The sequence below is a fragment of the Cherax quadricarinatus genome, unplaced genomic scaffold (assembly GCF_038502225.1).
Source record: "Cherax quadricarinatus isolate ZL_2023a unplaced genomic scaffold, ASM3850222v1 Contig741, whole genome shotgun sequence".
Lineage (NCBI taxonomy): Eukaryota > Metazoa > Arthropoda > Malacostraca > Decapoda > Parastacidae > Cherax > Cherax quadricarinatus.
The window spans coordinates 1-136,690 of NW_027195767.1; the positions used below are offsets into that span (position 1 = coordinate 1).

Here is a 136,690-nt window from a genome sequence, read left to right on the forward strand (position 1 = left end):
CTGTACTCAGGAGTTTGTTCCGCTCATCCACAACTCTATTACCAAGCCAGTGCTTTCCTATATCCTTTCTGAATCTGAAATTTTCCAACCTGAAACCATTGCTGCGAGTCCTGTCTTGCCTAGAAATTTTCAGCACGCTATTTACATCCCCTTTATTTATTCCTGTTTTCCATTTATACACCTCAATCATATCCCCCCTAATTCTACGCCTTTTGAGAGAGTGCAAATTCAGGGCCCTGAGTCTATCCTCATAAGGAAGATTTTTGGAGAGGAGTTGGAAATGAATGGTTGTCCAGGGCAATTGGTGTCAATTGTTGGCTGGTCAAATACTGTAAGGAAAATGTGGTAACATTCATTGACAACTGGGACTTCTTCTATGGCAGAAATAACATGTATGCCAAGGATGGGGTTCACTTATCTAGGTCTGGGGTGGGGGCACTGGTAACTGTAGTAGAGGGAGCTCTTAGGACTTTAAACTAGGAATAGTTAATGGTATGGGTTTTGGCGGGAAAACAGTGAAGTCCCAGTGTAGTAATATTATGACACATTCGCTGCCTGACCACGGTAGAGTGCGGTTGTGCTCTGCACCCCTCTGCTGTTTTCAGGCGAGCTACCTCATTTCGTCACTCATCCTTTGAGTAGTGAGGACGTGCGCTGCTGCTGCCCCTGGCGTTGATTAGTGGCAGTTATATTTTCACAGCATGGCGCAGGCCAGCCGGAGACGCATAAACACAGTCTGTGTTGAGCTTATCCGTGGGGCTGTGACAGGAACTTCTATGGACCTGCTACTACCTGCAATCATACGAGATACATATGGTATTGCTAACGAGGAGATATGTGGAGTAGCGCTGAATGGCACGACGAGGATCTTTGTCAAGTTTAATTTGGCAAGTGTGTATGAGGCGGTGGTAGACAAGTACCAGGAGGTTACTTTGACAGTTAACTCCGCTGTGACCATGCGACTTCACGACGTTTCTCGCCATTACACATGGGTTAAGATTAGAAATGTGCCATTCGAGGCGGATGATTCTGACATCCGTCTTGCGATGGGCAAATATGGTACAGTACATATGGCCACTGTTGGGAAGTGGGCTACTGGGCCATACGCAGGGATACTCGAAGGAACGTATTCTGTGAAGATGACGTTACGTTACCCTATTCCGTCGTACGTAGTGCTGCCAGAATTTCGGACCCAGGTGTTTGTGACATACGCTGGGCAACGCCGGACCTGTCGGTTGTGTGGGTCATATGATCACCTAGCGGCTCTGTGTGGAAGGAGGCGTGGCAACATGGAACAACGGCAACGACATACAGCAGTAGAGAAGGGTGAGGAGCAAGATTTGCCTTATGTGACTCTGCCTACACAAGGTGGGTCCTGGAGTGAGAAGGTCGAGAGAGCGGAGGAGATGGAGTCAGCAGGTGTGACGAAGGGGGGGGACACCCCTTCATCGAATGCAGCTCAGGTGTTGGAAGAGAATACCCCGACTGCGAGTGATAGCGATGTGGAAGACTCATTAGCCATGGCTTTAAATGTGTTATTGGCTGACAAGAGTACTGGGAAGGTTGGGAGTCCAGACCTAGTTCTTGGGTCTGCTGTGGATCAGGGCGTGGAACAGGATCTGCGGTCTGCGCAGTGTGATAAGAATATTTTGATGCAAGCGGTGGAGGTGGAGGTCCACCGGGACAATGTAACAGACGACATGATGCAAGCAGAGGGAGCATCACGGAAGCACGCTGCTGCGCTATCTGACTCCGAGGACGTGATCACGCCTGCTCAGCGCACTGGCAAAAAGTCCTGGGCGGAAGTTACGCAGAGAGGACACAGCGGCCCTAAGGGGCAGGAGTTGGTTAAGAGCGTTTCTAAAGGGGGGGAGAGGGACCGAGGTGTCACGAAACGATCTGGTGGCAAGACAGTACCAGGGTCAAGAAGGAAAACCACTCTGTAAGCTTCAAGTGCATGACATTGAACATTAATGGATTGAGATCAGAGAGAAAGTGTGTATGGTTTAGTGAATATTTGGTGCGTAATAGTGTTGATGTGGTGTTCGTGCAGGAACACAACTACAGACCAGGTTATGAGTTGAAGGTGAATGGGTATAATGTGTATGTGGAGCATGCGATAAGGTTGAAAGGAGGAGTTGCCATCCTGGTAAGGGAAACTAGCCCGTTCGTAGTGAGGCATTGTGAGGGTGGGGAGGGGAGGGTGATTCGTGTAGATGGGTGGTGGGGTAAGGTACAGATGAGTTTGGTGTGTGTGTATGGTCCGGCAGAGGGAGATGTGCGTATTAAGAATAAATTTGTGAAGGATGTCCTAGTATATTATTTGCGTGCTTTGCCGGGTGTAGCTGTAATTGGTGGTGATTGGAATTGTGTGATAAGGCGTAAGGATGTGGAACCTAGAGGGGCAGGGTATTGTTCGGGGATTTTGGGGGAATTATTAAATGGAGTGGGGTTAATGGACGTTGGAGGGGGTGGGGTTGTAGAACATACTTTTGTTAGACGTGGATATGCGGCTAGACTGGATCGCTTGTATGTGCCCCGAACAGTAATAGTGAGCAGAGTGCGTGTGGTGGACGCGGTTTTTTCGGATCACAGAGGAGTAATGGTGGACCTAGAATGGGAGGGATTGCCTAGAAGGGGTCAAGGTTATTGGAAGTTAAATGTGAAGCTTTTGCAGGGTGAGGAATGTCGTCAGTCTTTTGCGCAATTGTGGGAACGGTTGGTGGATGAGGCACCGGGGAATGATGAACTGGTAAATTGGTGGGATTCGGTGGCTAAAAATCGTATCAGAGAATATTATATTTGTCGTGGGAGGGAATATAATCGGTTAAAGTATGGGTTTCAAAGATATCTTGAAGGGCAGCTGCGTGACTGTTATGCAAGAGGAGGAGCAAGCTATCCAGTGCAGGACATTGAGGGTTTAAAGGAGAGTATTAGGGTATTGCAAAACGAGCGTTTTGATGGTGCGCGAATTATGGGAGGATTGGAAGAAGTGCTATGGGGTGATCGGCCGTCGGCTTGCATGTTAAGAGGCCAGAGAAAGAGGAGAGTGACGATGGAGATGATGGGGTTAAACGTACATGTAGGGATGGAAGGGTATAGAGCGGGTCAAGCATTGGTAACGACAGAGGGTATGAGTGGATATGTAGACGCTTGGTTTAAGTCATATACGCAAAGTGTGGGCTTCCGTGAAGTGGCATTGGGGGAAATGGGAGAGTATGTGCAGTGTGAGCTTGATGGTCAAGATCGGGTGGCATTAGGTGGGCCAATTACGGAGTGTGAGATTTGGCAGGCGTTGTCAGGAGTGAGCTTGGGAAAGGCGCCGGGTATAGACGGACTGCCAAATGATTTCTACATAAAGAATTGGGGGGTTCTGAGTTTTTTTTAGTAAGGTTGTTTAACATACTTAAGGCGGCTGAGATAATGGGAGAGCAGCAATGGACGGCCGTTGTGGTATTGGTACCGAAAGGGGAGCAGTCAACGGTAATGGCTTATCGGGCACTTTCGCTTATGTGTGGAGATTATAAGTTGTTTGCGAGAATATTAGGGAACAGAATCAAGAGGGTAATAAGCAAGGTAATTGATAGGGGGCAATATGGGGTGCCAGGAAGGTCGATGTATGAAGGGCATGGCATGATTCGAGAATTTATAGAGAAACGGGGGGAGTTGGGTGATGGAGGTGTATTGGCGTTAGATTGGAAGGCTGCTTATGATAGTGTAGAAAGGGAAGCGTTATGGAGGTTCATGCGTTGGCAAGGTTTTGGGGAAGAAATAATATCTTGGGCAAAATTATTGTATCAGGGGGCGTCGATGAGGGTGCAGGTTAACGGGAGGCTAGGAGTTAAAATACAGATGCGACGGGGACTGCGCCAAGGCTGCCCACTATCACAAATATTGTTTGCGTGTATACAGGATCCATTTTATAGGGCCATTCGGAGGTGTGTTGCGGGAGGTGGGGAGGGTACTGACCGGGGGGAGGGGGGGCTGGTATCGTAGGTTATGTGGATGACACGACTGTTTTGGTGAGAGGTAACAGGGACTTGCTTAGGGTGAGTAAGGTGGTGGATGTGTTTGGGGAGGCTTCAGGTATGAAAATTAATGTTGAGAAGACTAAGTTTCTAGACCTAAGGGATAGTACAAATGGGGATGAGGTGGTAGGGGGTGGGTGGAAGGTGGTGGATCAACTAATGATATGTGGGATAATTTATGTGAGAAATACACGGGTGGCTCAAGAGGTGAATTCGGTGCGAATAGTGGATGGAGTATTGAAAAGACTTGGTGGTTTGAGGGCGGCGCAACTAACGCTGCATCAAAGAGTAATAGTGACGAACGTGCTATTGTACAGCAAGATATGGCATGTCGTTGTCATGTACCCGCTGATGAGACGTGAGGTGAAACGTTTACAACATGGGTTTTTTAGGTTTATATGGGGATCGGGCTGCGAATGGTTAAGTAGAGCGGTGTTAACACTTCCGGTCAGTCGAGGAGGGCTGGGACTTTTACCTCTGGAAAAAAGGATGATGAGCGTGTACCTAAAACGAAGTTATATAAGGGAGGGGGGCGGGAGGGGAGGTGGACTTGTGCGAGTACGTAAGGATATGCAACGGTGGTGGGGGGGTAGGGATTTAATAGTTGGTGAGGCCATGTTGAGGCTATTAATGACAGTGAGGGATCCGTCGTGTGTTAAATTGCGGATCCTCGAAGGAGTGGAAGGTAGGTCAGTGGTGGCTGCTGTTGAAGGAGCATACCCTATGTATGCGTGGAACGAAATATGGACGCGTCTAAAACAATTACGTGTAAAACCGGGTGTTCGGGAGGTAATGTTTAGATTTTTATGTGGGATTTTGCCGTCTGGGGTTGTCCTATTCAATAGGAGGATAAGGAGGGAGGTGAATGTAGAGCGCGTGGAAGCATGGAGACAATTTTGCATGCGGTATATTTTTGTGACTGTATAGAAGTTGTGCGGGTCTGGTTAGGAGAGGTATTCAGGTTAGTGGGTGGGGGAGGGTTGCAGGTGTTGCGGGCTTTAAGTTTGGATATAGGTGGGGTGAGTAAGATGGTGGAGAATGCAGTGGCGTATTTGATCACGGATTTTATATATACGTCATGGGCCATGAGGGAGGTGGGCGTGGATGAGAGGATAAAGGTGTTAGCTGCGACATTTTACAGAACTAAGTGTCGTAATAGGGAAATTTATGGAGGGAGTTGGGAGACTGCTTTTACTGAGGGCTATCGGAGTTTTAGGTTGAGGGATTTATGGGATTTACGTGCAATGTAAGGGGTCGCGGCGGGCTGGCTTCCCGATAAGGACAGTGTGAAAGGGTTTGGTGTGGAAGAGAATGAATATAGTACTGAGACATAAGTGCCTATGACTGTGTGATGAGCGGGTTGTGTTTTGTGAACGATACAAGTTCTTCACTTTAATTATTAATTATGCAATTGACAAAGGACGACAGATGTCGTAATGTGATGGAATATTATATATCTGCAACGAAATTATTGGTATGTGTGTAATGAAATGACAATGTGGGTGCACTGTGTGAATGTGAAATATATATATACACATGAAGTATTGCGTGTGGTAGGAAGGCTTCAGTATTTATCGACGTGTGAAGGTCATGCACTGTTATGTTTTGTGCTAACAGACTTACATCTTAGTAGTGGTTTTAATGATATGGGTGAAATATTTTTAGAAAGCTTGACTTATCCTGTTTTCTTATTACATATTGTTTTTTCATGGGAGCTCTATAGAGCCCGTAGGTTTAGGTTACCGTTGAAGTGATATATATTATAAGGTAATTGATGGATGACATAAGATTAGGTTTTTGTTATTTCACTGGTTGTGTTGTAAAGTGTATGTAACATATGTATATATTTATACCTTCCTGGAGAAGGTGATATGTTTGGGTGTTTAGTAGATATACGTTGTACATGAATCATGTAGAATTGAATTTTATATTATATCAATACATTGAGTGATACTGAACGTATCATGTTGTTCAATATGGAATAATGAAAGTATTTCATACAATATACAGTTACATATAAAGATTGTTACGTGTCAGGTGGATTGACACGCAAGAAGGGGGGGGGGGTAGTGTTTTCAGAATGTAAGGTGTACATTCCGTGGCAGGATGTACAATGTAAGGTGTACATTCCGTGGCAGGATGTACAATCAGGAATTAGATGTACTTGCCAAGGAGTCTTTAGGTTAGATTTAGTGTTCCAGACATAATGTCATTACTTCAAGGATTGGAGTGGTCATTGTTTACTGTACAGATTTGTGTCTTTCAGATGTAATATGTTAATTGGAAAGTACATGTACTATGCAGAATTTTTCATCACTGTTTTCACTATGTAATTTGTCGTTTATTTTTATGTACTATGTATGTCTTTTAAATAAAATATAAAAAAAATATTATGAGTTCTAGGGTAACTAGCAATAAGCAGAATGATGTGGATATTGGAAAGCCAGTGGCACTAGGTGACAAGGGCAGTAATCGGTTTAGTGGAAAAACAGAAATGAGCAGGAAGGGTAAAGAAAAAGGAGGGTCTTTCAATGTAAATTATGCTAATAGCCATAGTACTAGGAATAATATGGACGAGTTGAGAATAGTTGCTAGTGCAGGTAACATTGATGTATTTGCCATAACTGAGACGTGGTTTAATTCAAAAAGTCGGGACATGCCTGCAGAATGTCACATTCAGTGTTTTAAATTGTTCCAAGTAGATAGAAGTGTCGGGAAGGGGGGTGGGGTGGCATTGTATGTCAGAGATCAAGGACACAAGTGCAACTAATGTGACATTTATTGTGGCAACGTTTCGCTCTCCAGGAACTTTATCAAGCCATTACCTGGAGAGCGAAACGTTGCCACAATAAATGTCACATTAGTTGCACTTGTGTCCTTTTACTTTACATATTGTCGGTAATTCTACCAACTTTATTACATGTCCGAGATCGCTTGAACTGTTGCATAAAAACGGGTATTAAGTCTGAAGTAACACATACAGAGTCTGTTTGGATAGAATTTTCAGAGGGGCATGAAAAACTGATTTTAGGAGTGATATACCGTCCCCCAAACTTAGATAGGGACCAAGGGAGACTACTATGGGAGGAAATTGTTAAGGCCACAAGGCACGATAATGTAGTAATTCTAGGAGACTTTAACTTTAGTCAAATTGATTGGAATTTCTTGACTGGGAATTTAGAAACATACGACTTCTTAGAAGTAGTTCAGGATTGTTTTTGAAGCAGTTTGTGACAGAACCTACAAGGGGTAATAACCTGCTTGACTTAGTTCTGGCAAACAATGAATCCCATGTTAATAATTTAGAAATTTCAGAGGAATTGGGTGCTAGCGACCACAAATCAATTACATTTAGCATTGAATGGAAGTATGATAGCAGCGATAACTCAGTAACAGTCCCAGATTTTCGCTTAGCAGATTACGATGGGCTTAGAGAACACTTATCATCTGTTGACTGGGGTAACGAAGAGAGCTAACAATATGACAGTTTTCTGAACACTATACATGCTGCTCAAAGAGCGTTTATTCCTTGTAAAGAAATTAGATCAAATAGAAATGACCCAAAATGGATGAATAATAGGCTGAAATATCTACTAGGGCATAAGAAAGGAATTTATAGGCGTATCAAAAGAGGCGAGGGTCATTTTATGAATCAGTATATTGACATTAAGAGGGACATTATAAAGGGGATAAGAAAAGCTAAAAGGGACTATGAAATTAAAGTTGCTACGGATTCTAAAACTAACCCAAAAAAGTTTTTTCCAGGTATATAGAACAAAAGTCAGAGATAAGATAGGTCCCCTTAAAAATAACTATGGGCATCTTACTGACAAAGAGAATGAAATGTGCTCGATTTTAAATAATTATTTTCTCTCAGTTTTTACACAGGAAGACACTAATAATATTCCAGTAATTAATTTTTATAGTGGGCCAGAAGAAGATAAATTATGTAACATCACAGTCACTAGTGAAATGGTTGTGAAGCAGATAGACCGACTGAAGCAAAATAAGTCACCGGGACCTGATGAGGTTTATTCAAGGGTTCTTAAGGAATGCAAAATGGAAGTCTGTGAACCATTAACTAATATTTTTAATTTATCTCTTCAAACAGGTGTAGTGTCTGATATGTGGAAGATGGCTAATGTAATTCCTATTTTTAAAACAGGGGACAAGTCGTTACCATCAAATTACCGCATAATAAGCCTGACCTCAACTGTAGGCAAATTACTAAAGTCAATTATAGCTGAGATTATAAGAAGCCATCTCGATAAGCATAGCTTGATTAATGATACTCAGCATGGATTCACAAGAGGCCGGTCTTGTCTAACTAATTTATTAACTTTCTTCAGTAAAGCTTTTGAGGCTGTTGACCACGATAAAGAATTTGATATTATTTACTTAGATTTTAGTAAGGCATTTGATAGAGTTCCGCACCAAAGACTGTTGAAGAAAGTAGCAGCTCATGGCATTGGGGAAAGGGTGCTCTCGTGGATCGAATCATGGCTCACAGACAGGAAGCAGAGTGTCCATAAATGGGGTTAAATCCGAGTGGGGTTCAGTAATAAGTATCGTTCCACTTGGATCAGTCTTGGGCCCGTTGTTGTTTATAATATATATCAATGATCTTGATGAAGGAATTACTAGTGATATGAGCAAATTCGCCGATGACACGAAGATAGGTAGGATAATTGATTCAAACGTAGATGTTAGGGAACTTCAGGAGGATTTAGACAAACTCTACTCTTGGTCAGAAAAGTGGCAGATGCAGTTCAATGTAGATAAATGCAAGGTTCTGAAGGGATTCTTCGGTATTGAGTGTTGTCTTCTGTGGCGATGAGTCTTGAGTTTCTGTAGTTTATTAAATGGTTGTGTGAATTACGGTGTTGTACACAGGCATTCCTTGTATCGTCAGACCTGCTTGCGTATTGGTGTTCTGAAATACGTGTTTGGTTCGCCGTCCTGGCGAACCTATGCATGGAACTTATGCATGGCCCGGTGGCCTGGTGGCTAAAGCTCCCGCTTCACACACGGAGGGCCCGGGTTCGATTCCCGGCGGGTGGAAACATTTCGACACGTTTCCTTACACCTGTTGTCCTGTTCACCTAGCAGCAAATAGGTACCTGGGTGTTAGTCGACTGGTGTGGGTCGCATCCTGGGGGACAAGATTAAGGACCCCAATGGAAATAAGTTAGACAGTCCTCGATGACGCACTGACTTTCTTGGGTTATCCTGGGTGGCTAACCCTCCTGGGTTAAAAATCCGAACGAATCTCTTCTCCACCATTATTCCTTCGTCTGTCACCTGGCTCCGTTATGTTGACGACATTCTCCTCATAACTCCCAGACGCTTCAACGTTCAAGCTCTCCAAGACAAGCTCAACCAGGTCGAGCCCTCAATCCAGTTCACACTTGAAGTCAACAGCACTCTTCCTTTCCTTGATGTTCTTCTCTGCAAAGCTGACCATGAACTTCGTTTTAAAGTCTATCGAAAACCCACCAACCAAAACTATCTTCTTCACTTCTACTCTCACCACGACACCAAAACTAAACGTGGTGTAATTATAATCTTTTTCCTGCGCACACTCAGAATCTGCAGCAATGAGTTCAAGATTGAGACACTTACGCAACATATGGGAATCTTTATTCAGGAAACGTTTCGCCACACAGTGGCTTCGTCAGTCCAATACAAAGTAGAAAGGCGTAAGGAGAGGAGAAGTTTGAGGTAATCAGTCCCTCAGCCTGGAGTCGATGTATTCAGTCCATCAATCTTGTAGAATCACAGCAATGAGTTCCTTGAGGAAGAATGCACTATAATTGAACAAGTATTTTCTAAACTCCACTATCCTCGTCACTTCACCAGAGACTGCAGACGAAGGGCATTAAACATCTTCAACACACCCAGAGAAGACACTGCCGAGAAGAGATACATAGTCCTCCCCACCAACTCCATTGCCAAACATGTTTCCAACATCTTTTCCAATACCTCACTCCAAGTATCTACCTCCACAACCACGACCATCAAGGACCAGTAATAGACAGGACAAGCTTCCATCCTCTGCAGGGGAATACATAATCCCTTGTAATGACTGCAGCAAATTATACGTAGGCGAAACATCAAGAGACCTCTAAACACGTATTTCAGAACACCAATACGCAAGCAGGTCTCACGATACAAGGAATGCCTGTGTACAACACCGTAATTCACACAACCATTTAATAAACTACAGAAACTCAAGACTCATCGCCACAGAAGACAACACTCAATACCGAAGAATCCTGGAATCATCGCTTATCTCTATATCCGACAACTTCAACCAGAACAATGGCTTTTATAACATAGCTGAACCACTTGCCAAGAAACTTCTTCATCGCTATCCCACATAAGAACATAAGAATAGAGGAACACTGCAGAAGGTCTGCTCACAACTTATCCAATCTCCCTTCCAAGCTACCCAAGATTTTTAAACTCTGTAACCCCACTCGGTACATCATCAGATGCAGCATTCTCATTGACCTCAGCATTCTGAACCTGGCTATAAATACATGTACTCGCGTACCTTCCACCCCAGGTAAATCTGTTTGTGACTTGAAAAGTCCACTGTGTGGGCGAAACGTTGTTAATAAAGGAACACATTATACTGCATATGTGTTTATATTTCCATTGTGTCTCCATATTACAGAATGGACACAAATTTATTAGAAAACATTCAGCGCATAATGACTAAATTAATACATAGCATTAGAAATCTTCCATATGAAGAAAGATTGAACAAAATTGAACATTAAAATGGTATAAAATACCGACAGGTTGTTAGGTAAGACACATATGCGACAGTTAGGTATCTTTATTTCGAAACGTTTCGCCTACACAGTAGGCTTCTTCAGTCGAGTACAGCAAAGTTGATAGAAGGAGAAGAGACTTGAAGACGATGTAGTCAATCCCTTGAAGTTTTGAGGTGGTCAGTCCCTCAGTCTGGAGAAGAGTATTGTTCTATAGTCTGAAACTCTGGAACAATACTCTTCTCCAGACTGAGGGACTGACCACCTCAAAACTTCAAGGGTGATGGACTGATTACATCGTCTTCAAGTATCTTCTGCTTCTATCACCTTTGCTGTACTCGACTGAATAAGCCTACTGTGTAGGCGAAACGTATCGAAATAAAGTTACCTAACTGTTGCATATGTGTCTTACCCCTAAATTACATTCACTTGTTAGACGAAGAATGAGGGGAGACATGATCGAAGTGTACAAGTGGAAGATGGGTATTAATAAAGAGGATAATAGTAGGGTCTTGAGGATATCTCTCCAGGAGAGACCCCTCAATAGTGGATTAAAATTAGACAAGTTTAGATTTAGAAAGGATAGAGGAAAGTATTGGTTTGGAAATAGGGTAGTTGATGAGTGGAACAGTCTGTCTAGTAGGGTTATTGCGGCTAAAACCTTTGGTAGTTTCAAATTTAGGTTGGATAAGTACATGAGTGGGAGGGGTTGAATTTGAGTGGGACTTGCACGTGAGTTAATAGAAATATCAAAGCTTATTTCTTGGGTAGAATTGAAAATTGGGTTTGGAAAATATTTTATTAGTGGGATGGATTGTGAAGGACTTGCCAAGTATGGCCCAACAGGCCTGCTGCAGTGTTCCTCCTTTCTTATATTCTTATGTTCTTAAGATTTCTGATACATGGGATCAATTTTTTCATCCTCCTATGTATGTTTTCCAGAGCATTTATATCCATTCTGTAATACGGTGACTAGAACTGTGCAGCATAATCTAAATGAGGCCTAACCAAGGATATATAGAGTTGAAGAACAACCTGAGGACTTCTATTATTTATACTTCTAGATATGAAGCCAAGGATTCTGTTAGCTTTATTGCGAACACTAATGCACTGTTGTCTTGGTTTTAGATTACTGCTAACCAGAACTCCTAAATCCTTTTCGCAACCAGAAGTATTAAGATCTACATTATTTAGCTTATATGTGGCATGGTTATTTTCCTATCTAGCATTTAGAACTTTGCATTTGTCTACATTAAACTGCATATGCCACTTCTCCGACCATTGCATCAGTTTAAGGACCTGTCACCTGCCTTGTAAATAGGTATTACATTTGCCATTTCCACTTATCAGGTGCTATGCCAGTTTGCAGCGATATGTTGAAAAGATTAGTCAAAGGTATGCTAAGTTCCTCTTTACATTCCTTTAACACCCTTGCAAACAGTTCATCAGGGCCTGGGGATTTGTTACGTTTTAATTTCTCTATTTCTCTGAGGACCATGTCACTAGTTACCACAATCGTGCATAGTTTATTATCATCCTGTTCTACATAATCTATTATTTCAGGAATTTTGCTAGTATTTTCCTGAGTAAAAACTGAAAGGAAGTAAGTATTGAAAACTTCACACATATCCTTATCACTGTCAGTGATCTGATCAGAGTTACTCTTAAGTGGACCTATCTTGCCCCTAATCTTACTTCTGTATACCTGAAAGAACCGTTTTGGATTAGGCTTCGAATCCCTTGCGACCTTAGCCTCATAATCCCTTCTTGCTTTTCTTATTCTTTTTTTTTATTTCTCTCTTTAATTGAATATATTGATTTCTTAACTGCCTATCATCTCTTTTGATACGCCTATATATGCCTCTCTTTTGACCATTGAGATATTTTAATCTATTGTTCATCCATTTGGGATCATTTTTATTAGATCTAATTTCCCTATTCGAAACAAAAGGTGTCTGGGCAGCTAGAACTATGCTCTTAAAAACGTCATATTAGCAACCAAGATCACCTACCTGACCCATAGTCATGACACCCCAATTTAGCCCACCCAGGTAATTTCTCAGTGCCATGAAATCGGCCAAGCGAAAATCTGGGACAGAGATTTGATTGCAGTTATCTGGGTAATTTCATGATATATTGAAACTAAGTGATTTGTGATCACTTTCCCCAAGCTCATCATTAACCTCAAGATTATTAATTAGAGATTCTTTGTTGGCAAGAACCAAGTCAAGCAGATTGTTTCCTCTAGTTGGTTCTGTCACAACCTGTTCTAAAAAACAATCCTGAACCGTATCAAGAAAGTCATTAAACTTAAGATTTCCTGTTGTATTGTTCCAGTCAATTTGTCTAAAGCTAAAATCTCCTATCAACACAACATTTTCATTTCTAGATGCCTTATGAATTTCGTCCCATAACAGCTTACTGCACTCCTAGTTAAGGTTTGGGGGCCTATAAATCACACCCAAAATTAATTTGTCACGTCCCTCGAGAAACTGTAGCTAAACCGATTCTGTGTCCGATGTTTCTAATCTTATGTCATGTCTAAGACAACAATTTAAATTATCTCTGACATACATCGCCACTCCACCACCCTTGTGGAAAATTGCATTTATCTGAATGTAACTCATTATGTACATAACAGTAAATGATAATAAAGATAATTATTATTTATCAGAGTTACATAGACAAGTTGTGCAAGAATGGTATATAATACCGACAAGATGAAATTAAGACACATGTGCAACATCTGGGTATCTTTATTGTAGACGTTTCGCCATCCAGTGGCTTTATCAATAGAAATTCCAGGACATAACTTGAAGACAGGAGAACTATGTACAGAAGATGAGGTAATCAGTCCCTCAACCTAGGAGTTGGTGCAAAGAGCACCATAGTCGTGGAGATTCTGAAGCAGAAGCAAGGAGCCTGGCGCTTATATAGTAACGTCAGGTGTAGCAGACGAGGACATAGTCACTGGTAGGCGGGATTCCCCAGTGGAAGTAGGTCCTTCCCAAAGAGATGGGTTAGTTGTAGTAGTAGTTGTCGTAGTCGTGAAGGTTATGTACATGTCCTCAGAATCAAGATTCCATGATGGCGAAACGTCTACAATAAAGATACCCAGATGTTGCACATGTGTCTTAATTTCATCGTTACATAGACAAGTAGGAATTTGAGACACCTTGGTCACAAAAATGTCCCCCTTCGATACCCACCACTGTCATATCCACAAGTTGCTCTAGACCTATTAATTACAAATGAAATGTACATACACCAGGAATTCTGGTAAATATATAAATCAGTGGACTGTATATTAAAATTAATTATTGATTATATATATACAATTTACATAACAGAAAGAGAATATATCTTAATATCACTCACCAATTTGACTGGAGATTAAGGTGTATCATACTCAGAAAACCTCACTGTCTATACATGAAAATAACACTGGGCAGAGTTAAACATTAACAGACTTATCTGAGGTTCCTGGAGCTGTCTTGTCCAGTCGCCTGATATCTCAAGTTATGCAGGAATGCACATCCAACAATTTCGGCTCCTATTTGAGAGGTGTCAGCCCAATTTTAACCTCTAGAGCACGAAAATTCTTCCCAATATTCACTAACGTTTGCTACTCAATTCAAACAACAATGGCGAGTCTCATCTGTGCAGGCGCAGGCTTCCCATTTTTTATGACATAAATTTTTATTAAATACAGTATGGCCATCTATTTACATATAACTACTGTATTTCTGGAAAATATATACAGTGTTTTCCACACTGCAGCCGGGCGGAGTTCGTTGCTAAACGACTCAAATTGCTCATTTGAAAATGGTGGAGGACCTGGGTACATATAGGATCTGGCATCCACACGGCGACATATTACACAAGATTTAATCACCCTTTTTACACTTTGCCGTCCTTGTGGAATCCAGAAAGTTTCCCTAATTCAATTTAAGGTATCTGGTACCCCACCATGCATTACATTTTAATGGGCATTTAACACAATTAAATTTGTTAAATGATGAGTTTTGGGCAGTAAGATAGGGTGTTTAGCATAATCACGCAATTCAGAATTTTATAACCTGCCTCTGCACCTAATTACATTGTTCTCTAAATACATTCCCAATTTCTCTATTATGGAACCTTTCACAATTTTTCTTTCCATCATCAATTTAATCTCATTTCCATAGAGTTCTTCTTGTACCCTCTTTATCCAATATTCAAGAGGATGTGAAAATTTATATGAGAGATTCATCTTGTTTAGAAATTTAAACACCAAATTAGTTAAATTGATTAGTTTGGGTAAAGAAGAATACCTATTTATATCAATGGCTAAGGAAGGACAAACTATTGGAGCGGTGGTCACAGTAATTTCAACAGGAGCAATATACACCTTTTGTACAGGCCAATTAGCTTTATTTACCAACCAGCTCGGTCCTTTAAACCATGATACAGCATTTACAAATTTAGCATAAGGTAAACCTCGAGACAAGAAATCAGCTGGATTCTCCTCACCAGGTATATGATTAAATGTTAACATATGCTGACCCAAACTATTATACTTCTCTTGCATCTGATTAATTTCAGCGACTCTGTTTTGTACGTACACAATTTTACTGTTTCCATTACGAATCCATTGTAAGGATACCTCATTATCAGACTAAATTAGTGTCGCTAATATTTATCTCCTTCAACTTATTTCTTATATAATTAGCTAATATGACACCTACATAAATTTCTGTTAATACCAACTGAGGTAAGGTATGTGATTTAATTGGAGACACTTTAGCCTTAGACATAACAAGAGAAATAACATTATTACATTGAAGGTAAGCAACTGCTCCATATGCCAATTTTGAAGCATCACAAAAAAATATGGAATACATTTTTCCCATTTGGATTGGCCACCTGGCGTGGGAACTCCAACTTTGGAATTTTTTCATAATCACCAATTAATTCATCCCACCTGTTAATGAATTCCCAAGCACATTTAAGTTTCCATGTTTCCTGTATTAGTAATTTCCCTCTTATAGTAAGGGGTGACACTAAACCTAGTGGATCAAAACATTTGGAAACTTCAGCAAGCAAAATTCTCTTAGTTAATTTATTGGGCATACTGTAATTATTAGGTTTTAACATTAACAAATCTCTCTCAGTATCCCAAGTTAAACCCAATACATTACTACATTTTTGCACTTCATCTCCAGGGTAATCTTTACTTATTTTGTCCTTTAATTTGGACGAATTACTATTCCATTCCCTCAGAGGCATATTTGCACTTTGCATTATTTTATTAGCCTCTCCATAAGTCATTAACAGTTCCTCTTCAGTTGACGTCACACTCAGGAAATTGTCCACATAAAATTGTTTGCTCATTACTTTACTCAATGGACTTCCCATACGTTTAAGGTGTGCATTTATCGTCGCTTGAAGTAGGAACGGACTGGATGTAGCACCAAATAATACGCTCCTAAAGCAAAAGGTTTTCAGAGGGCTAAGTGGGTCACTAGGATTCTCAGGCCATAAGAAGCGGGCACAATCCCGGTCAGTCTCTTGTAAACCCACTCTTAGGAAAGCTTTACTTATGTCAGCCGTAAAGGCATAATTCTTCACCCTGAAATTCATTAGATATCTCCTAATTTTTTCGTCAACGACGGACCTGTCATCAAACAGTCATTTAAACTAGGTACATTTTTGTTACTCCTGGCACTACAATTAAACACAATTCTCAGAGGAGTGGTCTTAGAATCCTTCTTCACTCCGTGATGTGGCAAATAGTGACCATAAATTTTGGCTTGCTCAGGAGGTACCTCTTCTATAAATTTATTAATTGTTCAGCAATTATATCATTATAGGCAGTTAACATTTCTGGTGTCTTACTCAGTTCGCGGAGCTGAGCCTTTAATTGTCCATATGCCATTCTGTAATTAGTGGGCAATTCTGGATGGTTCAGTCTCCACGGAAGTCGTACCCAGTATTGTCCAGATTCAAATTTTACATCTCTCAGGTATTGTTCTTGAGTAAAAGAATCGTCTGGACTTTCTTTATTTACATTTATTCCAATGCTGTCTAATTCCCACAATTTATGCACTGGCTCAACACCATCCTCTATGGAAGAATTATACTGGGGTGCGATTTCATGAGTAAGACACACAGTTATGGAATTGATAGTTTCCTCTAGTCATGCATTATTATTATGAGGAATCCTACCATACATTACATGGCCTCCTGCAGTCTTCAAAAGGGTGACACCACATTTCTTTACCATACCCTTTACAAAGGAGGCATAATAGTCACTACCTATCAAAATATTTATTGGGCCTACAGAATCATCACTTACACCAGAAGGTGCTAAATTTACATTATGTGAGAGTCTTTCTGTAGCTTTACTAAGCCCTACTGTAGATATTTTCTCTGGAAGTCTATCTACAATTACTGCATTAACACGTTTTTTCTCATTGCCCAACCTGACAGTTACATAAACAGTGTCATACAATTGAGCTCTTTTATCTGAGAGAAAACCAGATAATTTTAAAGTTGTAGGATCTCCCATTTGTACTTTCATACCATCAAGACATTTACGTTTAATGAAAGTACGTTGGGATCCTTGGTCTAATAATGCAGTTACATTTTTTGATTTATGCCTTTTATCATCAATTTTTACCTGTAACACAGGTAAGGCTACTTCAGCAAAACCATCATTATTAACATTAGCAGCAATTTTTACATTAGCTACTGTTGTGTCAGGATTGTCAACATTATCATTATTATCAACATTATCATATAGACCTTTACACATGACTATATGGTGTCTTCCTTTGTGACATTGATAACAGTTGTTTAATTTGGCATGACAATCCTTTACATTGTGATTACCTAAACACCTGATACACCTGTCAAGTTCCTCCAATCTTTCAACTTTATCATTCCATGAATTGTATGCATTGCAATTCTTAGAAAAATGAGTACCCTTGAAGAAAAGACAATCTCTCTTTTCTTTGCCTGGTTTCTTATTAACTGGGCTACTGTTAGGAGGGTACTTATTCTTCTTACCTTGTGGAGAATCATTGTTTCTGATTCCTGCTACTTGATATGCACCTATGCAACTCTGTTTAGGAAATGAATTTTGATTATTACTATTGGGATCATTTTTCCCTTTGTTAAACTTGACAGATACCTCAGAGTTATTATGTGTTGCATCTTTAAAATGAGTTAGTTGGCTGGTCTGCAACTGAACAATTAATTCTTGTAGACCTAGTCTTATTTCCTCCAGACCAAAATAACCTTTGTGATACTTGTTTGAGAGTCATTCAAGTGTTTTACAGCTTAATTTATTCTGTACAATGGCACTCAATAACCAGTCTGATTCCTTCAGATTACATTTATTACTTAAAGTTTTTGAGAGTACTCTCCAGTTTAACTCTAAACTGCTGTAAACCTTTGTAAGTGTGATCTGGAGATTTTAAATTAACAATGCTATTCACTAGATCCAACCTACCTTGCTCTATATTACCATAAGTGACCTTCAACAAGTCAACTGCATCCTTGTAAGAGTCATCTACATTGGGAAAGGCTTGTTTGAGTATGTGAGCACCTCCTCTTACCTGTCCTTTGAGGTAAAATAAGTTAGTTACACAGGCTAGGTCACTTCTGTCATGCACAGCTGCTTTAAAAATTGACCAAAACTCCTCCCAATTTTCTCCAGGATTAAATACAGGTAAACATAATTCTGGGAGTTTTGGCAAAGACATCTTATTTGTTGGAGCAGACTGACCAACTGCCTGGTTTACACATTTTAATTTATTCAAGGCCTGACTTTCACAAGAAAAAATCTTTTTATCTAATTCATAATACTGATTAATCATAAGATCTACTTCAGTCTCATCTACACAGTTTACTAACAAATCTCCTTCATATTTGTTATAATATAATTTGTATGAATCATATCTATTCCCTAAAACATCTAAATACAATTTTTAACCATCAGTATTCACAGTTTCTTGATTCATTAATTCCAAGCACTTATTATATGCCTTGGTTACATGACCCTTTCTAGCCTGTAATGATGCTTTCTTTGCTCTATATTCCATATGTTTGTCTTCTATATTAATTTCCTCATTTTCAGCCATGATGCAATGTATTAAATTCAGCTTAATTAATAACACTGATTACAACTTACAACACTGATGCAACTTACCTTTGAATAAATCCTAGCTACACTTGAGCTTTGCAATTACATGTAAGAAAATTATAATATAAAATTTAAATGTACATTAATACAAACCTTTAGCCAGACTTGGCTTATAAAAATTAATATTATACAAATTAATATAAATCCTTGCCAGAATTTGGCATAGCAAAATTAATATTATACACATTAACATAATTAGCTACACTTGGCTTATCAATTACACATACACTAATATAAATCTTGACCAGAATTGTCTTATCAAATTAATATTATACAAATTAATATAAATCCTTGCCAGAATTTGGCATAGCAAAATTAATATTATACACATTAATATAATTAGCTACACTTGGCTTAGTAATTACACATACACTGATATAAATCTTGGCCAGAATTATCTTATCAAATTAATATTGTAATAATTATAATCCACTACACATTAAGTAAATTTCCGAACTTAAAATTCACCATATAATTATTAAGTAATTAACTAATTAATGACTTCACTAATTACCTCCGGTTCAAGAAGGACCAACGGGCAAATTAAATGTGAAAAATTGCATTTATCTGAATGTAACTCATTATGTACATAACAGTAAATGATAACAAAGATAATTATTATTTATCAGAGTTACATAGACAAGTAGGAATTTGGGACTTTATCAGAGTTACATAGACAAGTAGGAATTTGGGACTTTATCAGAGTTACATAGACAAGTAGGAATTTGGGACACCTAGGTCACAAAAATGTCCCCCTTCGATACCCACCACTGTCATATCCACAAGTTGCTCTAGACCTATTAATTACAAATGAAATGTACATACACCAGGAATTCTGGTAAATATATAAATCAGTGGACTGTATATTAAAACTAATAATTGATTATATATATACAGTTTACATAACAGTAGGAGAATATATCTTAATATCACTCACCAATTTGACTGGAGATTAAGGTGTATCATACTCAGAAAACCTCACTGTCTATACATGAAAATAGCACTGGCCAGAGTTAAACATTAACAGACTTATCTGAGGTTCCTGGAGCTGTCTTGTCCAGTCGCCTGATATCTCAAGTTATGCAGGAATGCACATCCAACAATTTCGGCTCCTATTTGAGAGGTGTCAGCCCAATTTTAACCTCTAGAGCACGAAAATTCTTCCCAATATTCACTAACGTTTGCTACTCAATTCAAACAACAATGGCGAGTCTCGTCTGTGCAGGCGCAGGCTTGCCATTTTTTATGACATAAATATTTATTAAATACAGTATGGCCATCTATTTACATATAACTACTGTATTTCTGGAAAATATATACAGTATTTTCCACAACCCTTCCTGCTGACCCTATCAGTGTGGAATTGTTTATAACCCTGTATGTTGCATTCAGAAGGCATTTCTCTATCTTTCAGGTTGAACCAGGTCTCTGTTATACCAATAATAGCTATATTACCTACACTTGCAAGTAATTTTAGCTCATCCATCTTATTATTTAGACTCCTTCTATTTGTATAGTAAACCTTCTTGGGTGGTTTGTTGTCTACCAACCTACTACCACAGGATGGTAGTACCTTCTTGTGTGGTTGTTGTCTACCAACCTACTACAACAGGATGGTAGTACCTTCTTGTGTGGTTGTTGTCTACCAACCTACTACAACAGGATGGTAGTACCTTCTTGTGTGGTTGTTGTCTACCAACCTACTACAACAGGATGGTAGTACCTTCTTGGGAGGTTGCTATCTACCAATCTACTACCTATATGGATACTTTATTTAGGAATTAGTTGACTGTTGTGGATCAAATTCTGAAGTAATAGATCATTGGACCCAAGAGGAAATAAACCCTCTGTTTATATTTCTCGGAGAGTAGGATGCTTGGGGCCGGTTAGGTTATCATATTTTAAGATCTCTGGGGGGTTAGTAATCCAAAGAAAGTTGCTGTTGTCTTCAGTGCTGTAATTTGAAAAATACCTGATTTTATTTTGTAGTTTCAAAGATGCTCAAAAAAGTGCAGATTAAAGAAATTTCCTAAAGCATAAATATCTGCAGCATAAACTCGACATTAGTACTTTATTGTGCAGAATTTCTGGTATTAACAATCTTTATTTAGCTAAATTGTTAGGTTAACTAGTAATATTTTCTTTAGAAATAGCAATATATGTATGGCCTTGTTCATTACTTTTCTTGGCTTGAACTTTGCCAGACGAGCAGCGTCTTCCCTTATATGACCAGTATTTCACATCAGTAAGGAACTTGTCAGCTTGGAGAAGTGACTGAGGAAGGTCAGTATCCAGTGTCTCTGGTAGAAATGAGGCATTTACAAAGCCAATAAATCCAATGGCAAAGACGATGACGAAGGGTAGACTGTTCCAGTACACATGCTGAAAAAAAGACAGAGATGATGATGAAAGTCAGGCTGTTCCAGTACACATGCTAAAACAATGACAAAGATGATGATGAAAGGCAGGCTGTTCCAGTACACATGCTGAAACAATTACAATGATGATGAAGGGCAGGCTGTTCCAGTACAAATGTTGAAGCAATGACAAAGATAATGATGAAGGGCAGGCTGTTCCAGTACACATGCTGAAACATTGACAAAGATGATGATGAAGGGCAGGCTGTTCCAGTACACATGCTGAAACATTGACAAAGATGATGATGAAGGGCAGGCTGTTCCAGTACACACTTTTTAAAGGAGGGGGGGCTCCTTATCGTGGTAAAGAGGATATCAGTCTGAGGAATTGGACCTCTTGGTCTTCTTCCTCCGACTGTACCTAATTACCCCCCAGTGCCCCATTCCCTATCCCTTCCTCTCCATACCCTCCGTTTTTCCCTTCCCTTCCCTCTCCCAACTCTCCCCTCTTCCCTATCCCATTTGTAGCCTCTGGGATCCTTCCCTCTGGCGTTGTGGTTTCTAGGTGGGGGGTGGCGTGCTGGGGTTCGTCCCCCTCCGTGAAGTCCCTCGGGGGTGGTGAGGTTTGCCGTGGAATCTGAATTGTCTGATGATGCCCTGCTCCCTTCCCAGTTTCCGGGTCGTGGGCCGGGTGCCCTTTGGATGATGGGTGTATCTCCGGAAGCTGCCTGTCGGTTCTGGGGGGGGTGGCAGCCGAAGGAGGTATGCTTTGTGGTGGGTTTTCGATCGTCCTTTCTTTTGTCCACCGAGGTACCTCGGTAGATGTGAGGGTGCTATCCCAGGGCGCTGGTTTACCGGTGTGAAGGGTAGGGTATGGCACAGGTTCCACGCTGCCAGTGGGCTCGAGGCCCTCTCAGATGAGAGGAGGAGCTTTCGACCCCTCCATGCCTCCTAGCGACTGTCCCTCTGCTGTCCCCTTTTTTTCTTTCCTTCTTTCTTTTTTTCTTAAAATAACAAGAAAGGAGATATCACGGAAGATGCACCTGTTATTATGGAATCTTCACCCAGTGTAACTCTTCCTCCTCCCAGACCTCATTCTGATCCCACACCCTGTTCTGACCCGGCTTTGTTGTTGGAGCATTCTCTCAACTCTTCTCATACCCCTGTACCTTCTACCGGTGACACTTTGTCACCTGCTTAAGGTGCTGCAGTGTTACCCATTTCAGTTCATGCCACTGCTTCTAGCACGACTTTCACAATGCGTCTGGCTTCCCTGAATATGGTGCAACAGTTCTTTTATTTTCCACCTCCATCGGGTCAAACCACCCATGGTTCTACTCCTAAACGTTCACGATAACCTGCTGATGACAGTTCATCAATGACCACTCAAAAACGACCTACACGACACTCGCTACCTTTGAATACTGGACTAACGAGTAAGCAATGGGAAAATTCTTTTCCTTACAAACAACATCTCAAACTGATTATCTTTCTGACCATGGAATTGGTAAAGCTTCTTTATGGCATGTTGGCCAAAAATCTATCTTTCCATGCTCTTCGAAGCAGTGCACGTATCTTAACAGTACAGAATTCAGAGCAAGCTCATGCCCTCTCCCGCATCACTGTGGGCTTGCCGCATACCGTTGTACTGAGTGATTTTAAGTCTTGAAGCGAGGATATTTCAGAACAATTAGCCCATCAGAACCTCCCTATCCTCAAGGTAGATACGTACATCCTGCCTGCTCATGGGCGGAGACGCTTTCCTAGTAACGTCGCTTGTTTAACCTTCGACTGCCGTGAGCTTCCGTCCTCTGTCTATATTGTGGGCCATCATCTAGAGGTCTGTCAAGTTGTTCCCACTCCCCAACAGTGTCGTAAATGCTGGCGTATTGGACACCCTGCTAAACACTACAGATCTGCGGCAGAATGCCTGGTTTGCGGTGCAGCAGATCACTCCAATACATCGTCTTGCCCCCTCTTGTCTTAATTGCAAGGAGCCTCATCCATCCTTTTCACGCCATTGCAAAGTTTACCATAATGAACAAGAGATCCATTATCTTAAGGAGCGTGAGGGCCTCACTTACACTATGGCTGTCTCTCAGCTCAGCTTTCAGGGTAAACTCTCTCGTTGTCCCGTATGCTCGTATGCTCGAGTAGCCTGAAGACCTCCAACCTCGACGGTCCTTTCGCCTCTCAATCCCTCTTCATCTGTATCTTCAATTGTCGTCCCAGTTTCTAATTCTTTTGCAGTTTTATCCTCTGACACTCCTACCTCCGCACCACTTCCTCCTTCTACTTCTTCATCTCACTTGCTTCTCAATCTACGAAATCTCGCATACCTGCACTTTCTTCTCATCCATCACCTGCCCAAAATATATCTCCTTCCTCAATGCCTCGTTCTCACCCTCTTTCCAGCTCTTACACGAAAGTAGATGTTCACCCTCCCTCTCGTGTAGTCTCCTCTTCTACTGCTTCCCCCCTGTCTTTCTCCAAAGTTACCCTCCAGCCTCCTTCCACTCCTGTTACACTGCAGGCCTCTTCTACCCCAGCCGATGCATCTCTCCAGGTTCATACTCCCTGCCCCCCTCAGACCTCTTTGGTTGCCTGTGTAGTTCCTCCGACCTTTACTTGCAACACCTCTCCTGTCTCTGACATCATGGCATCTTCGGCTTCCTTAACAACTGAGATGTTAGACGGTATTTCCAGCTAAATTGCGGAGACAACACCTCCGATGGACACCAGGACTCCCTCTACCCTTTCTATTTCACAACCCTTGGAATGCAACATTCACATTCTTCCTTACACGCTGACCGTTACCCCCACATGTTGACTTTACAGATCCTAATAGCCCATAGGTTTTATCGTTTCTTAGTGTTGCCAATTTTATTTCTGTACATAATGTCTTTTTTACAATGGAATATTCGTGGCCTTAGGGGCAATTGGGGAGAACTCCAAATGTTCTCCCAGTTGTCTCCAGTATGTGTTGGGCTGCAAGAGCACAAAATTCGTTCCGCTGTCACTCGCTCCGTTTTGGGCTATGTGCTATTATGTTCTTCAGATTCTTTACCTGACGAATCTTTTAATGAAAATGCACTTCTTGTGAACGTTGATATACCATGTCAACAAGTTTTTATTCGTTCCCGCTGCATTATACTGCAGCTCGGATTTATTTGTACAGATGGTTTACAGTTTGCTCTCTATCTTTCTACCTCCCGTGCATTCTGTATCTCTGATATTGCGTTTTTAGTTTCTTCTATACCACCACCCATCTTGCTGTTAGAGTGACTTTAACGTTCACCATCACCTGTGGGGAGGGTCCCACTGAGACTCTCGTGGAGATCAGTTGGAGACTCTTCTCGCTTCGCACCCTCTTCATGTTTTAAATACAGGTGCTCCTACCCATTTTGACTCTAGCACTCAGTCTTTCTCCTTCATTGATCTTTCCATCTGTTCCTCGCCCATTGCACTTGATTTCATGTGGTCTGTCCTTCCAGATTTACATGATAGTGATCACTTTCCTGTCCTTCTTACTTCTGCTACATACACCCGACCGTTTCTTAACCCTTGTTGACAATTTACTCGAGCAGATTGGGAATTATACTCTTGTTTTACCACCTGTTGCAAGGATCCCCTTTCGTCGTCTATTGATGAAATGGCGCACCAATTTTGGACGTTAGTCCTGACTCATTCTATCCCCCAAACCTCAGGTAGGCATTCTCAGACATGCGTATCTTGGTGGTCGCCTACGTGCGCTCGCACAGTGCATTTAAAATGTGCTGCATGGGGCCGTTATTGATATAACCATACTGCTTGCCGCGTTATACGCGATGCTGAACGCACTCAACTCCCGTTTTGCAGGCTGCTAGAGTTGATGTCACAGAACTTTTAGAAGTTGCCTCAAATTGGGAACCATCTTGTCTGTATATCCCGAGGGCTTCACCTCTGTCCCTCATTTGTTGTGTCTGAACCTATCAGAGAGCAATTGCCCTTAGACTTCCCCAGTGGATTGGAGCCGTATAACGTACCATTTACTCTTCTAGAGTTAGAGTCCACACTTTCCATGTGCCGGCCGTCGGCACCAGGACCTGACAATATCCACATCAGTATGCTACACCCTCCTCATTTTATGGCCCTTCCTGTGTTTTACGTCTTTTCAATCTAATTTGGGAGCGAGGGGTTCTCCCACAACACCGAGGTGTCAAGCCCTGAGGCTTTACACCTCACACTATCATCCCATTGCCCTGACCTGTGTGGTCTGCAAGGTGATGGAACGATTGGTGAATAGACGTCTGTTGTGTTTCTTAGAGATGCACAATAGCCTTTCCCCTCGCCAATATGGTTTTCGCAAAGGCCATTCTACTTCAGACCCCTTGCTCCACTTCGATACATATATTCGAATAATGCAATAAGATCACAGTAAACAGGTGATTTTAAAATATGTAAAACAATCACTGTGAAAGAGTAGTGAAATTCCAAGCGCTTTCGTGACTACTCACATTGTCAAGAAACTTGACAATGTGAGTCACGAAAGTGCTTGAAATTTCACTACTCTTTCACAGTGGTTGTTTTGCATATTCGAATAAGTAAATAAGTAAGTTTATTCAGGTATAGACAAATACAGTTACATAGATTATCATAAATAGCAGCATATGTGTAAATTACCTGGGTTAACCCATAAAAGTCAGAGCGATTTATTTCCATTAGGGTTCTTTTACCTTATTATTATAATATAAAGGTGACAATATCTTATTATTATTATTATTCTATAAAGGAGATAACATCTTATTATCATACTATTAGGGCTATAGACTACACGAGGGTCATTAAGACTATCTACAATACGAGGGTTATTACTAGGAATAAGGTAAAATTACACGTGTGTTAGCTAAAAAAGTAAAAAAATCATTCCCCTCCCTTTCTGTAGCTACATTCATCAGACACCTTTTAGCACTCTTCTTGAACTGGTTCATGCTATGACTGGCTTTGACATGTGCGGGCAGTCTGTTCCAATCCTTTATTGCTGTACAATAAAAGGTGTTTGAAGCCTGGCCACTGACTGTGGGTACTACAAAGTTGTGCTCTCTCCCCCTAGTACTATGATTGCTTTGGTTCCCAACCTTGACAAAATTAGCAGCAAGATATTCTGGACACTGTTTGTGAGCAATTTTTTCAACTTCATTTAGCTTCGGAAATATAAACACATATGCAGTATAATGTGATCCTTTATTGACTACGTTTCACCCACACAGTGGGCTTTTTCAAGTCACAAACAGAACTACCTGGGGTGGAAGGAACGCGAGTATTTATAGTCAGGTTCAGAATGCTGAGGTCAGGTGGAGAATGCTGCATCTGATGATGTACCGAGTGGGGTTATAGAGTCTAAAATATTGGGTAGCTTGGAAAGGAGATTGAATAAGTTTGTGAGCAGACCCCCCACAGTGTTCTCATGTGGGATAGCGATGAAGAAGTTTCTTGGCAAGTGGTTCAGCTATGTTGTAGAAGCCACTATTCTGGTTGAAGTTGTCGGATATAGAAATAAGTGATGATTCCATGATTCTTCGGTATTGAGTGTTGTCTTCTGTGGCGATAAGTCTTGAGTTTCTGTAGTTTATCAAGTGGTTGTGTGAATTACGGTGTTGTACGCAGGCATTCCTTGTGTCGTCAGACCTGCTTGCGTATTGGTGTTCTGAAATACGTGTTTGGAGGTCCCTTGATGTTTCGCCCACGTATAACTTGTTGCAGTCATTACAAGGGATTATGTATACCCCTGCAGAGGGTGGAAGCTTGTCCTGTCTATCACTGGTAATGTCCTTGATGGTCGTGGTTGTGGAGGTAGATACTTGAAATGAGGTATTGGAAAAGATGTTGGAAATGTGTTTGGCAATGGAGTTGGTGGGGAGGACTATGTATCTCTTCTCGGCAGTGTCTTCTCTGGGTGTGTTGAAGATGTTAATGCCCGTCGTCTGCAGTCTCTGATGAAGTGACGAGGATAGTGGAGTTTAGAAAATACTTGTTCAATCATCGTGCATTCTTCTTCAAGAAACTCATTGCTGCAGATTCTGAGTGCACGCAGGAAGAAGCCTATAATTACACCACGTTTGGTTTTGGTGTCGTGGTGAGAGTAAAAGTGGAGAAGATCGTTTTGGTTGGTGGGTTTTCGATAGACTTTAAAACGAAGTTCGTGGTCAGCTTTGCAAAGTAGAACATCAAGGAAAGGAAGAGTGTTGTCGACTTCTTCTTCAAGTGTGAACTGGATTGAAGGCTCGACCTGGTTGAGCTTGTCTTGGAGAGCTTGAACATTGAAGCGTTTAGGAGTTATGAGGAGAATGTCGTCAACATAACGGAGCCAGGTGACAGACGAAGGAATAATGGTGGAGAAACGTTCGGCTTCTAGATGTTCCATGTATAGGTTCGCCAGGACCGCACTGAACGTTTCTCCACCATTATTCCTTCGTCTGTCACCTGGCTCCGTTATCATGGCGACATTCGCCTCATAACTCCTAAACGCTTCAATGTTCAAGCTCTCCAAGACAAGCTCAACCAGGTCGAGCCTTCAATCCAGTTCACACTGAAGAAGAAGTCGACAACACTCTTCCTTTCCTTGATGTTCTACTTTGCAAAGCTGACCACGAACTTCGTTTTAAAGTCTATCGAAAACCCACCAACCAAAACGATCTTCTCCACTTTTACTCTCACCACGACACCAAAACCAAACGTGGTGTAATTATACGCTTCTTCCTGCGTGCACTCAGAATCTGCAGCAATGAGTTTCTTGATGAAGAATGCACAATGATTGAACATGTATTTTCTAAACTCCACTATCCTCGTCACTTCATCAGAGACTGCAGACGACGGGCATTAAACATCTTCAACACACCCAGAGAAGACACTGCAGAGAAGAGATACATAGTCCTCCCCACCAACTCCATTGCCAAACACATTTCCAACATCTTTTCCAATACCTCATTTCAAGTATCTACCTCCACAACCACGACCATCAAGGACATTACCAGTGATAGACAGGACAAGCTTATGATGTTCGGTTTGTCTGAGTGTATATACACATAGTGTTTATAATATTTGTAAACAGAAATTAAGAGACAAGATTTTGTTAAAGTTTGTTTCTTATAGATATACCTGTTATATTAAAGGAACTTATATATAAAGTGTAAGCTTTCAAATACATATTAACAGTGACATTTATATGTGTAAGTAATATTCACGTGTGATTTACAGTTATACAGTGACATTTATAGTGTACCTGGAGTTTACCTGGAGAGAGTTCCGGGGGTCAACGCCCCCGCGGCCCGGTCTGAGACCAGGCCTCCTGGTGGATCAGAGCCTGATCAACCAGGCTGTTGCTGCTGGCTGCACGCAAACCAACATACGAGCCACAGCCCGGCTGATCCGGAACTGACTTTAGGTGCTTGTCCAGTGCCAGCTTGAAGACTGCCAGGGGTCTGTTGGTAATCCCCCTTATGTGTGCTGGGAGGCAGTTGAACAGTCTCGGGCCCCTGACACTTATTGTATGGTCTCTTAACGTGCTAGTGACACCCCTGCTTTTCATTGGGGGGATGGTGCATCGTCTGCCAAGTCTTTTGCTTTCGTAGTGGGTGATTTTCGTGTGCAAGTTCGGTACTAGTCCCTCTAGGATTTTCCAGGTGTATATAATCATGTATCTCTCCCTCCTGCGTTCCAGGGAATACAGGTTTAGGAACCTCAAGCGCTCCCAATAATTGAGGTGTTTTATCTCCGTTATGCGCGCCGTGAAAGTTCTCTGTACATTTTCTAGGTCGGCAATTTCACCTGCCTTGAAAGGTGCTGTTAGTGTGCAGCAATATTCCAGCCTAGATAGAACAAGTGACCTGAAGAGTGTCATCATGGGCTTGGCCTCCCTAGTTTTGAAGGTTCTCATTATCCATCCTGTCATTTTTCTAGCAGATGCGATTGATACAATGTTATGGTCCTTGAAGGTGAGATCCTCCGACATGATCACTCCCAGGTCTTTGACGTTGGTGTTTCGCTCTATTTTGTGGCCAGAATTTGTTTTGTACTCTGATGAAGATTTAATTTCCTCATGTTTACCATATCTGAGTAATTGAAATTTCTCATCGTTGAACTTCATATTGTTTTCTGCAGCCCACTGAAAGATTTGGTTGATGTCTGCCTGGAGCTTTGCAGTGTCTGCAATGGAAGACACTGTCATGCAGATTCGGGTGTCATCTGCAAAGGAAGACACGGTGCTGTGGCTGACATCCTTGTCTATGTCGGATATAAGGATGTGGAACAAGATGGGAGCGAAGACTGTGCCTTGTGGAACAGAGCTTTTCACCGTAGCTGCCTCGGACTTTACTCTGTTGACGACTACTCTCTGTGTTCTGTTAGTGAGGAAATTATAGATCCATCGACCGACTTTTCCTGTTATTCCTTTAGCACGCATTTTGTGCGCTATTACGCCATGGTCACACTTGTCGAAGGCTTTTGCAAAGTCTGTATATATTACATCTGCATTCTTTTTGTCTTCTAGTGCATTTAGGACCTTGTCGTAGTGGTCCAATAGTTGAGACAGACAGGAGCGACCTGTTCTAAACCCATGTTGCCCTGGGTTGTGTAACTGATGGGTTTCTAGATGCGTGGTGATCTTGCTTCTTAGGACCCTTTCAAAGATTTTTATGATATGGGATGTTAGTGCTATTGGTCTGTAGTTCGTTGCTGTTGCTTTACTGCCCCCTTTGTGGAGTGGGGCTATGTCTGTTGTTTTTAGTAACTGTGGGACGACCCCCGTGTCCATGCTCCCTCTCCATAGGATGGAAAAGGCTCGTGATAGGGGCTTCTTGCAGTTCTTGATGAACACAGAGTTCCATGAGTCTGGCCCTGGGGCAGAGTGCATGGGCATGTCATTTATCGCCTGTTCGAAGTCATTTGGCGTCAGGATAACATCGGATAGGCTTGTGTTAATCAAATTTTGTGGCTCTCTCATAAAAATTTCATTTTGATCTTCGACTCTCAGTCTGGTTAGCGGCTTGCTAAAAACTGAGTCATATTGGGACTTGAGTAGCTCACTCATTTCCTTGTTGTCATCTGTGTAGGACCCATCTTGTTTAAGTAGGGGCCCAATACTGGACGTTGTTCTCGATTTTGATTTGGCATAGGAGAAGAAATACTTTGGGTTTCTTTCGATTTCATTTATGGCTTTTAGTTCTTCCCGCGATTCCTGACTCCTAAAGGATTCTTTTAGCTTAAGTTCGATGCTTGCTATTTCTCTGACCAGTGTCTCCCTACGCATTTCAGATATATTGACCTCTTTTAGCCGCTCTGTTATTCTTTTCCGTCGCCTGTAAAGGGAGCGCCTGTCTCTTTCTGTTTTACATCTACTCCTCCTTTTTCTTAGAGGAATAAGCCTTGTGCATACCTCGAGTGCTACCGAGTTAATCTGTTCTAGGCATAAGTTGGGGTCTGTGTTGCTTAGTATATCTTCCCAGCTTATATCGGTTAGGACTTGGTTTACTTGGTCCCACTTTATGTGAATGAAGTGTATAACATCGTTATTTACGATTAATCATCGTTGTCAGGCTGACACAGCAAACTCAACCATAAACACCAGCCATATGTACTCTGTACCCTTCATGGTCATTGACCCTGAGGTTAAGCGTAGTAGGTCAGTAGTGTCTGACTCGATTATTGCTGACTTAAGCATAAGAAAAACTCAGCTGCTTATAGCAGTACAGTGTTTTTTAAACACTCTAAGTGTGGTGCTAGAATTTTCAATATACCATTAAAATGGCTTGTTTGAAAACTCAGTTTCAGGCTTTACAGACTAAGATTACACAATTAGAAAATCTAATTTCAGTCTGTATAGGATTAACTCAAGATACAAACATAGATTTTGATGATCTTGAGGTCAAATTTGAATTACTTACACGACGTCTGAAAATAATTAATTCAGACTATACAGATTATGAAAATAAATTTCTTGAATCAGATCCATCTGAGGATGAAATTAAAAATGTTTTGGAAACTTTCAGTAATCAACAATTAAGGTGGACAGGAGTACAGGCTATCTGCCGTAAAACTCTGTCACAGAGACCTACTGTAACTAGTGGTCAAACACCTGTTACACCTGTAACAACAACAAGTGTCTCATTACCAAGTTTACCTACCTTGTCATTACCTATTTTCCAAGGTCATAATTATGAAGAATTCATTAGTGGTTTTCAGTCCATAGTAAATTCACGAACTGACATAGATGAGATTGCTAAGTTCAATTACCTTAAATGTCTTGTGAAGGGAGAACCCTATGAACTGATTAAGTCATTTCCCGTGGTTAAAGGCAATTATCAAATAACCTTACGTGTCTTAGCAGACAATTACTTTGATGCTGACAAGGCTAGAGTTAGACATGCAGTCTTAATATCAAGCTTGAAGCCACCCAAACATTGTTTTTCAGACTTACAGGCATTTAGAATCACATTAGACAATAGTCTCAGATCTCTAGGGGCTAAATATGACCTAATGCAATGTGATTGGTTTATCAGTGGTATTGTACAGGATAAGTTGTCACCACAAACTATTGAACGATTAAATATTCTATTCAATAAACGCTATTTCACTTGTGAAGAAATTAGCAATGGTTTACAAACAATAGTTTCATGCATGCAAGCAACGAGACAAGATGAAAAATCCACAAATCTCGTGGATAATAAACCTTAAACTCAGTATAAAAAGAGTATACCTACTCCCACTAAACCACAGAATGGAAAATACCATATAGGCATTTAACAAGCTGTGAATACAACAGACAGTAAACAAACTGTCACACATAAACGTACTCCAAAGTGTGTACTTTGTGATGGAACACATTGGGCACAGCATTGTAGTCAATACACATCAATGGAGGCACGTAAACAACGTGTTCATCAGCTGAAAAGATGCATCAAGTGTTTAGGTGAACACAAGGGAGGAAAAATGCTCACTGAAGAAGTGTTTTAAATGCAAGGGTATGCATCATACAGCATTATGCCCAAATACTTTTGCTGAACAGCAGAAGACTTCCACAGAATCAGGAAGTCAACAAGCAACAGCATTAAATGTGAGAGATAAGTTTAAAGCAACTGCTCTCCCGATAGCTCGAGTTGAGTTATCTAATAAATTACACAAAACCAATGTGCTAACACTATATGATCAAGGCTCACAAAGGTCCTTCATAAGAAGAACAGTGTTACAGAAACTGAATAAACAACCCTATGCCAAAGTACAGTTAGATATAGCCGGTTTTTTCCACAATTCTGGTAAACAGACATATGACCTAGCCAGAATCACTGTTGGTCTAGGAAACAGGAAAAAGACAGTAGAAGCTGTGGTAGTAGATGATTTGCCTAAGTCTGTGCAGATCCAGGGATTAAAAGAAACAGTTGCAGCACTGAAAGCAGCTATGGTCAAGTTAGCCTGTCCTGACATACAGACGGACACAATTATCCCAATTGATTTAATCATTGGAAGTGATTATTATCACTGTTTTGTGCAAAATATAGTAAGTAAACATGATGTTCACTTGCTGAAAACAGCAGGAGGCCACATGATATGTGGTCCCATTCCCTCTCAAAGTGGGAAAGAAGCTGATATTGATTCAGTGGAAAATGTACTAGTTACGAGAATAACCGCTGATCATGTACCACAGCAAAAATTATCATTACTGGAAGAAATGAATGAACCAGTTGATAAGTTGTGGGATTTAGATGCGATAAGTATTTATGTAAATAAACCAAGCCCACAAGAGTCTCAGACTTATAACCAATATTTGGACACTGTCAGATATAAAGATGGACAGTATTGGGTTAGGTTACCATGGAAATTAAATCCACCAGATCTGCCTAGCAATTATCTCATGGCTTTCGGACAAATGAAAGCATAAATACATGAGCTCAGGAAGAATCCAGAGCTACTGACTGTCTATGATAATATCATACAAGAACATTTGGACAATAAATTCATTGAGGAAGTATTCGAAGATAGGTTGAAGACAGATGCTCATTATCTCCCGCACCATGGAGTCAGAAAAGATTCTGAAACCACTCCACTACGTGTTGTATATAATTGCAGCGCACGTGCAAATAAAGATGTAGCAAGTCTTAATGACTGTCTGATGACCGGACCCTCACTAACTGAGAAGCTTGGAGACGTGCTTATGAAATTTCGCACATACACATATGCCTACACGGCAGATATTTCCAAAATTTTCTTAAGAGTAGGACTACAAGAAATAGATAGAGATTATACTCGATTCTTGTGGCCTGAAAATCCACATGATCCTCAAAGTCCTGTGAAAACTTATCGTTTCAAATCAGTATTATTTGGTGCAACATCCTCTCCATTCTTACTAGAGGCTACTCTAAATACACATTTGAAGAAATCTGAAAGTCCCTTCAGAGAAATCTTAAAGAAAAGTTTCTATCTGGACAATCTTCAAGGTACTGTGAATAAAGAGGAAGATTTGAAATCCTTATACAGAGAAGCTAACAAGGAGATGAAACAAGCAAATATGCCTCTAAGGATGTGGAATACAAATTCAATGCAATTAAGGGAACTTATCAAAGAAGATTTCCCTGAAGCTGAAATTCCTGATTGCAACAATATGCTGGGACTTAATTGGAACACACAGGAAGATACTTTGAGTCTCAAAAGGATAAACAATAAATCATGCAGTACACTCACTAAACGTAGTTTACTGTCAGAGGTATCACAATGTTTTGATCCTCTAGGACTCGTCTCACCAATTACCATAAAAGGTAAAATGCTTATGCAAGATGCATGGAAGCTCAAAATTGGATGGGATGAGAACTTGCCTCTAGAAATGAGTCAAGCATGGGATGAAATGTCCAGGGAGTTTAAGCAACTTCATCAAATTAAATTTCCCAGACAAATAGGTCAAGCGGGAAACAAGTACACATTACATGTGTTCTGTGATGCGTCAACCAGAGGTTATGGCGCTGTAGCTTACATGAGTAATGCTGAAGGAAGTACACTAATTACTTCAAAGGCCAGGGTAGCACCCTTGAAGGTCAGAACAGTACCACAATTGGAACTGACAGCACTCTATGTAGGTACAAAATTAGCTGTCTATCTCAACAAAGTACTTGATCATCTCACTATTGAAAAAACCGTGATCTGGAGTGATAATGAAGCAGTTCTCCAGTGGTTAAGAAATAATAAGAGTAAGTTGGTCTATGTACAGAACAGAGTAGCAGAAATAAAAGAGATGCAGAGAGATTATCTCTTTCTCCACGTCTCTACCCAAGAGAATCCAGCTGACATGTTGTCACGTGGTGTCCCACTCAAGAAATTTGTGGATAATAAATTATGGCTCCACGGACCGAACTGGCTCTCTAATGAAAATAACTGGCCTCAGCAAAAAGCTCACATTATGCCAGAAGAAACAGTCTGCTTGAACACAGCAGAAATAAGTTGTGTAAATACTGCAGACACAACAGAAAGAGTCATTGATGGATCTAAATACTCATCTTTGGGTAAACTCTTAAGAGTTACAGCTCTTGTCTTTAAATTCATTAAAGGAATAAAACCTGATTATGAATGTCTTGAACCCATTAAATACTGGGTGAAACTAATACAGAAAAATGTTTTCTCTACAGAATATAAATTTCTAGAAACACAAGATAAATCTCCAAAGAAACCTGTTATGATTAATTCTTTAGGACTTTATCTCGACTCAGAAAAGATTATAAGATGTCGAGGAAGAATTCATAATTCTTCACTACCTAAAGAAGCCATACATCCAATATTGATCCCCAAGAATCATTGGCTAACAAAACTGATTGTGCAAAACGCCCACAGTAACGTGTTACATGGTGGGGTAGCTGACACACTTTGTCATATACGACAATCCTACTGGATACCTCAAGGTCGACAAAGTGTGAAAAAACAAATAAGGGACTGTATTACTTGTCGTCACTACGATATGCGAGTATGTCAGTATCCAGGTCCACCTCCATATCCCGATGAAAGAGTTTGTCATGTCACTCCATTTGAGGTGACAGGTGTAGATTACACTGGACCAATAATTTTAACCAAAACAGTTGACAAAGTTCCCATCAAGGTGTGCATCTGTTTGTTCACTTGTGCTACAACTAGAGCAGTATATCTAGAAGTAGCCACTGACATGTCTGCTGAAACCTTTGTCAAATTAGGTTTGCAGCCAGAAGGGCATGTCCCAGACTGATGATTTCAGATAATGCAACGAACTTTGTTGCTGGTGCTGCTTATATAAGCAAGATCTTTGATCAACCAGAAGTACAACAGATGCTGAATCAACGCAGTTGTCGTTGGAGATACATTCCTCCTAAATCTCCATGGCACGGCGGATTTTATGAAAGAATGATCGGCATTGTAAAACGTTGTTTAAGGAAGACTCTTCATCGTCAGAGAATAGACTTAGAAGAATTCCGTACAGTTGTGACTGAAATAGAAAATAGAGTCAACAACAGACCTCTAACTTATGTTACAGATGATCTGGACAATTTAGAAGTATTAAGTCCATCTCATTTACTCCATGGCAGAAGGCTCGAACCTGTTCCTCCCATGAATGATAAAGAAATCATAGAGGATCCTACTTATTTCGAACCTGAGCAACTCAGACGTAAATTCAAACACCTTAATAAAGTGATTGAATGTTGGGAGAAAATTTGGCGAGAAGACTATCTCACCTCATTGAGAGAACACTTCTATGGAGCTGGTGTTCCTGAAAATCATAAGTCCTTAAGACCTGGTGACATAGTGATTATTGACAATGATGGTCCGAGGCCCCAATGGCCAATTGGAAAAATTGTGACCATATATCCTGATGCAAGTGGAATCATCAGGACAGTTGATGTTTTAAGCAAAGGTGTAGTGAACAAGCGGACAATGAATAAACTAGTGCCGTTAGAATTACAGTGTTGAAAACAAAATTAGTGATTCTCCAGAAACCACACCAACTAAAGCTGTTCAGAAAAGACAATCAGCAGTGGTGGCTAGTGAGAAAATCAAATTAATGTTAAGTGATGAATAGTTCACCTGCAGCGAACCTCTGCCGCCCCCCAGTGTGGAGAAATTTTCTCCAGGAGGGGGGTATCAGCCCCCTTCAGCCCCCTTCAGCCCCTTCAGCCCCTTTCAGCCCTGAGGGGCCCAGTCCTCTCAGAAGGGGCAAATATCTTGTTTACTGCTACAGTGAGTAATTGATCCCAGATGCAGTACCAGTATATGACCTGTGGTCAAGCGACCGCTGCTCTGTGCAGTCCAGTGTTGCCAAGTGTAGTTTAATAAGAGACAGTCCATCTCTTACCTTAGCAGGACAATTAAGGAAAATCCTGCTCCCACATTATTACCATGGTAGAGATAGTGTATATTGTTGTCTATGCTTAAGACAGCAAGAATCAAACATTCTGCTTTGCTTCATGGAGGAAGTGGCAAGGAAGTAAAAGTACTAGGTCAGCTTTTCCTTTGTGCTAGGGGAGTAACGGCGTGGGGTGCTGTGGCGTCTTTAGATTACTTTTGACTCTACTGAGAGTGACACTGACGCCAGGATAACCAACAAAGAATGATCTGTGCGTTAGTGTGAACAAAGTGTCTCACAAAACGCAATAAGCACTTATAGAGAAGTGTGATCAGCTTCTTTAGTGATAAGATTGTGAACAATAAAGACAAATCTTGTGGAACATAGTGTACCAGTGAGCGTATTCCTAGACTATGGAAGATGTGGACATCCAAGGACACTTCAGCTTCTATCAAGTCACCAATATCTGTCGAAGGTGTGAAGAACACTATAGCTCATGCTACAAGAGCAAGGTAGGCTACGAATTTCTTGTAGTACGGGGGACTGTGCAGTTCTTGAGTTGCAAGGAGTTTGTAATCAACCTATAGTCGGCAGTAAGGTGTGGACTTTTGAGTCCAAAGAAGTATGTAATTTGTCAGCAATCAGTGAATGAAATATGCTGACATAACACCCCCTAGGGGTAATTTATAATCTTACAAATTATAACTCATTTCAGCCCATTGAGGAATGACTTCGACAGCTTCTCAAGACCTCGTCTGCAGGGGCGGCTGTGCAGGCGATGAGCTGTCTTTCTAAGTTAAGTTTTCCCCATACAAAATGTATAGGCTTAGCTGGTAATACCATTTCTCAACATCTGCACAATAGTTTGAGGTCCTGGATTAGTTTGGATATCACCACTTAACAGTGCCACTGTAAGAGCTGTGTGCCACTGTTTTTGTTTGGGTATGCAGTGTTGCCATACCTTGTGGCGATAGTGACATTTACGTTTCTGGTAGGATGGCAACTGTTGGGCTTTTACTGTCCAGGGTGCTATTACCCCATTCGCCTTTTCCAGCCACCATGACTGATTTTCTTCTTATCGGAATTGCAAGAGAAAGATAAATATAATTATGGCAGCCTGTAACCCCCTAACACCTGCCCTTTTCACTCTTCACTCTTCACTCTTTTAATCATACACAGCAATATTTATTTCTCTTTTCCAGCAACCTAGCAAACCCTAGTAGCTGCTCTAGCAATCACCACTGATTACTAGTAAATTTCCTGTTATCCACTTCCCAAACCCTCTTCACTCCTCACTTATCCCCTTACTTCACAAACCCCTTTTGCATACCCCCTTGTTTCACACCCTCTTTCACGCCTCACTTCACAGTTCAGCTTCGCCTATTACACTTCTAACTCATTTCCATTCTGACAAGACCTGAAAGTTTTAATAAATCCCCTTCAATTCCATTTATCAGGGTTGCGTCGTGTTGTTGACTGCCTGACCTGATCTGCTGTTGCAGCTATTTTTAAAAGCACTGAGGGAAGACAATGCCACCTACAACCTGACTTTCCTTGAGTTTTATGGATAGATTTGGCTTTTTCTCCTATGATTCTCTCACTGTACACTGGTCAGCTGAATATAGGCCAGCTACTAAAACATTAACTATTCATTTCTTTCCCACAATTGGCACTGAGGGATAACCGTACTGTATGATAGGTTCCTTGGAGTTATGTATTGTAGATTTGACGATGTCTCCTGTGTTTCCCTCTCGTTAACCCTGGTGCAGGTGATATGATGGTGGTACAGATTACATGATGCTACTGTCAATGTAGACGAAGTCAGTATAGATGAGAACTTCAAGTCGCTAGTTGTGCGTCTGGCAGTAGCTGGTATTTGGATGCCGTCAGCCATGTTTATTTGGCACTGAGAGGAAAAACAGTCCTACAGACCTGTCATTTCCTTGGAGTTTTGTTGTTAGGTTTTCTCCCATGTTGTCTTCCCGTTGAACATTGGTGCAGTTGATATGGCGGTCAGTTATTTCAATGTAGTGGAAAACGGCACATGTCTGGTTCACATCTGGCAGCAGGTCTGGTACTTGAATGCCGGTCCCTCTTTTGGCCATATTTAGCCCATTTCGTTGTCGTCGTCGTCAGTTTTCACGTCAGTATAAATTTCTTGCATGTCGATGCAGCAGTACTTGCAATTAGGCCATCACTGGAGTTCGGATAGGCCAAGGGGATGGCAAGATTTAGGAGCAGCCTGGTTGCTGCTTGCTGCCACTCAGGCAGCCTTTGTTTATTAACAATACCTTTGTTAACAACTACTCTGTCCTAGCGGTCTTTTTCGGTCTAGAGAAGGCATTTGACACCACTTGGAGGTATAACATTCTAGCCCAGGCCCACTTCTTAAGCCTCCGCTGTAATCTACCAAACTTTGTCTCTCTTTCTTGTCCGATAGACATTTTTGGGTCCTTATTGGCGCCTCACATTCCTCGGATTTTGTGCAAGCCAAAGGAGTCCCACAGGGTTGTGTTCTCAATGCTATCTTTTTCTCTTAGCTATAAATGATCTACCTTCCATTCTCCCTTCGCATATTTGGTCATCACTTTATATTGATGACTTTGCTATAGGTGTCACTAGCACGTTAAGAGACCATACAATAAGTGTCAGGGGCCCGAGACTGTTCAACTGCTTCCCAGCACACATAAGGGGGATTACCAACAGACCCCTGGCAGTCTTCAAGCTGGCACTGGACAAGCACCTAAAGTCAGTTCCTGATCAGCCGGGCTGTGGCTCGTACGTTGGTTTGCGTGCAGCCAGCAGCAACAGCCTGGTTGATCAGGCGCTGATCCACCAGGAGGCCTGGTCACAGACCGGGCCGCGGGGGCGTTGACCCCCGAAACTCTCTCCAGGTAAACTCCAGGTAATAGGTTACTCGGGCGCTGACTGTCGACTAGTAGCGGCCTCCCTTCAGGTAGTGACAGACCGAGTCTCCAATTGGACCACTTCTCATGTCTTTAAATTTTCCATTACGAAAATCCCGCCTACACTGGATACTCCTTTGTACTTACACGATTCACGTATTACGACATGTGACCTGATCAGGTTTCTGGGCCTGCTCTTTGACCGCCGGCTGACGTGGAAACCTCACATTTCTTCGTTAAAGACAACTTGCCGTGGTCAGCTAAATCTCCTTAAGGTTCTTGCAGATTGTCACACTCTCCTCAATTTGCATTCCATCCTAGTCTTGTCCAAGCTAGATTATGGTGACCAGATCTATTCTGCGGCTTCTCCCGCAACTCTATCTAAGTTAGATTCTATTCATCACCAAGGTCTCCTCCTGTGCCTTGGTGCCTTTCGTTCATCCCCTGTTGAGAGCCTCTATACAGAGGCAAATTTTCCATCCTTGTCTGATCGCCGTGATGCTCATTCCCTTCGCTATTATGTTCGATCCCATGACCTCTACAATCCTTCTGTATATTGGATAGTCACTGATGTTAGTAAACATTCTTTATTTGTTCGTCACCCCTGTTTCCTCCATCACTTTTCTCTCCACATACATTTGCTCTTGTCTTCTCTTCAGTTATCACCTATGTATCCTCTCACTTTTCCCCTGCCCCCTTGGGAAGTTCCGGCTGTTCGTGTCTGTTCTTTCCCACTGCCATGCACGAAAGCCCAACTACCGATGGTGGCTTCCCGCTCTCTTTTTCTTGAACACTTCCATTCACATTCTCATGCTATTGCAGTGTATACCGATGGTTCCAAGTCTTCTGATGGCATCAGATTCGCAGCAGTGTTTCCGGACAGTGTCGTGCGAGGGCATTTATTACCCTTGGCCATCATTTTTATGACAACTGTATACCATTCTTGTAGCACTTGTTCATACTGCATCTATGCCTGTGTCACCATTTGTGGTCGTTTCAGACCCCTTTAGTGCTTTACAGGCTATACAGAAATTTGATACACCTCACCCCCTAGTTCTTCGTATCCAACTTTGGTTATGCCTTGTCTCTAGCAAACCCAGAGATATTGTTTTTTGATGGGTCCCTGGTCATGTTGACGTACAGGGCAATGAACAGGCAGACACTGCTGCGTGGTCAGCAGTACATGACTTCCCAGTTTCATATAGAGGTGCTCCATTCACAGACTATTTTGCTGTAATTGCTACCCATCTTTGCACCCATTGGCAACACCGCTGATCTGATCTGCTCCATAACAAACTTCATTCTGTTAAGCCGAGTATAGGTTTCTGGCCATCTTCTTGTCATCGGTGTCGAGGTTGGGAGGCTACTCTCTCCCATCTTTGCATCGGCCTCACCCGTCTTACTCACAGGTATCTCATGGAGAGGTGCTCTGTTCCTCTCTGTGAGAATTGTCAAGTTCCAGTATCTGTTAGCCACATTCTGTTGGACTGCCCACTCTGTCAACGAACACGCAGAATTTACCTCCAAGGTAAGGTCGTCTCCACTCTGCTGCTCTTTCTTTACCTTCCCTTCTTGCCTACGGACCCTCCTTTAATCCTAACTCTCTCATTGCCTTTTTGACAGCAACTGATTTACTACACAAACTCTGATGATGATGTCTTTGACACTCTTCACAGCCCTTTCCACCTTTATCTCTAGCTACCCTCTACCCCTGAACTATCCACGGCCCCGAAACATTTCGTAACTTAATAATCATCTCTTTCTCTCTTATTACCCATTACCCCTTCATCCTTCCCTGCCTTGATGCGCTGTATAACCCGGTGTTTAGCGCCTCTTTCTGATTATAATTATATTTTCCAGTACACATGCTGAAACAATGGCAAAGATGATGATGAAGGGTACGTTGTAGAGCACTACCTTGTATAGTACGTTGTAGAGCACTACCTTGTATAGTACGTTGTAGAGCACTACCTTGTATAGTACGTTGTAGAGCACTACCTTGTATAGTACGTTGTAGAGCACTACCTTGTATAGTACGTTGTAGAGCAATACCTTGTATAGTACGTTGTAGAGCACTACCTTGTATAGTACGTTGTAGAGCAATACCTTGTATAGTACGTTGTAGAGCACTACCTTGTACAGTACGTTGTAGAGCACTACCTTGTATAGTACGTTGTAGAGCACTACCTTGTATAGTACGTTGTAGAGCACTACCTTGTATAGTACGTTGTAGAGCAATACCTTGTATAGTACGTTGTAGAGCACTACCTTGTATAGTACGTTGTAGAGCACTACCTTGTATAGTACGTTGTAGAGCACTACCTTGTATAGTACGTTGTAGAGCACTACCTTGTATAGTACGTTGTAGAGCACTACCTTGTATAGTACGTTGTAGAGCACTACCTTGTATAGTACGTTGTAGAGCAGCAATACCCGTTGTGTATAGTACGTTGTAGAGCACTACCTTGTATAGTACGTTGTAGAGCACTATCTTGTATAGTACGTTGTAGAGCACTATCTTGTATAGTACGTTGTAGAGCACTACCTTGTATAGTACGTTGTAGAGCACTACCTTGTATAGTACGTTGTAGAGCACTATCTTGTATAGTACGTTGTAGAGCACTATCTTGTATAGTACGTTGTAGAGCACTACCTTGTATAGTACGTTGTAGAGCACTATCTTGTATAGTACGTTGTAGAGCACTACCTTGTATAGTACGTTGTAGAGCACTATCTTGTACAGCAATACCTTGTATAGTACGTTGTAGAGCAATACCTTGTATAGTACCTTGTAGAGCAATACCTTGTATAGTACGTTGTAGAGCAATACCTTGTATAGTACGTTGTAGAGCAATACTTTGTATAGTACGTTGTAGAGCAATACTTTGTATACTACGTTGTTGAGCAATACCTTGTATAGTACGTTGTAGAACACTACCGTGTATAGTACGTTGTAGAGCAATACTTTGTATAGTACGTTGTAGAGCAATACCTTGTATAGTACGTTGTAGAGCAATACTTTGTATAGTACGTTGTTGAGCAATACCTTGTATAGTACGTTGTTGAGCAATATCTTGTATAGTACGTTGTAGAGCACTACCTTGTATAGTACGTTGTAGAGCACTACCTTGTATAGTACGTTGTAGAGCACTACCTTGTATAGTACGTTGTAGAGCACTACCTTGTATAGTACGTTGTTGAGCAATACCTTGTATAGTACGTTGTAGAGCAATACCTTGTATAGTACGTTGTAGAGCAATACTTTGTATAGTACGTTGTTGAGCAATACTTTGTATAGTACGTTGTAGAGCAATACCTTGAGTACGTTGTAGAATACCTTGTATAGTACGTTGTAGAGCAATACCTTGTATAGTACGTTGTAGAGCAATACATTGTATAGTACGTTGTAGAGCAATACTTTGTATAGTACGTTGTAGAGCAGTACGTTGTAGAGCCTTGTATAGTACGTTGTAGAGCAATACCTTGTATAGTACGTTGTAGAGCAATACCTTGTATAGTACGTTGTAGAGCAATACTTTGTATAGTACGTTGTTGAGCAATACTTTGTATAGTACGTTGTAGAGCAATACCTTGTATAGTACGTTGTAGAGCAATACCTTGTATAGTACGTTGTAGAGCAATACCTTGTATAGTACGTTGTAGAGCAATACCTTGTATAGTACGTTGTAGAGCAATACCTTGTATAGTACGTTGTAGAGCAATACCTTGTATAGTACGTTGTAGAGCAATACCTTGTATAGTACGTTGTAGAGCAATACCTTGTATAGTACGTTGTAGAGCAATACCTTGTATAGTACGTTGTTGAGCAATACCTTGTATAGTACGTTGTAGAGCACTACCTTGTATAGTACGTTGTAGAGCACTACCTTGTATAGTACGTTGTAGAGCACTACCTTGTATAGTACGTTGTAGAGCACTACCTTGTATAGTACGTTGTTGAGCAATACCTTGTATAGTACGTTGTAGAGCAATACCTTGTATAGTACGTTGTAGAGCACTACCTTGTATAGTACGTTGTTGAGCAATACCTTGTATAGTACGTTGTTGAGCACTACCTTGTATAGTACGTTGTAGAGCACTACCTTGTATAGTACGTTGTAGAGCACTACCTTGTATAGTACGTTGTTGAGCAATACCTTGTATAGTACGTTGTTGAGCACTACCTTGTATAGTACGTTGTAGAGCACTACCTTGTATAGTACGTTGTAGAGCACTACCTTGTATAGTACGTTGTAGAGCACTACCTTGTATAGTACGTTGTTGAGCAATACCTTGTATAGTACGTTGTAGAGCAATACCTTGTATAGTACGTCAGATGCCCGGGTGTTGGGCATGTGTCTTAATTTCATCTTGTCTGTATTATATACCATTCTTGTACTACTACTACTACCACTACTACTACTACTACTACTACTACTACTACCACCTCTTCGTGCCTATATATAGCCGTCCTGCTCCACTTCTGGTTAGTGTGACTTTGTAAATGGTCCAAGTTTGACCGAAACGTCGTCGTACGCTTCTCTCTTTTATGTGCGGGTTATTTGTGTATTATTGTGCAATACCTTGTATAGTACGGGTTTGATATGTGCGATACGAACATCAGTAAGGCTCCAGACTCCCAGCAGTCAACTTGTATAATCTTATTCTGTACATACAAATGATTTTTTTTTTCTTTATTATACAAAGTACTGGTAACCTTTTATACGCAAATATGAGTGGAAAGAAGAACTGCAATAACATCACATGTGAAACATTAGATAAAATGCTAGAAATTATAAACCATTAAGGTAGTGCATCATATGCTAAAACAACACGTAACAATACAATGACTGAAGCATCGGTACGTGTGCATATAATGAATAAAACAACACGTAACAATACAATGACTGAAGCATCGGTACGTGTGCATATAATGAATAAAACAACACGTAACAATACAATGACTGAAGCATCGGTACGTGTGCATATAATGAATAAAACAACACGTAACAATACAATGACTGAAGCATCGGTACGTGTGCATATAATGAATAAAGGTAAATCAACATAAGATGGAGTAACTGCAATATTTAAATAACAAAAGTGATTGTTAAAAATGTTAGTTGTAAAACAGATAATATCAAACAACTTTTAATGTTATGGTTGAAGATTGAAGCCAGAAAACAATTGTATTAAGTCTGAAGATGATTCAAGCTAAAACAAAAAGTCTCTATTCAATACTAAAACAAGTCAGTGGAGAGGAAAGTTTCTTGGCAAGTTGTGGCTGGTTTTATAACTTTAATAAACGTATGGGATTCCATAATGTTGGAATTATTGATCAAAATGCATCAGTGAGGCAGCTCCTAGATTTCCCAATGATCTAAAATAAATTGATTGAAAAAAATGGCTACAAAATCGAGAAAATTTTAAAGTAGATGAAAGAAGTTTATTTTGGAAGATGCCGTCAGTTACTTATTTAGCGGAATATAAAGTCTCCAAAGACCATTTAACACTTTTATTATGTAGGAATGCTTCTGGTGACTTTGAATTAAAGCCTATGCTGGTTGTGGCGTGCAGAGAGTATGTTACACTTTATTCGGAGGATATACACACACCTATATAGGCTGCCTCCCAACCAGTGAACCAGGTGCTAAGGGTTTATTGATCTTACGAAGCCCCATCGCTAATCAGTACCTTGGTTCATTAACCAATCACAATGTGGGTCTGCCAGGTGCTGAGGTGACATGGTACCACTCACAGTCAGCAAGTGCCAGACTCACATAGCCACTGGTTGAGCATGGTTCTCTCTCTCTCTCTCCCTCTCTCTCTCTCTCTCTCTCTCTCACTCTCTGGCTGTTGTTTTGACTTGATTATTGTGTGGTACACATATACTCAATTTTTTGTACATAGTGTATATAAGTGTACATATTACACATACTTTGTAAAGGAAAATACAGGTTAAAACTACTACTGTGTTAATTTTCGCTCCAAGTCCTATTACGACCAGGTCATAATGTGGGAAGCCCTGTCCAGGTGTAATATGGGAAGCCCTGTCCAGGTGTAATATGGGAAGCCCTGTCCAGGTGTAATATGGGAAGCCCTGTCCAGGAGCTGGAGGTGGAGGTGGAGCTAGCGCTAGAGCTTGTCTTTGTATCGTTGAGGAGCTGAAGCTAGTCTTAGTATCGTTCAGACAGCCTTGCTATCGTTCAGCTTTGTGTGCCAGCTTTGCCATCACTTCTGTTATTGCCCGTCAACCTTGCTATTGTGTGTAAGTGTATCCTGCAATCATACTGTGCATTGCTACTTGTTGCGTGTGTTGCAAATAGCATATTAAGGTGGGGTTAATGCCACCTGCGCGACTCAGACGATTGGTGTCTGAATTCACTCTACTAAATCTGCCCAAACTTACTTTACAGCGTTGTTGGCGAATTACTCGTTCCAATGGTATTGAATATCAATGAACTCTTACTGCTGCACAGCTTCATGACTTTATTCGTATAAAGCTAAAACCTGAAGCAATTATGGCGTGCCAAATTGACGTGTCTTATGCTAGAGGGGCTGTTAATCACAGATCTCCGCTTAGGTTCCTTGTTAATATGGGAGGGGCAGCAGAGCAATCTGACCCGCAGTCTCGTGAAGCAACAGGTGCATCGGGTTTGTCTAAGGGTGAGTCCGCTTCACTGGTGCTTGAATTAGCCAAACTCAATCTTGAAACAACCAGGGAGCAGCGAGCATATACTAGGGAGGAGTTTGATAGAGAGAAGAAGAGGCAGACTGTAGATGACTTTAGTTTGCAAAAAACAATACTGCTAGTTCCTCGTTTTGTTGAAGCAGAGCCTGAACAGTTTCTCAAGGAATTTGAAAACCAGGCTCGAGCCTTAAGGTGGCCTTAGGTGCATTGGGAAGCATTGGTGCACACAACAGTGTATGGTAAGGAACAGGATTTTATATCTGTGTTGAAAAATGGTGACTTTATCAACTATTGGGTGGTGAAAAACCACGATTCTTGGGGCTTATCAGTGTATTCCCACCAAGTACAAAAAGGAATTCAAACTAGGCAAACGTTAGCTGGGTCAATTTCATGTAGACTTTGTAAGGCAGCAGTCGAAAACATTTACTAAATAGTACATGGCAACAGGTGTCGCTAATTTCTCAGACCTTGTCCAATTAATCTTGGTGGACAACCTGCTGAAATCTGTTGGACCAGAGGTTCGAGTCTTTCTTGAAGATCATTCGTTGTCCACTGCACTGGAAGCAGCCAGGTTGGATGATACTTTTGAAACTAACCACTCCTTGTCTGAGCGGTCTTATCTTTCCTCTCAACAGCCTGGCATGTGTAAAGAGCGTTAGAGAAGAGTTCCTGACTGGAGGACGAAGTAGCAGGATGAAGGTGAAAGACGATACCAACCAACTAAGTCACCTGGTGAGCCACGTTATTCAACTCATGGTCAACCTGATGAGCGACATCAGACTCATCCTCAACATGGTGAACAACAATGTCAGTATACAGACTGGCGCCAACCAAAAAATCAGCAGGGAGCCAAGGTAATATATTATCGTTGCCATAAACCAGACCATGTTAAACAGAACTGCCCAGGAAATCTCCAACCAATAGGGAAAATTATTAATCTCCTTATTGAAATGAATCAGAATGAGGTAGAGCATGGGATGGCCCCATATTACAGTACTTGTCATATCTCCCTTCAGGAGAATTTAAAGAAAACTGAACTGAGAACATTTAGGGATACCAGAGCTTATTCCTCCCTTATGAGAGAGGGAGTACTTCCCCTTTCTGAACAAACGGCACTGCACACTTCCGTTCTTTTAGAAGCTTTTCGAGTAGCAATATTTTCTGTACCTTTACATAAAATATATGTGCAGAGTAAATATTACACAGGATATTTCGCTAGGTGTTTCTGATGGATTTGCTATGAAAGATATCGTGTTATTACTAGGTAATAACATTAATTCTATCAAGTGTCCAGAACCCATAATGACTAATTCTTCTACGATGCTGGCAATAACTCGGGCAAAATCCCAATGGATGTCTAACGAGAATGCTGACCCATCCTTGGACGGCTCTGATCTAGGACTAGCCAATTTGTTTTATGAGGAAAACTGGCCAGGACCTCATAAATTTAGTGAACAGACCCAGATCAAGCCTTCCTATTCGAGGGTTGTATGATTGCCAGATATCTGTTTCCAAGCCCGAGGGACTGTCCTTTCGGGAGGAACAGTGAAAAGACCCTTTTCAGGCAGCCATGGGTGAATTCTCCTCAGATATCCCAGTCAAATATAGAATTAAAAAGACTTCTTAATCTGCACTGAGACTGGTAAGGAGGTAGAGGGAAGACAAAAGACAGACAGGAGGTAGAGGGAAGACGAAAGACAGACAGGAGGTAGAGGGAAGACGAAAGACAGACAGGAGGTAGAGGGAAGACGAAAGACAGACAGGAGGTAGAGGGAAGACGAAAGACAGACAGAAGGTAGAGGGAAGACAAAAGACAGACAGGAGGTAGAGGGAAGACGAAAGACAGACAGGAGGTAGAGGGAAGACGAAAGACAGACAGGAGGTAGAGGGAAGACGAAAGACAGACAGGAGGTAGAGGGAAGACGAAAGACAGACAGGAGGTAGAGGGAAGACGAAAGACAGACAGGAGGTAGAGGGAAGACGAAAGACAGACAGGAGGTAGAGGGAAGACGAAAGACAGACAGGAGGTAGAGGGAAGACGAAAGACAGACAGGAGGTAGAGGGAAGACGAAAGACAGACAGGAGGTAGAGGGAAGACGAAAGACAGACAGGAGGTAGAGGGAAGACGAAAGACAGACAGGAGGTAGAGGGAAGACGAAAGACAGACAGGAGGTAGAGGGAAGACGAAAGACAGACAGGAGGTAGAGGGAAGACGAAAGACAGACAGGAGGTAGAGGGAAGACGAAAGACAGACAGGAGGCAGAGGGAAGACGAAAGACAGACAGGAGGTAGAGGGAAGACGAAAGACAGACAGGAGGCAGAGGGAAGACGAAAGACAGACAGGAGGTAGAGGGAAGACGAAAGACAGACAGGAGGTAGAGGGAAGACGAAAGACAGACAGGAGGTAGAGGGAAGACGAAAGACAGACAGGAGGTAGAGGGAAGACGAAAGACAGACAGGAGGTAGAGGGAAGACGAAAGACAGACAGGAGGCAGAGGGAAGACGAAAGACAGACAGGAGGTAGAGGGAAGACGAAAGACAGACAGGAGGTAGAGGGAAGACGAAAGACAGACAGGAGGTAGAGGGAAGACGAAAGACAGACAGGAGGTAGAGGGAAGACGAAAGACAGACAGGTTAGTAGTTCGTAAAAAGTCTCGATCACAAATATAAAATGTAGCCCATAATTCTTCATTAGAAGCCCACCTAGGAATTACTAAAACCTTATATAGAATATTAAAAGAATTCTATTGGCCAAAGATAAGGCGAGATGTAAATAATCACATCCGTTGTTGTAGGGAATATCAGTAAGTAGGGAAACCTTGACACTATTAAACCTGAGCCTCTCCATCCCATACCCTCAAACAGAGAGCCTTTCACAGAGTTAATTATAGACTGTGTTATTCCATTACCTAAGTCAAAGGCTGGGAACCAGTATTTATTCACTATTATGAACAAAATTACTAGATATCCAGAAGCAATCCCAGTGCGCAGTATCAATACCAAAACTATTCTTAAAGCTGCTTTGGTATTCTTAAGTTTATTCAGAGTGACCAAGGTTATAATTTTACTGTCAAAGCATTTAGAGAAGCATTAACTAGGTTAGGAATAATTCATCAACAAAGAAAGAGAGATAGTAGAGGGCAACGAGTGACTAGCTCCCTTAAGGTTTACTATACAAATAGTAGGACTCTAAGAAATAAGATAGATGAGCTAAGATTACTTGCAAGTGGAGGTAATATAGATATTATTGGTATAACAGAGACCAGGTTCAACCTGAAAGATAGAGAAATGCCTTCTGAATGCAACATACAGGGTTATAAACTATTCCACACTGATAGGGTCAACAGGAAGGGTGGTGGAGTGGCGATGTATGTCAGAGAAAATTTAAATTGTTTTCTTAGACATGATATTATATTAGAAACATCGAACACAGAATCAGTTTGGCTACAGTTTCTCGAGGGTCGTGACAAATTAATTTTGGGTCTGATATATAGGCCCCAAACCTTGATAGTGAGTGCAGCAAGCTGTTATGGGACGAAATTCATAAGGCATGTAGATAAGAAAATGTTGTGATAATGGGAGATTTTACCTTTAGACAAATTGATTGGATCAATATGACAGGAAATCTTGAGTCTAGTGACTTTCTTGATACGGTTCAGGATTGCTTTTTAGAACAGGTTGTGACAGAACCAACAAGAGGAATTAATCTGCTTGACTTGGTTCTTGCCAACAAAGATTCACTAATTAATAATCTTGAGGTTAATGATGAGCTTGGGGAAAGTAATCACAAATCGCTTAGTTTCAATATATCATGGAATTACCCAGATAACTGCAATCAAATCTCTGTCCCAGATTTTCGCTTGGCCGACTTCATGGGACTGAAAAATTACCTGGGAGGGCAAAATTGGGATGTCCTGACTACGAGTCAGGTAGGTGATCTTGGTTGCAAATATGACGTTTTTCAGAGCATAGTTCTAGCTGCCCAGACAACTTTTGTTCCGAGTAGGGAAATTAGATAAAACAAAAATGATCCCAAATGGATGAATAATAGATTACAACATCTCATTGGTCAAAAGAGAGGCATATATAGGCATATCAAAAGAGGAGATGGGCAGTTAAGAAATCAATATATTAAATTAAAGAGAAATGAAGAAAAGAATAAGAAAAGCAAAAAGGAATTATGAGGCTAAGGTCGCAAGGGATTCAAAGACTAACCCAAAATGATTATTTCATGTATACAGAAGTAAGATTAGGGACAAGAGTAACTCTGGTCAGATCACTGACAGTGATAAGGATATGTGTGAAATTCTCAATACCTACTTCCTCTCAGTTTTCACCCAGAAAAACACTAGCTATATTCCTGAAATAATAGATTATGTAGGACAGGATAATAAACTATGTACGATTGCGGTAACTAGTGACATGGTCCTCAGACAAACCGAGAAACTAAAACTGAACAAATCCCCAGGCCCTGATGAACTGTTTGCAAGGGTGTTAAAGGAATGTAAAGAGGAACTTAGCATACCTTTAGCTAATCTTTTTAACATATCACTACAAACTGGCATAGTACCTGATAAGTGAAAAATGGCAAATGTAATACCTATTTACAAGGCAGGTGACAGGTCCTTGGCTTCGAACTATAGACCAATAAGCCTTACCTCCATAGTGGGAAAATTTATGGAATCAATAATTGCTGAAGCAATTCGTAGCCATCTTGATAGGCACAGATTGATTAATGATTCTCAACACGGTTTTACAAAGGGGCGTTCCTGTCTTACGAATTAACTAACTTTTTTCACTAAGGTGTTTGAGGAGGTAGATCATGGTAATGTATATGATATTGTGTATATGGACTTCAGTAAGGCTTTCGATAGAGTTCCACATCAGAGGCTATTGAGGAAACATAAGGCACACGGAATAGGAGGAGAATTTTTTTCCTGGGTAGAAGCATGGCTGACAAATAGGCAGCAGAGAGTTTGCATAAATGGGGAGAAACCAGAATGGGGACACAGTCACAAGCGGTGTTCCTCAGGGGTCAGTGTTGGGCCCGTTGTTGTTCACAATTTACGTAAACGACATAGATTAGGGAATAAATAGCAACATAAGCAAATTTGCTGATGACACCAAAATAGGCCGGCCAATTCATTCTAATGAGGACACTAGAGCACTCCAGGATGATTTGAATAGACTAATGCAATGGTCGGAGAAGTGGCAGATGCAATTTAATATTGACAAATGCAAAGTTCTAAATGTTGGACAGTTAAATAACCATGCCACATATAAACTCAATAATATAGATCTTAATACTACTGATTGCGAAAAGGATTTAGGAGTTCTGGTCAGCAGTAATCTAAAACCAAGACAACAGTGAATGTCAAAATGGTATACAATACCGACAGGTTGGTAGGTGCATTAGTGTTCGCAATAAAGCTAACAGAATTCTTGGCTTCATATCTAGAAGTATAAATAATAGAAATCCTCAGGTTGTTCTTCAACTCTATATATCCTTGGTTAGGCCTCATTTAGACTATGCTGCTCAGTTCTGGTCACCGTATAACAGAATGGATATAAATGCTCTGGAAAACGTACAGAGGAGGATGACAAAGATGATCCCATGTATCAGAAATCTTCCCTATGAGGATAGACTGACGGCCTTGAATCTGCACTCCCTTGAAAGGCGTAGAATTAGGGGGGATATGATCGAGGTGTATAAATGGAAAACAGGAATAAATAAAGGGGATGTAAATAGCGTGCTAAAAATTTCCACCCAAGACAGGACTCGCAGCAATGGTTTCAAGTTGGAAAACTTCAGATTCAGGAAGGATATAGGAAAGCACTGGTTTGGTAATAGAGTCGTGGATGAGTGGAACAAACTCCCAAGTACAGTTATTGAGGCTAAAACGTTGTGCAGTTTTAAAAATAGGTTAGATAAATACATGAGTGGGTGTGAGTTGGACCTGACTACCTTGTGCTGCTGGGTCTGGTGCCGTGCTCCATCCTTGAGTGGAGGTGACCAGACTGGGTGGGTCATTGGGATAATCCGGGAGTGGTGGATCATTGGGCTAGTCCGGAGGGGGGGGGACATGGACCTGCTCTGCATGGGCCAGTAGGCCTGTTGCAGTGTTCCTTCTTTATGTTCTTATGTCCTTATATCCACTGCCTATCATCCTCAGTCCCAAGGTGACTTGGAAATATTTCATCGAACATGATGAGAACTTAGAGCATGCATTTTCCTGTTGCTATTTGCAATAAGAGGAACTGTGCAGGAGTCTACAGGTTATAATCCATTTGAGCTGATCTTTGAGCACAATGTAAGAGGTTCTCTTAGGGTGCTCAAGGAAGGATGGATGGGAGAAGACGCCTGCATAACACTCTACAACCGTTCTTCCAGGTTGCAGGTGGCACGTCAGTTGGCTAAGGCTAACTTAAATGCAACTCAAGATAATATGAAACAAAGGTATGACAGAAACTCAAAGTTTCGTTCCTTCCATCCAGGAGACAAGATGCTTGTGCAGTAACCTATACCTGGCCACACCTTAAAAACTAGGTTCATGGAACCTATGCATATTGTAAGTAAACTACCTGATGTAAATTATGTGGTAGCTCCATTAAAGCATTTTATACTCCCAATAAGGTCCCAGTAATGACTCTGTCCTCTGCCTCTGTAGACGACCCTGACTCCTTGTACCTTATTACTGAAAATCAAGTAAAGCTTCCAAATTCTGTCCTCAAGGACCCTAGCCCTTTAATGGTGGGACTGTCTAAGAATCAAGTAACCAGTTTAACTGCGCTCCTACAGTGTTATCCTGACATCTTTTCGGGCGTGCCGAAAAAATGTACACTAAACCTATTAAACTCTCCACCTACAGAGCTAACCCTGAAAGACAGAGGCTACTTTAGCAGGAGGTAGAATTTCTTCTAGAACATGGGTTTATGGAGGAATCATCTAGTCCGTGGGCTTCACCGTGCACCCTTGTTTAGAAATCTGATGAAGTTTTTCGAATGTGTGCAGACTACCGTAAAGTGAATGAGGTTACCATTCCAGATGCTTACCCTCTGCCACGTTTGGATGACGTAATCGACTTTTTGGATAAGGCCACTTTTGTGACTAAATTAAAGGTAACTATGAAGTGCCTTTGATAGATAAGGCGAAGGAAGTCTCTACCTTCATAATTCCAGGAGGTCATTATCAATGTTCAGTAACACCCTTCGGAATGAAAAACTCGCCAGCATTTCCAAAAGCTGATTCATCAGGCTTTTAAAGGACTTGAAGGCACAGCCGCTTACCTAGATGACATTGTAGTTGTGTTGGATACTTTGGATCATCATATGTTTAGACATAAAGCTCTTTTTGAGACATTTCAGAGTTTCCATTTAATTGTTAAATTATCTAAGTCATCTTTTGGACAATCTACTGTTAGTTTTTGGGCCATGAAGTAGGTAGTGGCAAAGTGGACCCAAAATTTGCTAAAATTCTTGCCATTAAAAATTATCCAGTACCTAATGATAGAAAATCCCTCCAACGTTTCCTAGGCATATTAGGGTTTTATACACGATTCTGTAAGAATTTTTCAGATGTGGTCGCCCCCCAACCTTACCAATCAGAAAACATAATTTCAATGGATCCCAGAGTGTCAAGATGCTGTTACTAAAGCAAAGTGTATTCTTTGTACTACATCCACTCCTCTGTCTCCTGATTTCTCAAAACCTTATACATTACAGGTTGATGCTTGTGAGTCAGGGGTGGGTGCAGTACTTCTATAACAATCTGGGGAAGATGGTTTGCAGCCCGTGGCCTATTTCTCAGCCAGATACCAACCTCACCAGAGGGCCTACTCAACAGTTGAAAAAGAAACCCTCACCATTTTGAAGTCTATGTGGGGCAGTCGTCTCAAGTGGTCACAGTCTACAGTGACCACAACCCTTTGGTCGACCTCATTACTATGAAGAACCAAAACACAAGACTCGTGAGATGGAGTCTCAGACTGCAACCACATAATTTATGAATTGTACACATTGCTGGAAAAAATAATACACTGGCTGATTCTCTTTCCTAAATGTAAATTTAGTTTAGGATGTGTTAGGGACTATATGGGTAGAATAGCTCTTTCTACCCCTCATTTGTGTGTATATATATATATTTATTATATTATTTTTTTATTATCACACTGGCCGATTCCCACCAAGGCAGGGTGGCCCGAAAAAGAAAAACTTTCACCATCATTCACTCCATCACTGTCTTGCCAGAAGGGTGCTTTACACTACAGTTTTTAAACTGCAACATTAACACCCCTCCTTCAGAGTGCAGGCACTGTACTTCCCATCTCCAGGACTCAAGTCCGGCCTGCCGGTTTCCCTGAACCCCTTCATAAATGTTACTTTGCTCACACTCCAACAGCACGTCAAGTATTAAAAACCATTTGTCTCCATTCACTCCTATCAAACACGCTCACGCATGCCTGCTGGAAGTCCAAGCCCCTCGCACACAAAACCTCCTTTACCCCCTCCCTCCAACCCTTCCTAGGCCGACCCCTACCCCGCCTTCCTTCCACTACAGACTGATACACTCTTGAAGTCATTCTGTTTCGCTCCATTCTCTCTACATGTCCGAACCACCTCAACAACCCTTCCTCAGCCCTCTGGACAACAGTTTTGGTAATCCCGCACCTCCTCCTAACTTCCAAACTACGAATTCTCTGCATTATATTCACACCACACATTGCCCTCAGACATGACATCTCCACTGCCTCCAGCCTTCTCCTCGCTGCAACATTCATCACCCACGCTTCACACCCATATAAGAGCGTTGGTAAAACTATACTCTCATACATTCCCTTCTTTGCCTCCAAGGACAAAGTTCTTTGTCTCCACAGACTCCTAAGTGCACCACTCACTCTTTTTCCCTCATCAATTCTATGATTCACCTCATCTTTCATAGACCCATCCGCTGACACGTCCACTCCCAAATATCTGAATACGTTCACCTCCTCCATACTCTCTCCCTCCAATCTGATATTCAATCTTTCATCACCTAATCTTTTTGTTATCCTCATAACCTTACTCTTTCCTGTATTCACCTTTAATTTTCTTCTTTTGCACACCCTACCAAATTCATCCACCAATCTCTGCAGCTTCTCTTCAGAATCTCCCAAGAGCACAGTGTCATCAGCAAAGAGCAGCTGTGACAACTCCCACTTTGTGTGTGATTCTTTATCTTTTAACTCCACGCCTCTTGCCAAGACCCTCGCATTTACTTCTCTTACAACTCCATCTATAAATATATTAAACAACCACGGTGACATCACACATCCTTGTCTAAGGCCTACTTTTACTGGGAAAAAAATTCCCTCTTTCCTACATACTCTAATTTGAGCCTCACTATCCTCGTAAAAACTCTTCACTGCTTTCAGTAACCTATATATATATACATATATATGTGTGTGTGTGTGTGCGTGTGTGTGTGTGTGTGCGTACTCACCTATTTGTGGTTGCAGGGGTCGAGTCACAGCTCCTGGCCCCGCCTCTTCGCTGATTGCTACTAGGTCCTCTCTCTCCCTGCCCCATGAGCTCTATCATACCTCGCCTTAAAACTATGTATGGTTCCTGCCTCCACCACATCACTTTCTAGGCTATTCCACGGCCTGACTACTCTATGACTGAAGAAATACTTCCTAACATCCCTTTGATTCATCTGAGTCTTCAACTTCCAATTGTGACCTCTTGTGTCTGTGTCCCATCTCTGGAACATCCCGTCTTTGTCCACCTCGTCTATTCCGCGCAGTATTTTATATGTCGTTATCATGTCTCCCCTGACCCTCCTGGCCTCCAGTGTCGTCAGGCCGATTTCCCTCAACCTTTCTTCATAGGACAATCCCCGTAGCTCTGGGACTAGTCTTGTTGCAAACCTTTGCACTTTCTCTAATTTCTTGACGTGCTTGACTAGGTGTGGATTCCAAACTGGTGCTGCATACTCCAGTATGGGCCTGACGTAGATGGTGTACAGAGTCTTAAACGAATCCTTACTGAGGTATCGGAACGCTATCCGTAGGTTTGCCAGGCGCCCGTATGCTGCAGCAGTTATCTGATTGATGTGCGCCTCAGGAGATATGCTCGGTGTTATACTCACCCCCAGATCTTTTTCCTTTAGTGAGGTTTGCAGTCTTTGGCCATCTAAACTATATTGTGTCTGCGGTCTTCTTTGCCCTTCCCCAATCTTCATGACTTTGCATTTGGCAGGGTTAAATTCAAGGAGCCAGTTGCTGGACCAGGCTTGTAGCCTGTCCAGATCTCTTTGTAGTCCTGCCTGATCCTCGTCCGATTCGATTCTTCTCATTAACTTCACATCGTCTGCAAACAAGGACACTTCTGAGTCTATCCCTTCCGTTATGTCGTTCACGTATACCAAGAACAGCACAGGTCCTAGGACTGACCCCTGTGGAACCCCGCTTGTCACAGGCGCCCACTCTGACACCTCGTCGCGTACCATGACTCGTTGTTTCCTCCCTGTCAGGTATTCTCTGATCCATTGCAGTGCCTTTCCTGTTATGTGTGCCTGGTCCTCTAGCTTTTGCAGTAACCTCTTGTGAGGAACTGTGTCGAAAGCCTTCTTGCAGTCCAAAAATACGCAGTCGATCCACCCCTCTCTCTCTTGTCTTACTTCTGTCACCTTGTCATAAAACTCTAGTAGGTTTGTGACACAGGATTTTCCTTCCCTGAAACCGTGCTGGTTGTCAATTATACACTTGTTTCTTTCCAGGTGCCCCACCACTCTGTAAAATGTTTAAGGTTTTAAGGTAAATGGTGGATTTTTTTTTAGTGATGGGATACTCTGCTACCGTCCACAGTGTCTTGAACCTATGTTAGCCCTACTGTCTGCTCTCTCACTCTAAGTTCAGAGTTTAGCATTGTCTCAAGAAAAGCTGAGCTCTATCTAATGAGTTGGATGGGTGAGAGGAAAGGCAGTTCCGTTATTGTACTGTGCCATGGTGGCAATCAACCCATGGCAGTGGAAGCCTAGTCCTGGTCATTACACCCCTTTTGTAGTGGGGGTGTGGCATGCAAAGAGTATGCTACACTTTATTTGGAAGATGCACACACCCATATAGGCAGCCTCCCAACTAGCAAACCAGGTGTTAAGGGTTTAATGATCTTATGGTTCATTAACCAATTACAAGGTGGGTCTGGCAAGTGCTGAGGTGACATGGTATCACTCACAGTTAGTACTTGCCAGACTCATATAGCTGCTGGTTGAGCACAGTTCTCTCTCTCTCTCTCTCTCTCTCTCTCTCTCTCTCTCTCTCTCTCTCTCTCTCTCTCTCTCTCTCTCTCTCTCTCTCTTTCGCTCTCTGGCTGTTGTTTTGCCTTGATTACAATGTGGAAAAGAGAAATAAATATTGTTGTGTATGATTAAAAGAGTGAAGAGTGAAAATAGCCGGCATTAGGGAGGTACAGGCTGCCATAATTATATTTATCTTTCTCCTGCAATTTCTTGAAGAAGGAAATCAGTCATGGTGGCTGGAAAAGGTGAATGGGGTAATAGCACCCTGGACAGTAAACGCCCAACAGTTGCCATCCTACCAGAAACTTAAATGTCACAATCACCGCAAGGTATGGCAACACCGCATACCCATTAAGTGGTGATATCCAAACTAATCCAGGACCTCAAACTATTGTGCAGAGGCAAAACAGACAGATAAATGACGGTGATAATGACGGTCTAGTAGCTAGGAATGATAACATTGACTCCATATGTAATGCATACATAGGTCAATGTGAGACAATACAGCCATTCTTATTATCTCAAACACCATCAAACAGGTACATACACTGTGCTAAAGTACAAAAGAAGAACAGAAAAGACACCTTATGTAAAATGTGTAAGGGTTGGGTGCATAATGGACGTATGTACAATTATAGTAATGGTGCCAGAATTCATTTTGTGTGTAACAAATGCACTTTGGCACAGTTACCCTTTCGCAATGATGACATTGATTTACCTAATTTTAATACAAATGAACCATTGCCATATATTGATGATTATAATTGTTTTATGAAAACAGGCCTTCACTTTATTCATGTCAACGCAAGATCACTTTTTCCAAAATTGGCAGAGATTAGGATTTTAGCTAACAGAACTAGGGCGGCAGTTATATCCATCTCTGAATCCTGGTTGGATGATACTGTGATTGACGACGAGGTCAAAATAGAAGGTTACAATATAAAACGCTTAGATAGGAATAGTAAAGGTGGTGGGGTATGTGCCTACATAAGAAATCACTTAGCTTACAACCCAAGACCTGATTTAAATAATAATGAACTGGAGAGTCTATGGTTTGAAGTACTGCTTCCCAAGACCAAACCCATCTTAGTAAGAACTAGTTACCCCCCTCCCACCCAGAATCAATTCATAGAAGACTTTTCCAGAGTCTTGTCCGGGTTTGAAAACAAATTGCGAGACAGTAATACTGGGAGACTTCAATATCTGTTTTCAGCAGCAAAATAACGGGCTATCCAAAAAGTATAAGCAAGTTTTAGGTTTAAATAGTTTTACTCAACTAATTAATACACCAACCCAGACCACACAATTCTCAGCCACCCTAATTGACCACATACTTTGTAACTGTTCTGAGAACATTAGTCAGTCAGGCGTCATTACCACAGGTCTTAGTGATCATTTCATCATTTACTGCACTAGGAAAATCACTAGGGATAGGATAGGCCTACACAGGACAATAAAAATGAGGTCAATTAGAAACTACAGTAAAGAAACACTGGTAAATAGGCTACACAATTGTGACTGGACAGAGATAACAAGTTGCACGGACGTAAACGATGCCTGGGAAAAATTCAAAACAATGTTCACTACCATCCTTGATAATATTGCATCAGTTAAAGAGGTTAGGATTAAACGAGGAACTGAACCCTGGATGACTACTGAGATATTAGTTAATATGAAATTCAGAGACCAGCTGCTAAAAAGATTTAAAACGAACATGCAGGATATTGCAGCACTAAATGAATTCCAAAGGGTGAGGAACAGAGTGCAGAGACTTATAAAAGGAGCAAAGGCAAAGCACTATTGCTCAAAAATTGAAGAGTATAAGGATAACCCCAGAAAGCTCTGGCAACAATTAAAACACCTGGGGTATAGCCATAAACCAGTAGATAAGTCTAACATAGTACTCACTATTGATAACGAGGTATGCCACGAAGCATCTAAAGTGGCATATTGTTTTAATTCCTACTACACATCTGTTGCATCAACACTATTAAGTAAGCTACCAGCTGCATCAAATACCTTTAACACAGACTCTGATAAGTTTCAAACATACTGTACCAATAAAGGAGTAACCCCAAACAGTTGTCAACTAGTAAGTGTATCTCATGACTTTATTCAAAAAGAACTAAGCAGGTTAAACCCAACTAAGAGCACAGGCCCTGATAACATCCCGTCTAAGTTCCTAAAAGATGGTGCTTCTGAACTGTCAGTCCCTATTGCTCACATAATAAATTTGTCCATCACCACTAATATCTTACCAGAGGGATTCAAGGAGGCAAGAGTTACTCCTATCTTCACGAAAAATGGTAGGTCTGATGTAAGCAACTATAGGCCTGTTAGTATATTCAGTGTAATATCCAAAATTCTAGAGAGGGCGGTGTACTGTCAAGTAGTTAAGTACCTTAATGACAACAACATTCTCCATAGCTATCAATCAGTCTTTAAAAGATCTTACTCAACCGACACCTCCCTAATTAATCTGATGGAGTACATGAGAACTGAAATGTCAAAGGGGAACCTCATAGGTATGGTAACCTTAGACCTGCAAAAGGCCTTCGATACTGTCAACTACAATATATTATGTAAGAAACTTCAAGCTATCGGTATAGGTTCTGTAGACTGGTTCAAGTCCTACCTTAGCAACAGGAAACAAATTGTCAGAATCAACAAAACGGAATCGGAACCCTTGCCGATAACATGTGGAGTTCCCCAAGGTAGTATTCTGGGTCCCTTATTATTCTTATGTTATGTCAATGACATGCCTATCAGTGTCAAGTGCAAACTCCTACTGTATGCAGATGACAGTGCTCTGTTAGTGACAGGTAAAGACCCACAAGATATAGCTAATATATTAACACTGGAACTGGAGTCCTGCAGCAAATGGTTAGTAGACAACAAACTATCATTACACCTCGGGAAAACTGAAGCCATTCTCTTTGGCACGAAACATAAACTGAGAAGGGTAAATAATTTTAATGTTCAATGTAATGGTGAGCCATCACTTTAGTTTCCTCAGTAAGATATCTGGGAATCCCCTTTGACCCATGCATGTCAGGAGAATTGATAGGGAACACTGTAGTAAAGAAAGCGAATGCTAGACTGAAATTCCTCTATGGACAAGCACAGTGTCTGCCTACTGAGGCTCGCAGGACCCTATGTCTAGCCCTTATACAATGTCATATGGATTACGCTTGCTCTTCATGGTACTCTGTCTTGACAAAAAAAAAAAAAGAAAGATAGAATGCAAATCATCCAAAACAAAATCGTAAGGTTCATCCTGGGGCTGGGACCAAGAGAACATGTAGGCCAGGATGAATTACAGCAGTTGGATATGCTGAATGTTGAAGACAGAGTAAAACAACTCAAGCTAAATCATGTTTATAAAATTGCTCACAAACAATGTCCAGAATATCTTGCTGCCAATTTTGTCAAGGTTGGGAACCAAAGCAATCATAGTACTAGGGGGAGAGAGCACAACTTTGTAGTACCCACAGTCAGTGGCCAGGCTTCAAACACCTTTTATTGTACAGCAATAAAGGAATGGAACAGTCTGTCTGCACATGGCAAAGCCAGTCATAGCATGAACCAGTTCAAGAAGAGTGCCAAAAGGTGTCTGATGAATGTTGCTACATTCATCAGGGGAATGACTTTTTATTTTTTTTTTGGGTATCACACGTAATTTTACCTTATTCCTAGTAATGACCCTCGTATTGTAGATAGTCTTAATGACCCTCGTATTGTAGATAGTCTTAATGACCCTCGTATTGTAGATAGTCTTAATGACCCTCGTATTGTAGATAGTCTTAATGACCCTCGTATTGTAGATAGTCTTAATGACCCTCGTATTGTAGATAGTCTTAATGACCCTCGTATTGTAGATAGTCTTAATGACCCTCGTATTGTAGATAGTCTTAATGACCCTCGTATTGTAGATAGTCTTAATGACCCTCGTATTGTAGATAGTCTTAATGACCCTCGTATTGTAGATAGTCTTAATGACCCTCGTATTGTAGATAGTCTTAATGACCCTCGTATTGTAGATAGTCTTAATGACCCTCGTATTGTAGATAGTCTTAATGACCCTCGTATTGTAGATAGTCTTAATGACCCTCGTATTGTAGATAGTCTTAATGACCCTCGTATTGTAGATAGTCTTAATGACCCTCGTATTGTAGATATTCTTAATGACCCTCGTATTGCAGATAGTCTTAATGACCCTCGTATTGTAGATAGTCTTAATGACCCTCGTATTGTAGATAGTCTTAATGACCCTCGTATTGTAGATAGTCTTAATGACCCTCGTATTGTAGATAGTCTTAATGACCCTCGTATTGTAGATAGTCTTAATGACCCTCGTATTGTAGATAGTCTTAATGACCCTCGTATTGTAGATAGTCTTAATGACCCTCGTATTGTAGATAGTCTTAATGACCCTCGTATTGTAGATAGCCTTAATGACCCTCGTTTTGTAGATAGTCTTAATGACCCTCGTATTGCAGATAGTCTTAATGACCCTCGTATTGTAGATAGTCTTAATGACCCTCGTATTGTAGATAGCCTTAATGACCCTCGTATTGTAGATAGTCTTAATGACCCTCGTATTGTAGATAGTCTTAATGACCCTCGTATTGTAAATAGTCTTAATGACCCTCGTATTGCAGATAGTCTTAATGACCCTCGTATTGTAGATAGTCTTAATGACCCACGTATTGTAGATAGTCTTAATGACCCTCGTATTGTAGATAGTCTTAATGACCCTCGTATTGTAGATAGTCTTAATGACCCTCGTATTGTAGATAGTCTTAATGACCCTCGTATTGTAGACAGTCTTAATGACCCTCGTATTGTAGATAGTCTTAATGACCCTCGTATTGTAGATAGTCTTAATGACCCTCGTATTGTAGATAGTCTTAATGACCCTCGTATTGTAGATAGTCTTAGTAACCCACGTATTGTAGATATTCTTAATGACCCTCGTATTGTAGACAGTCTTATTGACCCTCGTATTGTAGATAGTCTTAATGACCCTCGTATTGTAGACAGTCTTAATGACCCTCGTATTGTAGATAGTCTTAATGACCCTCGTATTGTAGATAGTCTTAATGACCCTCGTATTGTAGATAGTCTTAATGACCCTCGTATTGTAGATAGTCTTAATGACCCTCGTATTGTAGATAGTCTTAATGACCCTCGTATTGTGGATAGTCTTAATGACCCTCGTATTGTAGATAGTCTTAATGACCCTCGTATTGTAGATAGTCTTAATGACCCTCGTATTGTGGATAGTCTTAATGACCCTCGTATTGTAGATAGTCTTAATGACCCTCGTATTGTAGATAGTCTTAATGACCCTCGTATTGTAGACAGTCTTAATGACCCTCGTATTGTAGATAGTCTTAATGACCCTCGTATTGTAGATAGTCTTAATGACCCTCGTATTGTAGATAGTCTTAATGACCCTCGTATTGTAGATAGTCTTAATGACCCTCGTATTGTAGATAGTCTTAATGACCCTCGTATTGTAGATAGTCTTAATGACCCTCGTATTGTAGATAGTCTTAATGACCCTCGTATTGTAGATAGTCTTAATGACCCTCGTATTGTGGATAGTCTTAATGACCCTCGTATTGTAGATAGTCTTAATGACCCTCGTATTGTAGATAGTCTTAATGACCCTCGTATTGTAGATAGTCTTAATGACTCTCGTATTGTAAATAGTCTTAATGACCCTCGTATTGTAGATAGTCTTAATGACCCACGTATTGTAGATAGTCTTAATGACCCTCGTATTGTAGATAGTCTTAATGACCCTCGTATTGTAGATAGTCTTAATGACCCTCGTATTGTAGATAGTCTTAATGACCCTCGTATTGTAGATAGTCTTAATGACCCTCGTATTGTAGATAGTCTTAATGACCCTCGTATTGTAGATAGTCTTAATGACCCTCGTATTGTAGATAGTCTTAATGACCCTCGTATTGTAGATAGTCTTAATGACCCTCGTATTGTAGATAGTCTTAATAACCCTCGTATTGTAGATAGTCTTAATGACCCTCGTATTGTAGATAGTCTTAATGACCCTCGTATTGTAGATAGTCTTAATGACCCTCGTATTGTAGATAGTCTTAATGACCCTCGTATTGTAGATAGTCTTAATGACCCACGTATTGTAGATAGTCTTAATGACCCACGTATTGTAGATAGTCTTAATGACCCTCGTATTGTAGATAGTCTTAATGACCCTCGTATTGTAGATAGTCTTAATGACCCTCGTATTGTAGATAGTCTTAATGACCCTCGTATTGTAGATAGTCTTAATGACCCTCGTATTGTAGACAGTCTTAATGACCCTCGTATTGTAGACAGTCTTAATGACCCTCGTATTGTAGATAGTCTTAATGACCCTCGTATTGTAGACAGTCTTAATGACCCTCGTATTGTAGATAGTCTTAATGACCCTCGTATTGTAGATACTCTTAATGACCCTCGTATTGTAGACAGTCTTAATGACCCTCGTATTGTAGATAGTCTTAATGACCCTCGTATTGTAGATAGTCTTAATGACCCTCGTATTGTAGATAGTCTTAATGACCCTCGTATTGTAGATAGTCTTAATGACCCTCGTATTGTAGATAGTCTTAATAACTCTCGTGTAGTCATAGTCTTAATAGTATGATAATAAGATGTTATCTCTTTTATATAATAATAATAATAAGATATTATTACCTTTGCATTATAATAATAAGATAAAAGGACCCCAACAGAAATAAGTCACTCTGTCTGACTTTTTTGGGTTATCTTAGGTACTTTACACATATGCTGCTATGTATGATAATCTATGTAACTGTATTTGTGTATACCTGAATAAACTTACTTACTTACTAGTGTACATAAGTGTACATATTATAAATACCTTGTGAAGGAAAATACAGGTTAAAGACTACTACTGCGATTATTTTCGCTCCAAGTCCCATTACGACCAGGTCATCAGGTCATCATTACCTGTGTGCATAATACTGGTGTACAGAAAGAATTCACATTGGTTGAACTCAACGTTAATCGTAGTAGATGTTTGTGACTTCATAAGGAACGTGGATCCAAACATTGAACGATACATAAGTCAGGCGGTTCACAGTGATGTTCCCTGTTATTAACACATGTTTGCTGATAAAAAAATCTGTACAAACTACGTTGTTCAACTATTTTTCAAAATAAAAGTTATTTTTTTATTTACCGTATTTTTCGTACATTGTTTATTTATAGTTGTAATAAAAATCTTTAGTATTACTATTTTTGTACATTTATCTTTTGTAATTTCTTTATTTACAAGTGTAAGAGTTTCGTGTGCATTAATTTAATGGTATTATTGGAACGCATTACATTAAAACACATTATAATAATACCTTGATCAGTACGGTACTGTACTGTACGGTATTGTTTTTGACATGAATTAACCATACTATTGAAGGTACAGCTCTATATTCAAATATACTGTTACTACATGTGTCTTCATTGCTTAGCTTCTTGCTTGGGATTCCATCTCTCAAAGTCATAACTTTCTTTATAGTCTTTTATCAGACAATTCAACTATTATAAAGACATCCGAAATACTTATTCAAGACTTGTACATGCTAATTGGACTACTGAATATGTGAAGCAAGATCATACAAGGAGAATGAGGCTGCACTGTTTGGCTCTTACAGGTTTAGCACCTTCCCCATTTTCAAGGGGTTCCTTGCCGTATTGAAGAGGCTCTTGATCTGACTAACTGGACCTCTTGTTCTTCCTCCGACTAAACCTAAATACTCCCCAATTCTCCCTTCCCTACCTCATCCTTTGCTTCCCTGTCCCATTCATCCTTTCCCCCTCCCTCACCTCTCCCTATTCTACTTTTGGCCTTTATGGTCCTCCCATCAGGACTTACAGCTCCTTGGTTGGGGAAAGGAAGTCGTTGCCCATCCACTGCGTTGAGGTTCTTGGAGGTGGTGTAGTTTTCCATGGAATCTGAATCATCTGAGGATGTCCTTTCATGACTCTCCCTCATTATTAGACTATTCTTCAGAACTCTCAAACACCCCGGTATTTGCTGCAGGTAACATATCAATGCTCGTCTCTGGCACCGTGGTTCAGCCTGACTCTTGGTACGTCCGACATCCTCATGTCTCTGACCATACTTCCAGCTTCTCCCTCTACAGTGTGATGATTTTCAGATCGCTCACACGTCTCTGGGCGAACCACTTCCGGTTCCACACCACGACCATTAACAGACGAAACTGTCTCGTGTACCTCTCGCTCTTCCCAGAAAAGACCGACACGAGACTCACTTCCCTTACTCACTAAGATTCATTGGACTAAGTTTTTCACTATACAACTGCCATCTTCGACTGTCTTCCTGATCATAGTAACGTCAAGGCACTCCTGCGCTATGTTGGTCAGAATATTTAATTTCATACTCTTAAGAGTGCACGCAACATCATGGTGCGAAATGCTGGCCAAGCTCACAGTCTTTCCTTTCTTACCTCCACTGACAATATTCCTGTCTCTATTCATAAACATATTAATCTCAGTTCTTGCATTGGTACTGTAGTTCTGTTGCATACATTTGTTCAACGTGATTTCCTGACCTGTGATGTAAATATTATCAAAGCAACTTGAGCTCCAAGACCTCCCAATTATTAAAGCGGACACTGACGTACTACCTGCCTGCGGGCGAAGACACTTTCCCTACAATATGTCTCGATTACCTTTTGACTGCTGTGAATTTCCGTCCTGAGTTTACAATGCAGGACACCATTTACAAGTATGGGAATTGATCCCTACACCACAACAATTTAGTAATTGCTGGCGCTTTGGCCACCCAGGAAAATACTGCAGGTCCATGGCAGAATGTCCAGGTTGTGGTGCTACTGACCATGCCAATACATCCTGCAGCCAACCTCTCTTTTTCCTTAATTGTAATGAAGCTCACCCAGCTTATACTTACTATTTCCAAGTTTTCTTACAAGAATAAGTTTTCTGTCTAAGAGAAAGATTTCACTTACGCAATGGCAGTCTCCCATCTCCGCTTCCAGGGAAGACTTCCAGGGCTGTCTTATTCTAGAGTTACTAGGCGGCCTCCAACCTCTGTGGTACTTCCACAATCTCCTCTGTAGTCACAACTTTCACGGTAACCTCTGCATCTAAATCTTTTGCAGCCCTGGACTCTGAGGTCTCTTCCACGTCAACTCCTACTGTCCTGGCGTCTTCATCTTCTCGCTGGCATCTTTCTATGTCTACACGATCTCCTACAACTACACCATCACTTTGAAACTTTACTTCTCCAAAGTCTAAAACATCATCAAAGTTCAAATCTCCTCTAACTCCTCCATCAATTATCCTTCCCTAACATTTTCCTCTTCCAGTCTCTGAGTCTAGTACTTTACCTGTTACTGTATCTGTTATGGATGTGGAAGTTCATGCTTCCCTTATGCAGTTTTCTCCTCTCCTGTTTCCACTCAAGTTCCTTCCTCTCCTCATACCTCCCAAGTTTCTTTTCAAGTTACTTCTAACCTCTCATCCCTACCTTCTTGGGTAACTCCCATTGTCTCTCCGATCTTTACTCACCCTCCATATTACATTAGCCATGTTAAATCTTACAGCTATCTTGGTGTAGATGTACCCTTTAATAAATCCACCATACCACAACTAAATAAGAAATGCAAAGATAGGCTAAATGCTCTCAAAGCATAGCTTGGTCGCTAGCACACTCAGCTCACACACTGAGGTCAGGGGTTCGAATCTCTTACGGTATGGCTGGAAAATATTAGGGACGTATTTCCGTAAGACACCTGCTGTCACTGTTCCTGTTCACCCATAAGTTTATTATAGCCTATGTTAGCTGCTTAATTAATTGATTATGCTGCTCCCATGCTGATATTAGCTGGAGAAAGTTCTCTCCAAATCTTGGAGTTAATGCAAAATGAAGCCCTCAGAATTATTCTTGGTTGTCCCAAATCTACAAAGGTTCTTAATATGAGGAAGGAGCTAGGTATTTCTATTATCAGTGATAGGATATTAGAATGTCAAGAAATGAACCAGACACTGTCACTATGAATCTTACTAAGTGTCTAGAAGTAATACACATAAAACTAAATGGATTATGAAAACATGCAATTACATTAAGTTTTATAACCTACATGAACTGTATCACTGTAGGCAACAAGAGCATTTCACCCCTCTATGGAAGATGTGTTCATTTAATATCACATACCTGCAAGTCCCTCCCAAGAAGCTCATTGCTAGTAATCCCTTCCTTAAATCTCTTGTTAGAGCAACTGCTCAAGAAGAAATTTCTCGCCTAGCTGGCAGTAATAGGTTATCACAAGTTATATACACTGATGGATCTAAACAGGAGTCTTCTGGCAGGGCTGCATCTGCTCTTGTTACCACCTCCCTAGTTAAGAACCATAATAAACTTGCTGAACTAGGCATAAGAATTAACAACTGGGCGTCTACACTGTAAGCTGAGTTGTTTGCAATCCAAATGGCGCCAAAGGTAACTTATTCCACTGAGCTTGACTCTATCATCATTGAAGGCTCTTGACTCATGTAATAACTCCAACAACATGCTCACTGGAGAAGCCAGGTATAGATACTCAAAAATCAGGGACAAAGGAATTAATGTAGAATTGACATGGATCCCATCGCACATTGGATTACTCCTTCATGATAAAGTTGATGTTAGCCAAGAAGAGTACCCAGAAGGAGAATGAAGACTATAACTTTGGTATAACTGTGTCTAGCATTAGGAATAATATTAGGAGACAAGTAAATATTGAAAATGATTGTTATAGGAATGCAGTTAGAAGCCTGAGAAGATCTATAACCCACTATCATAACTTGAAAGTAGATAAGTATGCCTATGGAGCAACGTGCAATGTGAACAGACTGACTGATGTTGTAGTGGCCAGGCTTAGGCTTGGTTACAAGTACTTCTGGCAGTTTGGGAGACACACAGATGATGATCAAACTAAATGTAAATTATGTGATCAGGCATATGGTCACTGTCTTGAACACTATGTGCTTAATTGTCCACTTATTGAGGAATACAGAGACAGACAGTATGTGACATGTCAAGATATCTTATTAATGAAAATAAGATACCAGATATACTAAGCAAATCTCCTAAATTTGCTTGTAACAGATAAATGAACTGTAGATATAAATCCAGATGTACAATTGTTAACCCTTTTGGGGCCTAGTTCCTAGGCCTTTTGTGTATCCATATGCTCTTGCGCTACCGTCCTCAGGGGTGCACAATAAACTAACAACTTCGCTGGCAAAATCTAAAACTCACTCCAGCACTTTCATGACAGAGGTTTGCCAGGAGTACAGTTCAAAACTGCAAATATCTCCACTCCACCTTCAGAATGCAGGCACTGTACTTCCCACCACCACTCCACCTTCAGAATGCAGGCACTGTACTTCCCACCACCACTCCACCTTCAGAATGCAGGCACTGTACTTCCCACCACCACTCCACCTTCAGAATGCAGGCACTGTACTTCCCACCACCACTCCACCTTCAGGATGCAGGCACTGTACTTCCCACCACCACTCCACCTTCAGGATGCAGGCACTGTACTTCCCACCACCACTCCACCTTCAGGATGCAGGCACTGTACTTCCCACCACCACTCCACCTTCAGAATGCAGGCACTGTACTTCCCACCACCACTCCACCTTCAGAATGCAGGCACTGTACTTCCCACCACCACTCCACCTTCAGAATGCAGGCACTGTACTTCCCACCACCACTCCACCTTCAGAATGCAGGCACTGTACTTCCCACCACCACTCCACCTTCAGAATGCAGGCACTGTACTTCCCACCACCACTCCACCTTCAGAATGCAGGCACTGTACTTCCCACCACCACTCCACCTTCAGAATGCAGGCACTGTACTTCCCACCACCACTCCACCTTCAGAATGCAGGCACTGTACTTCCCACCACCACTCCACCTTCAGAATGCAGGCACTGTACTTCCCACCACCACTCCACCTTCAGAATGCAGGCACTGTACTTCCCACCACCACTCCACCTTCAGAATGCAAGCACTGTACTTCCCACCACCACTCCACCTTCAGAATGCAGGCACTGTACTTCCCACCACCACTCCACCTTCAGAATGCAGGCACTGTACTTCCCACCACCACTCCACCTTCAGAATGCAGGCACTGTACTTCCCACCACCACTCCACCTTCAGAATGCAGGCACTGTACTTCCCACCACCACTCCACCTTCAGAATGCAGGCACTGTACTTCCCACCACCACTCCACCTTCAGAATGCAGGCACTGTACTTCCCACCACCACTCCACCTTCAGAATGCAGGCACTGTACTTCCCACCACCACTCCACCTTCAGAATGCAGGCACTGTACTTCCCACCACCACTCCACCTTCAGAATGCAGGCACTGTACTTCCCACCACCACTCCACCTTCAGAATGCAAGCACTGTACTTCCCACCACCACTCCACCTTCAGAATGCAGGCACTGTACTTCCCACCACCACTCCACTTTCAGAATGTAGGCACTGTACTTCCCACCGCCACTCCACCTTCAGAATGTAGGCACTGTACTTCCCACCACCACTCCACCTTCAGAATGCAGGCACTGTACTTCCCACCACCACTCCACCTTCAGAATGCAGGCACTGTACTTCCCACCACCACTCCACCTTCAGAATGCAGGCACTGTACTTCCCACCGCCACTACACCTTCAGAATGCAGGCACTGTACTTCCCACCACCACTCCACCTTCAGAATGCAGGCACTGTACTTCCCACCACCACTCCACCTTCAGAATGCAGGCACTGTACTTCCCACCACCACTCCACCTTCAGAATGCAGGCACTGTACTTCCCACCACCACTCCACCTTCAGAATGCAGGCACTGTACTTCCCACCACCACTCCACCTTCAGAATGCAGGCACTGTACTTCCCACCACCACTCCACCTTCAGAATGCAGGCACTGTACTTCCCACCACCACTCCACCTTCAGAATGCAGGCACTGTACTTCCCACCGCCACTACACCTTCAGAATGCAGGCACTGTACTTCCCACCACCACTCCACCTTCAGAATGCAGGCACTGTACTTCCCACCACCACTCCACCTTCAGAATGCAGGCACTGTACTTCCCACCACCACTCCACCTTCAGAATGCAGGCACTGTACTTCCCACCGCCACTCCACCTTCAGAATGCAGGCACTGTACTTCCCACCACCACTCCACCTTCAGAATGCAGGCACTGTACTTCCCACCACCACTCCACTTTCAGAATGCAGGCACTGTACTTCCCACCACCACTCCACCTTCAGAATGCAGGCACTGTACTTCCCACCACCACTCCACTTTCAGAATGCAGGCACTGTACTTCCCACCACCACTCCACCTTCAGAATGCAGGCACTGTACTTCCCACCACCACTCCACCTTCAGAATGCAGGCACTGTACTTCCCACCACCACTCCACCTTCAGAATGCAGGCACTGTACTTCCCACCACCACTCCACCTTCAGAATGCAGGCACTGTACTTCCCACCACCACTACACCTTCAGAATGCAGGCACTGTACTTCCCACCACCACTCCACTTTCAGAATGCAGGCACTGTACTTCCCACCACCACTCCACCTTCAGAATGCAGGCAATGTACTTCCCACCACCACTCCACTTTCAGAATGCAAGCACTGTACTTCCCACCACCACTCCACTTTCAGAATGTAGGCATTGTACTTCCCAACTGTCTGGCTAACCGGATTTCTGAAATCCTTTGTAAATATTACCTTGCTCACACTCTAATTGCATGTCAAGTCATAAAAGCCAGTTGCCTCTACTCACTCCTAAGACACTCACGCACATGCCTGCTGGATGTGTAATCCCCCTCACACACAAGACAACCTTAATCTCTCCCTCCATCATTTTCTAGAACGATCTTTACCCTGTTTACTTTCATTACAGATCTGTAAGTCCTCCAGGTGATTTTACTTTGTTCTGTGCTCTCTGGATATCTGAACAATTTCAATAATCGCTGCTCTTCATCTCCTAATCTCCAAGCTACTAATTCTCTGCATAATATTTACACCAGACATTGCTCTCAGACATCTCTACTGCCTCCAGCCTTCTCCTTGCTGCATCATACACAACCCATCCTTCCTACCCATATAACAACGTAATTACCACTAACTTTCATACATTACTTTTATTTAACATTCTTTGTCTCCAAAAATGTTAAAAATATGAAAGTGTTTGTGAAGAGTCTGCCAATATTGAGAATAATTTAGTTTTGTGTATTATATGGTATTTACTGTAATAAGTTTGATTATATTTTTATTGATTATGGCTTCAATAATTTGTGGAACATTTGAGATAATTCAGGTAGGTAGGAAGTCATGACTAAAACAGAAGTTCATGCACATGACAGACCCTTGAGAACAACTCTTAGTTTTGGGTTGCCACATGGGTATTTACTTACTGAGTAGGCGATGTAGGGCGCAGCAGTACTAAATATAGAGGAGATGAGGGATGACAGACCAGTGCCACAGGAACGGTGAGTTGTTGGATAGATCTCAGAACATTGTATGTACATCATCAAGAAGCTGATTGTGTTGAATATCTTGCTCATTACCATCATCATAATTGTCACCCACTGTGATGAATCTGTTCAACCAACACCAAGTATTCAATTAATATCTTTTCTGCTCTTGTCTCTGCTAACTTAATCCATTATATAATAGTGTTCCAGGAACACTGTAGCTGTACTAAGATCACTCAGACAACAATATTGTTCCAGGAACACTGTTGCTGTACTAGGTCACTCAGACAGATAACAATAATGTTGTAGGAACACTGTAGCTGTACTAAGGTCACTCAGACAGACAACAATAGTGTTCCAGGAACACTGTAGCTGTACTTGGATCACTCAGACAGACAACAATAGTGTTGCAGGACACTGTAGCTGTACTAAGGTCACTCAGTCAGACAATAATAGTGTTCCAGGAACACTGTAGCTATACTAGAATCACTCAGACAGATAACAATAGTGTTCCAGGAACACTGTAGCTGTACTAAGGTCACTCAGACAGACAACAATAGTGTTGCAGGAACACTAGCTGTACTAAGGTCACTCAGACAACAATAGTGTTCCAGGAACACTGTAGCTGCACTAGGATCACTCAGACAGACAACAATAGTGTTCCAGGAACACTGTAGCTGTACTAAGGTCACTCAGACAGACAACAATAGTGTTCCAGGAACACTGTAGCTGTACTAAGGTCACTCAGACAGACAACAATATTGTTCCAGGAACACTGTAGCTGTACTAGGATCACTCAGACAGACAACAATAGTGTTCCAGGAACACTGTAGCTGTACTAAGGTCACTCAGACAACAATAGTGTTCCAGGAACACTGTAGCTGTACTAGGATCACTTCGACAGACAACAATAGTGTTCCAGGAACACTGTAGCTGTACTAGGATCACTCAGACAAACAACAATATTGTTCCAGGAACACTGTAGGTGTACTAAGGTCACTCAGACAGACAACAATAGTGTTGCAGGAACACTGTAGCTGTACTAAGGTCACTCAGACAGACAACAATAGTGTTGCAGGAACACTGTAGCTGTACTAGGATCACTCAGACAGACAACAATAGTGTTGCAGGAACACTGTAGCTGTACTAGGATCACTCAGACAGACAACAATAGTGTTGCAGGAACGCTGTAACTGTACTAAGGTCACTCAGACAGACAACAATAGCATTCCAGGAACACTGTAGCTGTACTAAGGACACTCAGACAGACAACAATAGTGTTGCAGGAACACTGTAACTGTACTAAGGACACTCAGACAGACAACAATAGTGTTACAGGAACACTGTAACTGTACTAAGGTCACTCAGACAGACAACAATAGTGTTACAGGAACACTGTAACTGTACTAAGGTCACTCAGACAGACAACAATAGTATTCCAGGAACACTGTAGCTGTACTAAGGACACTCAGACAGACAACAATAGTGTTGCAGGAACACTGTAGCTGTACTAGGATCACTCAGACAGACAACAATAGTGTTGCAGGAACACTGTAACTGTACTAAGGTCACTCAGACAGACAACAATAGTATTCCAGGAACACTGTACTAAGGTCACTCATACAGACAACAATGAACTTGACACAATATTTTCCAGTTAACAAACTAAACATATTACATGGAGGAATGTATTTCACACACAAAAAATATCAGTAAAAATGAAGGAAACCTTACTACATTTTGACTAATACTGCATTTGCATGTATTAGATACTTTTTACAATTTTATTTGTAAACTGTAGGAATATTTTATTCACATGTTTATTTAAGCTTAATAATTTTGTTTAATTTATACTGCATTTTTTTTTGTCATCCATTCTGTTGTGTCTTTCCTCTCCAGGGTAGGTTACTCAACCCCCCACAAAAAAGTGCCACCTCTCCAGGGTAGGTTACTCAACCCCCCACAAAAAAGTGCCACCTCTCCAAGGTAGGTTACTCAACCCCCCACAAAAAAGTGCCACCTCTCCAAGGTAGGTTACTCAACCCCCCACAAAAAAGTGCCACCTCTCCAAGGTAGGTTACTCAACCCCCCACAAAAAAGTGCCACCTCTCCAGGGTAGGTTACTCAACCCCCCACAAAAAAGTGCCACCTCTCCAGGGTAGGTTACTCAACCCCCCACAAAAAAGTGCCACCTCTCCAGGGTAGGTTACTCAACCCCCCACAAAAAAGTGCCACCTCTCCAGGGTAGGTTACTCAACCCCCCACAAAAAAAGTGCCACCTCTCCAGGGTAGGTTACTCAACCCCCCACAAAAAAGTGCCACCTCTCCAAGGTAGGTTACTCAACCCCCCACAAAAAAGTGCCACCATTCATTTCGCAAGAAGTGCAGAGATCTTAAAAATTCAAATGACTCAAATAAGAGTATCTCCGCCCAGCCTTCAGAATGCATTCGTTGTACTTTCTGATTCCAATTCTCAAGTCCGACTAAAAAGCTTCCACGAATTCCATAATATATCTTACACTGCACACACACTAGAAGCAGATGGGTACTTCTTGGCACTTTTATTCTCATGACCCTCCAGTGTATATACTGGTAGTCCATTAAACAAAGAAAAAGCAGAAGAATGGACAGGGATTCATAATGTAACTCCTGTATATGTCAGGCTTTTAGAAAGTCACTCTACTCACTTAAATGACAAAAAAATGAAAGGTAATTGTCATGCTGTAATGTAAAGAGTTATGCTAAAGTTTTGGAAGCACAGGGACAACACTGTGTTGGACTTACTGAGTAATATAGCATTAGCTAGAGAAAATATAGCTGCTAGCAGAATGGATAAGGCTCCTGTCCATCGTCTACCCAGGAACTCTGCTGCCCACCATCCCAACATGGTGGAAGGCAGCTCCACCACTGACAGCAGGAAGAAGTTGAGAAACTCGTTGCCACTCAGGTTAGTAGTGTTGTAAGCCAGGCCGTAGTAAAACAAGTTGTTGCACGTGCTGCAAGTAAAACAAGTTGTTGCACGTGCTGCAAGTAAAACAAGTTGTTGCACGTGCTGCAAGTAAAACAAGTTGTTGCACGTGCTGCAAGTAAAACAAGTTGTTACACGTGCTGCAAGTAAAACAAGTTGTTGCACGTGCTGCAAGTAAAACAAGTTGTTGCACGTGCTGCAAGTAAAACAAGTTGTTGCACGTGCTGCAAGTAAAACAAGTTGTTGCACGTGCTGCAAGTAAAACAAGTTGTTGCACGTGCTGCAAGTAAAACAAGTTGTTGCACGTGCTGCAAGTAAAACAAAACTGATAAATTTTGAAACACGGAAAAGAAGATGCTTTGATGTCAGTGAAGAACCTAACTGAACAAAATATTGAGCAACTCTACTTTCACTTTGATTTTGATTCTCCCACATTTTCCAGGTATAGAATAATTTCTACAGGTTAAGAGCTTCCCTGTGAAATAATTATATATTCATCTCTGAGGATGAGGGTTACCATGTAGCACTAGAGGTGTGATACACTGTATATATATATATATATATATATATATATATATATATATATATATATATATATATATATATATATATATATATATATATATATATATATATATATATATAGGTGTTACTTCCGGTGATGGGTTTCTTCTGTACGTCATAACAAAGGGTGCCGCCTTTTCACACCTTTATGCTAATGACCTTGACCCCACCCACGACCCCCACCCACGACCCCCACCAACGACCCCACCCACGACCCCCACCCACGACCCCCACCACCGACCCCACCCACGACCCCCACCCACGACCCCCACCACCGACCCCACCCACGACCCCCACCCACGCACCCGCCCGCCGCGCCCTCGCGCCCTCCCGCCGCGCCCTCGCGCCCGCCCGCGCCCCTCGCGCCCGTCCGTCGCGCCTGCCCGCGCCTTCTGCAGCGCCTTCTGCAGCGTCGTCCGGATCGCCCCCGCTCCCCGAATTTTTTCCGATTTTTTCGAATTTTTTTGAATTTCTTGTGCTCTCCATCTCCTTGGATCAAGTTTTTTGGGTACCCCTGCTTCCACCCCCAAATATTCCTGCTCCAACTCCTCAGATCAAGTTTTTCTCGATATCAATAATACAAAGATTCCCCCCCACACCTCCCACCATCCACTTCTAACCCAAAATTTTTTTTCCGAATTTTTTTGGAATTTCATTTTCTTGTGGTCTCCATCTCCTCGGATCAAGTTTTTGGATTCCCCCCTCGGGGGGTAAGCATTCAAATGAACTCCCCCTATGGGGCATGGTACTTTCTGTTACTACAGGTCTAAACAAGTGTGACGTCACCCCACCTGTGTTTACTCGGCGGTCAGTGACGTCACGTGATGACCTCACACACACAGGCTGAATCTTGTCGATCAAACATTAAAATGCAGGATAACACTAATACACAATATTTTCATTTATTTATTTATTATACAACCATTACATTTCATATACATTTCTGGAAATACAACAGCAAAAAAAAAAAAAATCATAGAAAAAAAAGGTACAATTCATTGAGTAAAATCAACATATTTTTCTCTTGAAGAAATTCTGTGCATTTTGTTCTGGATCTTCTTCGTCGTCACCATCTCAGTATTACACATTTCAAATACAACATTGGGAAAACATTACACATTTTCACTCTTAACCCAGAATAACCCAAATAATTCCACATATAGATAGTTTTAGTGAACTTCGTTATGATGATGTTTTAAGAGAATGTGTACAAAAAATGTGTGATCATAGTGGAGGGGTTATAGAATTTGGTAAACGTCTTGATTGTGGTGATCTTAGATATTGGAGATATAACAGGTTGAAACAAGTAGCTTCCTCTCAATAAGTTAAATGAAGTAAAAGTGGGGTGTGACGTCGTCAAGCAAACACAGGATAGAGTGTGATGTCATGGGAGGTATCCCTGTCTGTGCTGGTATGTGTTGGTGGTAGTGAGAGGAATGTATTAGATATTGTATGGAGTTGGTGATTGTGATTTTTTGTGTGAATGTTTATAAAAGTGAGTGGTCATTGATGATAGTTGATGGATGTCTTAGGTTTTTTTTTGTGTGTGTGAGTACATGTTATGTTTTCAGTTGGTGGTGATCCTGCTGTAAGTGTTTCGGTGTTGTTTGGAAATGTTCAAAGGTGTTTTTTGTGAGTATTCAAATGATTTATGAGAATGTTTTTTTTTTTTTTTTGCGCACATGTTATATAAGTGAGGTGAGTGGGATCGTCTTGGTTATAGTGATTTGATGGGATTTCTATAAAATGGGTGTTAGTTGATGGTGTTGATCTTAGTTTCTGGTGATTTTTAGTGTTGTTTGGGCAGTATTCGGTGCTGTTTTGGGAGTATTCAGTGGTGATTTGGGAGTATTCAAAGGAGTTTGATGATGTTTCTTGAATGTGTTCAAATGATGTTTTTGGAGTAATCAAAGGTGATTGATGATGTTTTTGGTGTTGTACAAAGTAAAGTGGTGTGTGTGTACTCACCTATTTGTGGTTGCAGGGGTCGAGTCCTAGCTCCTGGCCCCGCCTCTTCACCGGTTGCTACTAGACCCTCTCTCTCCCCGCTCCATGAGCTTTATCAAACCTCGTCTTAAAACTGTGTATGGTTCCTGCCTCCACTACGTCATTTTCTAGGCTATTCCACTGCCTTACAACTCTATGACTGAAGAAATACTTCCTACTATCTCTCTGACTCATTTGTGTCTTCAACTTCCAATTGTGGCCTCTTGTTTCTGTGTCCCCTCCCTGGAACATCCTGTCCTTGTCCACCTTGTCTATTCCACGCAGTATTTTATATGTCGTTATCATGTCTCCCCTGACCCTCCTGTCCTCCAGTGTCGTCAGGCCGATTTCCCTTAATCTTTCTTCATAGGACATTCCCCTTAGCTCTGGAACTAACCTTGTTGCAAACCTTTGTACTTTCTCTAGTTTCTTGACGTGCTTTATCAAGTGCGGGTTCCAAACAGGTGCTGCATACTCCAGTATGGGCCTGACATACACGGTGTACAGTGTCTTGAATGATTCCTTACTAAGGTGTCGGAATGCTGTTCTCAGGTTTGCCAGGCGCCCATATGCTGCAGCAGTTATCTGATTGATGTGTGCTTCCGGAGACATGCTCGGTGTTATACTCACCCCAAGATCTTTCTCCTTGAGTGAGGTTTGCAGTCTTTGGCCACCTAGCCTATACTCTGTCTGTGGTCTTCTGTGCCCTTCCCCTATCTTCATGACTTTGCATTTGGCAGGATTAAATTCGAGAAGCCATTTGCTGGACCAGGTGTCCAGTCTGTCCAGGTCTCTTTGAAGTCCTGCCTGGTCCTCATCAGATTTAATTCTCCTCATTAACTTCACATCATCTGCAAACAGGGACACTTCTGAGTCTAACCCTTCCGTCATGTCGTTCACATATACCAAAAATAGCACTGGTCCTAGGACCGACCCCTGTGGGACCCCGCTCGTCACAGGTGCCCACTGTGATACATCATTACGTACCATGACTCGTTGTTGCCTCCCTGTCAGGTATTCTCTGATCCATTGCAGTGCCCTTCCTGTTATATGCGCCTGATGCTCTAGCTTCTGCACTAATCTCTTGTGAGGAACTGTGTCAAAAGCCTTCTTGCAGTCCAAGAAGATGCAATCAACCCACCCCTCTCTCTCTTGTCTTACTTCTGTTATTTTATCATAAAACTCCAGAAGGTTTGTGACACAGGATTTGCCTTCCGTGAATCCGTGCTGGTTGGCATTTATACTCCTGTTCCGTTCCAGGTGCTCCACCACTCTCCTCCTGATAATCTTCTCCATAATTTTGCATACTATACACGTCAATGACACAGGTCTATAGTTTAGTGCCTCTTTTCTGTCTCCTTTTTTGAAAATGGGAACTACATTTGCCGTCTTCCATACCTCAGGTAGTTGCCCAGTTTCCAGGGATGTGTTGAAGATTGTGGTAAGTGGTACGCACAACATATCTGCTCCCTCTCTAAGGACCCATGGAGAGATGTTGTCCGGTCCCATTGCCTTTGAGGTATCGATGTCCCTTAGCAGTTTCTTCACCTCCTCCTCATCTGTATGTATGTCGTCCAACACTTGTTGGTGTATTCCTTGTTGGTGTCCCCATCTGGTCTGTCCCCCCAGAGTCCTTCCTGTCTCTACTGTAAATACTTCCTTAAATCTCGTGTTGAGCTCCTCACATACCTCTTGATCGTTTCTTGTGAGTTCTCCACCTTCTTTCCTCAGCCTTATCACCTGGTCCTTGACTGTTGTCTTCCTCCTAATGTGGCTATACAGCAGTTTCGGGTCAGATTTGACTTTCGATGCTATGTCGTTTTCATACTGTCGCTGGGCCTCCCTCCTTATCTGCGCATACTCGTTTCTGGCTCTTCTACTAATCTCCTTGTTTTCCTGGGTCCTATGCCTCCTGTACCTTTTCCATTCTCTGTTGCACTTAGTTTTTGCCTCCCTACACCTTCGGGTAAACCAAGGACTCGTTTTGGTCTTCCTATTATTTCTGTTTCCCTTGGGAACAAAACTTTCCTCTGCCTCCTTGCACTTTGTTGCCACATATTCCATCATCTCGTTTACTGATTTTCCTACCATTTCTCTGTCCCACTGAACCTCCTGCAGGAAGTTTCTCATACCTGTGTAGTCCCCCCTTTTATAGTTTGGCCTGTCCCCTTCAGTTCCTGTTACCTTCTCCACTTGTAACTCTACTATATAGTCAAAACTCAGAACCACATGATCGCTAGCTCCAAGGGGCCTCTCGTAAGTGATGTCCTCGATGTCTGAACTGCTCAGGGTGAACACAAGATCCAGTCTTGCTGGCTCATCCTCCCCTCTCTCTCTGGTTGTGTCCCTGACATGTTGATGCATGAGGTTTTCAAGTACCACATCCAACATCTTGGCTCTCCATGTTTCGGGACCCCCATGTGGCTCCAGGTTTTCCCAGTCGATCTCCCTGTGGTTGAAATCGCCCATTACCAGTAACTTTGCTCTGCTCGAGTGAGCTCTTCTTGCCACCTCAGCCAGTGTGTCCACCATCACCCTGTTGTTTTCTTCGTACTCCTCTCTTGGCCTCCTGCAGTTCTGTGGTGGGTTATACATCACTCCAATGACTACTTTATGTTCTCCGGACTGAATTGTACCTACAATGTAGTCTCTTTCTCCAATCATGTCCATGCCTTCCATTTCCTCAAATCCCCATTGGTGTTTTATGAGCAGTGCAACCCCTCCTCCCCCTCTACTCCTTCTATCTTTCCTCAGGATCTGATATCCTGTTGGGAAGATTGTGTCTGTTATTGTCTCAGCGAGTTTTGTTTCTGTGACTGCTATGATGTCTGGGGATTTTTCACTGATTCTTTCATTCCACTCCTCATGTTTATTAGTTATTCCATCCGCGTTTGTGTGTGTGTGTGTGTGTGTGTGTGTGTGTGTGTGTGTGTGTGTGTGTGTGTGTGTGTGTGTTAGTGTTGGTAATGTCTCATGACATAAGTGTATGAGTTAGTTTTTGTGGTACTGTTGTAAAAATCTGGAGAATGAGGGAGGAGTTTCGGGGATGAGTTGTAATTTAATGAAATGTGTAAGTGTAGATAAATTAGAGATGTCAAATCTTATTTGGGAGTAATCAAAATGTTGACTTGGAAATGTTTCAGTGTTGTTTGGAAAATGTCCAAAGGTGTTTATGTGAGTATTCAAATGATTTATGAGAGTGTTCGAAGTAATCTGTGGGTTGTTCTGTAGTGAGATGATAAAGGTTGTAGATGAGAAAATATTTCGTAAGAGATATTGAGAAAAGGTGGTCTCAAATGATGATGTATGAGAGTGTTTTGAAGGTGTTCAAAGTAAAGTGAGTTGTCTGTGTGAGTTAGTTGGTCATAGAATTTTGTGAATATCTTGGTTACAGTGATTTTAGTGGATTTGAGATGGGTGATGAGATGCATTTATGGATGTGAAATGTGATTTTTGTGTGTGTTTTGAAGAGATGTGTTGGGAGACGGGTGAGTGGATGTGAAGAAATGTGGGTGAGATGGAGAGGGGTATGGGGAGGGTTGTATTAAAAATTTAATGAAATATGGGGGGATTTTACTGAAAATAAAGGTAATGTGTGAATATTATAAAAGAAATTATAGAAGCGAAATAATACTGAGATGGTGACGACGAAGAAGATCCAGAACGAAATGCTCAGAATTTCTTCAAGAGAAAAATATGTTGATTTTACTCAATGAATTGTACCTTTTTTTTCTATGATTTTTTTTTTTTTGCTGTTGTATTACCAGAAATGAATATGAAATGTAATGGTTGTATAATAAATAAATAAATGAAAATATTGTGTATTAGTGTTATCCTGCATTTTAATGTTTGGTCGACAAGATTCAGCCTGTGTGTGTGTGTGAGGTCATCACGTGACGTCACTGACCGCCGAGGAAACACAGGTGGGGTGACGTCACACTTGTTTAGACCTGTAGTAAGAGAAAGTACCATGCCCCATAGAGGGAGTTCATTTGAATGCTTACCCCCAGAGGGGGGAATCCAAAAACTTGATCCGAGGAGATGGAGACCACAAGAAAATGAAATTCAAAAAAAATTCTAAAAAAAATTTTGGGGTAGAAGTGGATGGTGGGAGGTGTGGGGGGGAAATCTTTGTATTATTGATATCGAGAAAAACTTGATCTGAGGAGTTGGAGCAGGAATATTTGGGGGTGGAAGCAGGGGTACCCAAAAAACTTGATCCAAAAATTTTTTCAAAAAATTCGAAAAAATCGGAAAAAATTCGGGGAGCGGGGGCGATCCGGACGACGCTGCAGAAGGCACTGCAGAAGGCGCGGGCAGGCGCGACGGACGGGCGTGAGGGGCGCGGGCCGGCGCGAGGGCACGGCGGGCAGGCGAGAGGGCGTGGCAGGCAGGTGCGTGGGTGGGGGTCATGGGTGGGGTCGTTGGTGGGGGTCGTGGGTGGGGTCGTGGGTGGGGTTAAGGTCATTAGCATAAAGGTGTGAAAAGCCGGCATGTGCCCGGAAGGGTCATTATCATAAGGTCAAGGTCATTAGCATAAAGGTGTGAAAAGGCGGCATCCTTTGATACGGCGCTCAGCCGCCTTAAGTACTACTTATATATAAATATATATATATATATATATATATATATATATATATATATATATATATATATATATATATATATATATATATATATATATATATATATATACATATATATATGTCGTGCCGAATATGTAAGACTGGTCAATTAGCAAGAACTCATTTAAAATTATGTCCTTTCAAAAATTTTCTCTTATACGTTTAAAGATATATTTTTTTTTATTAAAGTTAATGTAAAAAATTTTAATTTTGCACCAAAAGAATATTAGAAAACTTACCTAACCTTATTATACCAAGAACAATTTATTTTACCCTAACCCAAATAAATATATTTTAGATTTGTTTACAATAATTTAATAATAAACAAACACAGTGAAATATATTTTTTTCGTTAGGTTCAGAATGATTTTGGCGAAATTATTGCATACACAAATTTTCGCTTGTCCTATATGGCAAGATGAGCGTTGCTATTTAAGCCAAGATAGCAAGTTCTGCTTATTCGGCACGACATATATATATATATATATATATATATATATATATATATATATATATATATATATATATATATATATATATATATATATATATATATATATATATATATATATATATATATATATATATATATATATATATATATATATATATATATATATATATAAGTAGTGATGATTTCTACAGAGCGGTCCCTCCGCTCAGCGGTCTCTTCTACAGAGCGGTCCCTCCTCTCAGGCATCCCTTCTACATAGCAGTCCCCTTTTCACACCTATGTGCTAATGACCTTTTTCACACCTATGTGCTAATGACCTTTTTCACACCTATGTGCTAATGACCTTGACCCCGCCCACGACCCCCGCCCACGACCCCCGCCCACGACCCCCGCCCACGACATCCCCCGTGCTCTCCCCCCCCCGCGCCCCCCCGACCGTCGCGCCGACCCCTGGCCCCCCGCGCCGTCGCGCCGACCCACCGCCCCGCGCCGTCCGCCCCTCGCGCCAGGCCCGCGCCTTCTGCTGCGCCTTCTGCAGCGTCGTCCGGATCGCCCCCCGCGCCCCGAATTTTTTTCCGATTTTTTTCGAATTTTTTTTGAATTTCATTTGCTCTCCTCGAATCAAGTTTTCTCGATAATACCAAGACTCCATCTCCTCGGATCAAGTTTTTCTCGAAATCAAAGTCTCCACTTCCTCCATCTCCTTGGATCAAGCTTTTCTCAATAATACCAAGACTCCAATTCCTCGGATCAAATTTTCTCGAAATCAAAGTCTCCATCTCCTTGGATCAAGTTTTCTCGATAATACCAAGACTCCAATTCCTCGGATCAAGTTTTTGGATTCCCCCCTATGGGGTTTCGAAATTCTTATGATCTCCTTGGATCAAGTTTTTTTCTCGAAATCAAAGACTCCATGTCCTCGGATCAAGTTTTTGGATTCCCCCCTCTGGGTATAAGCATTCAAAATGAACTCCTCCTATGGGGGCATGGTGCTCTCTCTTACTACAGGTCTAAACAAGTGTGACGTCAGTATTCCTCTCATTAAGTTAAATGAAGTAAAAAGGGTGTTTACTCGGCGGTCAGTGACGTCACATGATGACCTCACACATACAGGCTCAATCTTGTCGACTTCCCCCTATGTCAGTGACGTCACGTGATGACCGCGCACACAGGCTGAATCTTGTCGACTTACCCCCCCCCCCTATGTCAGTGACGTCACACACACAGGCTGAATCTTGTCGACTTACCCCTACACACATTTCATATACAACATAGGGAAAACATTTTCACTCTTAACCCAGGATAACCCAATTAATTTCACATTTTTTCGTTAATACCCACAACAATCCACAATTTCTTTACAACACAAGTCTAGACATTTTTCTCGTTTTAACTATTTCATCTCAGGTCACTCCCCACGAAGTAACCTTCTCTCTCTCCTCCTCCCCACCCTCCCGAACCCTCACACTCCAACCAACACCTCACAATTTTCACTCATAACCCCCAATTTTTCTCGTTTTAACTATTTCATCAGAAAGTCACCACAACACTTATAACCACTTTTCGATAAATTCACTAGTCACAATTTTACATATTACGAAGTTAATACGCACACACACTTTACTTTGAACACCTTCAAAACACTCTCATAAATCATTTGAATACTCACAAAAATACCTTTGAACATTTCCAAACAACACTGAAACACTTCCAAGACAACATTTTGAATACTCCCAAATAAGATTTGACAGCTCTAATTTATCTACACTTACACATTTCATTAAATTACAACTCATCCCCCCAAACTCCTCCCTCAGTCTCCAGACTTCACAACATTATCACAAAAACTAACTCAAACACTTTACTTTGAACATCACCAAAAAAAAACACCATCAATTGCCTTTAAATACTCCAAAAACATCATTCGAACACCCCCAAAATCACCTCTGAATACTCTCAGAACACCTTCATAAGTACTCTTGCACATCATTTGAACACCTTCAAAAACACCTTTGAACATTTCCAAACAACACTGAAACACTTCCAAATCACCATTTGAGTACTCCCAAATACACCACTGAATACTACTAAAACACCACTGAATACACTCAAAACACCACCAAAATCAGCATAAACTAAGATCAACACCCACATCCCACATCACCCACAACCCACAACACCCACAACACCCACAACCCACAACACCCACACCCCACAATTTTTTTTCTCGTTTTAACTAATTTCATCAGAAAAAGGCACAACAACAACCCACTTATAACATCTTTTTCGGTATCTCTAGTTCGACAACAACACCCACAACACCCACAAACACCCACAACACCCACAACCCACAACACCCACACCCCACAATTTTTTCTCGTTTTAACTAATTTCATCAGAAAAAGTCACATCAACAACCCACTTATAACATCTTTTTTCGGTATCTCTAGTTCGACAACAACACCCACAACACCCACATCCCACAACACCCACAACCCACATCACCCACACCCCACAACACACACAACCCACATCACCCACACCCCACAACACACACACAACCCACCCACATCACCCACACCCCACAATTTTTTTTTCTCGTTTTAACTAATTTCATCAGAAAGTCACAACAACAACAACCCACAACTTATAATCACACCTTTGAATAACTTCAAAACACCATTTGAGTACTCCCAAATACACCACTGAATACTACTAAAACACCACTGAATACACTCAAAACACCACCAAAATCACCATAAACTAAGATCAACACCCACAACACCCCACAACCCACAACACCCACATCCCACATCACCCACAACCCACATCACCAACAACCCACAATTTTTTTCTCGTTTTAACTAATTTCATCAGAAAAAGTCACAAAAACAACCCACTTATATCATCTGGTTTGGTATCTCTAGTTCGACTACATTACCCACAACCTTCATCAATTACCAATTTATTCACAATTTTTTTCCCCTTCTTTTTACTGAATCTTAAATGTAATACACATTTCCTCTTTACATTACTAAAATTCTAATAAAATCCTCTCCATACCCAGGTCCTTGTATCCACATAAATTGATATTATACTCACATCAACTAATCTCACTACCCAACTATTGCGACATGTTTCAACACCCTCCATTCTTTTCCAATATATCATAACTTTTCAATTCTATAATTTCTTTTTAAAATATTCACACATTACCTTTATTTTCAGTAAAATCCCCCCCCCATATTTCATTAAATTTCTAATACAACCCTCCCCATACCCCTCTCCATCTCACCCGCATTTCTTCACATCCACTCACCCATCTCCCAACACACCTCTTCTGAACACACACAAAAATCACATTTCACATCCACAAATGCATCTCAAATCCACTAAAATCACTGTAACCAAGATATTCACAAAACTCTATGACCACCTAACACACACACACACACACACACACACACACACACACACACACACACACACACACACACACACCTAACCTAACCTAACCTAACCTAACCTAACCTAACCTAACCGAACGTAACCTAACCTAGCCTAACCTAACCTAACCTAACCTAACATAACCTATCTTAACCTAACCTAACCTAACCTAACCTAACCTAACCTAACCTAACCTATCCTAACCTATCCTAACCTAACCTATCCTAACCTAACCTAACCTAACCTAACCTAACCTATCCTAACCTAACTTAACCTAACCTAACCTAACCTAACCTAACCTAACCTAACCTAACCCATTCTAACCTAACCTAACCTAACCTAACTTAACCTAACCTAACCTAACCTAACCTAACCTAACCTAACCTAACCTAACCTAACCTAACCTGACCTAACCTAACCTATCCTAACCTAACCTAACCTAACCTAACCTAACCAACCTAACCTAACCTAACCTAACCTAACCTAACCTAACCTAACCTAACCTATCCTATCCTAACCTAACCTAACCTAACCTAACCTAACCTAACCTATCCTAACCTAACCTAACCTAACCTAACCTAACCTAACCTAACCTAACCTAACCTAACCTAACCTAACCTAACCTAACCTAACCTAACCTAACCTAACCTAACCTATCCTATCCTATCCTAACCTAACCTATCTTAACTTAACCTAACCTATCCTAACCTAACCTAACCTAACCTAACCTAACCTAACCTATCCTAACCTAACCTAACCTAACCTAACCTAACCTAACCTAACCTAACCTAACCTAACCTAACCTAACCTAACCTAACCTAACCTAACCTAACCTAACCTAACCTAACCTAACCTAACCTATAACCTAACCTAACCTAACCTAACCTAACCTAACCTAACCTAACCTAACCTAACCTAACCTAACCTAACCTAACCTAACCTAACCTAACCTAACCTAACCTAACCTAACCTAACCTAACCTAACCTAACCTAACCTAACCTAACCCTAACCGAACCTAACCTAACCTATCTTATCCTAACCTAACCTAACCTAACCTAACCTAACCTAACCTAACCTAACCTAGCCTAACCTATCCTAACCTAACCTAACCTAACCTGACCTAACCTAACCTAACCTATCCTAACGTAACCTATCCTAACCTAACCTAACCTAACCTAACCGAACCTAACCTAACCTAACCTAACCTAACCTAACCTAACCTGACCTAACCTAACCTAACCTAACCTAACCTAACCTAACCTAACCTAACCTAACCTAACCTAACCTATCCTAACCTAACCTAACCTATCTAACTAACCTAACCTAACCTAACCTAACCTAACCTAACCTAACCTAACCTAACCTAACCTAACCTAACCTAACCTAACTTAACCTAACCTAACCTAACCTAACCTAACCTAACCTAACCTAACCTGTCCTAACCTATCCTATCCTAACCTAACTTAACCTAACTTAACCTAACCTAACCTATTCTAACCTAACCTAACCTAACCTAACCTATCCTAACCTAACCTAACCTAACCTAACCTAACCTAACCTAACCTAACCTATCCTAACCTAACCTAACCTAGCCTAACCTAACCTAACCTAACCTATCCTAACCTAACCTAACCTATCTTAACCTAACCTAACCTAACCTAACTTATCCTAACCTAACCTTACCTAACTTATCCTAACCTAACCGAACCTAACCGAACCTAACCTAACCTAACCTATCCTAACCTAACTTATCCTAACCTCACCTAACCTAACCTAACCTATCCTAACCTAACCTAACCTAACCTAACCTAACCTAACCTAATGCCTAACCAAAGTATTGCGTCATGATTTTTGTAACCTAACCTAACCTAACCCAAGGTAGAAAATCCTAACCTAATCAACTGTAACCTAACCTAACCTAACCTAACCTAACCTAACCTAACATAACCTAACCTAACCTAACTTATCCTAACCAAACCTAACCTAACCTAACCGAACCTAACCTAACCTAACCTAACCGAACCTAACCTAACCTAACCTATCCTAACCTATCCTAACCTAACCTAACCTTTCCTAACCTAACTTATCCTAACCTAACCTAACCTAACTTATCCTAACCTAACCTAACCTAACTTATCCTAACCTAACCTATCCTAACCTAACCTAACTTATCCTAACCTAACCTAACCTAACCTAACTTATCCTACTCAAATCCACTAAAATCACTGTAACCAAGATATTCACAAAACTCTATGACCACCTATCACACACACACACACACACACACACACACACACACACACACACACACACACACACACACACACACACACACACACACACACACACACACACACACACACCTCACTTTACTTTGTTCACCTTCAAAACACTCTCATACATCATTTGAGACCACCTTTTCTCAATATCTCTCATCCACAACCTTTATCATCTCACTACAGAACAACCCCAAGATTACTTCGAACACTCTCATAAATCATTTGAGTACTCACATAAACACCTTTGAACATTTCCAAACAACACTGAAGCACTTCCAAAATATCATTTTGATTACTCCCAAATAAGATTTATCATCTCTAATTTATCTACACTTACACATTTCATTAACTGAAATTACAACACATCCACCAAACTCCTCCCTCATTCTCCAGACTTTACAACATTAACACAAAAAAAAAACTAACTCATACACTTATGACATGAGACATTACCATATCTAACACACTGACTAACTTTGAACCAACTCTGAACACCACTGATCTTCAAAAAAATACTCTGCACATCATTTGAACACCTTCAAAAAACACCATCAAACACCTCCGAATTCTCCCAAAACACTACTGATTACTACCAAATCACCACTTAATACCACCAAATCACCGTGAAAATCACCAGAAACTAAAATTAACATCACCATCTAACATCCTTTTTATAGAAATCCCCTCAAATCACTATAACCAAGAACTCCCTCCCCATTTGGCGCATAAAAAAAAGCATGAACACAAACCTAATACGCAAACACTTAGTACATGATCACCATCAACTGAAAACATATCTTGTACACACACATAATCTAAGACAACCACCAACTACAATCACCCATGTTCACTTACCTCAAAAATCACTAATATCACAGAAAACTCTCATTTTTATAAACATTTCTCACACAAAAAAAAATCATATTTGACAATATCTAAGCGCACTCACCTCACTACCACCAACACACGATGTCACACCTCACAGGACCGACGAGCTCACCTCCAGTGACGTCACACTCCCATTGTGTTACTTGGTGGTTGGTAACATCACACCCAACCCACCTTGTTTCAACCTGTTGTACCCTACATTATCTAAGAACACTATATCCAAGACGATTACCAGATTTTATGACCCCACCACCAAGATCACAGAAAACACACATTTTTATAATTATTCACACAAAAATCACGATCACCAATTCCATATCATGTTTACCATCATCTGTCAACACTCATCACCAAGATCACCAAAAATCTAAGATCATGCATCTCAAAACTACTATGATCACTGAAAACACTTATTTTTTAAACATTCGCACAAAAATAAGACATACACAAAAATACCACAACACTTCCACCAACATCTATAACATAACATGAGCACTATAACATATCACTATCACAAAAAAATAATACACAGACACCCACATCTTATACATTTCAATCACAAATTTAAGACATGAGACATACACACCAAATCTAAGACATTCACCTCCAACTAAGACATACACATCTTAACTAAGACATACACCAAAAAACCTATACTTGACATATTGCGATATGAATATTCATACCGCATTTATGTTGCATATCACATTTCCTCATCCACATCATCCCTAAAACATCCTTCCTTATTCATTCCGTATATCTCCTAGAGTTGTTTTAACCCCGACGGGCCCATCACGACGTAGGAGCCAGAGTGTAACCAGGTCACCACTCCAACACCACCTAATACACTCTGGCTCCTACGTCGTGATGGGCCCGTCGGGGTTAAAACAACTCTAGGAGATATATGGAATGAATAAGGAAGGATGTTTTAGGGATGATGTGGATGAGGAAATGTGATATGCAACATAAATGCGGTATGAATATTCATATCGCAATATGTCAAGTATAGGTTTTTTGGTGTATGTCTTAGTTAAGATGTGTATGTCTTAGTTGGAGGTGAATGTCTTAGATTTGGTGTGTATGTCTCATGTCTTAAATTTGTGATTGAAATGTATAAGATGTGGGTGTCTGTGTATTATTTTTTTTGTGATAGTGATATGTTATAGTGCTCATGTTATGTTATAGATGTTGGTGGAAGTGTTGTGGTATTTTTGTGTATGTCTTATTTTTGTGCGAATGTTTAAAAAATAAGTGTTTTCAGTGATCATAGTAGTTTTGAGATGCATGATCTTAGATTTTTGGTGATCTTGGTGATGAGTGTTGACAGATGCCGGTAAACATGATATGGAATTGGTGATCGTGATTTTTGTGTGAATAATTATAAAAATGTGTGTTTTCTGTGATCTTGGTGGTGGGGTCATAAAATCTGGTAATCGTCTTGGATATAGTGTTCTTAGATAATGTAGGGTACAACAGGTTGAAACAAGGTGGGTTGGGTGTGATGTTACCAACCACCAAGTAACACAATGGGAGTGTGACGTCACTGGAGGTGAGCTCGTCGGTCCTGTGAGGTGTGACATCGTGTGTTGGTGGTAGTGAGGTGAGTGCGCTTAGATATTGTCAAATATGATTTTTTTTTGTGTGTGTGAAATGTTTATAAAAATGAGTGTTTTCTGTGATATTAGTGATTTTTGAGGTAAGTGAACATGGGTGATTGTAGTTGGTGGTTGTCTTAGATTATGTGTGTGTACAAGATATGTTTTCAGTTGATGGTGATCATGTACTAAGTGTTTGCGTATTAGGTTTGTGTTCATGCTTTTTTTTTATGCGCCAAATGGGGAGGGAGTTCTTGGTTATAGTGATTTGAGGGGATTTCTATAAAAAGGATGTTAGATGGTGATGTTAAACTTAGTTTCTTGTGATTTTGACGGTGATTTGGTAGTATTCAGTGGTGATTTGGTAGTAATCAGTAGTGTTTTGGGAGTATTCGGAGGTGTTTGATGGTGTTTTTTGAAGGTGTTCAAATGATGTGCAGAGTATTTTTTTGAAGAAGATCAGTGGTGTTCAGAGTTGGTTCAAAGTTAGTCAGTGTGTTAGATATGGTAATGTCTCATGTCATAAGTGTATGAGTTAGTTTTTTTTTGTGTTAATGTTGTAAAGTCTGGAGAATGAGGGAGGAGTTTGGTGGATGTGTTGTAATTTCAGTTAATGAAATGTGTAAGTGTAGATAAATTAGAGATGATAAATCTTATTTGGGAGTAATCAAAATGATATTTTGGAAGTGCTTCAGTGTTGTTTGGAAATGTTCAAAGGTGTTTATGTGAGTACTCAAATGATTTATGAGAGTGTTCGAAGTAATCTTGGGGTTGTTCTGTAGTGAGATGATAAAGGTTGTGGAAGAGAGATATTGAGAAAAGGTGGTCTCAAATGATGTATGAGAGTGTTTTGAAGGTGAACAAAGTAAAGTGAGGTGTGTGTGTGTGTGTGTGTGTGTGTGTGTGTGTGTGTGTGTGTGTGTGATAGGTGGTCATAGAGTTTTGTGAATATCTTGGTTACAGTGATTTTAGTGGATTTGAGTAGGATAAGTTAGGTTAGGTTAGGTTAGGTTAGGTTAGGATAAGTTAGGTTAGGTTAGGATAGGTTAGGTTAGGATAAGTTAGGTTAGGTTAGGTTAGGATAAGTTAGGTTAGGTTAGGTTAGGATAAGTTAGGTTAGGAAAGGTTAGGTTAGGTTAGGATAGGTTAGGATAGGTTAGGTTAGGTTAGGTTAGGTTAGGTTAGGTTAGGTTCGGTTAGGTTAGGTTAGGTTTGGTTAGGATAAGTTAGGTTAGGTTATGTTAGGTTAGGTTAGGTTAGGTTAGGTTAGGTTAGGTTAGGTTACGTTCGGTTAGGTTAGGTTAGGTTAGGTTAGGTTAGGTTAGGTTAGGTTAGGTTAGGTTAGGTCAGGTTAGGTTACAGTTGGTCTGGAAAGAGATGATTATGTGATTTTCTACCTTGGGTGTGAACCGCATTTCATGGTGTGTGTGTGTGTGTGTGTGTGTGTGTGTGTGTGTGTGTGTGTGTGTGTGTGTGTGTGTGTGTGTTAGGTGGTCATAGAGTTTTGTGAATATCTTGGTTACAGTGATTTTAGTGGATTTGAGATGTGTGATGAGATGCATTTGTGAATGTGAAATGTGATTTTTGTGTGTGTTCAGAAGAGGTGTGATGGGAGATGGGTGAGTGGATGTGAAGAAATGTGGGTGAGATGGAGAGGGGTATGGGGAGGGTTGTATTAGAAATTTAATGAAATATGGGGGGGGGATTTTACTGAAAATAAAGGTAATGTGTGAATATTTTAAAAAGAAATTATAGAATTGAAAAGTTATGATATATTGGAAAAGAATGGAGGGTGTTGAAACATGTCGCAATAGTTGGGTAGTGAGATTAGTTGATGTGAGTATAATATCAATTTATGTGGATACAAGGACCTGGGTATGGAGAGGATTTTATTAGAATTTTAGTAATGTAAAGAGGAAATGTGTATTACATTTAAGATTCAGTAAAAAGAAGGGGAAAAAAAATTGTGAATAAATTGGTAATTGATGAGGGTTGTGGGTAATGTAGTCGAACTAGAGATACCAAAAAAGATGATATAAGTGGGTTGTTTTTGTGACTTTTTCTGATGAAATTAGTTAAAACGAGAAAAAAATTGTGGGTTGTTGGTGATGTGGGTTGTGGGTGATGTGGGATGTGGGTGTTGTGGGTTGTGGGGTGTTGTGGGTGTTGATCTTAGTTTATGGTGATTTTGGTGGTGTTTTGAGTGTATTCAGTGGTGTTTTAGTAGTATTCAGTGGTGTATTTGGGAGTACTCAAATGGTGTTTTGAAGTTATTCAAAGGTGTGATTATAAGTTGTGGGTTGTTGTTGTTGTGACTTTCTGATGAAATTAGTTAAAACGAGAAAAAAAAATTGTGGGGTGTGGGTGATGTGGGTGGGTTGTGTGTGTGTTGTGGGGTGTGGGTGATGTGGGTTGTGTGTGTTGTGGGGTGTGGGTGATGTGGGTTGTGGGTGTTGTGGGATGTGGGTGTTGTGGGTGTTGTTGTCGAACTAGAGATACCGAAAAAAGATGTTATAAGTGGGTTGTTGATGTGACTTTTTCTGATGAAATTAGTTAAAACGAGAAAAAATTGTGGGGTGTGGGTGTTGTGGGTTGTGGGTGTTGTGGGTGTTTGTGGGTGTCGTGGGTGTTGTTGTCGAACTAGAGATACCGAAAAAGATGTTATAAGTGGGTTGTTGTTGTGCCTTTTTCTGATGAAATTAGTTAAAACGAGAAAAAAAATTGTGGGGTGTGGGTGTTGTGGGTTGTGGGTGTTGTGGGTGTTGTGGGTTGTGGGTGATGTGGGATGTGGGTGTTGATCTTAGTTTATGCTGATTTTGGTGGTGTTTTGAGTGTATTCAGTGGTGTTTTAGTAGTATTCAGTGGTGTATTTGGGAGTACTCAAATGGTGATTTGGAAGTGTTTCAGTGTTGTTTGGAAATGTTCAAAGGTGTTTTTGAAGGTGTTCAAATGATGTGCAAGAGTACTTATGAAGGTGTTCTGAGAGTATTCAGAGGTGATTTTGGGGGTGTTCGAATGATGTTTTTGGAGTATTTAAAGGCAATTGATGGTGTTTTTTTTGGTGATGTTCAAAGTAAAGTGTTTGAGTTAGTTTTTGTGATAATGTTGTGAAGTCTGGAGACTGAGGGAGGAGTTTGGGGAGATGAGTTGTAATTTAATGAAATGTGTAAGTGTAGATAAATTAGAGCTGTCAAATCTTATTTGGGAGTATTCAAAATGTTGTCTTGGAAGTGTTTCAGTGTTGTTTGGAAATGTTCAAAGGTATTTTTGTGAGTATTCAAATGATTTATGAGAGTGTTTTGAAGGTGTTCAAAGTAAAGTGAGGTGTGTGTGCGTATTAACTTCGTAATATGTAAAATTGTGACTAGTGAATTTATCGAAAAGTGGTTATAAGTGTTGTGGTGACTTTCTGATGAAATAGTTAAAACGAGAAAAATTGGGGGTTATGAGTGAAAATTGTGAGGTGTTGGTTGGAGTGTGAGGGTTCGGGAGGGTGGGGAGGAGGAGAGAGAGAAGGTTACTTCGTGGGGAGTGACCTGAGATGAAATAGTTAAAACGAGAAAAATGTCTAGACTTGTGTTGTAAAGAAATTGTGGATTGATGTGGGTATTAACGAAAAAATGTGAAATTATTTGGATTATCATGGGTTAAGAGTGAAAATGTTTTCCCTATGTTGTATATGAAATGTGTGTAGGGGTAAGTCGACAAGATTCAGCCTGTGTGTGTGGGGTCATCGCGTGACGTCACTGACATAGGGGGAAGTCGACAAGATTGAGCCTGTATGTGTGAGGTCATCATGTGACGTCACTGACATAGGGGGAAGTCGACAAGATTCAGCTTGTATGTGTGTGTGTGTGTGTGTGACGTCACTGACCGCCGAGTAAACACACTTTTTACTTCATTTAACTTAATGAGAGGAATACTGACGTCACACTTGTTTAGACCTGTAGTAAGAGAGAGTACCATGCCCCATAGGAGGAGTTCATTTTGAATGCTTATACCCAGAGGGGGGAATCCAAAAAACTTTGATCCGAAGAGATGGAGTCTTTGTATTATCGAGAAAAAAATTTGATCCGAGGAATTGGAGTCTTTGTATTATCGGAAAAAAAAAAACTTGGAATGCAAGTGGGAGTTCATTTGAATGCTTACCCCCAGAGGGGGGAACCTCAAAAATTTGATCCAAGGAGATGGAGACTTTGATTTCGAGAAAAAAATTTGATCCGAGGAATTGGAGTCTTTGATATCGAGAAAAACTTGATCCGAGGAGATGGAGACTTTGATTTCGAGAAAAAATTTGATCCGAGGAATTGGAGATTTTTGATATCGAGAAAAACTTGATCCGAGGAGATGGAGACTTTGTATTATCGAGAAAAAATTTGGGGTGGGGCAATCCAAAAAACTTGATTCGAAGAGAGCAAATGAAATTCAAAAAAAATTCGAAAAAAATCGGAAAAAAATTCGGGGCGCGGGGGCGATCCGGACGACGCTGCAGAAGGTGCAGCAGAAGGCGCGGGCGGGGCTCGAGTGGCGCGGGCGGGGCGCGAGGGCGCGGCGAGGGTGGTGGGTCGGCGCGACGGTCGGGGGGCGCGGGGGGGCGCGGGGGTGGGGGGCGCGGGGGGCGCGGGTGGGGGCGCGGGGGGGGTCGGGGGGGGGGTCGGGTGGGGCGCGGGGGTGGGGGCGGTCGTGGGCGGGGGTCGTGGGCGGGGGTTGTGGGCGGGGGTCGTGGGCGGGGGTCGTGGGCGGGGGTCGTAGGCGGGGGTCGTGGGCGGGGTCAAGGTCATTAGCACATAGGTGTGAAAAGGAGACCGCTCTGTAGCAAGGGATGCCTGAGAGGAGGGACCGCTCTGTAGAAGAGACTGCTGAGCGGAGGGACCGCTCTGTAGAAATCATCACTACTTATATATGTATATATACTATATATATATATATATATATATATATATATATATATATATATATATATATATATATATATATATATATATATACGTATATATATATATATATATATATATATATATATATATATATATATATATATATATATATATATATATATATATATATATATATATATATATATATGTATATATATATATATATATATATATATATATATATATATATATATATATTATAGTATATATATATATATATATATATATATATATATATATGTTTATATGGAATAAGATCACATATGCAAAACAACCACTGTGAAAGAATAATGAAATTCCAAGCGCTTTCGTGACTACTCACATTATCAAGGAACAATAGGTAAAACTGGTTAATTAGCAAGAACTCATTTTAAAATTAAGCCCTTTGTAAAATTTTCTCTTATACGTTTGAAGATATTTTTTTCATTAATGTTAATGTAAAAATTTATAATTTTGCACCAAAAGAATCTGAGAGAACTTACCTAACCTTATTATAACAAGAGCAATTTATTTTAGCCTAATGCAGACATGGAAAATTTTATAGGGGGTTACCTGTATGTACCTCAACATTACATGCATATGAGTAATCTCATTGGGAGGCAACAACCATATTGTTTACCGTAGTCACCCCGTGTAGACATGTGAGAAAACTTAACCACCCCTGGTCACTGCAGGTGGTCCCTTCGACCTCACAATCTTATCCATGTCTATCCGAGACCAGTATAAATTGGATAGCACCCACAAGTACGGTGCTACTAAATAATTGTAGACTGTATAGATTATATTAGTTTAACTGAATGAAGGGGGGGGGGGTAGGTTACACATGGATATATCCATCAAAGAAAAACACTTGTGTATAATCCCACCGCTTACCAGATATTCTCTGGTGGTCACTTGATGTAGCTGGATCACCCATAACCTATCCAATTACAACTTAACTAACTGGCCAGTATCAGTCTGCTATAACTAGAAGGGTTACTTAACTGTGAATGATTGATACTCCTAATTTCCTCCATTCGCCATCTCTTTTCGATGTCCTGCTACACCGACAATGTTCTTATTCCAGCAGGACGAGGTATCTGTTGGTTTGTCCCAGTTTAGAAGTCGTGACTCAATGAAAACTTCACTATCCTCGGGACAGGAACCACGAGGTCTACACGTGTTCACTCGGAGCAAGGCGACTTATTTCACTTCACGCATTCTCTTAACTTACTGTTATTATCACTGATTACATTACAATTTACAAGACGATTTAATGTATCATAATTATTATGTACATTAGAGATCATTCCATTAAGATCTGAGACCGATGAGTGACGATTAAATCACGGGTATTTCCCCCTGAACACACTCCATGGCGTCGCACCAGTCACCACCGGTCTTGCCATTATTCACTAATTTTACCACTTTATTACGGTGGTCCTGTAAATCACGTTCCCTTACTCTTCACCAGGAACAGTTACCACACTTCCTATTATAAAGTGAGGCCTATATTAATCCTTAGGTCACCGTGAACTCAAATTTCATGGTCCCATGCTTTCCCAGCCTCTTAACTCCATTGCAAACACTCCCGCTCTCCTGATGCCCCATCTCGACCTCTCCCCTGCCCATCAGCGCAGGCGCAGAGCTTCCCTGTTGGTTCTATTCCATTTTCAAATACCTTTTTTTGACCCATATCGACACATTAAACACCTATTAGGCACTATAACTTGGGAAGATTAAAATATTTTCCACACCAACTAAATATATTTTAGATTTGTTTAAAATAATTTAATACTAAACAAAGACAGTGAAATATATTTTTTTCATTAGGTTCAGAATGATTTTGTCGACCTTCCCCTCTTTCATACATTTATTAAACAAAAATATCAACCACTCCAACACTATATCCCCCTGCTTTTAACATTTCTGTCATGATCCCGTCAGTTCCAGCTGCTTTACCCCCTTTCATTCTACCTAATGCCTCATGCACCTCCCCCAAATTCACATCCTGTTCTTCTCCACTCCTAAAAGATGGTATATCTCCCTGGCCAATGCACGAAATTACCGCCTCCCTTTCTTCGTCGACATTTAAAAGCTCCTCAAAATATTCTTGCCATCTACTCAATATCTCCATCTCCCCATCTACTAACTCCCCTTCTCTGTTTTTAACTGACAAATCCATTCGTTCCCTATGCTTTCTTAATTTGTTTAACTCACTCCAAAATTTTTTCTTATTTTCATTAAAATTTCTTGACAGTGCCTCTCCCACTCTATCATCTGCTCTCCTTTTGCACTCTCTCACCACTCTCTTCACCTTTCTATTAATCTCCATATGCTCTACTCTTCTTAAAACACTTCTGCTTTGTAAAAACCTCTTGTAAGCTAACTTTTTCTCTTTTATCACACACTTTACTTCATCATTCCACCAATCACTCCTCTTTCCTCCTGCACCCACCCTTCTGTAACCACAAACTTCTGCCCCACATTCTAATACTGCATTTTTAAAACTATTCCAAACCTCTTCCACCCCCCACCCCCACTACTCATACTTCCTCCTCCCTTAGTTTATACACTTTCACATCCCTCTTACTTGTTATTGCCATTTTCCTCTTGTCCCATCTACCTCTTACTCTCACTGTAGCTATAACTAAATAATGATCCGATATATCAGTTGCCCCTCTATAAACGTGTACATCCTGGAGCCTACCCATCAACCTTTTATCCACCAATACATAATCTAACAAACTACTTTCATTACCTTGTATATTTATTTACCCTCTTCTTCATAATATATGTATTACTTTTTACCAAATCTCTTTCTCCACATAACTCAATTAAAGACTCCCCATTTTCATTTACCCCTGGCACCCCAAATTTACCTACTACTCCCTCCACAACATTTTTGCCAACTTTAGCATTGAAATCCCCAACCACAAGTACTCTCACACTTGGTTCAAAACTCTCCACGCATTCACTCAACATATCCCAAAATCTCTCTCTCTCCTCTACACTTCTCTCTTCTCCAGGTGCATATACGCTTACTATAACCCACTTTTCACATCCAACCTTTATTTTACTCCACATAATACTTGAATTAATACATTTATGCTCCCTCTTTTCCTGCCATAACTTATCCTTCAACATTATTGCTACTCCTTCCTTAGCTCTAACTCTATTTGAAACCCCTGACCTAATCCCATTTATTTCTCTCCACTGAAACTCTCCCACCCCCTTCAGCTTTGTTTCACTTAAAGCCAGGACATCCAGCTTCTTCTCATTTATAACATCCATAATCATCTCTTTCTTATCATTTGCACAACATCCACGCACATTCAGACTTCCCACTTTGACAATTTTCTTATTATTATTTTTAGTAACTATTACCGGAAAAGGGGTTACTCGCCCATTGTTCCCGGCATTTTAGTTGACTTTTACAACACGCATAGCTTACGTAGGAAAGATTCTTATTCCACTTCCCCATCCCCATGGATAATATATATATATATATATATATATATATATATATATATATATATATATATATATACATATATATATATATATATATATATATATATATATATATATATATATATATATTATATATATATATATATATATATATATATATATATATATATATATATATATATATATATATATATATATATATATATATATATATATATATATATATATATATATATATGTCGTGCCGAATATGTAAAACTGGTCAATTAGCAAGAACTCATTTAAAATTAAGTCCTTCCTAAAATTTTCTCTTATACGTTTAAAGATATATTTTTTTCATTATATATATTTATTTATTTATATTAAATTTCTTCCCATTACTGAGGTACTGTATGATCTATATGGGTTTTATCTCATACCAATGAATATAATTATTACATATGAATTATGATATTTAAATATATAAACTCACTAGCAAGCTGCGAGGAGCAAAGTACGGAGACGAACAGTGGAATACTTGAAGAGCTGGACAACACCATAATTCCTTTCAGTGTTGTGAGTGAAGGAGATCGCTTGTAGACGTTCTTTCAACTTATCTGGAACCTGTTTGCCATTACGTGCAGCGATGGTGTTCATCAGCACAGCACACTGCTCTATGTGGCCACGAGACAGCAACCAGCGAGGAGACTCTGGCAGAAACCTGTCAGTGTGGTAATGAATTACTACAGTAAATAACAAAAAGGCACAATACCGTGATTGCAACAATACACAAATAACCCGCACATATGAAAAACAATATACACAGATCACAACATAATCGAGGTTCAGACATGTATGCGCGGAGCTCCTGACCGACATTATGAGATTAGTCATGAGGGAGCCTTGACCAAATTCAACTTCAATGATAAGAACATAAAGTGGGACAATGTAAACCAAGTCCTAAACGATATAAGCTGGGAAGATATACTAAGCAACACAGACCCCAACTTATGCCTAGAACAGATTAACTTGGTGGCACTCGATGTATGCTCAAGGTTTATTCCTTTAAGAAAAAGGAGGAGTAGATGTAAAATAGAAAGAGACAGGCGCTCCCTTTACAGGCGATGAAAAAGAATAACAGACCGGCTAAAAGAGGCCAATATATCTGAAATGCGAAGAGAGTCACTGGTCAGAGAAATAGCAAGCATCGAACTTAAGCTAAAGGAAACTTATAGGAGTCAGGAATCGCGGGAAGAACTAAAAGCCATAAATGAAATCGAAAGAAACCCAAAGTATTTCTTTTCCTATGCCAAATCAAAGTCGAGAACAACGTCCAGTATTGGGCCCCTACTTAAGCAAGATGGGTCCTACACAGATGACAGCAAGGAAATGAGTGAGCTACTCAAGTCCCAATATGACTCAGTTTTTAGCAGCCCGCTAACCAGACTGAGAGTCGATGATCAAAATGAATTTTTTATGAGAGAGCCACAGAATTTGGTTAACACAAGCCTATCCGACGTTATCCTGACGCCAAATGACTTCGAACAGGCGATAAATGACATGCCCATGCACTCTGCCCCAGGGCAAGACTCGTGGAACTCCGTGTTCATCAAGAAAGACATTTAGAAAGGGAAAGAGAAGAAGAAAAGGAGAGAGAGAGAATCGAAAGAGAAGAGAAAAAGGAGAGAGAGAGAATTGAGAGAGAAATCCAAGAAAGATAGAAAGAGAGAGAAAAGACGAAAAGGAGCGTGATAGACTTGATTTTGAGGAGAGAGCTAGAGTACGTGAGGAACAAGCTAAGATACGTGAGGAACAGGTTAAATTAAGGGAACTTGAGGAAAGAGCAAAGGACAGAGAATATGAGTTATGGGAGAGAGAAAAGGATCGTGAGCTCGAACAAACTCGCCTTGAATTAGAGAATAAGAAGTTAACTTTCTCACAACAGCAATTAGATGAAGGAGTAATGGAACAACGTGCAGCTAGTGCACATATTCCAACACCTAATTTATCTTACTTCACAGAGGGGGAAGACATAACTTCATACATTATCAGGTTTGAAAATACCGCTACCCTCTGTGAATGGCCTGCTGACACCTGGGCTACCAGGTTAGGAATGTTATTTTCTGGTACAGCTTTGAATATCTATGCAACTTTGTCGCACGATATCATATGCAATTATAACCTACTGAAGAAGGCAATCCTTAAAGCATATCAAAAAACCACTAATTCTTACAGAAAAGATTTCAGGTATGCCACCTTACAGCCTGGCCAGAACTTTCAACAGTTACAGCTAACACTCTTTCGTTTGTTCGACTTTTGGATAGAGAGTTCAGGAATTGATCACAGTTATGAATCTCTTCGAGACTTCATGGTTGCTGACCAGTTCCTGACAGCTCTTCCTCACAAGATACAAACATTCAATAGAGAACGTAACCTGATTAAAGCTGAGGAAGTTGCTGAGGCTGCTGACCTGTATACTGAGGCTCACAATTCCTATGAAGACCTAAAGGTATCGAACCCTAAGGGCAAGGGTTCATCAGACCTTAAGAAATCAAAGCCTGTAGTGGAAAGTAAAATGACTTCTTTTATTCCTGTTTGTCATTTGTGTGGTGTTAAGGGACATAAACGTCCAGATTGTCCTTCTAAGAAGGTCCAAAAAGTTGGAAGATGTTTTAAAGACTGTAATGACCAAGCACCCTTCTGTTCAGGAACAGTTAATGGACTTAATGTATCTACCATTTTACGAGACACTGGATGCACATGTATAGTAATTTCTGATAAGCTGTTCCCTAATCTTAAAGAAACTCATTCCTCTGCTATACTTTCAGACTACTTGGGCCGTTCAGACACTTTTCCTACCATCCGTTGTTACATTAGGTCTAAATGGTTCACAGGTTGGTCTGAAGCCGTACTAGCTCCCATCACTTCTTGCTCCGTACTAATAGGTAATGTAAAAGGTGCCATTCTTCCTTCTGAGGTTGACCTTTCATCGCCAAAGATGGACATAAGTGTTTCAGATCCTCTTCCTGTAAAGTCAGAGAAGCCCCTCGAAAGCTCAGATGAGACAATGTCTAGTGAGATTCATGTGGGATTAAAAACCAGTGATGCTACTCTCGAAAGCGAGGAAGTAGGATCACCGGTTCACTTGTTAGATGAAAGTTAAGATATCACCTCCGATACCATAAATGTCTTGACTAGGGCTCAGACTAAAGCCCAGGCTTCTCCTTCTGTCCATCCTTTGATTTTCCCTGACTTCAAGCCTTTAGATATATCAAAGGACTCTTTTGTCAATTTACAACGTAATTGCCCTTCTCTTCAGAATTGCCATAATGCCGCTAAACAAAATCAAGTTATCCAAAGGAAAAACTTTTCATGTAAATTTGAATATATAAAAGGTATCTTGTACAAGTCAGTATTCAAATTAAATTCAGATGAGACAGACTATTCCATCTTAGGTGTTCCAAGTCAATGCAGAGAGACTGTTCATAAAATGGCTCATGACCTGCCAGTGGCCGGACATTTCTCGCATCGTAAAACCTTAAATAAAATTAGGGAAACCTATTTTTGGCCAAAAATGTTCTCAGATGTCACTACCTATTGTAGATCGTGTAAAGTTTGCCAACTGTCATCCTCCCGAGGTGCCAGGCGAGTACCTATGGTCAAAATGCCTATCTTTACGGTTCCGTTTGAAAGAGTAGCTATTGACATCGTTGGTCCTTTATCTCCACTTTCATCTGGGGGACATAGATATATATTAACATTAGTTGACTATGCTTCGAGTTTCCCTGAAGCCATACCCTTAAAGACCATAACCATTACAGAGGTGGCTGAAGCCCTTTTGTCCATCTTCTCCAGAGTGGGCATCCCTAGAGAAATTTTGTCTGACCGTAGGACACAATTCACATCTGACTTAATGCAACATCTATACCAACTTCTGGGAGTGAAGCCTCTCTTCACAACACCCTATCATCCCAGCTGTAATGGGAGGATTGAGCGCCAGCATTCGATTCTCAAGTCCATTTTAAGGAAACTATGCTCCCTTAAACCTAAGGAGTGGCATCGTTACCTACCCTGTGCTTTGTTTGCCATGAGGGAAGTTCCCAAGGGGAAACCTAAGCTTTATCATATCAACATCCTTAAGAAATATTACCGAAGAAATTCGGTTAACTGCCTTAACAACTTTGACTTAGTTTTTCCACACGAACTTGATAAAACAACTGAAGAATGTAAAGTGTGCATAATTGACACCTCTAACTTAGACTATGATGAAGAACTACATGACTTGGTGACTCTTGACCACTCAGACGCAACCAACATTAATATTAATGTGTGAGTAACTTTTCAGACGTCTTTACTGATATTCCAGGTGTTACCTCCACGGTAGTCCATAAGATTGACTTAGTGACGGACAATCCTATCAAACGAAAATTATACCCAGTTCCAGTTCACCTTAGAGATGCATTTGACCGAGAGGTAGACAAATTATTAAAACTAAAGATCACTGAACCTTCAGTATCTTCATATTGTTCACCAGTAGTCATGGTTAAGAAGGAGGATAATTCATGTAGAGTTGCTATTGACTTCAGAGGCCTTAATGCTATAACTCGGTGGGATGCTGAGCCTATGCCCTTAATAGATAGCGATCTACACAAATTTTATGACACTTCCTTCTTTTCAGAGATTGATATTGCGCAGGCATATCATCAAGTAATGTTAGATCCTTCTTCTAAGCAGTACACCGCTTTTCCTACACACCAAGGACTGATGCCCTTCGGTTTGGTAACTGCCTGTTCTACCTACGTGAGACTGATGAGGAAGGTCTTGGGTAATATGCCAAATGTTTCAGTTTATTTTGATAACATTTACGTAATGACATCTACGTGGGGTGAGCATATCCAAACATTAACATCAGTTTTGCGTAGGTTACGCTCACATGGCCTCACTGCCAAGCCGAAGAAATGCTTCCTTGGGTATAACAAGATTAGATATCTTGGACTGATACTTTCTAATAACTCTCTGCAGCCTCTCCCCAGTAAGATCAAAGCTTTATTAGAATTTAAATTCTCCAAAACCAAGAAGCTCATGCGTAGCATTCTTGGTTCTGTAAATTTTTATGCACGGTTTATCCCGAACCTTACTGATCTTAGGCATCTTATCCGACTTCCTTAAAAAGTCTGTGAAGGAACCTCTTGAACTTTCCGACGTAGCTTGGGAAAAGTTTAATGAGATTAAAAGCATCTTTTCAAAAGACCCTATACTTAAGATTCCAGATATTAATAAAACATTTTGTTTGAGAACTGATGCCTCCAATACTGGCTTAGGTGCAGTGTTACTACAATACCATGATGGTACTCCCTTCCCTGTATGCTTCCTAAGCCGGAAACTCCTTCCCGCAGAAACGAGATATTCCACCATAGAAAAGGAATGTTTGGCCCTTGTGTGGGGTATCTCCAAACTTAAATTTTATTTGCTGGGTAAAGAATTCATTTTAGAAATGGACCACAAAACTTTGATATACCTAGAAACTTTTAAGGGAACCAACAGTCGCCTCTTGAGGTGGACATTGGCACTCCAGGCTTTTAAGTTCCATATTGTGTATATCAATGGTTCATCCAATTATTTCTCTGACTGGTTAAGTCGTGACAGTCAGTAGAAGATTTCTTGCCTTACGCGATTTCCACATGTTAGAACTTTTTCCTCGCCTATTCTTCTTATACTCCTTGACTATAAGTCTTGGTATGGGGGAGTGTGAGGGAAAAGTTCAATAGATAGGAGTAGCGAGGGAATATATAGTAACAAGAGTTTCATTGCCGGCTACTTGTTAAGGTAGGGTAAGTCCAGCTCCCGCTATTCCCGCCTTTGCTCCCCCACCCCTAAAGTGGTAGTTTGATTGCCGGCTGCTTGTTAATGTAGGGTCAGTCTAGCTCCCACTATCCCTTCCCCTCCCTCTTCCCCCCTCCCCGAAAGGTGACATGTGGGGCTTTGGTCAAACAGAAATCACTCGACTCACAGCTCCCAACACTACTGTAAGTACATGCCTGCCTTGTATTCTAGTGGATTTATTGGTTGAAAGCTTCACTTTGGACCAATAATAAACTTAGTCTTTTCAGCCTTGCTCTAAGTTGACTGTTGTAATAATCACCACGTCTTTTAGGTATTGTACTTATCATGGAGAGTGATTATTTAAGCAGTGGGTAACCTGTCTATCTTTTCAGCTTGGATGACAGAGAGGGTCACCTGTCAATCAACGAGAAAAACTGACGGAGACGGACTAACGTCCTGGAGACGTCCCATATTGGATTTAATTACCTGTGCACCTGTATGAAATTGCAGGACGTAACCCCACATCATTGCAGCGGTAAAGAACCTGCTTTCCTGTCATCGGGATAGAATACTCACGGCGATACTCTGTGAAGAACTAGCCGGTGGTGGTCACCAACACCTGCGACCCCCCCCCCCCCGCACATAAGCAACGGCTAAGATTTCAACAACACGAAGTGTCACCAACACCAGACACCCCAATATATATATTAGCGTTGAGTTCAAATGTTATTTTATTCATTTCATTTTTCATTTTTCTTTCAAATAGGATATACCTGTAATGTTTTATTGTTTTATGTTTGCTTTAATAAATAATAAAGTGTTTATCTTTGTTAATTATTATTTCGTTTTCTATTCATTAATTTTCCTGAGGAGGAGCCAGCTTTGGTAATACTGTCTGAAGTTATTACAGAGCTGAGCAAGCCTTCACATAGCCCTACTCCACAAAGGGGGCAGTAAAGCAATAGCAAAGAACTACAGACTGATAGCACTAACATCCCATATCATAAAAATTTTTGAAAGGGTCCTAAGAATCAAGATTGACACCCATCTAGGTACCCATCAATTACACAACCCAGGGCAACATGGGTTTAGAGCAAGTCGCTCCTGTCTGTCTTAACTATTGGATCACTACGACAAGGTCCTAGATGCACTAGAAGACAAAAAGAATGCAGATGTAATATATACAGACTTTGCAAAAGCCTTCGACAAGTGTGACCATGGCGTAATAGCGCACAAAATGCGTGCTAAAGGAATAACAGGAAAAGTCGGTCGATGGATCTATAATTTCCTCACTAACAGAACACAGAGAGTAAAGTCCGAGGCAGCTACGGTGAAAAGCTCTGTTCCACAAGGCACAGTACTTGCTCCCATCTTGTTCCTCATCCTCATATCTGACATAGACAAGGATGTCAGCCACAGCACCGTGTCTTCCTTTGCAGATGACACCCGAATCTGCATGACTGTGTCTTTCATTGCAGACATCAGTAGGTATAGGGAGATAAAGAAACGCTTCATCGGCCTTCTCTCTAAGAAAATCAAGGACATCGTCAAGAGGTCGGTAGAGGGCGAACCCGTTCAATGAAGTCCTCTTTCTTAGTATTTGACTGGCCCCTCCTACTCTTACCACCTTCTCCCTACTACTTCCTTCCACCTCCACTACTACCACCTCCTGCCTATATATACCCATTCTGCTCTCGTCGTAAGCTCCTCTCTTCTATTACCTGGAGTTTACCTGGAGAGAGTTCCGGGGGTCAACGCCCCCGCGGCCCGGTATGTGACCAGGCCTCCTGGTGGATCAGAGCCTGATCAACCAGGCTGTTGCTGCTGGCTGCACGCAAACCAACGTACGAGCCACAGCCCGGCTGGTCAGGAACCGACTTTAGGTGCTTGTCCAGTGCCAGCTTGAAGACTGCCAGGGGTCTGTTGGTAATCCCCCTTATGTATGCTGGGAGGCAGTTGAACAGTCTCGGGCCCCTGACACTTATTGTATGGTCTCTTAACGTGCTAGTGACACCCCTGCTTTTCATTGGGGGGATGTTGCGTCGTCTGCCAAGTCTTTTGCTTTCGAAGTGATAGATTTTCGTGTGCAAGTTCGGTACTAGTCCCTCTAGGATTTTGCAGGTGTATATAATTATGTATCTCTCCCGCCTGCGTTCTAGGGAATACAGGTTTAGAAACCTCAAGCGCTCCCAGTAATTGAGGTGTTTTATCTCCGTTATGCGTGCCGTGAAGGTTCTCTGTACATTTTCTAGGTCAGCAATTTCACCTGCCTTGAAAGGTGCTGTTAGTGTGCAGCAATATTCCAGCCTAGATAGAACAAGTGACCTGAAGAGTGTCATCATGGGCTTGGCCTCCCTAGTTTTGAAGGTTCTCATTATCCATCCTGCCATTTTTCTAGCAGATGCGATTGATACAATGTTATGGTCCTTGAAGGTGAGATCCTCCGACATGATCACTCCCAGGTCTTTGACGTTGGTGTTTCGCTCTATTTTGTGGCCAGAATTTGTTTTGTACTCTGATGAAGATTTAATTTCCTCGTGTTTACCATATCTGAGTAATTGAAATTTCTCATCGTTGAACTTCATATTGTTTTCTGCAGCCCACTGAAAGATTTGGTTGATGTCCGCCTGGAGCCTTGCAGTGTCTGCAATGGAAGACACTGTCATGCAGATTCGGGTGTCATCTGCAAAGGAAGACACGGTGCTGTGGCTGACATCCTTGTCTATGTCGGATATGAGGATGAGGAACAAGATGGGAGCGAGTACTGTGCCTTGTGGAACAGAGCTTTTCACCGTAGCTGCCTCGGACTTTACTCTGTTGACGACTACTTTCTGTGTTCTGTTAGTGAGAAAATTATAGATCCATCGACCGACTTTTCCTGTTATTCCTTTAGCACGCATTTTGTGCGCTATTACGCCATGGTCACACTTGTCGAAGGCTTTTGCAAAGTCTGTATATATTACATCTGCATTCTTTTTGTCTTCTAGTGCATTTAGGACCTTGTCGTATTGATCCAATAGTTGAGACAGACAGGAGCGACCTGTTCTAAACCCATGTTGCCCTGGGTTGTGTAACTGATGGGTTTCTAGATGGGTGGTGATCTTGCTTCTTAGGACCCTTTCAAAGATTTTTATGATATGGGATGTTAGTGCTATCGGTCTGTAGTTCTTTGCTGTTACTTTACTGCCCCCTTTGTGGAGTGGGGCTATGTCTGTTGTTTTTAGTAACTGTGGGACGACCCCTGTGTCCATGCTCCCTCTCCATAGGATGGAAAAGGCTCGTGATAGGGGCTTCTTGCAGTTCTTGATGAACACGGAGTTCCATGAGTCTGGCCCTGGGGCAGAGTGCATGGGCATGTCATTTATCGCCTGTTCGAAGTCATTTGGTGTCAGGATAACATCGGATAGGCTTGTGTTAACCAAATTTTGTGGCTCTCTCATAAAAAATTCATTTTGATCTTCGACTCTCAGTCTGGTTAGCGGCTTGCTAAAAACTGAATCATATTGGGACTTGAGTAGCTCACTCATTTCCTTGCTGTCATCTGTGTAGGACCCATCTTGTTTAAGTAGGGGCCCAATACTGGACGTTGTTCTCGACTTTGATTTGGCATAGGAGAAGAAATACTTTGGGTTTCTTTCGATTTCATTTATGGCTTTTAGTTCTTCCCGCGATTCCTGACTCCTATAAGATTCCTTTAGCTTAAGTTCGATGCTTGCTATTTCTCTGACCAGTGTCTCCCTACGCATTTCAGATATATTGACCTCTTTTAGCCGCTCTGTTATTCTTTTCCGTCGCCTGTAAAGGGAGCGCCTGTCTCTTTCTATTTTGCATCTACTCCTCCTTTTTCTTAGAGGAATAAGCCTTGTGCATACATCGAGTGCCACCAAGTTAATCTGTTCTAGGCATAAGTTGGGGTCTGTGTTGCTTAGTATATCTTCCCAGCTTATATCGGTTAGGACTTGGTTTACTTGGTCCCACTTTATGTTTTTGTTATTGAAGTTGAATTTGGTGAATGCTCCCTCGTGACTAGTCTCATTATGTCGGTCTGGGGCTCCATGCATACATGTCTGAACCTCAATTATGTTGTGATCTGAGTATATTGTTTTTGATATGGTGACATTTCTTATCAGATCATCATTGTCAGTGAAGATGAGGTCTAGTGTATTCTCCAATCTAGTAGGCTCTATTATTTGCTGGTTTAAATTGAATTTTGTGCAGAGATTTAAAAGCTCGTGTGAGTGTGAGTTTTCATCAGAGCTGCCTCCTGGTGTTATTACTGCAACAATATTATTTGCTATATTCCTCCATTTTAGGTGCCTTAAGTTGAAATTGTAGTGCCAGGAGTAACAAAAATGTTCCTAGTTTAAATGACTGTTTGATGACAGGTCCGTAGTTGACGAAAAAATTAGGAGATATCTTATTAAATTTTAATGTGAACAATTATGCCTTTATGGCTGACATAAGTAAAGCCTTCCAAAGAGTGGGTTTACAAGAGGCTGGCCAGGATTGTACCCGCTTCTTATGGCCTGAGAATCCTAGTGACCCACTTTGCCCTCTGAAAACCTTTTGCTTTAGGAGCGTATTATTTGGTGCTACATCCAGTCCATTCCTACTTCAAGCGACGATAAATGCACACCTTAAGCGTATGATAAGTCCACTGAGTAAAGTAATGAGCAAACAATTTTATGTGGACAATTTCCTGGGTGTGACGTCAACTGAAGAGGAACTGTTAATGACTTATGGAGAGGCTAATAAAATAATGCAAAGTGCAAATATGCCTTTGAGGGAATGGAATAGTAATTCGTCCAAATTAAAGGACAAAATAAGTAAAGATTACCCTGGAGATGAAGTGCCAAAATGTAGTAATGTATTGGGATTAACTTGGAATACTGAGAGAGATTTGTTAATGTTAAAACCTAATAATTACAGTATGCCCAATAAATTAACTAAGAGAGTTTTTTTGCTTGCTGAAGTTTCCAAATGTTTTGATCCACTAGGTTTGGTGTCACCCCTTACTATAAGAGGGAAATTATTAATACAGGAAACATGGAAACTTAAATGTGCTCGGGATGAAATTCTACCTGAGGAATTCATTAACAGGTGGGATGAATTAATTGGTGATTATGAAAAAAATCCAATGTTGGAGTTCCCACGCCAGGTGGCCAATCCAGATGGGAAAAATATACTCAACATTTTTTGTGATGCTTCAAAATTGGCATATGGAGCAGTTGGTTACCTTCAATGTAATAGTGTTATTTCTCTTGTTATGTCTAAGGCTAAAGTGTCTCCAATTAAATCACATACCTTACCTCAGTTGGTATTAACAGCTATTTATGTAGGTGTCAAATTAGCTAATTATACAGTGACACTGTAATTTGGTCTGATAATGAGGTATCCTTACAATGGATTCGTAATGGAAACAGTAAAATTGTGTACGTACAAAACAGAGTCATTGAAATTAATCAGATGCAAGAGAAGTATAATAGTTTGGGTCAGCATATGTTAACATTTAATCATATACCTGGTGAGGAGAATCCAGCTGATTTCTTGTCTCGAGGTTTACCTTATGCTAAATTTGTTAATGCTGTATCATGGTTTAAAGGACCGAGCTGGTTGGTAAATAAAGCTAATTGGCCTGTACAAAAGGCGTATATTGCTCCTGTTGAAATTACTGTGACCACCGCTCCAATAGTTTGTCCTTCCTTAGCCATTGACATAAACTGGTATTCTTCTTTACCCAAACTAATCAATGTAACTAAGTTGGTGTTTAAATTTCTAAACAAGATGAATATCTCATACAAGTTTTCACATCCTCTTGAATATAGATAAAGAGGGTACAAGAAGAAATCTATGGAAATGAGACTAAATTGATGATGGAAAGAAAAATTGTGAAAGGTTCCATAATAATTGAAATTGGGGCTGTATTTAGAGAACAATGTAATTAGGTGAAGAGGTAGGTTACAAAATGCTGAATTGGGTGATTATGCTAAACACCCTATCTTACTGCCCAAAACCAATCATCTAACAAATTTAATTGTTTTAAATTCCCATAAAAATGCAATGCATGGTGAGGTACAAGATACCTTAAATTGTATTAGGGAAACTTTCTGGATTCCACAAGGACGGCAAAGTGCAAAAAGGGTGATTAAATCTTGTGTAATATGTCGCCATGTGGATGCCAGATCCTATATGTACCCAGGTCCTCCACCATTGCCAATGGAGCGTGTACAATTAGTGAAACCATTTGATGTAACAGGTGTAGACTACAGTGGTCCAATCATTTTAACAGGTACTTCAGATTGTGTTTCACTGAAAGTGTATGTGTGCTTGTTCACTTGTACTGCTACTAGGGCAGTTCATTTAGAAGTGGCTCAAGACTTGTCTGCAGAACAGTTTATACAGCTGTTTCAAAAATCTGCAGCTAGGAGATCCTGTCCGAGGTTGATGATTTCGGATAATGCCACAAATTTTGTAGCAAGTGCTCAACACTTGATAGAATTAAATAAAAGTAACGAGGTTCAATCTCTGTTAACTCAACGAGGGTGTACCTGGAAATTTATTACTCCTAGAGCCCTTTGGCAGAGGGGACTGTACTGATAGGCACAGTGAAGAGGTGTCTCCGTAAAGTACTACACCAGAAGAGAGTTAATTTGGAAGAATTCCGTGCAGTGTTAGTGGATGCAGAGATTCGGATAAATAATATGCCTATCTCGTACATGAGTGATACACCTGATGCAGATGTATTAACACCTTCTCACCTAATATGTGGAAGGAAATTGGAAGCTGCCCCTGTCTATAGAGATAATCCGGAAGAAAGTGATGAAGATTACAATGATGCGGCAGTGTTGTGTAATAAATTTAAAATGTTAAATAAAGTAATTGATCATTGGTCTAATGTGTGGCATAAGGAATATCTTCTTACACTACGTAAACACTTTTATGGTGCGACAGAGGCAGTAAATCGGCAGAACATGCAACCAGGTGATATTGTGTTAATTGATACTGAACAACATCGAACATTGTGGCCTCTGGGCAAAGTACTGACATTGTACCCAGATGCACAAGGTGTTGTCCGGAATGTCAAAGTGTTGCGTCATGGCCAGGAAAGTTTACACACAATTAATAAATTAATTCCCTCGGAATTAAATGGTATTCAAAAAAATGTAAATAAAAATCTAAGGGAAACTGACATGAGTGATATTGAAGATAACGCTGACCAAGTGATGAAGGAAGATGAAATTGTAGTAAGACCTACTAGGACAACAGCCACTCAAGCCAGAACCGGCTGGAATCGTCTCCTAAAGGAAGGAGTAATTTGAGTCGTTTAGCAATGAACTCTGGCCGGCCGCAGTGTGGAAAATAATGTATTTTCCGAAAATATCCAGTGTATTTTTTATGAAAATTAGTGTAATACATTGTATTGAATCAAAATTAATTTGTAAATGAAAAATGGAACCAGCGACGGGGAGAAGCATTGTTGGAACAAAAGGCACCATTGTTTTTGAATGGAGTGAAAACACACTAGTGAAATGTGCATAATTTTCGTCACTCTAGGGGTTATATTGGGCTTAAAACCTCTCAAATAGGAGCTGAAATTTTTGGATGTGCAGTCCTGCATAATGTGAGCATTAAGCAGATGGACAGGACAGCTTCAGGAACTTCAGATAAACAGTCTATTTATGTTAAGATTCTGGCCAGTTTTCTCTATATATTTAAGCAGGTTTTTGAGTATGATACACAGAAATCTCCAGACAAATTGGTGAGTGTTCTGATTATAAATTCTCCTTCTGTTATATAAATGTGTATATGTAATCATTTATTAATTTTAACATACAGTCCACAAATTTATTATAAATTTTACCAGAATTCCTGGCGATGTATATTTCATTTGCAATTAATATAGGTCTAGAGCAAATTGTGGATATGACAGTTGTAGGTATCGAAGGGGGACATTTTTTGTGACCTAGGTGTCCTAAAATTCCTACTTATCTATGTAACTTTGATAAATAACAATTATCTTTGTTACCATTTACTGGTATGTATCTAATGAGATACATCCAGGTAAATGTAATTTTCCACACTTAGTATTTGACTGGCCCCTCCTACTCTTACCACCTCTCCACTACTACTACTTCCTTCCATCTCCACTACTACCACTACTACTACTACTACCACCTCCTGCCTATATGTACCCTTCCTGCTCTCCTTTTCGTTAGTGTGACTTTGTAAATGTTCCAAGTCGGACCAAAACATCGTCGTAAGCTCCTCTCTTCTATGTGCGGGTTATTTGTGAATTACAAAGGTATAATTAACAGTAAAATACAGAAATAAAGGTATTCCATTTTCCTTTACATATAAAAACCTGAGGTTCTCGTTGCACTATTCTGGTTTAGCTTCAGGAAATTAAGCCTAAATACTCTTAGGAGACGAAGGAGATGTAAATACCTAGAGTGTACCTGGAGAGTGTTTTGTGGGTCAACGCCCCTGCGGCCCGGTCTGAGAGCAGGCTTCGTCATGGATCAGGGTCTGATCAACCAGGCTATTACTGCTGGTTGCACGTAAACCGACGTACGAACCATAGCCCGGCTGATCAGGTACTGAATTTAGGTGCCTGTCCAGTGCCTTCTTGAAGACAGCCAGGGGTCTATCCGAGAGATGTTTCTCCATCCCCTCGAGGGAGGTTCCTCGATATTAGTGAGGGACGCTTAAAATAAGGTACTGGACCTGTGCTCCAATTTATTAAATCGAGTCTGAATGCCTTCCATTCCCCCGGATATGTGTGGATTCTGCCTCTGCTTCCTGGCCACTCTAAGGCAAAAGAATTATTTCCTAACAATTATGTGACTTATCTGGTCGTATAACTTCCAACAATAACCGTGACCTTGTGTACCTGAGACCCGCCACTCAGACTCTCCCTGTCCAACCTTCAATTACTCTCAGTATTTACTTCATAATCATGTCACTCCTGGTCCTTTTGTCGTCAGGTATAGCTCGTCAAGCTTCTCCTTACTTATGGGTCAAACCTCTCAGCTTAAGGACTAGCTTCATTGCAAACCTTTGCTCTTTTCCCAACATACTCCACGATAAGCATGACATAGGCTGTGTCTAAGGTGTTGGTAGTAGCGATGATAGCAGATTCTAAATAACGTCTGTGACGTAAATCAGTTTCCTGGATGACAATCCTGTTATTTTGGAAGTCCATAAGATAATTATGGGTGTTACGGTGTACGATCTAAGCACTATTCAAGTAATCCGTTTACCAAGCATACCTTAGTTACGACGCATCAACTAGTCTCAGGAAGCTTGATATGTTAGGAAGCAGGACAAACGTTTCCTGACGGGGTTCTTGGTCAGATGATGACCCGCCGTTGGAGCTTTTGGTCATGTGACCGAGGCCTTCCGCTGGTTTATCGGTCCACCCCCTTTAAAACTTATGGTCAAAGTTATAACAATTTAGTACAGGAAGCCTGACAATTTAAAAAAAAAATACTAACAAGCCAAAGGAGGCCTTTATTTAAATTACAGTATGTAGAGGTTCTATTAAAAACGGTCAGTGTTACAAGCGCACAGAGTAGCTGCACTTACCACCAGCAGAGGATGAGGAGGAAGAAAGGAACTGTGGTGATGACACCGAGGAGGAACCAGTCTCTGGTGAGCCATGCGATTAATGGCAGGAGGCACATGCCCGCCGTCCAGAAGATGAAGCTAGTAGAAGTGATGAGTGATCTCCACCCAGGAGACACCTGCTCCACTACTGACAAATAGCACATACTGTGAGACCCTTGAAATTATTATAAGTGCTGTGAGACCCTTGAGATTATTATAAGTGCTGTGAGACCCTTGAGATTACTACAAGTGTTGTGAGATCCCTGAGATTATTACAAGTGTCATGAGATCCTTGAGATTATTACAAGTGCTGTGAGACCCTTGAGATTACTACAAGTGTTATGAGATCCCTGAGATTATTACAAGTGTTATGAGAACCTTGAGATTATTATAATTGCTGTGAGACCCTTTGTGAACGAGAACATTTGGTGATGTAATGGCATGGAGTAAATTATAGGGCTGCGAAGGGTTCTTCTTTTATTTGCAAATGTGGTGGTGGGTCTACAGGCTTGTGTGTTTGTGCCCATGGCCCAGGTAGGGCCATGCTCACGAGAGAGAGAGGAGTCAGTCTCTTGACTGAGTGACATGAGCGGCCAGACTGAGAGTGGGGCAAGGGTACGCAGGCTGGCGTGCCCACCGAGAGGCCTGGCCTCTGGTGGAAACTATGGGAAATTAGGTATGTAGGCTCACTGGCTACATTTCACTCGGTCACCTACCACGCATCGTCCTGACGCGACAATACTGGTGGTAAAAGAATCTCGGTCTCTCTCTCGTAGGAACAGGGCACAGAACACAAAATGAAAAACATATATATATATATATGGACATGGAAAAAAAACTTCCTACAGGGAGGGAAGAAAAAAACATGTGGGGCGTGCTAAACATCTTGGTCAAAGGCAGTGAGCATCAAAGGGCATCACTGCATGCCTTCCTGCGTCTGGACAGATACTGCAACACAGGAGACATTGCTGCAGCTGAGCGGTGATGTAACAGGGTACGGTCTCTTCTAGAACGGTGAAGCAGTCATCGTAGGAGTCACTGCAGGTTTCACTCAACCTGGGGCACGACATGCTGGTGCCCTCGAGTGAGGTGTCGACAAAACTCCGTAACTGGGCAGGACTTCTGGTAAGCAGCTCAGGAGGACACTTCTCGAGTGGTACTGTCGCTGGACTGTCACTGCCGGCAAGCGTGGAGTGAGTCGTGGAGCGAGTTGTGGCAGAGACGACTGGGCGAAACATCTTGAAGTCGTAACATCATACACCAGACTGCAGTGAGTGAGCTAGCAGTCAAAGTGACATCTTCTTTGTGCAGGAGCTCACTGAAGCTATGGCACGAGGCTGACACAGTGCCTGCCGACAGGGCTAACTGCAGCTTGACGAGTATCATTCTCTCAGCAGTTGGAGTTATAGCAGAGGTTAGTCTAAGCATCCCTAGACTTGTTTCTCTACATATAACTGCACTCTGAAGGTCTGGAGGTGAAGTGAAACAAATCTCAATGGGAATCGTAGCAGGTACGATTCTGCAGAACATCTATGAATGACAAGCATGAGAGCTTTCTGTACAAGGGGGCTCGCTCAGGATGACTGATAACAGCTGTCAAACACGCTGGTCACACTGGGTGACTACACAAGGTGCTACACAAGGGTCTGACCGCAGATCTCACAGGACACACAGAAAACTATACACACCCGCGGTACATGCGGTACAACAAGGCTTAAACTAGCAAAAGATGCTTTTCTGTGCACAAAACTGACACTAAGCTATGCACTAACATGTGAGAACACTGACTGAGAGGAATTAATTAACACACGACATATATCTTCTCTCAATCTTTTCGACAATACTGATAATTACTGAAACACTCAATGTGACATCATGTGATGTCAGGTGTGACGTCACGAGGTGACGTCAGCAGCATGGTGACGTCAGCAGACATCTCGAGGTGACGTCATGAAGTCGGGCAGCATCGGTGATGTCGTGAAGCGGGCAGCAGACCACAGCATGTGGCCTGGGACATCTGGCTTGGTAACCCACGTGGCTTCATCTACACCCCATGTGGCGTCGTGATCCACGTGGTGTCGTGATCTATGTGGCATGCTGATCCACATGGCTTGCTGATCTATGTGGCATGCTGATCTATGTTGCTTGCTGATCCACATGGCTTGCTGATTCACGTGGCTTGCTGCTGATCCACATGGCTTGCTGAACCACGTGGCTTGCTGATCCACATGGCTTCGAGTGACCTCGGGCACTCGGATACACAGCTCTGGCAATGAATTCACACGAAAAACAGCAGAAACCCCAGCAGAGGGAGTGATGGCATGGTGGTTTATGGTAGTGTGGTGGTGAGGAGCGTGGGTGAGTGTATGGCCAGGGAGCATCTGGCTACCTCCTCCTCCTCCTCCCCCACCCACAAACATAGGGAGACACACTGGACGCAGAAATCACCACAAAACTCACCTCTGGCTTGCTGAAATAGCTGTGCTGAGCTGAACAACAAGAGCAGAACATACAAGTGACGGTGAACACGTGACTTCACACAGCATGGGATGCTCTAGCAGCTAGATCCTGCTTGTACCTGTGTCTGGATGCTGAAACGTGCAGACACGACATCAGGATAATTCGCTGAGAGATGGATGCGTCTTGCATGGGGTGATGAAGTGAAGACTTCATCCCTCTGCCTTCCTCTCTCCGGGCAAACACAACTGCTGCGACCACCGCTTCCCACCATTTATAATGAGTTTATTGATAGCTGAACGCGGGGTTCAGTGATAAACATCTTTGGAGGCTTCTTACTTTATTTGCAAAGTCGTGGTCGGTACACAGGCTTGTGTGTTTGTGCCCATGGCCCGGGTAGGGCCATGCTCACGAGGGATAGAGGAGTCAGTCTCTTGACTGAGTGACGTGAGCGGCCAGACTGAGGTGAGAGTGGGGCAAGGGTAGGCAGGCTGGCGTGGCCACCGAGAGGCCTGGCCTCTGGTGGAAACTATGGGAAATTAGGTATGTAGGCACACTGGCTATACCTTGAGATTATTACAAGTGCTGTGAGACCCTTGAGATTACTACATGTGTTATGGGATCCCCGAGATTATTACAAGTGTTGTGAGATCCTTGCAATTATTACAAGTACTGTGTGACCCTTGAGATTATTACAAGTGCTGTGAGGCCTTTGAGATTATTACAAGTGCTGTGAGATCCTTGAGATTATTACAAGTGCTATGAGACCCTAGAGATTATTATAAGTGCTCTGAGATCCTTGAGATTATTACAGGTGCTGTGAGATCCTTGAGACTATTACATGTGCTGTGAGATCCTTGAGATTATTGCAAGTGCTATGAGGCCCTTGAGATTATTATAAATGCTGTGAGATCCTTGAGATTATTACAATTGTTGTGAGACTCTTGAGATTATTATCAATTAAGTTTATATTTTAGATCAGTGTATTAATATACACAAGAATGAGGTAGAGGGAGTCATAAATAAATATTCAAGACAGGTGTCCTGACGCTGGTTAAATGATCTTAATAGATAGAAATAAATCTCTCGTCTTGGTATCAAACTTGCTTGCTTCCCATGCCTCAGTCGCTGCCCCTTCAAAATAATTTACTTTAACATTAATGATAAAATATGTATCTTTAAATGCATATCAGAAAATTTTTGAAAGGACTCAATTTTAAATGAGGCCTTGCTGATTGACCATATTTACCTATTCTACAATATATATATATATATATATATATATATATATATATATATATATATATATATATATATATATATATATATATATATATATATATATATATTTATACATACATACATACATATATATATATATATATATATATATATATATATATATATATATATATATATATATATATATATATATATATATATATATATATATATATATATATATATATATATATATATATATATATATATATATATATATATATATATATATATATATATATATATATATATATATATATATATATATATACATGTATATATATATATATATATATATATATATATATATATATATATATATATATATATATATATATATATATATATATATATATATATATGTCGTGCCGAATATGTAAAACTGGTCAATTTGCAAGAACTCATTTAAAATTAAGTCCTTTCTAAAATTTTCTCTTATATGTTTAAAGATATATTTTTTTCATTAATTTTGGTGTAAAAATTTATAATTTTGCACCAAAAGGAACTTAGAAAACTTACCTAACCTTATTATAACAAGAACAATTTATTTTAGCCTAACCCAACTAAACATATTTTAGATTTGTTTACAATAAACACAGTGAAATATATTTTTTTAGTTAGGTTCAGAATGATTTTGGCGAAATTATTGCATACACAAATTTTCACTTGTCCTATATGGCAATATGAGCGTTGCTATTTAAGCCAAGATCGCAAGTTCTGCCTATTCGGCACGACATATATATATATATATATATATATATATATATGTATATATATATGTATATATATATATATATATATATATATATATATATATATATATATATATATATTATATTATATATATATATATATATATATATATATATATATATATATATATATATATATATATATATATATATATATATATATATATATATTTATATATATATATATGCAAAACAACCACCCTGAAAGAATAGAGAAATTCCAAGCGCTTTCGTGACTACTCACATTGTCAAGGAACTATGAAAGTAAAGCATCCAAGGATGGTATATAAGGGATCTGGCCAACACCTCACTAACAGATCCCACAACGGTTAAACACCTGATACGCGCCGGCCCAACTGGACAGGTCCTTTGCACAACCCACCAACAAACTATTCTACCCAAGAAAATTTTTAAAATTATTATTTGTCCAGTGTATTATTAAATTCTTCCCAAATTCTATTAATTATAAATGGATCTAATTTATATAAACCAAAGGAAATATTCATATTATTGTCAAAACTGCTTTTTATGAAACAAGATTCAATTATATTCCTGTCGGCCATGGACTTGCTTGAAACTACTTTCTCAACTTTTTGAAAATCAATTGGATGGTTAAAATCTCTTACATGAATAAATAGAGCATTGGAATCTTGTCCAGTTCTAATGCTATATTTATGTTGTTTTGATCTTAGTTCGAGATTTTTACCAGTTTGACAGTAATAAACTTTATCGCAAATTTTGCAAGGAATCTTATGGACACATCCATCAGCATTTTGGGGGGAATTCTTTATCAAAAATTTTTTTTACTGTATCAAGATTTTTGAATACAACTTTAATATTAAAAGTCTTAAGAAGAGAAGGCATATCAACCAAGTTTTCATGGTAAGGGAGAACCAACATATTTTTAGTTGAATAAGGCAGGTTGTCTCTTTTTGGATTGTAAAAAGTATTTCTAGCAACTTTAAAAGATTTATCAATACATTTCTTGGGTATTTTAAATCATTACCTATTTCATAAATTTTGGATATTTCCTCATCTATGAACTCAGGACTACAAATTCGCAAAGCTCTCAAAACATTGATGAGAAAACAGACAGTTTGACTATATCTTGATGCGAAGAATAATAGTGGACATAGGAACAGTTATTTGTAGGTTTTCTGTAAATTTTAAATTTGAATTCATTATTACCCTTAATAGTTAAAACATCTAGAAAAGGTAATGAGTTATTTTCTTCAAACTCAACAGTAAAGTTTATAGAATGGGCTAAGCTATTTAATTTTCCAAGGAAATGGTGTATATCTACATTTTTGGGCATAAGACACAAAATATCATCAACATATCTGAACCATTTAGCTCTATTTGGGAGGATTGTGTTAAGCAACCTTGTTTCAAAAAATTCCATGTATAGGTTACTAAGAGCAGGTGAAAGAGGATTTCCCATTGCCATACCAAACTTCTGAGTGTAAAACTTATCATTAAATACAAATTTTGCATCAACAATGCAAAGTTTAATAAGCTTAATGATAGTAGGAACTGGCAATGGTAAATCATAGTTAACGAGTTCTTCAGATAAGAAACTTAATAAATCATCAATAGGAACTTTCGTAAATAAGGAAGTAACATCAAAACTAACCATGTTAAAATCATTTAAGTCAGTCAAGGAGCTTAATTTATCAACTAAGTCTATGTTGTTTTTAACATTAAAGTTAGAAATTTTGCCAACAATAGGGCTCAAAATATCAACAAGCCATTTGGATAATTTATATGAAACTGATCCTATGGAGCTAATAATTGGTCTGACTGGATTAGTGGATTAGTGGAAGTAAATTGTTTGACTAATTCATCTTTGCCTTTCAGTAGAAGTTTTATTGTTTGATTGAAATTGCTATTAACGGTTTCTAGGGGATTTTTCCTATGTTTAGAATAGGTTTCAGTATCATCTAAGAGATTATTCATTTTTTCTTGGTAATCATTTTCTTTCATAATTACTATTGCATTTATTTTGTCTGCTTTAGTAAGGCACAAATTTTTATTGTTATTAAGTGTATCATAAGACTTAAAGAATCTTTGAGGGCAATTGGGAATGTTTGGTTTTAACATAGAGCTATATACCATTCCTTTACTAATATTAATTTCATCAGAGGATAAATCAGAAAATTTTTCAAAGTTACAAAATTCTTTTGCAATTTCAACATTATTAGGTTTTTTTGAAGTTGCAAAACTTAGGCCAAAACCTAGAGCAGCAGTTGTATTTTTGTCTAAAATTTCATCTGAAAAATTAATTACAAAATTGTTATTAGCATGCTTTGTCCAATCACTATTTTCAATTAAAATAATTTTTCGCATCGCTCTCGGGCCGTGCAGACAGGCTGCGCAGTAGCTCCCGAATCATCTGGCTTTCTGCGCAGTTTTCATATTCGTCTCTCAACTCTTGAGTAGAGAGGACGTACTTGGAACTGCGCTCTGACCCCTGGTGGCAGGTGACATTTTTTTTCCTCATGGCGGAGAGTGGCTGCAGACACGTGAACACTATCTGTTTGGAATTAGTGAGGGGCGTGCTTACTGCCCAGAATACCAATATGTTGCTGACGGCGATATTGTGGGATACGTACGGCATCGCTAATGAAGATCTTTATGGAGTCTCACTGAATGGTGTGGAACGCATTTTCGTCAAGTTCCGGCTGAGCAGTACATATGACAACATGGTGGCCAAGTATCAGGACGTGGTTAAGACGGTTACCCCTGGCGTTAGTGTCCGTGTTCATGACGTATCAAGATTCTACACCTGGGTCAAGGTGCGTAATGTACCTTTCGAGGCGGATGAAAGTGATTTACGGCAGGTGTTTGGACGATATGGGATGATCCACATGGCGACATTGGGACGTTGGCGGGATGGGCCACTAGTTGGCTTCCCTGAAGGGACGTTTTCCCTGAAAATGTCCCTAAGGCATCCTATTCCATCTTATGTGGGAATGGAGGACTTCCGGACTCAGGTGTATGTAACATACTCAAGTCAGAGGCGTACGTGCCGTGTGTGTGGGGCGTACGACCACATAGCACCGACTTGTCCAACGAGATGTGGGAAACCTGAAGCTGAGGCGGGATCTGATGGTACTACGAACCAACTGACGTATGCAACGGCAACGCAACGTAAGCCTTTGTCACGGGAGGCGTGGAGTGTGGAGGTGGAGAGGGATGAGGCGTCGTCGCCTGAGTGTGTGACACTCACTGGACTTGACGATGACGTAGGCTTGGTGTCGGAGAAGAGTGGTGAGGAGTCTGCAATTGCACACCTTGTTTTGGAAGCTACAATTCAGGAGGCCCTGGATGGCTTACTGGATGTTTTGGTCAATGCTGGCTTGGATGATGTGAGTGTAGAGGCTGAGGTGGGTGGCCTCAATGAGAAGGTTGTGAGTGATGAGGGGTGGGTCCAGAGTGTGGCAGTGGAGGTCCACAGGGAAGATGCCCAGGAGGAGGCGAAGCGTGAGAAGCATGGCTCTCGCAAGAGGACGGCTGTCATTTCTGACAGTGAGGATGTTTTGACGCCTGGGCAAAGGACGGGGAAGAAAACCTGGCATGATCCAACGCCTAGAGAGAAAGGTGGTTTAAAGAACGTAGAGTGTGAGCAAGGTGAAGGTGATGGGAAGTGTGGGGAGCGGGGTGGGGTTTCTCGCCAGGGATCTAAGTGTGTTAGGGTGTCTAAGGGAAAGCCCTCATTACGGCCTTCAGGTGTCTTACTTTAAATGTTAATGGGTTGAAGGCAGTGGGCAAATGTAAAGTTCTGGAGAGTTATTTGAGGAGATATGTGCCAGACCTTGTGTTCTTGCAGGAGCATAATTATAAATATTTAGGTGAATTGTCAATTACCGGATATGACGTGTACATGGGTTGCTCTACACGACTGAAAGGTGGTGTGGTGCTATTAATTAAGGAAGCCAGCCTGTTTCTTTTGCATAGGTGTGAGGTAGGGGAGGAGGGGCGGGTGGTTAGGGTCGAGGGTATGTGGGAAGGGGTCCGGGTGGGTTTCATTGGGGTGTATGGGCCGGCGGAAGGGGATATGGGTGTTAAAAATAGATTCTTTAGGGATGTTTTTGTCTACCATTTCAGATCGCTGCCAGGTATTACAACTATAGGAGGTGATTGGAACTGTGTTGTCCGACGTAAGGATGTAGAGCCTAGGTTTTTTTTTTTGGGGGGGGGGGGGGTTTAGGGGATCTGTTGAGAGGTGTGAATGTAGTGGATGTTGGAGGGGAGGTGAGCGGAGTGACGCATATGTTTATTAAGCGTGATTATGCGGCGAGGCTTGATCGTATTTATGTATCTCGGGGGGTGAGGGTGAGCAGTGTATGTGTGTTGAATGTAAGCTTCTCTGATCATCGTGGGGTTCTGGTGGATTTAAATTGGGAGGGTTTGCCGAAGCGTTTCATAGGTTTCTGGAAGATGAATGTTGGGTTATTGAAAACAGGGGAGGGGAGGGAATCTTTTGCGCATGCTTGGAAAAGGTGGTGGGCTGATGGAGGTGGTGGGACTCGGTCGGTAAGGGAAAGGTGAGGGATTTTTATCAGAAGAGGGGAAAGGAAGAGAGGCAGTTTCAATATGGGATTTTAAATTACCTTGAGGGGGGTCAACTACAAGAATACTATATGGGAGGGGGGGTGCATATCCGATGGGTGAGATTGAGGGTTTGAAACAACGGATTAGGGATATTCAAAATCGCAATTTAGATGCTGCAAGGGTTGCAGGGGGCCTTGATGAGGTCTTATGGGGGGACCGTCCGTCGGCGTATGTCTTGCGGGAGCAGGGGACACGTCGTAGGGCAACAGAGGTGATGAGTTTGTGGGTACAGGAGCACTTGGCGGGATATCATCAGGGGCAGGTGCTTTCGTCTACAGAGGGTATGGGTTGTTATGTGGATGCATGGTACGAGAAGAATGGTAAAAGTGTGGGGGTTAATTGTGAGGCGTTAGGCGCAATGGGCGAATGGGTAAACTGTAATCTAGTGCATAAGGATCGAGTGAGTTTGGGTGGGCCTATAAGTGAGGAGGAGATTAGGGTGGCAGTGGAGGGGATGAGCATGGGTAAATCACCTGGTATTGATGGCATCCCTTGTGATTTTTATAGGGAAAACTGGCAGGGGTTTGGGAGGGAAATCGTCAGTTGGACTAAGGTGTTGTATGAGAAGGCAACGGTTAGGGTACAAGTGAATGGTAAATTAGGTCAACCTGTTAGGATGGAAAGGGGCTTAAGGCAGGGATGCCCTTTGTCGCAGCTTCCGTTTTATAGGGCTGTGCGTTGGGGCATACGGTAAGGGATGGTGTGGATGGATGGTGTCTGTGGAACCGGAGATCGTTGGATATGTTGATGACACCACAGTGCTATTTAGAAGGCCTGAAGATTTACCTAGGGTTAATGAGTTGGTGGAGAGTTTTGGCATGGCAACAGGGATGACGCTTATTAGAGACAAGTCGATGTTATTGAGGGTGGGGGATGGTGTGGGTGGGGTATACGAACAGGGTGAAGGTTGGTCCCTGGTAAGTAGACTTAAGGTATGTGGGGTTGTTCACATGGAAAATGTCCTGGAGGCACGGAAGGTGAATTCGAAAGAAGCTGTAGATAGGGTTTTGGGTAGATTAGCGGCTTTGCGTACAGGAGGTTTGACGCTGCGCCAGTGTGCTATTGTGGTGAATGTAAAACTGTATAGTAAGCTGTGGCATGCAGAGTACGTAACCTTTATTCGGCGCATGTACACACCCTCATTTACAGGCTATCTCCCCCAACCAGCGAACCAGGTTGCTAAGAGTTGATGATGGGGCCCCGTCGTTCAACTAGTGACCAGGTTCTAGCCAATAAGAAGATGGTTTTGGCAATCGCAGAGGTTATGTGGGTACCGCTCTCCTGTCTGCCCTTGTCATTCCCATTCTAGAGCTGGTTGAAGCACGGTCTGCTATCTTGTGGCTTCTATTTCTGCCTTGCTTACCGTGGAGTGCACTATACTTATCACTGTACATAGTGTACATATTGCTGTTCTAAATTGGTGAAGGATAATATAAGTCTAAACTTTTTCTGCTGTGTTTATTTTGCTCCCATTACACCCGGGATAACAGGCCATTTGGAATCCTGGGTTGTAATATGGGTAGCCTGTCTGAGAGCTGGAACTGGACTTAGAGAAACGGTTGAGCTTAGGGTGAAGCTCGTAGCAGGAACATTGTGCAGCTTGCTGTCTGGCATTGCTTTACAAATTTTGCGTGTCAGTTGCTTTATGGTCAGCCTTGCTATTGTGTGATCGTTCAACAGCTCGCTACTAGCTTGTTCGGTGTGCTCGCTTCGCTACGGTCAATCTTCTAGAACAGTGTAGCTGTCTGGCATTGCTTTACAAATTTTGCGTGTCAGTTGTTACTAGCCTGTTCAGTGTGGAGAATTTTGCAGTCAGCTTTGCTTGTATGCGTATTCTGCAAACGTACTGTGCATAGCTAAGTGTGTTCTGCAAATTAACGTGTTACCTGGAGTTTACCTGGAGTTTACCTGGAGAGAGTTCCGGGGGTCAACGCCCCCGCGGCCCGGTCTGTGACCAGGCCTCCTGGTGGATCAGAGCCTGATCAACCAGGCTGTTGCTGCTGGCTGCACGCAAACCAACGTACGAGCCACAGCCCGGCTGATCAGGAACTGACTTTAGGTGCATGTCCAGTGCCAGCTTGAAGACTGCCAGGGGTCTGTTGGTAATCCCCCTTATGTGTGCTGGGAGGCAGTTGAACAGTCTCGGGCCCCTGACACTTATTGTATGGTCTCTTAACGTGCTAGTGACACCCCTGCTTTTCATTGGGGGGATGGTGCATCGTCTGCCAAGTCTTTTGCTTTCGTAGTGAGTGATTTTCGTGTGCAAGTTCGGTACTTGTCCCTCTAGGATTTTCCAGGTGTATATAATCATGTATCTCTCCCTCCTGCGTTCCAGGGAATACAGGTTTAGGAACCTCAAGCGCTCCCAGTAATTGAGGTGTTTTATCTCCGTTATGCGCGCCGTGAAAGTTCTCTGTACATTTTCTAGGTCAGCAATTTCACCTGCCTTGAAAGGTGCTGTTAGTGTGCAGCAATATTCCAGCCTAGATAGAACAAGTGACCTGAAGAGTGTCATCATGGGCTTGGCCTCCCTAGTTTTGAAGGTTCTCATTATCCATCCTGTCATTTTTCTAGCAGATGCGATTGACACAATGTTATGGTCCTTGAAGGTGAGATCCTCCGACATGATCACTCCCAGGTCTTTGACGTTGGTGTTTCGCTCTATTTTGTGGCCAGAATTTGTTTTGTACTCGTACTGTGTATAGAGAAAAACTTATGCCACCTAGACGAGTCAGACGTCTGGTGTCGGCATATACTTTGCATAACCTACCTAAATTGTCCCTACAGCGTTGTTGGCAAGTAAGTAAGTAAATTTATTCAGGTATACACAAATACAGTTACATAGAATTATCATACATAGCAGCATATGTGTAGAGAACCTAGGATAACCCATTAAATACAAACGCACTCTCACAGCTGCGCAACTGCGTTCACTGATTGCTGACAAACTTATAGAAGAAGAGATGGCACATCAGACTCCTTCCTCTACGGGAGCTAGGGCAAAAACTCCTGTTCTCGCACGAGGAAGATGATACACCTACGGAGCAAAATGGTCAGTATAGTGCAGCTGGGTTGTCTCAGGGTGAATCAGCGTCGTTGGCACTTGAGCTGGCAAAAACCAATCTTGAGCAAACTAGGGAACAGAGAGCATTCGCAAGGGAAGAATATGATAGGGAAAGAGAAAGGAGGCAGTTTTCGCATTCTGTAAATGATTTTAGTTTACAAAAAGCAGTACAGCTTGTTACCCGCTTCAATGAGGCCGAACCAGAGCAATTTTTCGAAAGCTTCGAAAATCAGGCTCGAGCCTTGAGGTGGCCGGAACAGCATTGGGCATCGTTGGTTCATACAGCATTATTGGGTAAGGCACAGGAATTTATGTCAGCATTAAATGACGCTGAATTTTCTGATTATCAAGTAGTGAAGACCACAGTGTTGAGAGCATATACATGTATCCCAGCCAAATATAGAAAGATTTTTAAATTAAGCAGGCGGCAGCTTGGTCAATCCCTAGTGGACTTTATGAGACAGCAAACCAAAGCTTTTACCAGCTGGTATAAAGCAAGTGGTGTCTCTACCTTTGAGGAGCTGGTACAGCTTATTCTGATTGATAACCTGCTGGAGTCTGTGGGACCAGAGGTTCGAGTCTTTCTGCAGGATCGTGACTTAACCACTGCATTGGAGGCAGCCAGGTTGGCTGATACCTTCGAAACTAACCGCTCCTTGTCCGAGCGGTCCCGTCTCTCTTTTCAACAGCCTGGCATGAGCAGAGATCGTCAACCTTGGAGAATGAAGCGCCAGCCGGAGGGAGAACGTCTACGTCAGCCAACTAAGTCACCTGGTGAGCCACGCTTCTCAACACATGGTCCACCTGCGGAGAGGCAAACTACTCATGGTGCATCTCGACAACAGTATCCAGAGAGACACCAGCCAGAACGACACCATTTGCAAGGTCAGCAGGGAGTAAAGGGCAAGCCTGTCGTCTGCTTCCTCTGCAACAAAGTAGGTCACATCCGTCCCAACTGCCCCCATAAACCCCAACCCATTGGGAAAATCTCTAATATCCCTAGTAACATGTCCCCTAGAGAAGTAGAAAAAGGTATGGCCCCTTATTATTGAAAGAGTCTTATTTCCCTTCAGGAAAACTCAGAAACAATTGAAGTAAAGACCTTTAGAGATACTGGAGCATATTGCTCACTTGTAAGAGAAGGAATATTACCCCTTTCAGAGAACACTTCCTTGAATTCCTCTGTTTCATTAGAAGCATTTGGAGGAGCTATATATTCTGTTCCTTTGCATAAAATTTATGTACAGTGCAAATATTACACTGGGTACTTGACTGTAGGTGTCTCAAAAGGATTTCCCATGAAAGATGCCATGGTATTACTGGGTAATAACATTACTACTGTTAGTTCGTGTCCTGAACCTATAATGATTAATTCTTCTCCGGTGTTGGCCATAACTCGGGCAACATCCCAAGGGTTGTCTGGAGGGAATGTTGATCTATCCTTGGACGACTCCTATCTCGGAATAGCCACGTTGTTTTATGAGGCACACCGGCCGGAGCCTCGCAAATCAAGTGAACAGAGCCCGATCAAGCCTTCCTATTCCCAGGTTGCAGGATTGCCAGATGTCTCTGTTTCCATGCCCGAGGGACTGTCCTTCCGGGAGGAACAACGAAAGGACCCTTCTTTAAAATTCGCTTTTCAGGCAGCCATGGGTAAATCCTCTTTGGGTCATCCGGTCAAGTATGAAGTTAAAAACAATTATTTGATCTGCACTGAGACTGGTAAGGAGATAGAGGACCGGCAATTGTTTAACAGGTTAGTAGTTCCAACAAAGTATAGACCTCAAATATTAAATATAGCTCATAATACGTCATTAGGAGGTCACTTAGGAATTACAAAAACCTTGTATAGAATCACAAAAGAATTTTATTGGCCAAAATTAAAGAAAGATGTGAAGAATCATATTAGGTGTTGCCGAGAATGTCAGCAAGTAGGGAAACCTGGACATTCCATTAAACCTGCACCTCTCCTACCTATTCCTGCTGATGGAGAACCTTTTGCAGATTTAATTATAGATTGTGTAGGTCCACTACCTAGGTCAGTCTGGAAATCAATATTTATGTACGATTATGGATAAAGTAACCAGATACCCTGAAGCAATTCTCATGCGTAGTATTAATACTAAAGCTATTCTCAAAGCTTTAACCAAATTCATTTCTTGTTTTGGCATTCCTAAAACTATTCAAAGTGATCAAGGTACTAACTTCACTGCCAAAGCATTTAGGGAAGTATTAACTAGGTTAGGGATAATCCACAACTTATCCACTGCCTATCATCCTCAGTCCCAAGGCGCCTTGGAAAGATTCCATCAGACATTAAAAACAATGATGAGAACTTTTTGCATGCACTTTCCTACAGACTGGGATGAATCACTACCTTTGTTGCTGTTCTCAGTACGAGAGACGGTGCAAGAGTCTGATCTTTGGGCACAATGTATGAGGCCCTCTTCGAGTGCTCAAAGAAGGATGGATGGGAGAAGACGTTAGCTCAACACTGTACAACCTGTCTTCAAGGTTGCAGGTGGCACGCCAGTTAGCCAAGGCTAACCTAAAGACAGCTCAAAGTAAGATGAAAAAGAGGTATGACAGAAGTGCACAATTCCGCTCCTTCCATCCAGGAGACAAGGTGTTGGTGCAGGAACCAATACCTGGCCACACCTTGAAAGCTAGATTTACGGGACCTATGCAGATTATAAGTAGATTATCTGATGTAAATTATGTGGTAGCTCCCATTAATAAGACCTCAAAAACTAAAACTTACCACATTAATCAATTAAAGTCTTTTCATACACCAGATAAAGTCCCAGTAATGACTCTGTCCTCTACCTCTGAGGACGACTCTGATTCTTTGCACACTATCTCTGAAATTAATATTAAACTTTCAAATTCTGTCCTCCTCGAGGATCCTAGCCCTTTAATGGAGGGATTATCTGAAACGCAAGCAACAAATTTAACGGAGCTTCTACAGTCATATCCTAATATTTTTTCGGATGTGCCGAAAAAATGTACGTTAGGTTATCATGATGAAGATGTGGGAAACTCTAAACTAATTAAACTCTCCCCCTACAGAGCTAATCCTGAAAAGCAAAGGCTGCTTCAGCAGGAAGTAGAATTTTTGTTAAAGCATGGTTTAGTGGAGGAGTCATCTAGTCCATGGGCTTCACCGTGCATCCTTGTGAAGAAGGCTGATGGAGGGTTTCGTATGTGTACAGACTACCGTAAGGTGAACGAGGTCACAATTACAGATGCTTACCCTCTTCCTCGTCTGGATGACGTAATTGACTTAGTGGGTAAGGCTACTTTTGTGTCCAAGTTAGATCTCCTTAAAGGCTACTATCAGGTACCTTTGACGGATAAGGCGAAGGAAATCTCTGCCTTCGTAATTCCAGGAGGTCATTATCAATACAGTTACCCCCTTCGGAATGAAAAATTCCCCCTCTTCATTCCAGAAACTTATCCATCAGGCTATTAAAGGACTTGAAGGCACGGCAGCGTACCTAGATGATATTGTTGTGGTGTCTGATACTTGGGATCAACACCTACTTAGACTTAAGGCTCTTTTTGAGACCTTTAAGAGTTCCCATTTAACAGTTAATTTATCTAAATCTTCCTTTGGCCAGGCCACTATCACTTTTCTAGGCCATGAAGTAGGTAGTGGTAAAGTTGCACTTAAACTTGCTAAAGTTTTTGCTATTAAAGATTATCCAGTTCCTCATGATGGGAAATCTCTTCAACGTTTCCTAGGCATGATAGGATTGTACAGAAGATTCTGTAAGAATTTCTCAGATATAATAGCCCCTCTTACCTCTCTTACCAGTCACAAAGTTCCCTTTAATTGGACCTCAGACTGTAACACTGCTTTTAATAAAGCAAAAAGATTATTGTGTACTGCACCCATTCTTTTGTCTCCAGACTTCTCCAAACCTTTTTCATTACAGGTTGATGCTTGTGAGTCTGGGGTTGGGGCAGTACTATTACAAATCGGGAACAAGGAGTTGCAGCCTGTAGCATACTTTTCAGCCAAGTTCCAGCCACATCAGAGGGCTTACTCTACCATTGAAAAAGAAGCCCTCGCGCTGGTACTGGCTTTGGAGCATTTCGATGTTTATGTGGGCCAGACATCGCAGGTGGTCACAGTCTACAGTGATCACAATCCTCTAGTATATCTCCAAGCCATGAAGAACCACAACACAAGGCTCATGCGCTGGACGCAAAGGCTGCAGCCCTATAATATTTCCATTAAATATATTGCCGGCAAAGAAAATATGTTGGCAGACTCTTTATCTAGAGTCTAATATTTTTATTTATTTAGGTTAGGATGTTATTTGTGGTAACCCCTTCACGCTCTTTTTTTTTTATCCCCTGGTGTGGGGTTTTTTTTTTTTTAGTGAGGGGATGCGGGCTACCGTCCGCCTGTATCTTGGACCTATGCTAGCCTGTCTGACTGCTGTCTCACTCTAAGTTTAGGGTTTGGCTTTTGGTCACGAGAAAAGCTGAGCTCTATCTAAGAGTTGGATGGTGGAGAGGAAAGGTGGTCCCATTATTTTGTGCCATGGCGGCACGGTTACCACTGGGAGGTGGCAGCCTAATCCTGAGCCTTCTCGGGGTGGGGGTGTGGCATGCAAAGAGTACGTAACCTTTATTCGGCGCATGTACACACCCTCATTTACAGGCTATCTCCCCCAACCAGCGAACCAGGTTGCTAAGAGTTGATGATGGGGCCCCGTCGTTCAACTAGTGACCAGGTTCTAGCCAATAAGAAGATGGTTTTGGCAATCGCAGAGGTTATGTGGGTACCGCTCTCCTGTCTGCCCTTGTCATTCCCATTCTAGAGCTGGTTGAAGCACGGTCTGCTATCTTGTGGCTTCTATTTCTGCCTTGCTTACCGTGGAGTGCACTATACTTATCACTGTACATAGTGTGCATATTGCTGTTCTAAATTGGTGAAGGATAATATAAGTCTAAACTTTTTCTGCTGTGTTTATTTTGCTCCCATTACACCCGGGATAACAGGCCATTTGGAATCCTGGGTTGTAATATAAGCTATGGCATGTGGCATGTATATATCCCTTGGAAACATGTGATGAGAAGCGTCTGTTGAAGCGTGTGTATCACTATATTTGGGGTTCGGGTTGTGATTGGTTGTCGAGAGATGTTGTGTGTTTACCGGTACGCCAGGGAGGGCTGGGGTTAATGGCGCTGCATCTAAGGTTGTTGGGTATGTACGTTAAACATAGTTATTTGAGGGAGGGCAGAATCACAGGTACAGGTTTGGCATGGGTGAGAAGGGACTTGGTACGTTGGGCGAGGGGTAGGGATGTTCAGGTGTGTGAGGGAATGTTTAGGTTGTTGTGTTATGCAAGGGAATCCTGCGGGGTTAAGATAGGAACACTGGCTTGGGTGGGTGGCGCGGAGGTAGTTGCTAGGGTTGTGGGTTTGTATCCGATGTATGCATGGAGTGATATATGGGGGCGCCTGCAAGGGTTGCGATTGAAGGCTGTGGTGCGGGAGGTAATGTTTAAATTTCTCCATAACATATTGCCGTTGGGGGAGGCATTAGGTAATAGGCGTGTGCAGGAGGGACGGGAATGTTGTGAGTGTGGGGGTATTGACACTGTTTTCCATGCAGTATATTTTTGTGAAAGGTTGGAACCAGTGAGAGAGTGGTTTAGCAGGGTTTTAAGTATGGTGGGTGGGGGTGGTATTTCTGTTCTACGGGCATTAAGCTTGGATGTGGGGGGGGGGTGCCAGTACAAAATGCGATGGGTTATCTGGTAGCCGACTTCGTGTATACTTCGTGGGTTTTACGGAGAGCGCCGGTGGGGGAGCAAATTAGGGCCCTGGCAGCGATATTTTATGGGACACAAAGGAGGAATAAGGATATAACTGGGAATAGATGGTATTTCAAATTTTCAGATGGGTATCGTAGCTTTAGAGTGGAGGACTTACGGGCATTACAAATTCAGGGGACGTGACGAGGCTGGCTTCTTGAGGAAAGCGCGGGCGTGATTGGTGCATTTGGAGGACAAGAGGTGTAATGCGAGTTGTGTGGGTCAAGTGAGTGGCTTGTTGTCAGGGAATTTTTAATGACATGTGTTATGCGAAGTGAGGGGTTGAGAAACTGGTATGAGTAAGATGGAGCTTTAATTTAGCAAGGTATGAAGTCTGGTACTTTATGTGACTGTGAGCCTCTTGTGTGCAAGATGACTGTGAAGGCTCGTATTATGCTAATGTATCATTTTTAACAAATGTGCTTCCTGTGTCTTGCAGGGGTGTGGCTATGTGTCTTGCAGGGTGTGGCTATGTGTCTTGCAGGGTGTGGCTATGTGTCTTGCAGGGGTGTGGCTATGTCTTGCAGGGGTGTGGCTATGTGTCTTGCAGGGTGTGGCTATGTGTCTTGCAGGGGTGTGGCTATGTCTTGCAGGGGTGTGGCTATGTGTCTTGCAGGGGTGTGGCTATGTGTCTTGCAGGGTGTGGCTATGTGTCTTGAAGGGGTGTGGCTATGTGTCTTGCAGGGTGTGGCTATGTGTCTTGCAGGGTGTGGCTATGTGTCTTGCAGGGGTGTGGCTATGTGTCTTGCAGGGGTGTGGCTATGTGTCTTGCAGGGTGTGGCTATGTGTCTTGCAGGGGTGTGGCTATGTGTCTTGCAGGGGTGTGGCTGTGTGTCTTGCAGGGGTGTGGCTATGTGTCTTGCAGGGTGTGGCTATGTGTCTTGCATGTGTCTTGCAGGGGTGTGGCTATGTGTCTTGCAGGGTGTGGCTATGTGTCTTGCAGGGGTGTGGCTATGTGTCTTGCAGGGGTGTGGCTGTGTGTCTTGCAGGGGTGTGGCTATGTGTCTTGCAGGGTGTGGCTATGTGTCTTGCAGGGTGTGGCTATGTGTCTTGCAGGGGTGTGGCTATGTGTCTTGCAGGGTGTGGCTATGTGTCTTGCAGGGTGTGGCTATGTGTCTTGCAGGGGTGTGGCTATGTGTCTTGCAGGGGTGTGGCTATGTGTCTTGCAGGGTGTGGCTATGTGTCTTGCAGGGGTGTGGCTATGTGTCTTGCAGGGGTGTGGCTATGTGTCTTGCAGGGGTGTGGCTATGTGTCTTGCAGGGGTGTGGCTATGTGTCTTGCAGGGGTGTGGCTGTGTGTCTTGCAGGGGTGTGGCTATGTGTTTTGCAGGGTGTGGCTATGTGTCTTGCAGGGTGTGGCTATGTGTCTTGCAGGGGTGTGGCTATGTGTCTTGCAGGGGTGTGGCTATGTGTCTTGCAGGGTGTGGCTATGTGTCTTGCAGGGGTGTGGCTATGTGTCTTGCAGGGGTGTGGCTATGTGTCTTGCAGGGTGTGGCTATGTGTCTTGCAGGGTGTGGCTATGTGTATTGCAGGGTGTGGCTATGTGTCTTGCAGGGTGTGGCTATGTGTCTTGCAGGGTGTGGCTATGTGTCTTGCAGGGTGTGGCTATGTGTATTGCAGGGTGTGGCTGTGTCTTGCAGGGTGTGGCTATGTGTCTTGCAGGGGTAGGCTATGTGTGGCTATGTGTCTTGTGTCTTGCAGGGGTGTGGCTATGTGTCTTGCAGGGGTGTGGCTATGTGTCTTGCAGGGGTGTGGCTATGTGTCTTGCAGGGTGTGGCTATGTGTCTTGCAGGGTGTGGCTATGTCTCTTGGGGTGTGGCTATGTGTCTTGCAGGGTGTGGCTATGAGTCTTGCAGGGTGTGGCTATGTGTCTTGCAGGTGTGTGGCTATGTGTCTTGCAGGGGTGTGGCTATGTGTCTTGCAGGGTGTGGCTATGTGTCTTGCAGGGTGTGGCTATGTGTCTTGCAGGGTGTGGCTATGTGTCTTGCAGGGTGTGGCTATGTGTCTTGCAGGGTGTGGCTATGTGTCTTGCAGGGTGTGGCTATGTGTCTTGCAGGGTGTGGCTGTGTCTTGCAGGGTGTGGCTATGTGTCTTGCAGGGTGTGGCTATGTGTCTTGCAGGGTGTGGCTATGTGTCTTGCAGTGGTGTGGCTATGTGTCTTGCTGTGGCTATGTGTCTTGGGGTGTGGCTATGTGTCTTGCAGGGTGTGGCTATGTGTCTTGCTATGTGTCTTGCAGGGGGTGTGGCTATGTGTCTTGCAGGGGTGTGGCTATGTGTCTGTGGCTATGTGTCTTGCATGTGTCTTGGGGTGTGGCTATGTGTCTTGCAGGGTGTGGCTATGTGTCTTGCAGGGGTGTGGCTATGTGTCTTGCAGGGTGTGGCTATGTGTCTTGCAGGGTGTGGCTATGTGTCTTGCAGGGTGTGGCTATGTGTCTTGCAGGGTGTGGCTATGTGTCTTGCAGGGTGTGGCTATGTGTCTTGCAGGGTGTGGCTATGTGTCTTGCAGGGTGTGGCTATGTGTCTTGCAGGGTGTGGCTATGTGTCTTGCAGGGTGTGGCTATGTGTCTTGCAGGGGTGTGGCTATGTGTCTTGCAGGGGTGTGGCTATGTGTCTTGCAGGGTGTGGCTATGTGTCTTGCAGGGTGTGGCTATGTGTCTTGCAGGGTGTGGCTATGTGTCTTGCAGGGTGTGGCTATGTGTCTTGCAGGGTGTGGCTATGTGTCTTGCAGGGTGTGGCTATGTGTCTTGCAGGGTGTGGCTATGTGTCTTGCAGGGTGTGGCTATGTGTCTTGCAGGGTGTGGCTATGTGTCTTGCAGGGTGTGGCTATGTGTCTTGCAGGGTGTGGCTATGTGTCTTGCAGGGTGTGGCTATGTGTCTTGCAGGGTGTGGCTATGTGTCTTGCAGGGTGTGGCTATGTGTCTTGCAGGGTGTGGCTATGTGTCTTGCAGGGTGTGGCTATGTGTCTTGCAGGGTGTGGCTATGTGTCTTGCAGGGTGTGGCTATGTGTCTTGCAGGGTGTGGCTATGTGTCTTGCAGGGTGTGGCTATGTGTCTTGCAGGGTGTGGCTATGTGTCTTGCAGGGTGTGGCTATGTATGAAACATGTTTAACAAAGCTTCTGTTTTAAGATATGTTGATTTATGTTCTTTTTTTTTTTTCTTGGATTTTATTGGATTTTAATTTTTATGTATTATTAATAATTAGTACTTCTATGAGGTGATGGTATGTTTCTGTAGACTATTTTATTATACTGTATTATGTAGGGGCTTAATTACGTGTTTGGAGAGGTATGCTGTGTCTGTGTATACCGCTGTATTGTTATGTAGGAGTTTAATTACGTGTTTGGAGAGGTATGCTGTGTCTGTGTATACCGCTGTATTGTTATGTAGGAGTTTAATTACGTGTTTGGAGAGGTATGCTGTGTCTGTGTATACCGCTGTATTGTTATGTAGGAGTTTAATTACGTGTTTGGAGAGGTATGCTGTGTCTGTGTATATCGCTGTATTGTTATGTAGGGGGTTAATTACGTGTTTGGAGAGGTATGCTGTGTCTGTGTATACCGCTGTATTGTTATGTAGGGGGTTAATTACGTGTTTGGAGAGGTATGCTGTGTCTGTGTATACCGCTGTATTCATTGTGGTTTTTGTACGTATGCAATACATGTGTTTATGCATTTGTATTTCCTGGGTTATGCAGGAATGTGGTTATGTATGAAGTGTGTTTCAGAATGTTTATATTTTCAACCATGTTAATTAATGTTACTTTATAGTTCTGGTTATGATAGTGACGGCAGATACAGCTGTTGGGAATAACGGGGGGGGGGGGGGGGTAGTGTATGTTGTATTCTTATAGTAACTATCTGCACAGGGATGTTGTATACGGGTTGTTATAATGTTTTATTTCTAGTTTTCCATGAACATCTGTTTTATGTCAGCATGTTAAACTATATGCTTCC

General features: G+C 41.5%; 1 protein-coding gene across 1 annotated transcript; it reads right to left on the bottom strand.

The window, feature by feature from the left end:
• Positions 1–17,960: 17,960 nt before the first annotated feature.
• On the bottom strand, positions 17,961–115,977 carry LOC138851474 (carcinine transporter-like). Its single transcript, XM_070080638.1, has 6 exons — positions 115,689–115,977; positions 114,719–114,887; positions 99,804–100,031; positions 74,919–75,130; positions 72,075–72,259; positions 17,961–21,377 (listed from the first exon to the last, which is right to left on the bottom strand). The coding sequence occupies exons 1-6, from the start codon at positions 115,975–115,977 to the stop codon at positions 21,120–21,122; spliced, it is 1,341 nt and encodes a 446-aa protein (XP_069936739.1). The 3' UTR covers positions 17,961–21,119.
• Positions 115,978–136,690: the final 20,713 nt, after the last annotated feature.

Coding starts and splice junctions, on each gene's coding strand:
- LOC138851474 (XM_070080638.1), bottom strand. CDS start 115,977: ATGTTTCGCCCAGTCGTCTCTGCCACAACTCGCTCCACGACTCACTCC. Junction 100,032..114,718: donor CTCCTCATCCTCTGCTGGTG/GTAAGTGCAGCT, acceptor CCACACTGACAG/GTTTCTGCCAGAGTCTCCTC. Junction 21,378..72,074: donor CGCCCTACATCGCCTACTCA/GTAAGTAAATAC, acceptor TCTTTTTTTCAG/CATGTGTACTGGAACAGTCT.